Here is a 144,179-nt window from a genome sequence, read left to right on the forward strand (position 1 = left end):
TCTGGGCTCCAAGGGGGCAATTATGCTTGTAAATGGCAATATTCCAGTCCTAAGAGAGAGGGATCTTAGGTGCTGTGCTGACAAGGAGCCAGTTAACTTCTTGGGAGTCTCTCAGTAGCCAGCTCCTTGTGAACTCTGAAAATGCCTGGAAATCAAGTGCATATTTCTAATAGCTGTGGAATAATCATGTATAAGAATAGCCCATTTGTTTGATTTTTCCAGGCCAACAAAAAAACAGGGCTCGCTTTGGAGCTGACGTGAAGAAATGGTGATAGACATGGCCATGGCTCATTCTGCAGTGACAGGCATGTGCTGGTCACCCTGTAAAGTTCCTCCAGTTAATCTCTGTGCAGTGAAACACAGACATCAGGTTTCATGACCCTCTGAGAGGCTGTGGACCTCTGAAGAGATGCTGATGGTGTCAGAGCAGCTTGAAATGTTAGAAGACTGTAGTTGTCAGCAGCACAGCAGGTGTTGGAGTGACAAAGGTTTAGACCTGTGACATGAAATGTAATGGTGCAGTGGCTGTAGCTGGCTCTTCTGTTCTTGCTTATAAACCATCTATGTCAAAGCTAGCTGGGAACTGAAGTACCTGCAGATGCTGATGAGTCTTGTGGGCTTAGCAGACTTAGCAGACAGTGATGTGAGTGCTAACTATAACAGGTCCACCTCTCTCCAAATGTTTCTGCTCCTTAAATGGCTCCAGGCATACTTCTTTATCCCTGCTAATAATAGATGGGATTTACAGATGGCTCGTATACCAAGGACTTAATACCAAGCACTATCAAAATGTGTCATAGCTTCAAGCCATAGTTCTGGATGTTCTGTGTGAACCTACTTGTTGCAGTACTTTCCAGGAGTGTTTCCTGAGGACAATGGTGTTTCCTTTTTTAGTTCAACAGTGGCAAGCATCTTGACAATGAGCTGTTTTCTGAGGGATTCTTGAGAATCACAAGATAATCTTTAGGAACTAATGCAAGCTAATTAGAATATGTGATTATGAACTGCTCATCCTATCCTAAAATCTACAGATCTGTTACTCTGTGTATTATTATTAAAAAAATTAAAGCTGCCTGCATCCACAAACCTTTTTTGCCAGCTCAAGATGAAGTGGGGCAGAAAGATTTGTGCCTCCAGAAGATCAGTATCTAGAGAAAGAGCAAACAGTATCACTGTACAAGGCACTTCTGATGCCTTCCTTAGAGACTTTCATCTGTCCCACCTTGGATGAAGGAAAGCCAGGATGCAACCCAGTGTAACACTTTCCAGTTTAAGGACATTTGCAGTTTCATGTTTTGAATGATTATTATATACAGTTGATGATCTTAGAGGTCTTTCCCAAACAAAAATTATTCTATGATTTTGTATCTACCTATAGATTGGGTAGGTAAGGTGGGAAGACAAGGGAGAGTAGAAGAGCTGAATATATTTTTTAAATTTATTTTTCTTTCCATCTACCTGTCTCTCCTTAGTATTTTGTCAGCTCAGATTCTTCTGTTGAGTATTTAAATAACAAAAATAAGTTTTTAAACAATTGTATTCAAATAGTCTGTCTTGAGCTTGAGCAGGATAACTTGTAGTGCTCTGAGGGAACTGCAGCACTAATGAAGCAGACTGAAACCTTGAACTTTGCCATCAGGTTTAATTCTTTCTCTGCAATTTCTAATGAGCCGTGAAAGCTCAAGAAACCTCAAAAATCTAATTTAATTGTTATTAAAACATGCCTCTAAGTCACTATTTGGGACATATAAATTATTGTACCCAACAATGAAAGAAGGTATTTAAGGTTCATGTAAATTGTTTGTTGTGTGAAATGCTCCCTCACTGTCCCCTGTCTGGTGAAATTTTCCCTCTATCAGGATTAGTCTGTTCAAGCAGGTGAATGCATGTTAGTTCACTGAAATGGTGAGAATTTAGCATCTACCATCAACTCCCTACTTTGTCTTCACAATACACAGTATTAACACATAGATTAAGTCAATGATTCTTCTTCCAAAGTTTCTTCATACTTTGAAGGCTTGAGAGGTGCTGTACATGGAGTTAGTTTCAGGCAGGGAGCATGCTGCCCATGGTCATCCTATCGTGTCTAAACACCCAGGTTACAAGAATCAACAGCTTGGTACAAAATGCTTTTGAGCAGTGACCTGAGCACAATGGTAATGCATTCAAGAGGAGCAAATGGCTGACAGGTCCTTGATATTCAATTTGGACCATTTTAAGAAATGATGTCACTTCATCTGTTACTCATGGCTTTGTGTCTATGGGTTATTTTTCCTATAGCAATAAGCAATCATGTCAGCACTCCTTCGGAAAGTGGAAAGGTTAAAATAGATTCTTACTCTAACTATCATTACTCAAAAGAGACATAATTGTTCTTTCTGTTAGTGTGATGCATATCCACTCCACTCCAGCTCTGATTACATTCATGACAGTTACAGACACCCCAGTGGATAGCTTTCACCATAACAGTTCTTAGCATTTTCGTGGCCTGATGCCTCCTTCCAATCTCAAAGTTCTCGAAACATTTTATGACACTTCTGAATGATACAGCTGAATTATTATCCCCACTTGAAAAACACAGGAGCTGAGTCACAAAATTATAGTGCAACTTGCTTAAGAGGATGCACAGCAAACAGGTACTAAGCAGAGGCTTGACTTTAGTCCCCTAATATTTTTCCTTGATTTTGAAAACCAGAAACATGAACCAAATTAGAAGAAATCTTTAATTATTTAGAGTATTTAAAAAAAAAAAAAATCCTAGACTTCTTTTCTCCCAATTATTTTTATTTTCTTCATGTTCCACTACAGTTCCCAGTTTCAGCTAAATCTGAAAGCACTGGTCATAGTGATAATGTGTACCAGAGAAGCAGAGGGCACTGACGGGTTCTTGATCTTCAAACCAGACAATTTCCAGAAGTCATGCTCCTTCAGCTGCCTTCAGGTGCACTTCTGTGCAAGTTTGGGATCTTCCTGTGTCACTACATGCATTCAGGGTATGTTCCTTAAAAAACATGTGTTTATATATTGAGCAGCAAGTCAAACGCATGAAAAGCAGTGCCTAAAAAGATTAACTGCACACACAATACTGCAGGTACTGCTTGCCCAGAGACATACCTATGTGACCAAATCAATGTTTGTCAACGAGGCATTGAGCTCACCTAAGAGAACAATCATTTAACCACCTTAGCTGCTAATCCTCACTGTGCCGTGATGAAGTTACGGAGACACAGTCCCTCCACTGACGTCCAGGGCGCTATCTGCTCCCTGCTCTGCCACACGTGACACTTCATTCCTTGCAGTTACAGCTCTGATCCATGACACTTGATTCTGGACGGTGGCAATGCAGACATCTGATCCTTCGTGCTTGATCTCTGACACTGGATCTCCATTAGGAAAATTACTGGTACCTGATCTGCCTGATCACAGCTACTTGATATATGGGGATGTTCCACATCGTGGCATGTTTACCACTGAAAGTAATTTTGAAACAGCTAGTACAGCAAAACTGCAGAATTGAAGGATGAAACATGATGTTAAGAAACCATATCTTTTAATGAAAATGTCAAAATAGTGCAGGGGCGAAAGGAGAAAAGGAAGAAAGACTAAAAAAAACCCTGTGCAGATCCCAACAGTTGTATCTGTTGTCAGAGCTTCATGCTCTCCCTGAACTCTGTATGCTGTGTTCAACACAGAGTAGGATTTAAAACAAAACTGAAAACAGCTACCCCCAGTTTCCTGTAGAGTTGTCTTTTTATGTCAAATTCAGTTGATGGTGTTTCACAATAAGTATGCTCCAGTTCAGTCAACAGGTTGCCAGAAGTTAAAGACGTTGACTAAGCAAGCTGATTATCAATTTCTTTGCAAAATAATTTCAATCTGGCTTGTTTCATAAGGTTTTCAGTTTCATTGTTATAATATTGTGCCCCTGAAGAGAGGGCTGCAGTAAGAAAAAACTACACTGAAATGAAAAATAGACATGCTTCATTCCAGTAGGGTGGCAAGCATTGCCTTGCCTTCCTTCCCCAGTTAATTTTATTTGGAAATAGCATGTCCTTATGTGTCCATCAAAGTCTTCTGTTTTCATGAGCCATCATTTTCCAACACATTCCAGTGTTTTGTTTCAAAACTCTGGTTAGCTCCAGTGACAACTATTTTTAATTCTCATGCTGGATCATGTTAATTGCTCATGGAACAGAGACTTGTGCTCCTGGTAATCAATTCGTTTTCTATAGTGATAGGTAAAAAATTTAGGAAAAAAAAATGCAGCAGTCATGAAATTGAATCCCATAGGTAGAAAGGTGAGTGAGGTCATGGCAGAGCTTCCAAATGTTTCTAGGTGCAGGCAGGATGGGAGAGAAACCAAAGAGCCCAAAATCTTCTATGCTGTTAGGTAGGACAAACCTAGAAGTAAAGAATATCTCCACTGTGTTCTATGGGGAGAAAGAAAGGATTACAAGTGGTTAAGCAGGGTTTTTTATATTAATATTCTGGATTTAGAGGTTGGCCAGCATCCCAGCTGCAGGTGGTTGATAGCAGTATCTAAGATCGGGGAACATGAGGTGAGATTTTTTTCCCTGTGAGACCCTCTTAGCTTCAGACAGCCGGACAGCAGCCCGTGGCCAGAAGTTGTATCTTCTCTATTGCTGCTGATGAAGTTATCCATTGTAATTTTGTCCAGTGTCTTTTCATCTTTCCGTTTACCTGATCACCAGCACAATATCCTGTGGCAGTAAGCTCCACAACAAGTAATTAGTGTGAGAATCTGTTGTTTCGCATTTGCAACAGATGTGCAATACTTGTGTTGAGTGTCTCTATCCTCTTGCACTGGGAGAAATGGCAACCAGTCATCGCCCATTCATCTTGTCACAGCAATCATGATTTTCTAGAACCACAATACCACTTACAGGCATATATATGACTTTTCACTGAGTACCGAGTTTAAGCATGTTAGAAATGGCATATTTATTTTAAAAATGAAAAAAAAAAAAGAGAGCAAGTGAGAGAGGAATGAACTGTTTAATAAGACCATAAAAACAGCTGAGCAGCTTAACCATAATCCAAACAGCATGGCCTAATTGCAAAGTGAGATTGCTGTGTGAAAGTGCCCTACCTTTCCAAAGAGTGTGGATTTTTTCCAACTCATGAAAATTGTCTTTCCAAAGAGTGAAAGTCAGATATTTTGAGTGGAATAATCACTTTCTGCAATGCCGTCTGTGTTGTCTAGGCAGAGTGAGAAAATAATTTGTCATTTCTGATCAGTCCTCATATATTTCATACCCTTAGGGCAAGGTCTAATCTATGATTCTTGCTGATGCCATTTCTGCAAGCAACATTCATAAGAGATATATTGTTAAGCAGTCATGACAAAAATACCATCCATGACAGCTTCTCACAAAATCAAAGACTTTTTTTTGAGATGAGAATAGACTGTTTTATTTTTCGCTCTCAATAGAATCTACCCTGATGGTGCAGAAGGAACAGGGTTACAAGACTGGTTCTTGCTCAGGACAAGGGCAGACACAATTTAAATGATGCTGAAAGCTATAATTCAAGTTTCTGTGATGATGACAAACTTCTCCCGGGGACAATTCTTCCCATTTGTCCTTCACTGTAAACATGGGGTTGAACTGTCGTGTAGACATTCTCTCCCTTGAACATAGAGGATATCTACCTTAAGCTAAACACCTTTTAGATGACTGGAGTTAGATTTATGGGTTTCAGATCTTCTGTAACTTCATTTTCCTTGGGTTTATGTCCAGCTTTAACCATTATAATAATACTAATTGCTGGCCATCCTGCTGAGGAGGAGAGGAAAGCCAGGTAGGAGTATCAGTAGGACTTCATCCACCTATATTTTCCCTTCAAAATGGAAAGAGAAAAAGGGATTGACTTGTATCTGTGATCCTAAAGATAATGAAGAGTTTAAAAGTTAAAAAGGCCTATAACATAAGCTTCCGCCAGCTATGTGAAGTGAGAAGGGACCATTTTGATCCTCTGCTCTGCCCTTCCACAGCACAGAGGCCATGGAAATCAGCCAGGCCGTTTCTGTATGGAGCCCGAAAACTTGTGATCAAATTAGAACAAGTAACGTTAATGGAGTTCTGTAAATAGAAGAAGTGAGCAGATGAGGATAGGTCAGGGGAAGAGAGGAGAGGGCCTCTGAGGTAAGAGGAGAGTTTGTTTCATAACAAGACTGCTCTTCTCGTGTTTCCCTGTCCCAGAAGCAGAGTCACCAGGCACTCAGGAATCCAGATCTGATCTATTAGCATAACAAACTTATTCTAAGTAATGTTATGTTTACTTTTTTTTAAAAAAAAAATACAAAAAAGAGATAACAATTTAACCTGAAAACACATAAAGAAATACAAAAGATCTGTCTCGCAGGGAGTGTTAGTTTTCTTCCATTGCATGGCTATAATGTTACTTAATCCTTCTGTTTTTTTAAAGTCAGAGTTTCCTATTTATGAGATTTTATTAGATGTTATAGTAGTGCCTAACACAGGATAGTCACTGTGGTCAACTGTACGATCCAGCAAGAGTCCTAACACTTCTGGTCCCTTTTTATTTGCATTTTAATGATGCAAAGTTAGAGATAGCTTATAGTCCCCCCTACACAGAAACACAGGGAAGTTACAGGTGCAAGCAGACCATGTTGGCTAAACATCGTTGCCTCCTTTTCTGTTCTCAGATAGGATACAAAATCCATTAGCAACTGGGCCAACTACATGGGTCAAGGGGGAAATGTAAAGGTACAACCTCTTCACTGGTCTTCCTTTTTGCTCGATGAGTTTCTAGGAGAGCACTGAAGCTCTCCTGAGGGCAGTGCTTGCTCTGACCACCTGCTTCTCTAAGAAACCAGGCCTGTTTACCGGCACATATAGCTGGTGTCTTCCATGAGTTGTTCAGAGGATGAGCGCTCTTCAGCTTATGAAGGGTTCCCACTCCTATAACATAGCAGCGCAGTTGTTTTCACCTGGGTGTCCAAGCAGGCATTTCAGAAGTTCACAAGTAAGTATGAACAGCAGGCAAGACTTTTCCCCAAATACTTTTTAAAGAGCAGTCAGTCAGATGGTAAAGCACAATGAAACATGACTACTGTCAACAAAAGTTGCCTTTCACCTGTTTTGGCCACCTGTGTGGAAGCTCCTTCCTCAACGGATCATGCTTCAGTTCTGGTGTCTTTAGCTTAAAATCCTGCTAATAAAACTAATGCTGAATCCCACAGCATGGACTTAGCAAAGGCTTAAAGCCTCCACTTCAGTAGCCTGCAGGTGTGTGCTGTAACGGCATTTTAATTTGGAGCAGGTGACCACGGGAAAGCACAATGTGTGCATTTTGGCAAAGATGTGATACAACTGCTGAGCTCAAGTGGGCAGATTGAGTCCATTGGTTTTGTTCTTCTGTACTCACTGGGAAAAAAATACCTGGATTTAGACACCTGAGCTAGTGTAGGCTATTTTTAAGCCATTCTGTTAACACAAGGCTTTCTTCTGTACTCCAGTTTAATAATGCTGACTACTGGAGTTCTTCAAAGTCTAATGAAAGACTGCCTCACACTTACTGGAAGGAAAAAAAAAAGTGAAAACTCAGTTGCATGAAATCAGTGGTTTAAGAAGTAGGACTGCAATTGTGTAAGTGATCTTGGCAGGTAGCATAGCATTTCCTAAAAAGACAAAGAAAGAGCAATTCCTCAGCATTTATAGGCCGAAACATACTGTTTGAGCAGTGGAAGATTGGTGAATCAGTAATGTCAGACTGTTTTATTTAGCGAACTTCTGTAACATTGCTTTACTTTGTTTATTCAAATCACAGACTTATCCACCATTATAAGTCAATCAAATTTTTAAGAAAATAAACTCCTGTCTGGGAAAATCTGTGACCGGCCAAAGGAAGCACTCTTTTTACTTAGCAAGTTGGCCCAAAAGCCAAGCACTTTAAATCTTGCATGCTTTTACTTAGCCTGCCCATTAAGGTAGGGAAATAGTGTTTCAGTTGTAGGCACTGTAATCCATCTGTGTGTCTTTTGGGTCACTGTGCTCCTCAGATGCCCAAACTTTGAAAGCAGTTTACTTGCAGCATTTCTATGAAATAAAAACTTAGCTCATCCTCTTCACTGAATAATGCAGCTGTTATTTTACTCCTGGACTGCCTTAAGGAACACTGCTTCCCAAGAAAAGCACTGAGAAGTTGAAAAATGGCAAATATGCAGCCTCAGTGTTTCTTCCCCAGTTCTTATGGACTGTCCTAATATCTTGTCATATACTACTGTTTTTGGGACCGTCTTGGATGGTAAACAGGAGCCTGTTCACAACAACTCAATTGTCAGGACTTTTGTTTCTTCCCATTGAGTGCAACCTTCCTTGCGTTAATCACTGTTCCGTTTAAACAGGTTCTTTACCAATTCCAGACTGCCTGAAGGGTGTCATAGAGAGAAGTGAAAGCAGGGGAGAAAAGATGTCACAGTACAGGGGTGCATCTGCCAATGCCACTGCAGGTTCTTGAAGGCAAGATAAAACATTTACAAGGTACATCCTGCCTGGACTCCCTGTATCTGCAAGGAAAGTCCTCCCTTGACTTGATGGCCTCCAGGAAAGCAAACTCCATGCAACTGGCATGTAGCTATGAAAAGATTCTATGGAATCTCTGGCATTGAGAACCTTAGAAGTTGGTGAGGTCTGAGCGTGTTTTGTTGTTTTGTTTTGGTTCGGGTTTTTTTTGGTTTTGTTTGTTTGGTTTTTAATTCAGTTAGCAAAGGCAGGTGATAGACAGCGAGGATCCTCTCCCCACCTTTTGTGTAAGAGGTGCTAACAATATATTTAACACACACAGCATGTCTTTTTAAGTTTCTTTTTTTCTCGGCAATAATTTAATGTGAAGTTTCTCACAACAGTAAGGCCAAAACTGATGGAAGATTCAAGTTGAACTATTAAAACTTGACAAATTAAAACAAAAAGGCTTTATGATAAAAGATATTGGGTGAATCTTAGCTTGTTTTATATATTAGTATCCTGACAGCTACCATAGCACCTTTTAGAACTGATTAGGTAATTGAAAATTGAAGGAGTACCACACAGGATCTTTGTGATGGCTGTTGGTATTGTTCATTTCCCAAATGTCTTTGGGCAATGAATGTGGCAAGTCTTTACAGCCAGGTGGCTGGACATCTGAAATGATCACTTAGTTGAAATATGTGGGCATTACAAGAAACAAAAATAGATGGTGATTGTGATGGCTTTCAAAGTTCAGATACTTGCCATGTTTCTATTTGGAATGAACACTCTAGGAGAAAGAAAATAGCTACAAAATACATAGTTAGAAGGCATTTTTGTTGCTGAGAATGTCCTCAGCATAAAATAGGATTGGCACAGGCACCCTGGGCAGGAAGGCAGGGAAGAAGATTTCTGTGACCTTTATTTACTTCATGTCCATTCATTCTGTAATATGAAATTGAGCAGAATGGGCTATTTGTATTGGTTTAAAAAAATATATCAGATCAAAGGGGAGCTAACTGTAATACTTCACTTCCTGGATTTTAGGGCTTTTAAATACAAGTCAGAAGTTAAATTTTATGTAACACCCTTTCTTTGAATTCTTCATCCCTAAAGCATAAGGGTATGCTATGGAAAATTGCCAGGTGCAAGTTACAATCTATTAAACTATCAACAAATATTCACTAGAATTAGCCAACCCTACAAATAAAATCAGCTCAAATGACCCCTTTCCTAAAAACACTGGTCTCCACTACATGCATCTCATGGTGCTCTCCCTTCTACACAGTGCTGGATTCTGACATTCATGCTAAATATGAATGTGCCATTTATTTCACTTTTTTACACTAGACTTTCAAGAAGAAGAGATGGGTCAAGGTATTTTTTACACGTAGCTTTTCGTGCTGATTTACTTAGTTAAAGTTTGTTTAATTCCAGCTCTGGTTGCAATCATACTGGTAAAGAAATGTTTGCTTCAGCAGAGCCTGCCTAGATAAATAACCAGTGCCCTGGCTCACCTACAGAATGAGTGGATTCCTGGTTTTGGTGCAGTGCCTTAACAGTGGAGCAGGATAAAATAATTTCTTAGAAAGTATGTGATGCAGAAATACGCTAATAGTAGTTGTGGAGAGTGTTTACTGGTATTAAAAAAAATAAATAAACAAGCAAAAATCCTCAAACCACCCTTCCAAGTTCTGCACTCATCCCATCTTCCAGTAGAAGGCAGCCGGGAACTAACCACCACAAGTGAAAATGAATCAGTAGTAATTCAGCAGAAGAGCACAACATTCCCCTCATTGCCATGCTGGGACCTTCACTAGACTCGATGTTGTTATCTTTGCAGTGTTCTTAAAGCAGAGAAAGCTTGTTAACTCATAATGAATCCGAAGATAATTGCCTTTGCTTTTTAAAGGTCGGTTTCTTAAAGTTAATCACAGAGTAACAACCCAAGGCACACATGGATCTTGACTCTTCTTTCTATTGATACAACCTGTTGAGGGGGCAGCCACCACAGAGGATGCCCAGCTTCTGACCAGAGCTCTGATATCACGGGCTGAACAGTAGGTAAATTTTGTAGCTTGAAGGAAGCTGAGGTATCAGTATGTTTCTTCTGGAGAAGATAATACATCCTTTGTGAAACTTCCACGTCCCAACAGGCCAGGCATCTTTGGATTTCTTCTCCACAACTCTTTCAAAGATTTTTTAATCAATACAGTTTCCCTTTCTCACTGAAATTGTATTTACTGTATTTTTAGTATGTTCTGATGGAGCAAAAGGTGTTACTTACATCCAATTTTCCATATAACCACTTCTGATGACTGTCCCTTTCAAGTCTTTTCAGCCTATCCATCCTGAATTAACTTTTTTGTAAGAAAAAGCCTTTCGTGGTTTATAAATTTTAATACAGGATGCTAGCTGCCAGAAAGTTTTGGGTTTCAACCAAAGATTTTAACCAGTCTACCCAGCAGATGAAATGAGGTACAGCTCCTGCTGCACCTGGAGACAGTACTTCTTTCATTGCCCTGTTTCAGAGTTATGACACCTCTGCTTTAGCCTCAGAAAGTCAGGAATTTTCCTTTAAACAGGCTTCCTGGAAATAGAGTTTTAGGCTATTAATGGGTAATTTATCACACAGTATTTTTCAGCCTTAAGAAACTCTGGATTTTGAGGTTTGTTTTGTTTTTAGTATAGTAAATTTGGGACAGCTAAGCAGAAGTGAGACTCTTGATGTGATATCTTGACAGCAGGAGATGATGATAGTGGAGAACAACCCTCATTGAAAGAACATCGTGCCCTTTGACAGTGAAGTGCTTTGAACTTCAGCTACAGCTGTTAAGCAGACCGATGCTGATTTTGGTGGGTTTTTATGTGCTGTGGCAGTTCTTATTCACCTAAAGAAACCCATTAACAGTGGGACGCCATGTGTGAGTTGTGCTTGACCTGGCTAAATGCTGCACCACCATGCAACTTACAGTGGATTACCTCTTCTGTGCAAATGCTTTTCCATATGGAATAGATCTGCAGAGCTCCAGAGTATGAGGAGAATCACCCCCAGAACCTGGATACTGTCTTCCATTGTCATTTTCATCTTCGAAGATCTAGATGTTTTCTACAGAGAGATATACAAGAGATATACAGCTCAATTAACTCCACCCCCCGCCCTGTAAAAAGGTGGCCATGTGAATGCTTGCAGAGAGGTGGTGGTGTATTCTAAAAGGCCAGTATCTGGGGCCATCGGCAGATCGATCACTGAACTGTAGCCAGGATCTCGCTGTACTTTGCTTCAGGACTCTCATAATTCATCACTAGAGTATCTCCAGGATACTTAGTTACCAGGGTCATTATAGTAAAGGAAGTCAGAATTCATAATTAATTAACAGGTCGTAGAGTAGTTGTATGCAGAGAGCCCTGTGGAGCAGTAAATTCCCTAGTCCTACCTCATGAAGTTCAGTGCCAGACTTTTCTTGCTGTATGCTCCTGCCCTGTATAAAGCTGTTTCCTTTTCTGACCTTAAGCAGAGTTCCAGACTAGTGTTTTGGGCAGACCCCTGGGGTGTCATAAAGGTATATCACTTATGACACAGTATGTCACTTAATCTTAGGCATACAGTTATTTCAGCCCCCACAGTGAAAGAGTCCAACGTGACTGCTGATTTTAGAAATTTATCATTTTGGATAAATTCCCTGATCCATGTTGATGTATCTTTTTTTGGTTGGGAAGGGTGGGAGGGAGGAGGAGAGGGGGAAGAGAATGCTTTTTCTGTTCTACCATCATGGACATCTGTGAACTTTCAGTAAACAGCATGACTTTCTCAATCTGGTTCATAGCTTTCATGCTTACCTTCTGATCTCTTTCAGAGCTGAGCAGCTGTAAGCTTATATTGTTTCTCAGGGAGCTGTTGTTGTGTACTAGAGAAAGAGCAGACGTGCTTTAGCTCTCACTTGTGCACTTAATATGTACAGGACTTTCTCTGCTTCGTGACTAGCATATAACAGTCCTCTAATATTTTGGATAGCAGTTCTCCTGTTCTCCAAAATCTAAAGTTGTTTCTTCTTTGTGGCTTACTGAGATTTGAATCTTACTGAGATTTCTACAGAAATATTCTGTAAATGATGTAAAGATCTTCTTCAAAACACCTTATTTGCAAATGATTAGAGGAGGCAACATTCCTTGCTAGAGATGTCTGCAGTTTATGAACAGTATCACAATGAGGAAAAATACAAAGACATGATTTATCTGTAAACACAATTGATGATTCAGATACAAGATCTTACTGGACCTTCTCTGCTGGGTCCTATGGCCAGTCCAGCCACAAAATGTGCATCTCTATGGCCAATCAGAAAACAAAATCTGCATCTCTCTTGATCAGAGTTTCAGAAAAAGTTTTTTGTGGGGGGGTTTGTTTGTTTGTTTTTTCTTTTATCATTATTATGTGTAAAAGATATGGCATCAGAATGAAGAATTTGAACTACAACTTCATAAAAGTAGGCTAACACATATTCCCTGCCGTTTTTTAGTTTATGACTTGAGTTTCCATCAAGTGGACAAATAGAAATCAACTATAGGATAAAAGCTGAAGACAAGAAGGTGGTAAAGGTTCCTGGAGAGAATTAATCTTTAAGGAAGGAAGAGGAACATGGGAGTTCCAGGTGTATAGGGCAAGGATATATAAAGAAAAAAATGCTACGGAAAGGACTAGAAATAAATGAAAAGTCAGCAGAAAAGTAAGAAAGGAGTAGATAAGGATAATCTTACTAAGGTCTTAATTTAAGTAATTAAAGTATAAAACAGTTGATAACAATTTTATTATCTGAGCTTCTGAAAAGTTGATTCCTACTGTACATTTATGAATTGATTTTTTTTCTACCTGTCCTGGGATTTTATTTTAGGGATTTGAGCAATTTTTGAAATTGGTAGGAAATCAATATGTTCAAAGGAAACCCAAATCTTACTTTTTTTTCTTTTTTTTTCTTTTTTTTTCTTTTTTTTTCTTTTTTTCTTTTTTCTTTTTTTCTTTTTTCTTTTTTCTCTTTTCTTCTTTTTTTTCTTTTTTTTTTTTCTTTTTTTCTTTTTTTTCTTTTTTTCTTTTTTTCTTTTTTTCTTTTTTCTTTTTTCTTTTTTTCTTTTTTTCTTTTTTTCTTTTTTCTTTTTTTCTTTTTTTTCTTTTTTTTCTTTTTTTTCTTTTTTTTCTTTTTTTTCTTTTTTTTCTTTTTTTTCTTTTTTTTCTTTTTTTTCTTTTTTTTCTTTTTTTTCTTTTTTTTCTTTTTTTTCTTTTTTTTCTTTTTTTTCTTTTTTTTCTTTTTTTTCTTTTTTTTCTTTTTTTTCTTTTTTTTCTTTTTTTTCTTTTTTTTCTTTTTTTCTTTTTTTTCTTTTTTTTTCTTTTTTTTTCTTTTTTTTTTTTTTCTGGGAGATACAGCATAACATATTAACCTGTACCATTTTCACAAAGGAATTTATTATATGTCCACAGAGAAACACAGAGTATTTTCAATTTCTTTTCATCTGGGAAGGCAACTTCTTCAGAAAAATATTCAAGAATAATGTTTCTCTTTTTTTCTCAATACTGATCACTTCTAGGAAATGGTAAAATATTTTTGTGTGCAATGTAACTATACACTTCAGAGAACACTGAGGGGAGATGCAGTAATAAATTTCAAATACATAAGAGGTATCTGCAGAGGTGAAGAGAATAAACTTTCTTGTCATCTATGGATAGGACAAGAAGAAATCATCTTCAATTGCACCAAGGGAAATTTAGATTATGCTTTAGGAATACCCTCTAGCCGAGAAAATTCTCAGCATTGCACCAGGTTGCTTAGGGAAGCTATGGAAGCTGCAGCACTGAGAGTTTTTAAGAATAAGCTCAGTGTATGAGACAAACTTCCATGCAAGTTCAAGCACTGTATTTGTTCCACATTGACTTTTAGCTGCATGAAGACAACTGGCTTTCCTCCAGATCTTCCAGCTATTTTAATAATAAATGTGCAGGAATATTCAGTATGAATATAAATTGAAATACGTCATGCCCTATCCACTCTTACCTAGATTGCATAAAATTTTGTATAGTGCATCTCTGAGTGACTGAGGTTGGTTTATAACATTATATATATATATATATATATAAATACATATATATATTTTTTTTCTCTAAAGGTGGAGGTCACAGTGGCCCAGTCTAAATTACCACTTGCAAGTCAGAGCTAATTGTTCACACTTCCCCCCCTTCCCACCCTTAATAAATACCCCATGCAAACCTGATCCTTGCCAGGACGTAGGTACAGAAATGTCAGGAGAACATACGGTGCTTACACCCAGGAGTGAGCAATGGCTGGAATGTGGAGCGTGCGTCATACACGTGCTGCAAACTCATGCATGGTAGGCAGCCCTGTGTTATTTCTGGGAGAAAAACACTCCAAGACTCCACAGCAGTAAAATATCAAGCCAGACTTCGGAGTTTTGGAGATATTTTGTCTAGAATGGCTTGAAACTGGTGAACATACTATGTTCTCCAGATAAGGTTCAGTGATAGGAGTCTTCCACGAAAAGCAGCATAACTCGGTGCACAACTTACAGCTTGAGAAAGTGGGAATAAGACTTTATGACTCAAACATTGCCACTTGTGCTCTTATTAATGATATTTGATGCTAGCAGCCATAAATTTACGAGGTGGTCTGTCTTGGCCTGTAACGGTTAGGAAATATGAAAAACGGAACTAAACTAAATAGAAAAGATTGAAGTTTAAGAAGAGGGGAGGGGGAGGAAAACTCCTTTTAACATGAGTCCGATAGAGGAAGATAAGGGAAGGCAGAGTAGTTGGCGTCTCAGCAGTACTATCAGAGGATCAAGAGTTGGTGAAAACTAAGTGAACAACCCTTTAAAACATAAAGCAGGCTTTCTTTGCACTAGTAAGTTGTCATGTGAAATGAAAAAAAGCAAAAATGACCTCTTTTTACTGATTGGAGACTCGATGTTTTGGGCTATGATAATTTTTTCAAAGATACTTTTCTCTATACTTATGAGACTGATATCCAAACACTGTGGAACTTAAGGTCTTTCTGTGGGCCAGAACATGCTAAAAACTTGCTCTGGGTATCCCTGGCCCGGAGACTGGCTGTTTAGAAGCAGAACGCTAGCAGAGCTGGGGTAGCAGACAAACTTGTCTGAGATTATTTCCTGATACTTACCAGCTTTCCATATTTGTGTGCAGAGAAAATAACAATGACGGCAGTCTGAGTTCAAGAGACAAAGCAAAAGGAAGACTCCTCTAGTCTGTCCAGTCTTCACCTTTAGCCCCTTTTAGCTATGTCTATACAGTGTGGAGTTTTATCACGTCTTACAGACTCCTATCTCGTCTGCAGGCGTGTTAAAAGTGTGAAAGTTGCAGTAGCAGCAACTCATCCATTGCTACTTTGTTGCTATTTCTTCCAACTTTTAGATGTCTTTGTACTTGGAAAATTACAAATGCTGCTTCAAGGCCTTTTTCAACTGAACTTGAAAAGAAGAAATAAAAGAAATAAAAAAGAAATATGGGTTAATTTTTTGTAGAAAAGACACTTGAAAGAATTCAGCATCAATGGGGTGACAGTTGCATGGAACAAATGAAGCTCTTTTGGCAGATCATAGAATACCACCCATTTTCATAGTTGATAAGCATTGCACCTGTGTGCAAAAATTCCCAGGGTTCAGTGTCACCTTTTGGGCTGATACTGTCACTTCCGTGGTGCAATGGCCTAGTGCTGATATTCTGTAATGTAATATTAGGCAACTTTAGGCACATGGGGAAATGTGTTATCTTCAAAACTAGTGGACTTGTTTTCCTTCTACAGTATTTCAGTCAGTTGTGTTTCTTTATTTTCAATTAATGAAGGGTAAACACTGCTGCAGCTAGTGCCTTTAATCTGCAACAGACTTTCACAGAATCACAGAATGTTAGGGATTGGAAGTGACCTCAAAAGATCATCTAGTCCAATCCCCCTGTCGGAGCAGGAACACCCAGATGAGGTTACACAGAAATGTGTCCAGGCAGGTTTTGAATGTCTCCAGAGTAGGAGACTCCACAACCTCCCTGGGCAGCCTGTTCCAGTGTTCTGTCACCCTTACTGAGAAGAAGTTTCTTCTCAAATTTAATTGGAACCTCTTGTGTTCCAGTTTGCACCCATTACCCCTTGTCTTACCGTTGGTTGTCACTGAAAAGAGTCTGGCTCCATCCTCGTGATACTCACCCTTTATATATTTGTAAACATGAATAAGGTCACCCCTCAGTCTCCTCTTCTCCAAGCTAAAGAGCCCCAGATCCCTCAGCCTTTCCTCATAAGGGAGATGCTCCACTCCCTTGATCATCTTTGTTCCCCTGCGCTGGACTCTCTCCAGCAGTTCCCTGTCCTTCTGGAACTGAGGGGCCCAGAACTGGACACAATATTCCAGATGTGGTCTCACCAGGGCAGAGTAGAGGGGAAGGAGAACCTCTCTTGATCTGCTAACCACCCCCCTTCTAATACACCCCAGGTACCACTGGCCTTCCTTGCCACAAGGGCACAGTGCTGGCTCATGGTCATCCTGCTGTCCCCTAGGTCCCTTTCCCCTACATTGCTCTCTAATAGGTCATTCCCCAACTTATACTGGAAACTGGGGTTGTTCCTGCCCAGATGCAAAACTCTACACTTGCCCTTGTTATATTTCATTAAATTTTCCCCCGCCCAACTTTCCAGTCTGTCCAGGTCATGCTGGATGGCAGCACAGCCTTCTGGTGTGTCAGCCACTCCTCCCAGCTTTGTGTCATCAGCAAGCTTGCTGACAGTACACTCTATTCCCTCATCCAAATCGTTGATGAATATATTGAATAATACAAGCCCCAGTACTGACCCCTGAGGCACTCCACTAGATACAGGCCTCCAACTAGACTCCACCCCAGTGACCACGACTCTCTGGCTTCTTTCCTTCAGCCAGTTCACAGTCCACCTCACTACTCGTTTGTCCAGACCGCACTCCCTCAGTTTAGCTGTGAGGATGCTGTGGGAGACTGTGTCAAATGCTTTACTGAAGTCAAGGTAGACCACGTCCACTGCTTTGCCATCATCCATCCATCTTGTTATGTCCTCATAAAAGTCAATGAGGTTGGTCAAGCACAACTTCCCCTTGGTGAAGCCATGTTGACTGCCCCTAATGACCCTCTTATCCCTGATATGCCTTGAGATGGCACCAAGGATAAGTCATTCCATCAATTTCCCAGGGGTGGAGGTGAGGCTGACAGGTCTAACTTTTTAGCAGTTTTGGTCCTGGGCAAATCCAATGACCAGTCATCACTGAAATTTGTGAGATGAAAATAAGAAAACTGTTATATGGGCTTATTTTGTGCATTAATGATAGGTACAGTTGCTCAGAGATTCAGTGACTAGAAGAATTACATTTAGGTGTTTTGCTATTAGAAATATACCATATTATTTACATAAAATATTATTGGATTCCACGAAGTAGCTGTGGTAATAATCCATCCCACAAAGATAGAAATGTTAGAATATTTTAAATAATACTATTTTTTACAGAAGACTTTCCCTTAAGTAATTCATTCTCACTGAACTATTAAAGGGTATCTGAATATGTAAGACCATTTCCAGTTTACAGAGCAAGAGACATGAATCACAGATTCTCAGCTGCAAAGAAGTTGCTGACAAGAGATTTCTGAGGCCAGAAAGCAAGCCACTGTTAGCTTGCTTTCATTTATTCCTCTTTTCTCCTCACTACACAGCAGTTCTCTCTTCTAGATCACTTCAGCTTCAGACAGAACTGCTGACATATACTGATGAGATTTTAATGAAGCATTTTTATAATTTGCTTTCTACATTTTTAATGTGTCTGGCATTTTTGTATGTCAGGACGTAATATTAAATCAATGGGACTTCACAGATGATGCTGGATAATAGGATCTTACATCACAGAGCTTAAAAAATTTATTAGTGTTTATAGTATTGGTTTGAGGTATTTCACGTAACATTTCCCTGGTCAACTGTTAGGAGAGATTTAAATGTTTAACATATGTGGCTATGCGCACTAATACAACACATGATTTTACCATACTATCTGTATGTCTTTCCTTTATATATATATATATTATTTTTTTTTAAATTTCATTACTTTTACAAAATAGTGTTCCTTTTCGAGAGGGTCTTTGTGGCTGACAGGCTTTGCCTATGAAACCACCCAGAGCAGGAGCCCTAGCTGGATGGGTGGCAAGGTCTAATAAACCTTTAACCAGTTTTCTGTACAGGGCATGTAAATGACAGTGAGGGGGAGAAGCTCACAGTGAGTTCCTGTAGGGATGTTTCATCCAAGATAAATGGCTTTTCAAACCTGGCCATTTTACAGACATGCATACACCTCTCCTGGAAGTTTGTGTCTAACAGGGGCTTCTGCAGATGTGAAACTGCCAGGAGGGTTTAGCTTATCTTTCTGACAGAGATGAACTGAAGAAGGCAAAGGGGTTCAAACGTCACTGCTGTCTGCTGAAACCAACATATATTTGCTTCAGTATTGTTTTTTCTTTTTTTTTTTTTTTTCAAAAAAAAAAAACCTGCTGTCCTGTATATTATTCTTTCAATGAAATAGGGATCCCTAAACACCCACTCTTTTTTTTTTTTTTTTTCCCCTCCTATCCTGTTCCCTATTTTAAAATCATTTAACCTTCTCAATCCATTCAGGGAATACGCTATGCACAATAACACATGGTGGTCACCTCTTGGTAATGTCTGTTATGTAAAGAAGAGATTTCAATCCATCTTTTAGGGTCATGCACAGACACACTTCACCTTTCACTCACAGTAACACACTGCTCTCAGAATTTGTCAAATGTACCTAGGAACTTTTTTCCTTTATTAACTTGTGGTAACTGGAGAACAAGCTCCTAAATTAACTTATCAACACTGACTACATGTTGATTCTTAAAGACTGTGGGAGAATGCCTTTGGAAACTTCTGAAAACTTCATCTGTGATTGACTCCAAAAGACATCTCTGGCATCTAAAAATCAAGAGACGACATTCCATATTCTTCATTTAGTGAAGAGATGCAGTTTTGAAAGGCTGTTTAGTGTATTAGATTTTCAGAACTTGCTATGTGCTTTACCTAATTATCCCTCATGCTCCCCATTTAAAGGATGGAGAAGCTGATGCTGGCAAGAGAAAGAATTCGCTGGGATCACAAAAGAAGCTCTTGATCCTTTGAGTAGAGCAGCAGTCTGGCTGTTTTTCAACCAACTGGTTGATTTCTACAAGAGGTACAGCACAAATACAAACTGACCTATGTGTATTCAATCTATGACAGTAATTTGTCCAAGGTAGCCTTTCCTTTGCATTTCAGAGGCAGTCTTTCTCCATCAAGGTGATCCATAGTGATTTACTGCTTGCTCATGTGGAATACACTGACTTAAGATGAAAAGTTCTGGTTTTATTCTTTCTTTTTAATTCTGTTTTTATTTTTCTAACCAACATGAAAAATGGTCAACAATTCGGACCTGCACCTAGGGGAATCCTGTTCCCAGTCATGACATTTCTTCTTTATCCATTATTGCCTTTCTGAAAGAAAAGGAGGCCTTTTGCAAAAACAAAACTTAAACTATTTGAGTTATGAATATGAATCACTGTCTTCGAGACATTTACAGGCAAGCAAAGAACTGAGCCTCTCAATCAAAATTTGTATTTTGAAATTTGTATGACTAGGTCATAGTGAAACATAAAAAACTCTTCCTTGTAGCAAATTAGCAGAGTCTTGATAAATACAGAAGTAAATTAAGATATTTGCTATGGAGAGAATTGTTTGTGTATGAAGAGCTAGTTATGTGGTAGCTGAAATGTAGGGTAGAGAAAGGGGTTCTGATTATTTCAAATATCTGCATTCCACTGTCTCCTTCTTTTACTTTCTTTGATGTATTTTTTTAACAACTTCCTGTTGGCATAACAGGCTTTTCAAGAAATAGAGGTTTTCATCTGAAAAGCTTACCTTAAGACATAGTAATTTCAAGCAGCCACATTTAAGCTGCCTGTAAGGAACCTTATTCTCTTCAGAGCAGGGATAACATTACATACTAGGCTTTTGAAAAGCAACAACTCCACTGCCAACGTGTCTCTACCCTTAGAGACTTCTCACGTATCACGTAGCCTTTTTGCTGTCAAATTCCATTTGAGTGCAAATAGTTCAGTCCCTGTTAGGGTTGGTGTCACTGAACCGAGTACATTTAGGATGCGCATCTCTATATTAATTTCATTTGGAAACGGATATATATATATATATATGAAAAAAGAATGAGTCAAGGGTATTTTTATTCTTAAATAATTTGGGTGTCTCTTTCCTCTGTTTTAGTCAAATATATGAGAGTAGTTTATAAATTAGTTGAGCTGGAGTTGCCAAACTTGGCTGTATATCTGAGCAGTCTGGATGGGAAGATTTTGCAACTGATATTGTCCTCAAGCAGCTGATCATCAGAGCATTTCCTTCCCCTACCCAAACCAGCAAAATGACCACATCCAGCAGGCAGAACTCTTCTACGTCTATGGTCAACAACTTGGCCAAAATATTTGATCCAAATGCTTTGCAAAACCAAGGGCCTGATAATGGAATGGAACCCCCAAAAACTCTTCATGTTGCAAGAAGTGATGTCGGCACATCTGAAAATTCTAAAATCATGGATACGAAGTTTGCCTCCCTTGAACAGAAAATAGATAAGCTGTTGACTCTGCAAGACAATGTCCTTAAGAAGCTTAACAGCGTTTCCCAAGAAATCTGTTGCATTGAAAAAGACATTGAGATTGTAAAGGCAGAAACATCTGAACCTGGATCAAGGCTGGAAAGAAACAAAAATATGAGAAGTAATGAAATGAAGAGGCTTTGCCTTAAAATGGAAAAATCTCTTTTTGATATAAACAGGAATGCACAGCAGCAGGTTAAACGACTAGATGGATTGGAACAAAATGTTTCTGGACTACAGAAGCTTGTAAGGCCTCTGGTTGAGAGAGTTAAAACTTTAGTAATTCATAATTCAGTTGTAAAACACCATGTTAAAAAACGTAAACTTTGCAAGGCAGCTGATAATACAAAAGAAGTTGGACCTCGTTTCAGGATGCAGATTTTCTCGGAGAGAACAGCTGAAGACCTCCTCAAGAAGAAAAGTGAAAAGGTGAGCCCAGGTTTGTGTTTCATCTTGTCAGGATTCATTGCAAGCTGTGGATATGTTCTGCTATATGCTTAGCTTTTTCATTTTGATAACATGTAAGAGAGAGCAACCAAAATGCTCTAAAAATGAAAAGTATTAGAACAGACCAAGCAAGTTTCAGTGGAAAATATATAGAAAACCTACTGAGTGGTAAATACCTTCACTTTTTTTCTAATTATTTCTTTGCAGTTGTAAGACATAACTAGAGGTTGCTGACACAGGTGACAAAGATTGACACAGACTTCAGGAGGCTTGTGTCCTGGCCACACATTTTACAGTGATCTTCTCTGGATTTATAATTACCTGTGTGAATCAAGTTGCAGCAGTCATGTTATATACAGTGGGGTTTAGATCTTAGTGAACCTGGTAAAAATCCTTCTTGGGTCAGTGCATGTACATATGTCCTTTATTTCAAAGAACAACTTAAGTGTGCTGTTCTGATCTGGTATTTCTGCTGACATTGGTGGGGAGGGGGGGACTTCTAAACTGGGATCTGAGGTAGGGTTACTGTAACCAGAGCTCTGGCTTGTGTAAACTTCCTTGGGGAAAAAAATGCCTGTGTGACTATAACAGGAGTTTTGTCATGCTCTTTACAGGTCAGATTAAAAGACCACAAAAATCTCTTGAAAGGCTCAATTGATTATAATAGGCTCTTGTAAAGTAGTTAAACTATTATTTGTTTGGTAATGAAGCCCAATAGCATTAGAAAATTAAGGAATTTCTTCTGACAAAGTGTGTTGATATTTAATTAACCTACAGAGTGTGTTGATATTTAATTAACCTACAGTGAACCAAAAGGTTGCCTTTCATATTCTTTTCTATATATATTTTTTTTTTCTCCAAAATAAGTCACATACAGGCTTTGCTTTTTGATGCATTTAGTGAGTAATTCTTGAGTTTATTTTTCTGAAGATTTTGAGCAGGAAAAACATTGTGTGAAGGTATTATTGGAAGTTGCATCCCTTGAAAAAAGAAGCACCCAGTATTATTCAGACTGGTCTTGTCAGCAAACGAGGTGCCTTTTCAGCATGGTTACCCTTAGGTGGCCGCACTTCTCAGGTAGACATAAAGCATTTGAGTCATTGTAGAAAACTGTCAAGACAGTGGTCAGTGCTGAGTAGCAGCAGAGGAGCACCTTGTAAAGCTCAGTCCATCATTAACTGAAGGGAAAAGCTGCTGCCCTGCCAAAGGAGATTGACAATAAAAGTGTTTTTTACAGGCCCTTCTTGAACATCAGGTTGGACTGGTTTCAATGAAATAGTTTCAACAGAAGAAAGGTTTTCTTCTCTTGTACCATTACTTCAATGAGAAAAGATTGCTTCTTTTGAGCATCTGAGTTTAGGGCTTCTTTTACATTTCAAAACATCAATGAAAACATCTGTTGTAAAAGCCACATTGTAGTGAGACCCACAGGTCATCTCTGTAATGCTGCAATTGCTGTGGTTTGTGGTAGAACTCTACCAGTCTTGGTTAAATTACATATTCATCTAAACTATTTATAAATAAAAACTGAATTAGGCCTGAGTGAAGTGGCAGCTCCTGGAGCCCTGAGAAGGTGCGAGGCTCTCTGCACTAGAAATGCTTTGCTGGTGAGTTTGTGGGAGACGGTGGGTGCAGTAGAAGGGGCAGGTCAGAGAAGGAGGTCGTAGTCCTGGCAGCCCAGAGAGGAATGAGGATGGCAGAGACACAGGTGCCCAAAGGCGAGTTCAGAGCTACGAAGGGCCTGGAAGCGGAGGGTAGGGGACTTGAACATGATGGAAACAGAAGCAACCTACTGACAAAGACCCAAAGAGGAGAGGGGTGAACGGAGTCTCTGTCTTTTTGCAACAGCAGCTCCATTTGTGATCTCCTCACTGATTCGTTTTTGTCAAGGAGACCCTCGGCAATGTTGGGTGGACTCGGTAGGAGCTTGTCTAGCATGAGGTCTTAGGAAAGGCAGCATGAGCATGTCTGGAATCATGCTGGTGATATTATTACATTGTTAATATTTTGTTTGTTTTATGAGATGATAGCCAACATATGTTAGCTTGTCACTACTTTCCTCTGTGCATTTGATTTATTAGTAAAGAACCATCATAAAATTATCAGGCTATCCCGTGAACAACAGCTGGCTTTAGTAAACAGTCATCTTGGCTTTAAGTAAAAACAGACTTGAATTCAGCCCTGCATTAAGAATAATAGAACATGGTATGATATCCTTCAGCAGAGACTGCTGAACTTGGATGTCAGTTTAGTAGGAGCCAGTATTTACCAGCAACCAGGGCTGTCTCATCTTGCATGAGGGTATAGGAAGAGCATCTCTGCAAGTTAGTGAAGACAGGTCCATGAGACACTGTGAAGCTGGTTGCATGTACCTCTGCCTGCCGCATATTCAAACTGGATTGACAATTGAACTTTTAAATTGTGACAAAAGCAAAAAGAAAAACAAATGAATAGACAAATAGGGTATCTCACCCTTACATTTATACCCTAAATCTACTACTGATATCTGGTGGCATAGCAATGAACAAACCTACCTGATTACGCAGAAATTGGTCCTTGCTTCTGTCACCCAAATCCTTACCAGTGTCTCTAGTCCCCACCTATATGCCAATTTTAAACAATGCTGATCCTGCAGAAGTGCTGGCCATGAGGCAGTAAGACCAACATCTGTTTAATCCTAGATGGACTCTCTATGGCAACGCTGAGCAACCTGCAGTCACTTCAGACATACACAGTCCTGTTGTTTCCTTACAGCTGTGAGCAAAGTGATCCATTCACTACAGATAATTTGGTAGGACAGTACCTGCTTTTGTGCATTGCTGGAGATGGTGAGATATTTTGGGTGATGGGTCTATTTGTCATCCACCCTGCCCCACCTACAAGCAGATGCCATCTCTTAGTTCTAATAGCTGTGCTGTCTGACAAATACTTGGCTGTCCCCAGCCTGGTTCTGCAAAATATTCCAATCATTCTTAATTACTAGTAGATGGTGCAATAGGTGGCCACGGATACATCTGGATAAGGCAGTGGATTGTGTTTACATACTGTTTAATCACCTGCCTTCCCATCCTTCCTTCTTTAGAGAGGTGCTGTTCTTTGCTTTATTAATTATAGGATTGTTTTTAAATTTTTCCTAACTAGCTCATTTTGCTGAACCAGATTAAGTAGAGAGCAGTGGAAGAGGCAGAACTACAGGGAAGGAAGAGGGGGAATGGGAGAGAGGCAAAGAGGGGGTGATAAGCACCTGGGGTGTGTAATCTCTCTTCTGGATTCGGCAGCAGCTGGAACCATTTCCAGATTGCAGGCTTCACGGGGACTTTTTGCGCTCTGCAAAATATAGGGATCACTCTCTTCCGAAGCAAAATTTCTGCTTTCCTGCCTTTTACTACCATTCTGAAATACCTCCACTGCCTCGTACAGGAGGTTAGTTTATTTCTGTTTTGAGTTGGAGTTATAATATTGCGTAGCCTGCAGACACTTCATGCTTTGTCAGTACTGCCAAATGTCTCCAAGCCATTTTCCACTGAGTGCAGCGTGACTCTGTCACCACATGGCTAGGAGGAGTAGCGTGTATTACTTGTCATTTTAAATTATTTTCTCACTACTAGCACCCAGGGAAATCAGAAGTTCTACAGTACGAGTCTTTAAAAGTCTTGAGGTTTTCCTCAAATTCACCTTTTTAAGTACTTTGTGATAATCCTGTTGCAAAATGAATCTGTAACTCCATTTTCAGTCCTATTCCTTCCACTTATAAAGAAAGGGAGTAAAATAATATCTCACTTATTTCCTCCAAATTAAACAGTTTAGAGATTCTATACTATTAACCTGTGAACACACACTTGGAGAGTCAGAAAGTCCCTTTTGTTGGCATCGTAAAGTGGTGTTGAACTTTATTGCCATGGCCTGCAGGTTGCTGTAACTTCAGTCTCCTGTCATTTCTACAGGCTTTGCCATAGGACTAATAACTAGTAGCAGATTGAGGCTGTTTCCCACACTAAAAGCACCCCAGCAGTGAGAGCTGTGTTTTGTGTTTGAACTCTGTGACCCTCCCATGCAGGTATCACACTGCAATTGCAACTCACTGGCTGACTTAGTAGGAGTCTGTAATGAAACTGCTGTTTGCCACGTGTGTTTTAAGATCCACTCAGCCTCAGTCTATAAGCATTCTTCTGATTCCTTCATTTGCCTACAAATACTAATGGGTCCCTTATGCATTTTTTAAATTCTCTCCAGACTGGATGTGTTCTGTGAATTTTTCATATTCCAGATGAATAAGCAGGAATTGTTTAATTTTCTTTCTTTTTCATCTGTCTGGAAGAGTTTCTGCCATCCTCAGTGGTTTTGAGGGTAGAGGCATTCTGCAGAATCTCAGCAGATGGATTGTCCACTGCCTGGGCAGTGCAGCCAGTCAGGACCTTCAGCTGCTGTTATACTTAGGAATGCCCCTCTTCCCCTTAGGACTGATGCCTTTACCTACAGATGTTCTTGGTAATTTTATTCCAGTTTTTGAGTGAGCTGTAACATACTAGAGTTACAAGTCTCTTCCTGGCTGGTATGTTTTCTCCACACAAGACATTTTCGTCTTGTTTTGCCCCACTTTTCTCCCTTACTGATGGCCACAGGAGGTTTTTCGTGCCCTTCCAATTCAGAATGCTGTTTAATTTTGCTTTCATTTAGCCTCTGAAGTTGCTGTCTGCTGCACAATGTTTCCTTGGTAAGATCCTGCCCTGGGCGCTGTTGTTGTGATTTTGTTCTCTCTAGAACTCTGACGAACATGTGGAATCAAACTAGGCACAGCTGATTTCTAAATACCTGCACACCATCTTGGATGGCTTATGAGCATGGCATTAATGCCTGTGTGTTACAGTGACCATTATAGAAATCCATTACAATCCCTTTGCAAAACTAGAGAGGTCTCATTATGAAGAGAGAATTAGCAAGTGCAGGAGAATGAGACAAGGCAGGTCAACAGAGAGCAGTCCTATAAAAGCAGAATTTTTCTTGGAGAGATAAGACAGCGATAGGAGGGATTTGCTCGGGCAAGAGGTCCTCACCCACTCCAGTCATCTAAAATCAACCTTTTGTCATCAGATATCCTAGCCATTTAGTCAGTTTTCAAGTGAGGACTCTTCCAAGCCCCTGCCAGGAGTCAGATGCATATGTCAGTAGTAAGGATGCTGAGCTTGAATGCCTCCTCTGGAGGTGTGCCATGGCAGCTAAATGTGGTTATCTGCCACACTGTCTTTTGGTGACTAGGCTAGCAGTCACTCTGGAATGCAATTAATTTGGTGCCATTCTGGCAGCACCCTGGGTTTTGCACACATGTGCACCGGTGAGGAGGAGCGGTGATGGGTGGCTAGGCAGCAGCCCCAGCAGAGCCTGTGATGAGTCCCACCAGATTCCATTCAGAGAGTGCTGCCTGCATGGTGAGGTGCTATAGGAGAAGGTCTGTCTATAAAGGGGAAATAAAGGGATCCTGGGTCCTTCTCATCCACCCAAAACCTGATTTTGTTGAATGAAATGTGTTATTAGGAAACCTGCATTTCTGGAATCCAATTCAAAGTGAGTCATCAAAGCTGTAGGGGATGATTTCTGGAGTTTGTAACCCTTTGAAAATCTCCCAACAGCATGATTTCCCAAAAGGAGCTTAGGAAGGGCAGTTCAAGAAGTCTGAAGATATTTGCCATCCATGTAATTCTCTGCTTAGCTCAGATAAGTTAGTATAGCTGAGGAATACTGTCTTAACAATGAGGATACTTAACAGTAATTGTAACAAAGAATTGCCTGAGTAGTTTGACAGATCCGTGGTTTATGCCCACAGTTAAAAGGATCTGCCAGTGGTTGGGTTTTCAAGTGGGATTTTTTTTCCTTCTTTCTCACACTGTGACAATAGTGTAGCCCACTTCAGAGGATGAGCCATTTAATGGTAATAGGGAAAATATGGAGAATAGCACCAAGAAACTTTTGGGTATATGACACAGGTGCATATGAGGAACACGTCCAGCTGTGAAACACACGGGACCCTGTCAGTCATCACATATGTGAGGGCATTGCGCACTATAGAGAAGAGGTCGATGTGAGGCTGTCTAATATGCTGGTGAGACGGGCACCCAGAGTCTCCAGTGGTTGTGCTTGCCTGATGTTGCCCCTGATCTGTTCAGGTGAAAAACCCAAAAGTGGTAGTAACGGGTTGATTAGATTTCTCAGATGCAGTGAAAAGACGTGTCAAAGCCAGGTAGCGCTGAATGCTCTGGTCTTAGGAGATGGATTGGTAGCCTCAGATTGGTTGGTCATTCTTACGGGCCTCCATGTATTCCAGAGACGTTAAAATCATAGCAATCAATTGGAATTAAGAAATCTGCCTGCACAGCTCTTCTTATGCCTGATGCTGACTCTATTAAATGACAGTGACTAGACCTCAAGGCAAAAGTATAGATGTTTAACAGCAACCTGCTATTGTTAGTGCAATATGGTGTGCCTTCACTGTGGCAGATGGTGCACTCAAGGCCATGGGCTCCGTTAGGAGCCTGGTTCCATGGAAACCTCTTCTACTCTTCACCATAAGACTCCCTGTCTTGAGAAGAATGGCCTGGCAGGAGGAAGCATCCATTTGAAACTGGGGAGCCACTGCTTCTCCAGTGCAGCAGATGGGAAGTCAGCAAATTGGAGTGGGGAATAGACAAGGCTTTGGCTTCAGTGATCTTCAGCTTCTCACACAGGATGGTGTGATTCCAAGGAATTTTTCAGTGTTTAGTGTGTGTCTTCATGCACAGGTTGTTACCTCATTACCAATGTATTTTCAAAGGGAGGAGGTCACATAGAGGTTCTCTTGTATTTCCTAGTGAGGGAATCACAATTTTCTTGGCTCAGAGGTTATTTTTGTGTGGAATTACAAGATATTTGTGACTCGAGTTTGGTTTATACAGAAGAATGATTTCTTGATCTAGTTCAAGGAGCTCTGTAAAGATAACTGAAGAGTTAAAATCTTTGCCTGAAGGTGCCAGGAGTTTGTGTAGTGTAGCAAAAAAAATAATGACATGGAAGCAGACCTACTGCCTGCCAGTAAAAGCAGAATTCCCACATGTATATTTTGCATAATTTGTAAGTTTGTATCAGAAATACGTATGCTGAATATTTTACATTGCTGTGCGGGAAAAGGGGTGTGTATTGAAGAGCAACACAAAATGGAAGGAGGGGATGGATTCCAGCTTTGTGGAATGGCACAGGAGGCATCACCACACGTGCTGTTACCCCAAGGTCTCTGTTGTATGTGACACGTTCTCCCCTGTACCAGTGTGGAAGTACTGGGAACATCCACAGTCCCATGCTCAGGTGTCAAAGCCTATGGCTGATTTCCAGCTGTTAGTGAAACGAATTTATTGCAAAGCTCAAGTAAAGTAACTATGTTGATAAATGGATGGTGATTTTATACAAAACCAGAATGTCTTGCCATAATAAAGCTCTATAAACTATCTTAAGAACATAAGAAAGAGCCACCAAATAAGAAATGTGGTTTAGACATATGCAAAGTTTAGTGTGTTGGTATCAGCTGATTAAAATTGAGAATTATGTCTTGATATCAAGTGAAATGTGCTGGGGTGATAAAGGAACTCTAACTAAAAGGTTGGGTCTGCTTCATGAGGCTATTCATTACAAAAATTTTTGCAGTAGGAAAAAAAAATCAAAGAGTTTTATTATATGAACAAAAAAAAAGTGAACGTTAGCTAGGAAAACATTCCAAGGTTAGGAGTGCTACAGTACAAAGAAGGAATTTAACTAAGTACAGCTCATTAAAAAGGAGTCAGATGTCTATAAAAACCATTAATTTCTCACTTTATTTGAACTTTCTGTTAAAATATTTTATATTTATACATATAATTGCTTATTGCTTAATTTCTGCAGGTTTCATAATGTACTTTCTAAAGAAAATTTGAAAAATTTCTGAAAGGTTTGTTGTTGCTTTGTTTAGTTTTCTTTTTTTTCCATTGGTACTTAAATTTCAGCCTCTGGAGTATCTTGCATTGTTTTGTTATCATCACATGGACTTTTAGTCTGTCTCTATTGCTTAGGATCTAGCAATGCTCTGGATGAAAGAATATGTTTAAGTCTGGAAAATGTATTTTTGAAGACACAATACCAACTTCTGTTGGTACAGACATCTTTTTGCTTTGGTATATTTTGCAGAGTCACAATACAACATTTAATATTTAACCTTTTGTGGAATTAAAATGAAAACTTCATTGAAAGCTTTGGGATTTTATGAGTAGGGAAAATCCATGTAGTACAATTAACCTCATTGTTCATATTCAAGTCATTAAAGAAAGGGGAAAAAATAAGGTGGAGGCCTCATTTCCACTAAGAAATATCGATTCCTATGATTTCAGAAATTACAGGCTGGAAAAAGTCACATGTCACCAAAGTTCAGGAAGAATAATAAATACTTAATAAAGTCCTATAAAGATTAAGTTAAAAAGACCCTTAAGAAAGCACTGCTGACAGACTGGAGAGGAGTGTTGTGAAGAGTTGTCCACAGCTTTTGGATGAGCTTTTTGGAAGAGCATGATGGCTTTGGGTGCTCATGACCTGTGGGTTCTGAGAGTGGGTTGGACATCATGGGGCGCATACCCCTGACAAACTGCAGGGAGGCCTTTGTGCCTCCTGCAGTGTGCAGCTGGCTGGGAGGGATGTGTTGACTTCTGTTGGCTCCAGAATTTGACAAGTTGAAATCACGTGTTGCTACAAATAGCAAAACATGGAAAAAACTGGGATGCTCATGTGTAGACTACTCCTATGTCCACAGAAAGTCCAAAATCTAGTCCTTATATTTGTTTTTCTTATTCTAGTGCACTACTTACTCTGTATTTATTTCAAATAGCTGCATTTATTGATTCTGAAATTTACCAGTAAATGCTTCATTTGTATTCTTTTTTTGCCTCATTTAAATTAGTATGAGCTCCTCATCGGCTGTTCAAATGTAAGAGATCAGAAATGACTCTTGAATAAACACTGTAGTAATTTATGTAACACCCTAGCAGTTTTAGATATACGGCATCATCCAATGTTCCACTAGATGGATTTTCAAAAGCTGGCTTCTGTATTTCACACCTGCATACTACAGCAATATTTAGTAGGAAGTGCTGTGTGCCTGCAATTAATTCTGAATACAGAAGTGAAACCTGGCCCTGTGCATCAAAGAGCTTGGAGAGTGTTTCTCTGGTTATTTGCTCAGCTGACTGTGTTTGATCAGAGCTGATGTCCTCAGCGGTACGGTGAGGCTGACATACTTACAGGAATCCAGTTGCATTACTAATTGTGGTCACATTGCAAAATGAATAAGTCTGAGGCTTTTCACTACTTCTTTTAGTGCTTTTCACCATTAAAAAAAAACCAGAGTGAGTGTTGGTTAATTCTCTGTGATCCACCTGGAATAATTTATTTTTTAAGTTTCATGTGAACAAGGATCCAATTTATATTTGAAGGGTATTTACCTAGCTGTATTTAGGCCTTTTTCATTTTATAGTTTGCAACTTCCTGGGAGCAACTGTATCCCAAATAGTTGTCAGTCTCAGCTTCAATTTTGCACCTCTTTTCCATATTGACTGATTAAATTAAAATAATTTTTAAAAAAGTATTAAAAATGCAGAAGGCTTACCAAAGCAAACGTTTGGTAATGGGACTGAGTCAAGCCCAGAGTACAATATGAATAAACAGTGGGACTGCTTGCATGATTAAGACACTCAAAATTAAGTGCCTAGCCCTGTATATTTTGCTGAAATATGTATTATGCTGCTTCAGCTGGTAGCTCAAAGACCGAAAGTAGTCCCTCTGGAAAATATTTGGATATATCCACATTTTTCACACCCTGTGGATCTATTGCTAAAATGGTAGTTCCAGTTTCACAGTACTGTGAGAGTAAGAGGGCAGGAGGAGCACCAAGCAACAGCAAACACCTTGGTTTTCTGTGGTCACTGCCCTACTACATTTCTAGGAGTGACTGATGAAAACACACACTGAGCAAACGGCATAAGAATATGTGTAAATAGCCATAAAGGCAACATATTACTGCAGTTTTTATGAGGAGCTGTCCTTCAATAAAGCACCTCTAGATGTCACTGTAACATTGTAAAATGCAGGTGAGAGAAAGGTACAAAGATGGTTTATATACTCCGATTCCTGGTAACAGTTTCAGTCAGCCTGTAATAAATTATTGGATCATTAAAAATGCTGTTGCCAGATGTTGATTAACAGCAAAAAATTCTTTGAAATCTGTCAGTAAGACTGTTACTGAACATTTTACTAGAATATTAAATATTCCTAGCTTTGGTGTAACTAACCTGTTTTTTAGCAGCCAAATCTGGTGCAAGGTAACAGCTCATTTCTCTATGTTTTTTTATTTTAGTCCCTGAGGCTCAATCCTGGTCTTTTCTGGGCTGTGTTTATGCCAACATTGATGTTGATTATGACTGAGAGCATTACTTTACACTGATAGCAATCTGATCAGCTAGGTAGTGATTAAAATAAGGACCATCATCTATAGGAAGAGCATGAGTTAGAACACAGAGTACTTGGATTCGACAAAAAAAACCTAGGCTGTAATTTCATGAGGAACAATACAACATGAACACTGTATACACTGACTAATACATTGCCTTCTACACAGGTCATAAAAGAAAAATCACATTTGAATGAGACGGGAACAAAAGAGAAGAAGCCACCAGATTCAACAGGTTAGATTTTTATTTTTCTTCTGATCAGTTTCTAGTTCCTCAGGGTACAACTGCACAGAAATAGCCATTACTCTCCTGAGCAGCTCCAGGGAATTTGGTTGGTTTACATGTGTGCTCATCAGCATGAGGGAGAATTGTCCAAGCAACATTAACCTTCTTTTCCATGCCTGTGTATATGGTGGCAAACTGCTCAAAAAAGTGATTTGCATGAGGAGTTTATTAACCTTGACTTGGCTGACAATAAGTTTGAGTGAGAAAAATGTTTTCCAGTGCTGTGTCTGAAAGGAAGAGTTTGTGACCCATGATATCCCTGTTATAAAGAAGTAGTCTGGTCTTGCTTTGGAGACATTTACACTGACCCTGAAAGTGGGAGAGCAAAGCAAGTACCTAGTTCAAAATGCAACAGAAATTATGCTAAGCCTGTAACTTTAACACTGTTACTGACTATCAAAGAATTACTGATGGATTCCTTGGTAATCTGTTTACTTACAGAGGGTACCACCCAGAAGAACCAGTCAGGCTCTCAGGAAGAAGAAGTTGATAAGCTCAACAAGGAAAATGCCAAGAGGGAAAACTCTGTTCTGCTTCAAATGGATCCTGCTAAATTTCATACTGAAGGGCCAGAGGAGAAAGGAGAAAGTTTGGCTTTTGAAAGCTATTGCAGGAGAAGCTCTGTTCAGAAATCCTTCGCTACGGAAAAGCAGCAAGAAGAAGATGCTGTTGATGATGCTTGTGAAAGGATAACTGAGCAGGAGGGAGAGAGTGGGTCCCCAGCAGACAGGGAGAGGAAGGAGGAACATCAGGTGTCTGGAGATGAAAGACAAGAGGAGAGGGAGAATGAAGGGGAAAGAATTGCTGATGAGAGTGAAAAAGAAGGTGAGGAAGAGCCAGCTCCTTCCCAAAATGAAGATGAGGCAGGACAAAGCCATGATCAAGAGGCACCAGAGGGAAGGTAAGGTCTGAAGCTCAGGCTGCACATTCTTAAAACACTTTAGAAAAATGTGCTGTTTCAGTTTAAAGTGACTGGTTAATATAATATCTGTGAAAATCCAGCCCAATACAAACATGTAAACTGAGTTTATCTCTCCAATCTAAGCTCTAAGATGAAATGATACCCTTAAAAAAGGCAAACAATCAGCCAGGCATGGTACTAGCAGTTGTTTGCTTGGGAAATAGGTTAGGAACAGGGGAATTAGGTTAGCCTATTCTTCATCTCTGAGGAGAATTCTCCCATTGTTATGTTTATATACTGCAGCATCATGTAGCCTGTGAGTGAAGTAAGGTTAGATTAGGCCATGTACCAGCTGGGAATAAATTTACTGCAAAATGCAGTAACTTCAGTGATAACATAAAATTGTGAAACTTTGCCTAGGCAATTAAAGCAATACATTTGTTGACTGTAATTCTTTCTTTGCTGCATTGGCATATAGCCTTTCAGGGATAAACCAATTTAAGCTCTTGGGAACCTATATGAACAGAGTGAAATCCCAGTGTTCTTCCATTGCTTTAATGGTGAGACTGATAGCCAAATGTTAAATTTAGAAGAACTCAGGCAAGGATTTCAGTAATGGAGAAACATTTTGCTGTCATGATTAACTTAAGGATATTTTTTATTTCTCAAAGTGAATATTAAAGCAATGAATATTACACCACAAAGCATAATAACCTAATGTTCTTCGAATGCAATATATGTGTAGGCATTTTTCACCTATGCTTCTAAATTTACTCTGCTTTAAGTGTACTTTGCTCTAATGCCATATTTTGTCCTTGCAGGTGTAAAGGCTGCGGAAAAGGTACAGGAAATTATAGTTCAGTCACTGAGCAGACCTGCCAATTTGAGCATAGTGGTAGCAGTAAGAACCAAGTGAATGATGAAGACCTAATCAAAGATGACAACAAAAGGAGCAGTCTAAATGCAGAAAGTGCTGATGGCACATGTGAAACTTGAAAAAAGCTCTGGTTCTGTTCGATACCATCTTAGAGGGTTCTGTTATGGCAGAAATTAGTCGCAACTGATTTGTTCTGCCACAACTACTCCACTAATATCCTCTTTCCCTAGAACTCCTAAGAAAGGAGTGGTGTGAGAAATTATAGCATGAGTGGCAAAATTGTTTGACCTGTGGAAGTGCTGAGAATGTGTGTTAATGCAGAATCTGCAATATTCTGGATGTAGCCTGCAAAACCAGCTTGCTCATATTTGTACCATTGTAATCTGAAGTGGGGACAACTGCAGCCTATAAAAACAAAACCAAAAGATTCTTGTGTGGAAGCCTGACTGATGCTGTTGAACAGTCAGATGAATGGTGCTCAAGCACCGAACTGTGAAGAAGTGCTCACTGGGGTGAAGCAGAGACTTCTAATATTAGACCTCCAGCTTGAGAATTTCAGTGCCTTTTCCTGTATATGAAGTGATGGCACATGAGAGGATGGCCTGAAGGATTTGGAGATACATGTGTGTGCATGTGCATGGATAAGACTCAGAATGAATTTCTTTGCTTTGTGAATTGGGGGAGAGTGGGAAAGGAAAACATTAAAGGTTTGTGCTAGGTTCTTGTAGCAGGAAATAGGAGATAGTATACTAAGACTTTAAACTCCATAAGCTGTTCTGAGCTCTGGCAGATTGTTAGGGATGATATTAAGGTTGGAACATCTTTGATCTGTAATGGGAGGCCATCACTGAACAGGGAGAAATCCCCTGTGGTGTACAGGAAAAGGAAAATTGAGGGTCTGTCACTGGGAAAATCTTGAAGGCTAAAACTTAGGCATAGTTTTAAAGAGGCAGTCTGACCTCTTTAAAAGAAAACTTCCTTTTCTGAAGTCTGGTAACATTTGCAAGCTGAGCTTTCAGAAAGACATTTTCTTCTGTCACTTACATGCTGAGGCCCTTGGAGTTTGTAGAGTCAAATTCTGCCTTTAGGGTAGAGATTTTCTTGGCATTTTGTGGGTCTCAATAACATGCCCATACTTAAGGACATGCAATACAAACTCTGCAGAATTCCAAGTAGGTGGCAAACTTCCAGAAGCCCCAGCTTTTCACAATTCCTTGACTATGAACTAACTTCCTGACCATGTAAGTTATTAACACTGGAAAAAAAAAAAAATCTAGGTACACAGCTGGTGTCCTGGAGAAATGGACATTTGCTGCGAATAAGGACAATCTACTGCTACATTAATGACCAAGTGTTCCTGCCAGCTACATGCTGTCATGGGCTTTTTTTGTTTGTGTTTTTAATAATTTTCACTGGAGTAATGAATGGTTTTAAAACTGCTCAACAAATCCCCCCCAAAAAGGGAGCTGGCATTCCAAACCAGAGAGCTCATGTTGAAACGCTGAGGCTCTAGCCCTCCCAACCAGTTGAAGAAGTATTTGTCACCTTGGTCAGCCAAAGGTCACTCTCGGGAATATCAATCAAATGAAAACCAATGTGGGTAAGAAATTGAAGTTGCAACACTCTGCAAAAAAATGCAAAGAGAAATAAGGCATGCAGGGCTGGTCTCCAGCAGGGGTTTTGACATCAGGACGGCAGGATGCTCCAGCATGTGGAGGTCTGGACAATCATACCAGAGACCTGCGTTTGTGCTGAAACTCCATAGCTGCTGCATTGTGATGTTAGAAACCCATCCCTTCTCTGTGCCCCTCTTTACCTTTTATCTGCCGTCTTTTTTTAAGGACAGAAATTCTTCAGAGCAGCATGTGACAGTTACCATGTGTCCTACCACACCGAGTCCTGAGCCATACTGGAAATCCCAGGTGCTGCCTGCCAGGGTGAAATACCCTCATATGCACAAGCTCTAAATGTGATCTTTAAAGGTGATGACCACACTGTGGAGAATGACAAGTTGTGTCAGTTGGTCGAGAAGGGGATTCTTCATTATGAACAGCAAAAGCTGGGAAATAGCCTCTTTTAGCTGGGCCTAGAGGAGTGCCAAATCTCTCTTCCTACTGCACTGGAGAGTTACAGTATATACTTACCTGTTAACAGTCCCTGAGGAAAAAACAAACACCAAAACAGAGAAAAAGCTGAATTCCTGCCAGACAGGTTGCTGAGGCCCCTTGTGGGCATGAAGTTTAGTCTAGTGGTCTTCACTTTGCCTCTTGCTACTGTTGTGCAGAAGATGCTGAATTCAAAAAGGAGTCCTTGTCTTGGTAGTGTAGGTCTCCAACAACACCATGTCTCCTGAGCCAGAGCTCCTAGAATTAACACCCTGCTTAAATGACAGAGAAAGACCTATCTATGAAACTTGCAGCAGGTGTACTCAGTTCTTAAATGAGCTTATCTGGGGAAAAGAGGGACTAAAATACAACATAGACAAGAACTATATGTGACCACTTATATGCTATTTGTTTGTTTTGTCTTTGTAGATGATAGTCCTACTCCACCAGCACCATTTGATCACCGGATTGTCTCAGCCAGAAGGGTGGGGATCAACAGTTATTATAATGTCAACAAGAATGAAATCTTGGGAGGGTAAGTCAGGCGAACCAAATCAACATGGAAAGAAAGGCACAAATTTACAGCCAAGCACCCCAGGAGGTGAATGGAAGCAACATGCCTCACTAGAGCCGAAGTCATGAAAGTCTAAGCTCTAACAGTTCTTTAGAGAGGGATGAAAACAGGAGGCTGTACTGTGTGAGAGAATTTTGGCTTAAGGTTTGGCACCAGCAGACTTGGCTTGTGTTTGATATTGTTCTAGGTCAGCCAGCTGCCCTCAGGCTTTATGACAGGGCTCCTAGGATGCTGTAATACTTTACCCCACATCGCAGACAGCAGGACGTAGATACAAGTTGTAACCTTCTTTCTCTTGGTGGCTCCCATCCCTGAGAACACATGCTAATCTGACTGGCCATGTAATTACTTGATCTCTCATACTGACATTGTATAGGAGAGACTGATTTTGTCACTTTTTATGGGAGCATGGTCTTGAGTAAGACTTTGTTTCATCATGAAATCACAACCCTCTCTTGGAGGAGAATGGTGAGATGGAGAGGGGAAGATTGTGCACACAAGTGAGTTATTATCCCTACAATGTGTTGACTTCCCTGGGATTAGTCATCGCATGTTATGAGGTGAGTATAGTGAATCATACAAGTGAGATAATATCAGCTAGAACAGTGTATGCTTTTGGTTTTACTAAATGAGTAGTAGCAAGTCTAATCTACACAACAAAATAGCAGCGATAGAACAACTGAAATGGAACCAAGTAGGCAGAGGATAATTTCTGTTGTTTATAATCTAGTTTTCATGCAGGGCTGACACCATACCACTGGATGATTTCTTTTTTCTCATTTTTTACCTAGAGGGCGATTTGGTCAAGTGCACAAATGTGAAGAGAAAGCAACAGGTCTCAAGCTAGCGGCCAAAATTATAAAAGCCAAAGGTCCTAAACAGAAGGTTGGTAGACTGTAATACTAGTCTTTTGTTACCCAATATATCCCACAGTGTTGTTCAGCTATGCAACGGACCGTGGTCAAGTGGCTCAAAAGCCATCACACTCATAGGACCTGCTGGATTACCATTGGCTCTAGTTCTGTTTCCCTTCTGCTCCAGAACGTCTACTAACCTATGAAAGTCCTCTTTTGGGGTTTTATCTTTCTTTTTTCCCTTTTCCTTTTAATCTTAATTTTTCTGACTTTCTTTTCAGCTCTTCGTGTTTCTTTGGCTTTGCTTTTTTCACTTTCTGCTATTAATTCTGTTAGTGTTTTGTTTAATGGTAAAAACATTTGCCAGGCCTGTGACATAGCATATTCCTCCTGAGCACACTGTAGCCTTTGTTGCAATGCCTTGATGTGACTGTGAGGAATGCCAGTAAAAGGCATGATCTGTGCTTCTGAAATCAGCACAAATACAGATAAGAAGAATTAGTCTGGCCTGTTTTGCAAACCTCACAGCCATCTGGGACTTGCTTTCACAGGAAAGATGTGCATAGTGTCCTTTGTGTGTTGGTAGTCTCACCAATGGCATTCAGGTGTGGGATTCATCTCAACTAACTGGGGTTGCTAAGGTATAGCTGTAGTGAAGCTGATCACCAAGAATCCCCATATAGTCAATGGAGACAGATTGACACCACTAGAGAATGATTCAGCCCATCCTAAACTGCATGTCTAAAATAGTTGTGTAATAGAGGTATCGATCTTTCTCCCCTCACTGCAAAGGGAGGTTTTGAGGACTTTTATGGATTTTTCTTACACAGCTTGAGTTTATATACCTACAGGTATACAAGCCCTATTCTGCTTCTGTCTTTTCTTTACATTCTTGTGAACCCGTCACTTGTCCATGTGGGCTCTCCCCTGCCTTCTCCATCTAAATAGCTTATTACTGAAGCATTCCCTCACCTGAGCTTTGAATTCAGCCTAGTAGCTCCTATAACCTTCACATCTAGCACTGCAGGAACAATCAGAGTAAACTCTGGGTTTGGTTGCTGTGAGTGAAAACATGAAGATAACAGAGATGTCTGGTTCAAACTATGTCCTGTTTCATGTAGCTTTCTTGGAGAAAAGGCTTCTGAAACAATACCCAACACTCTTTACAGGATGAAGTAAAGAATGAAATCAGTGTCATGAACCAGCTGAATCATGTGAACCTCATCCAGTTATATGATGCCTTTGAATCAAAAAATGACATTGTCCTAGTCATGGAATAGTAAGTGTGTTCTTTTCTTTCCCTTTTTTGTCTTTACCACTTTCACTAGAATTTTCCATTTCCTTCTTATTTTGTCCTGAAATTTGAAATAGAGCTTCTTACAGGTGGAAAGAACATATGAAAGATGTTCTCAGGAATGCAAAAAAAAAAAAAAAAAGGAATTTGAAAGTTTTTCCATGCAGCTATTATGCATCTTTTCCAGTGATGTGTCACATTCCTGGTGCTGTAAAGCCACTGCTCTATTTGAAAACAGAGCTATGTTATATATCTTCTCTTTGTTTTCATATTTTAATTTGTGTCAAATAAGAAACAGACCTCTCAGAGGTCTGCCTTCTGTGAGGCAAACAAGAAGACATCTTACACTGAAGAGGAGCCAGTTGTAGGTGTTGTGCCTAATCCTTATACTGGGTGCCTGAATGGACAAGCCTGGTTTTTGTTTTTGTTTTTTTGTGCTGGGTTTTAAGGCTAATTAGGCACAAAATAGGTTCCTTAAAGTCAAGTTAAGGAGATGTTGTATAAGGAAGCCAAAAATGGTATAACTGAAACACTGAAAGGCATAATAGAAGGCTCAAAGTTACATGAGTTTGTCTATTCTGGACATTCTCAGACAGTCCTCTGAATTTGGTCTACATGGTAAAGTAGATGTCTGTGTAGTAAATGTCTGTGTAGCTATGAATGGGTAAGATGGAGGCATTCTAAAATGTGAAAAGAAATTAAGAGTAATTTTTGTTGACTTTAGACAGTTTAAAACTGAAATTTTGGATCACATGCTTCTGAGGGAGGAGACTGCAGATTTAAATGCAGATCCTCCAACATATTGTCTTGGTTTTCCATGTGACTTTAATTTCACTGGTACAAATTGATGACTCAAGACAGCATAAGGTTCAGATTTCAAGATTTTGTACTTATCAGTGGATGGGAGACTGGACTCTCAGACCTTGAAGAAGTTCAGGCCAGTATGCATCGGAACCCAGTACCTGGAAAGTTCAGATCAGGGTACAATGTCATATTGTAGACCCACCCTACTGAATTTGACTGTGAATGATTAAAATAGTCAACAGTATAGGTTCTGTGTTACTCTAACTGCATGGGATTGAATTTGGACTTCGTCACCACATTATTGTCTTTCTCTCATCAGTGTGGAAGGAGGAGAGTTATTTGACCGGATTATTGATGAAAACTACAATTTGACAGAGATGGATACCATTGCATTCATAAAACAAATCTGCGAGGGAATTCAGTACATGCACCAAATGTACATTCTTCATTTGGATCTCAAGGTAGAGAATCGAGATGTATGTTTTTTGTAATGACGGCTGTTGAAATTCTTGTTCTTAATGGTAGACCATACAGCTTAGCAGATTCCCATGGCAGAAACAACAATGAGCCTTATTCTGCTTTCCTCAGACCAATACATATTTACTTTAACCACAGAGAGATCAGTTAAATTACTAAAGGAATAAGTAAATTAGATGAAAATTGTGTTCATATGCCATCAAGCTTCACAGTGCTTGATTTTACAGAAAGCCAGCAGCTGATCACAAATACCTTGCTATTCTCAATTTTGATATTTGGATCTCAGGATATTGTGCAAATATTATTTAGTTCAACTGCACAAGATCTCTATTTTACACATCAGCCATGGGGTAGCAATTATCCCCATCTTTTACCATGGAGGAACCAATGCATTAGTGAGTGGAACTAAATTCAATGGTCATTCAAGATCAGTGGAAGCCCTGCACATCTTTCTGAGGACTACCTTGCACTGTTGTGGTCATGAAAAAACATCAATAGATAGCCACCTTAAGGGAAAACACATTAAAAGGTCCTTGCTAAAATTGAAGAAACAAAAATAGTCAGTGGATGTTGTAACAAATATGGCACATTTATGTTGGTCTAGGCAATAGTTTCTAGTGCAGCTGAAAGCCCAGAGAAGGGTGGCAGATTCTCTGCCACGTACTTGCTTAGTTATCTGGACTATTCAACTATATACACAAAAAGTTGCCTCACTTCTTTTTAGAAACAAATCCATCAACTGCACATTCTTACTGTGTTTGACTGCTAATGTTTAGCTGTCACCACTTAGAAACCATTTGTTGTAAAGCTATTTTTCATTAGACCGTAGATTTGAGGTGGCTCTTTCTCCCTTAACTCAAGTTTTTTATCAAATGATAGACGTGTTTCTTACTTCTGCTTCATGCAGGAATAAAACAGGATGATGTCTTTAGTTTTATGAGTGGCTATACAGTTTCCTAGCGATCCCTGAAATTTGCAACAAAGCAAAACGAAACAAAAAATGCACAAGACAGTTTTCTCTTTGGTGAGATTTTTATTATGGCTGCTATTTTTGGCTTGTAATAACTGAGTTAATATTGTACATCTTTAATGTTGTTAGAATATAGATTATTGCAGTGGTTAAGCAAATGACCAAATGCCTGGTGGGACCTGCTTCAGTTGCTAATCAATGACCAGGCTCACTTTTTCTTTATAAACATCCAGTTACCTAGAAACCTGTCAAGAAGAAGCTTGCATGGTTCTTTGGGACACATTAATTATTTCTTGGAGGTGGCACAGTTTTAATATGAGGTCAAAGTGCTGACAAAAAGATACATATACAATCCAAGAAATTCTTCCTAGAGACCTCTTTTCATGTACTTGCCAGCTATGGCTTCTTCCTTCTGTTTTGCTTGTTCATAGATTGCTGTCAGTAGCAGATGAGTTTGGGGAAGAAAGCTTGAAACTGAAAGAAAATAATCCTGACCATAATCACCCTAGATCTCAGAAACTATGGACATATGGTGTTTAAAAGCCCTATGGTGTTTGAAAGTCCTGCATGTAAAATGAATTAGTAATGCTGACAAAGGTTAACTAATGTTTTAAGTGTTGAGGGCTGTTTTGTTTCAAAGGGGAATCAATGAGCAACAGGACAGAGCAGCTATAAAACTGTTGGCAGTGAATATAAGACACTATTTTAAGTATTTATGTTTCAAAGACAATTGGCCAAATTCTGTTCTCTGTCCCTTCTGTATGAATATGGAGTAGTTCTAGGAAGTCAGTGGATTCATGCCAGGGAAGTGAAGAACAGCATTTGACCTTGTGGAAATCTAAAGGGATTTAACCTGTGAATCCTACCTTTCACTGAAATATCTGAGAAAAGCATAAAGTTGATGTGAGTGGCTTAATGTATGGGTGTTCAATCAAACAGTTACTGCCAGAACATTTGTGAACTCCTAACTTAAAGCTGTAAAATAAACTTCAAAGCCCAACTTTTTTTCTCCCCCCCCCCATTTTTTTTTTTTTTTTAATTAGTGTCAGCTTATTAAGGTATGTAAAATAACAAAGCCAGCATCCTGAAACCCCATTTGGAAGTCTGTATTCTTTGTCCCCCTTCCCCTAATGGGTTCTTTATCTGAACTGCTGTTCTATGTCAAATTGAAAAGCCAAGAAGAAAAAGTAGTTGCAAGGCACAGAGCACGTGCCTCCAACTGCTGTGTGATGCTATAGCAGAGGCAGTACCCACACAGAGAAATCTGAACAAGGAGGAAAGCAAAAGGTGCTTAGTGTTTTTTCTCCCTACAGTTTGATAAAAGCCCTGTTTTTTGTCCTCGTTTCTCATGGAAGTGTTTCTTGGTTTCTCTTGGCAGCCTGAGAATATCCTGTGCGTGAACCGAGCAGCAAATCAAATAAAAATCATTGATTTTGGACTAGCAAGAAGGTAGGTGCATGTGTTCCTGCTAATCATAAATTAATTAGGAAACAATGAAAAGAAAGTATCATGTCTCTACAATGACATATGAGATACAAAATTGTCTCCTACTGTTCTTTGGACAAATTTAATGTGGCTCTTTTACCCAGGGATATATTTTATTAAGGAATGCTCGGACCTGAGTAAAAAAATATTTATTCTGAAGCCTTTTTTCCAGTAAAAGGTCGAAAGGGGGCCGATTCTGACTGAACATGCACAGAAGTAGATTGGAACAGCTAAAATGGACAAAACCAGTGGTGCATCTTATCTGGTCTCTTGTCTCCTATGTTAGGAGATTCTTCAAAAGAATGTAAGAGACCATCAAAGACTGTTACAATATATCTTATGCTATATCACTTTCTAGTTTAATTAGATACCATAATCTCAGTGGAGGATTTACTGGTAGAAAATTCTGTAGCTATGGTATGGAGAAGCCCCAAAAGGATGATAACGGCTGCTCTGAGGGGTCCTTGAAATATGTCTTTCTTTGCATAGCAGTTGGGTTTTGCCCTGAAGCATGTAAACTTTTTTTATTCTCTATATGGATATACTTATTTTTACATTGTACCTCTGTGTGTCCTTGTTTTCCTACTGAATTTCCTGTATGCTTCTGAAATCCCTCTAAGTGCTAAACAATTTATGATTCAACTTCAGTTAGAGCTATACTTGATATTGGCTGTTAATGTTTCCATTTCCTAGATATAAACCCAGGGAAAAACTTCGAGTTAACTTTGGGACTCCAGAATTTCTTGCTCCTGAAGTTGTGAATTATGAGTTTGTCTCCTTTCCTACAGACATGTGGAGCGTAGGAGTCATTGCTTACATGCTGTAAGTGTGATTCAGTCTCTGCTTTGTAAGGTATTTCTAGGTTGAACTGTGTCAGTCATCCAAATTTGTTGTTATACTGGAAGGCTGACAAAATCTGTATGCAAAATAGAAAATGTAGGCTTCTTTCCAAATTCTGTATTCAGTAATCTCTCCCCTTTTCCAGGCACCATGAACTTTTCTGTTTTGTTTCATTGCACATTTCTCAGGAGTGTTTGAGCATCACATTTTCAGAATAAGGTAGACTGCTTGGTATAATAAGTTACCAGTCAGTACGTGCAAGAGTGGTCAGAGGTCTAGTGACTATGACCTACCATGAAAGACAGTAATGCTTGGTTTGTTAAAGAAATGTGATTATTTAAACACATAAACAGGAGAGAGAATGGGAATGGTCTGGAGACTTTCTTAGCCAGTAACATGGGCAAGGATGCAAGATGGGCAGGAGTGACAGAACAGTCATAGGTGGCACATAGGAGATCATGTATAGGACGGGAAAAAGACAGGAGGATTTAACATATTTCTTTTTACTTTAGCCTCAGTGGATTGTCTCCTTTTTTGGGTGATGATGACAATGAGACCCTCAACAATATCCTGTCCTGTAGCTGGGATTTTGAAGATGAGGAATTTCGAGATGTTTCTGATCAGGCCAAAGATTTCATCTCAAAGCTTCTCATCAAGGAAAAATGGTATATAATCTTTCTATCTTTGAAATGTCTATTCCATGCCATCATGTCACAGCTGGATTACTTGTGCTGTTCCACTGCAGAACTACCATGGCTTATCCAAGTTTTTCATGTCCACATGGAATATTATAATGCCAATTCATTGATGTTATTCTTTGTGTCCATAAAATGCTCTGAAGTTACCTGAATGCATTTCTGCTGTGAAGCAAATCTTACTTATTTCATAGGTTAGCTGTCATCTGGCATAATGTCCTGAAATGATGGTGTTGCATGATGGCAGAACACATGGCCTGTAGGAGATAATTGTTGAATTGTAAGATTCTGAGAAAAAAAACACTTAATAGTATTTTGGTTTTCCTTCAGCTGGAGAATAAGTGCAACTGCTGCCTTAAAACACCCTTGGTTAACAGACCACAAGCTCCACTACAGACTCCAGGTCCCTACATTTAAATATTCTTGTGCGTTGTTGATCTGCTATTGCCTTCCTGTGTTGTCACATCACTATTTGCTTTGACATTTTTCTTAACTGTTATGAGGTTTCCTTGCTGCTGCCTTTCTTACCACTGTGAGGTACATGTGTTCCCTTGCTTTTTTCAGCTGTTACAATTTGCATGCTCACACTTGCTCATGAGTTCTTGCACATCTGGGAGGAAATACAAGATCATGCAATTGCTGTGTAGTGCTGAGTGGATCCATGTGGATCCATTTGGACCAGTACTATTCAATATATTCATCAATGACTTGGATGAGGGAACAAAGTGCACTGTCAGTAAGTTTGCTGATGACACCAAGCTGGGAGGAGTGGCTGACATGCCAGAAGGCTGTGCTGCCATCCAGCGAGACCTGGACAGGCTGGAGAGTTGGGCGGGGAAAAAATTAATGAAATACATCAAGGGCAAGTATAGAGTCTTGCATCTGGGCAGGAACAACCCCAGGTTCCAGTATAAGTTGGGGAATGACCTATTAGAGAGCAGCGTAGGGGGAAGGGACCTGGGGGTCCTGGTGGACAGCAGGATGACCATGAGCCAGCACTGTGCCCTTGTGGCCAGGAAGGCCAATGGTACCTGGGGTGTATTAGAACGGGGGTGCTTAGTAGTTCGAGAGAGGTTCTCCTTCCCCTCTACTCTGCCCTGGTGAGACCACATCTGGAATATTGTGTCCAGTTCTGGGCCCCTCAGTTCCAGAAGGACAGGGAACTGCTGGAGAGAGTCCAGTGCCCGGCAACAAAGATGATCAAGGGAGTGGAGCTTCTCCCTTATGAGGAAAGGCTGAGGGAGCTGGGTCTCTTTAGCTTGGAGAAGAGAAGACTGAGGGGTGACCTTATTAATGCCTATAAATATGTAAAGGGTGAGTGTCACGAGAATGGAGCCAGGCTCTTCTCGGTGACAACCAGTGATAGGACAAGGGGCAATGGGTATAAACTGAAACACAGGAGGTTCCACTTAAATATGAGAAGAAAGTTCTTCACAGTGAGGGAGACAGAACACTGGAACAGGCTGCCCAGGGGGGTTGTGGAGTCTCCTTCTCTGGAGACATTCAAAACCCACCTGTGTAACCTCACCTAGGTGTTCCTGCTCTGGCAGGGGGATTGGACTAGATGATCTTTTGAGGTCCCTTCCAATCCCTAACATTCTGTGATTTCTTAGCAAAATGAGACTATTTACAAAATGAGCACTGAACTGACATATGAAAAGAGTTTGCCAGCTGGAGGTGATTCTACTTCCTGCTTTGAAAGCCCTTTCAGACTCTCCTGAAGTTTCCCATGAGTGCTGTTAGATTTCATCCCACTTCTTCCCAAGGGATGCCTTTCCCAACAGAGCTTGGAACCTCAGCCAGTGCATATCTTTGTACTTAACTACCTTCTTGCCCTTCAAGGATAGCTAGCTTAGTGACCAAGACAAAAGGAGGAGTTGTTTGTTCACACAAACAAATCAGCTGGGCTGAGCTGGGGGATCAGCAAGATTTTAAACCATTTTGATTATGCCTCTGTTAAGGAGTCAGTGAGTTTGGAAGATTCACACTGTTGATGAGCTTGCTATTGGTTCATTCTAAGTGAGCCCACTCTGTTGTTCAGTGGTTCATGAGGGCATAATTTTGAGCAGGTTTCAGATTTTTTACAGTATTTTAAGTGCAACATTCTCTTCCTCCTTTGCAGGCAAAGCACATCTATGTTAAATAAAATGACTGCTGTGTTGCCTAGGATATATGTGTCAAGGTGCCTCTTTGAACTACATCCATAATTAAGAATTATGAGAACATATTATGAATTAACAAAATAATCTTATTAAAATAAAAGCAAAACTTACAATGATAATAAAGCAGTAGTAGCTCTGCTAATGAGGTGGTGTCAGTTCTGGGCAGGATGGACTGGGTAGTGTCCTGACAGCTCTGTCCTTGCAAGGTTTTCCTGTTATACAGTGTAAGGATAACAATAATTACTGTGAAATGGGAAACAATAACAATCAAATACATTATTATAATTTTAATTGAAATTTAGATTTCTTTATAATCTCCCAGAACAGCAATGCCCATGAGAATATTAGAAGATTTATAGGTGTGCATACAGAGTAAAATTAAGAGAGTTTGTCAAGGTTAAGTATCATTTTAGAGGGTTTCATTGGATACAGTTTGACTTCTTCAGTTGGAATCCAGTGAAGCTCTGATTCCTGCAACCTAGGGAACAGGCTCTCTTTTCCAAATGCTGCAAGAACACAGGCTGCTTACCTGCTGTGCTGCTTCTTATCACTAATTTTCTTCTGGGGAAACCCTACCTTAATAGAAACCTTACAACTGATGTTGCCCTTTGTAGCTCCTCCCCTAGTATTTTTTGTTTATACTTCTTGTGCTTGCAAAATAGCTTCACTAAACATGCTGATGTTGCATTGTTCTGCCATTACTTCAACTAGAGGTAAGATGTGACTGATCTTCAATTAATGCTCCAATAATAGCATCTTTCTTTTTTTTTCTTTTTCTGTTTTTCTTTTCCCCTAGAAGGCGGCTGAAAGTGACTGTACGTCCCAAGCACCCGCAGCTCAATAACCTCACTGAAAGAGCTGCCAAACAGAAGGTTTGTTTCAGGTCCCAAGTGTTTCTTCAGACATAAATACTGTAGCCCCTGTGGAAGGTATCAGTGGGCGGCCAAAAACCTTGTGTAGTCCAAGTGCACAGTCCAAACTGTATTCACCACCACCATCCTCGCTGTTGTCTGGAAAGCATTCAAAATGTAAACTGGCCCTATCACTTACACCAAGTCACAACAATGTGTAAAAAAAATCATATATATGAAACCATATGTGCTGCAAACCCTGGCCAATTTGGAGGGAATAGTTATGCTCCCACTGGCTCTTGTGGGGCAGGATTTCACCCAACAATTTTTCAGTGTTGAAAGTTTTCAGGTTTTCATGCTGTGGTTAGGAGTATGGTTTAAAAAGGGTAGAAATATGAAATGTAATTACTTTTTAGCAGAGGCACAGGCCAGACCCTCAGGGCAGCTCCACTAACTGAATGAAAGCAAGATGTCCCCAAAAAGAAGCTGCTCCACGCTTTTGAGGACCCAGTTCTGACAGGGCACTTCTCTACCCTTTTGACCTGTAGCAACCCAAACAATTTTGACTGAGCATCTCTTTCTGTCCTTTTTTTCTAGCTGCTTGTCTTTCCTCTTTCATTAACAAACACCTCGTTAGTGGTTCTCAGGCTGGCTTGGTTGCCTCCCCTCATTTTCGTTCCCTGGTCTTTGACCAAAGCTTGCTCAGTCACTTTGAAATCAGTCTACCTCAGGCAATACAGTATTTCCATAAACCAGTACACCAATTCCCATAGCCCCTTTTACCAGCTACCACAGAGGTTGGTGCCTCTACTGAAGGACCATGGGAACCACTCAAAGGTTCTGGGGACATCTCTGGGCACAACTCAGTGGAGAGTCAAGATGTGAATGAGGCTGAGAACACACACACTGTAAAACCACTTCTTTTTAGTCATGCATCATGAGTAACAACCAAGATGCCAAAATAAAAGTAGTCCACTTCTCACCACAAGCAAGATTTAATGCTATCATCATCCATCATCTGCTTGGTAGGGTAAGTGACTGGGTTTTGTTTGCCACAGTTTTTTTTCCAGAAACATGTAAAAGAGAGAGTATTGTGGGAGGCTGAAATTTTTGTTCTGTTTTGACTAAGTATGATTAGAACAGATTTTATACAGCATAGTGTAGTAACACAGAGGTTTGTGATTTTTAAATGAGCTATCTTGGAGACTTGTGTGCCTTTCCACGGCACAATGGAGGTCAGTGAGGGCTAAGGTACCATTATTATATTGTATTTACTCTCTGAAACCACATAACTTCCTGATATGGTAATGTCTGAGCATCAGCCTCTGTGGTGGGAATCCCATGGGAATTAATATCTCTTCCTGATCCTCAGTGTTCATCTTCAGTTCACTGGTGCTGGGACAAGTTACATGAAGCTTTTGGTCACTCACTTGTGTGCCTCAATGTAGCTGTTTTTTAAACAGGTTTTGCTGACCTATTAATATTATAGGACTGATGTTTTTATCTGTACTTCAAGCCAACAACTGCTCAGCAACCAAATGGTGAAAATTCTCCCTCTCTAATGCAGGAAGTACCATATTACACAATTTTCTATTACAACCAAGATCAACTTTGAGATAAATTGACTGTCCAACAGCAGTCAAAATTATTTTAAAATAAACTTTTTATAGTTTGGTAACATAGTAGCCTACCCATGATCTAACCTGCAGGAAAACCTGGTTTTGGCTTTTGCAGTGTTATTTCCTCTGTGTGTGTTTTTCTTTTTGGAGTTTGACTTTACTTAATGAGTGGATCTAAAGTCATAGCGGGGCTTTGTTTTTAAAGACTCCCTTTAGCTATTTTTATCAGGCAAGTAGTAGAGTTACCACATTTAACCCAAAATAATACACTCAAGTGCCAGTTGATTTAGACCTGGCATTATAAATGCTTGCAGTGGTAACACAAACAAATGGAGAAGTTTGCAGCATGCGTTTTCATGCTGTGATCTGTATGACAAGAGAGCCAAGATTGCAGAGTAGCTGCATTTCAAGAGAGACCTCCAGGACCATTTCTGCACTCAACAAAGAGGCCTTGTCTCTTTAATATGTATAAAACATGTCACAAATGAGGTGGCTGCAAGAACCCTTTGTAAGCAAGAACCTTCAGCACTGCTTTCTTTTCCTTATGCACAAACCACCATGTGGTTGTCCTAGAATGCCTAACCAAATAAAAAAGTATACTGCTGAATTAACTGGATTCTTGTTTTGTTTATTTTGCAGAAAAGCTGCTGTGTGGTTACTGCTGCTAAGAGATTTGAAAATATCAGCAGTCTTGGTGCTTTACCCCCCCACCATGACCGAGACTTCTACTAAATGGACCAACAGCATTTTAGCTGGAGGACGAGTCCCAGCATTGCTGAGCTGCTGCTTCTCTGTTCAGCTGTTGAAAGAAGGAAAGTGTTTCTCCAGGTTGCAGGAGGCTGTTTCTTCTGGAGCAACATGGTGTTCTCCATGTCTGGGAGTGCTACATTAGTGTGGATTCATAACAAACTTTTCTCTATCTTGTCTTACTTCCTCATTTACTTCTCAAAGGCTCCTTAGGGTTCAAATTATAAGGTTAAGTAGACTGTTTCTCATCTCAGCCCCAAAGGCAGTCTGTCGCTGTTATAGCTGTAGCCACGGTTGATTTGACACTGGAGTCAATTAAAAGAAAAAAAAAGGCAACCAATTTAAAGCTGCCTTATGTAGAAGTTTTGAAGTTTGCTTTTCCTGTCACACCAAAAATGACCTAAGGATTAGCTCAACCAAAGTTAAAGCCATTTTAATGTAACACCAGTGGAAGTGAGAAATGAGGCTTTCCTTGCATGTAGGTGAATTTTCTGCAACTGTGATATGATACATCTGAGGATTTTTTAGGCTGATGGATTACTGTTCACTTTAAATACACTTGGATTCATTAAATAAGAAAGAAAACAAGGCACCATTCACTTGTAGCCATGCAGACTCTGTTTTCCAAGATGCAAGTATAATTCAGAGTTATTTTAACAGAGGGTGATTTTATACCAGCTAATTTGTTTAATGCTAATAGGACTGATTAAAACCATTCGCAAGGAGGAGAGTCAGTCCTCTGCTCATTATAACCTCTGGTTACAGGGTTACAGGCCCAAATGCAAATCCTCTGTTTTTCTAAAGTTTTCTCATCTTGCACCCAAGCCTCTCTGATTCTTAACTAGGTGAAAAGGTGGGAGTCAGAACAGCTGTATTCTTTACCTGAGATTGTTTGAATGTGGCTCATCATTAGGCGAACATCTGAGTCTTAGTTGCCTAGGCTGTGAGGTTAAAATAATGAGACGACTTCCCTGCTGTACATGGCTTTCTGACTGCTTGGTTTCAGAACTACATAAAAGCAAAGTATAGTGAGTATTCTATTCAGTGATGCTGACATACTGCAGTGCCTTCAGATTTTTTTTGATTAATCTAGTTCTGATTGAACTACATATTAACATAGTTATGTCTATATATTTATCTATACATTTCATTTGTATTTATATTTAAATTATGTCTTTTTTTTTTAAAGGGGATCAACATAAAGAGAAAACAGTATTATTCATCACCACTCAATGAATTATTTTTCATACCTTTGTCCTTTCTGGATAGCGTTCATTTTGAAATAAAAGGGGCCCATTAGTGGAACATCATGGCCATGACATTCTCTACAGCCAGTTTGATCCAGTGTTTTAAAGCCCTTGCAGTCTATCTCTTGAGACTGCTCCTATAAATGAACAGGGCTTCTTACAGCTGTGAAATCTAAGAAATACTGATGTGTGGTACTAGTTGTTACAAATACATGAGACCCATTAGTACTATCACACAATGACTCACCATGTAACTATGATACCATGTAGAGTACTGCCACCTTCAAATCCTTATCTGTAGTCTTAACTAAAGTAAACTCTGACTAGCAGAAACTGAAGTTTCTCTGGGAAAAGACTAAGCAGTCTCAAAGCAAGAAAATGAACATATGACTTTTAGATAGAAACCAGGCTGCTTATTTTTAGTCACCTGTTTGCCTGTGCAAAATAAATAGAAAAGCTACCTTTCTGTTAGGGCTGGAGTTCCCACTCATTTTCTGACTGCCTTCAAGATATTGTAGCTTTTTTTTTTTTACAGTAAATAACTCAGTGATCAGACTAAAATGCAGCAGACTACTTTGGAATGACAGGATCTCATTATGCAGTTTAGTGCCAGTATTGGAGGATTGGGCTGGGGGTTTTGTTTTTCCTGTGGTAGATTTCACATGGATATGAATAAATTGCATGTCATTTTGAACCTTTTAGACTATACTAGAATAACAGTGTGACTACAGTTTTATCTGCTTTGTTGTTCAGTTGAATGAAGAGGATTTATCATTTTTGGATATATATACATCTGAGTAGTAATTAAGAGCTTAGTGCCATAAAGATCAGCCCTGTGTTAGAGTATATTGTGCTGAGTCAGCCAGAAGTCCTCCAGGAGCTGTAAGAGACCGTGGCCTCTGCTATGCACACCCACAGAGTTCATCTGTCAGAAGTGTCACACATGAGTTGATAGGGAAGGTGGAAAATCTTGACCCATCTCACAGGCTTTGGGAGGCTAGGTCCATTCAGAAGGCATGAGTTGAGGAGGAGGCACCTCACTAGCCCTTTGCTTGTGCAACAGGGCAATGTGTTAACATACTCAAGCAATTTAACTTTCATTCTTACTAACACAGACATTGATGGTCACACTCTTGATTCTTACCTGTAAACTGCCTCACTGTTTCATCCTGGAGCAGCTCCTGTAGTGAGGGATGAGGTTGAGGTGAGGACGGTTGGAGAAGGTTGGGCTGAGTGAATCTCTGCAATGACTGAAGGTGCCATTTGGTGTCCAGCAGGTGTCCAGCAAAGGAGGAGAAAATACCAACTGTACTTCTTGTTACTGCCCCATAGACTCTAGCTCTGCAGCACCAAGTCAAAAAGGAGGCTAACTACCGAGATCATTGTCGTTATTAAGGGTTAAAAAAAAAATTACACTGCTGTGTAATTATCACTGGTATATATAGCGGTGTGCTTAAGAAAAATGTCTCCAGAGATGTTCGTTTGTATCTTTTCTGGCTGTTGTAATTTTAATTAAATAATAACTTGACACAGCTAGCTTCCTTTTAGTGACTTTCTAATTCTGTCTCATTGCACTTTGAGCTGCATGATGGTGTGTGTGTGTGTGTGTGTGCAAGTTTGGTTTTGGTTCTGTTTTCCTTAAATATGTTCTGTAATGACTAATAGCTAGAGACTGCTATATTAAATTATTGTTTTGACACATCATTATTTATTTTCTACTAGTTAATAGTAGTAATTTGACTAGGTTCTAATAAGCATCTATATGAGTTTGCTTATCATAATTTTTGTTGTGCGTTGGTCTATGTGATTTCATTTGGAAACTGAATTACTGTGCTTGAGAGCAGGTTTGGGTGTGAAAGACACTGTATCAGCTGCTGTTACTCCATTTAGCTGTATACCCACAGACAGACAGGGGTGGCTGGAAGTACAAGAGCCATATAGAAACATCAGTCATGATGGAAGAGGTAAAGTGTCAAGATGCAGTATTTGGTCTGTGTACACCCACCTGACATGTAAAAATTAAAGGCTGAGTTGTGGGAACATAGTGATTTATACCAGGTGGTTATTTGACCCCCAGGTTTGCACACAGACTCCCTGCTGGACTACAAAAAGGCAGAGGGCTTTCTGCTCAGAAAGGCAGCTCTGGCAGTAATTTTATGTAGGGGCTGTCCTGCAGAAATGGTCTGCGGGAAGTCACTGGAAGTTGAAGGCAGTCTGACAGATTTTCCCAGGGCCTGGGATGTAGTTGTATCAGAAAAATATGACTTTACTTATGAGGCACTGAAAGACAACTATTACCTGGTGCTTGTAAGAATTAGGATGCTGTTATTCCCATTTCTATAGATGCAGCGGAGACATTCAGCTAGAGAAAATCTGAATATTTCGCCCAAGATACACTAGAGTAGTCTTACTTTAGCATCAGGATTAGAAGCAAATTAGTTTGGCTCAAGGTGGGACACTAGTAGCTTTCCAGCGCTTTTCCATGTTAAACATCCTGGAGGCTATGGAATGGGTAAAAACCTTTACTGCAGAAAGATGTCCATACTGCCATATCCATATTTGTGAACACCTGCAGCCAGTCACTCCCCTGACTACCCTCACAGCATAAGCAGTTGGCAGTCTGTGATAATCCACTCTGGAGACTACAACAGAAGCTACTCCTTAATTTATTTTTTCATGTTCCTTCTAAGGTCAGAAGCTGCATAAAGTCTAAGCTAAATTCTGTTATAACTTGATTCCAACCAGGAATAACTGCAGCTCCACAGAATTAAATACGGAGAGTACTTGGTCTACCTTTTGTGATATAAGTAGCACAGGAGCCTGGTTTAACACTCTTCCCTCACCCCCCCAGAAAAAAAAAAAAAAATCTACTTTGCCACAGCCTTGACCAGCAAAAATAAAAAGAACCTTAGTTTTTTATCAGTTAAGGAATCTCAATCAAGATACAGTTTTTCCACAGTGGTTAAATTGCTGCAGTAAGAGTCAAGGAAGGCATTTTAGCATCTTTGATTTAATGCTGACATTACAAATCACTGTCAGCCTCTTTCAGCAAAATGGCCCCCACCAGCAGAAGTTGTGAGAAAAGTAGGTGTTTGTCAGCTCTTCTCTGCTGATGGGGACCTGAAAACATCCCATTCTCTTCACCAGCCCACCAGTGAGCAGGGCAGTTCTTAGCTTGTGGACTTTCAACATGTAAGAATGATTGGAGTTTTGATCAGTGTCAAACCCACAGCAGTGATGAATAAGTGAGCACTGGTGCTCCAAACTCCTTCCAGGACGATGCCGCATCTTCACGTACTGCTTTTTTTGTCACTGATAGATACTTGTCCTTGTGTCTTGTGTGAATAAAACTAAACACTGCATGAATCCATTTAGGGACGTTAGACTGTTTCACCTTCCATGAAGGCTTGGTAGCTGAAAAACTGCCTACCTGTTTTGAGTCTTAGATGAATACTGGTAGAGATTATGATTTGTAAATACATTGTTTAGCTATCTATGTAGAGTTAATGATCACATGTTGGTGTGGCAGAACTAAAGTTTTTGTACCCCACAGCAACCTTTCTTAGATTTAGATGACAAGTGTGTGAGAACTAAATTATCAAGCACGTGGATTTTCATGTACCATATCCCTTTGACTTGCATATCTGGTTTTGTAGCTTAACTCATATATCTCTGGTATGTGTTCTTTTGTGAAAACCATGAAGCAACCTTGTAAAAAGATGAGGAATAAATGCTGATTTTGTTTACTCCAGGGTTTTTGTTTGCTGTATTTAATGTGCTCGTCATTTACACTAGTAATAGAAAGAAACATGGCCTTTTCCCCAACTGCTGTCTTTTAGATACATGAAGATAAAAAAAGAGTAATTTCCATTGAAACCAACATAGGTGAGTTGAAGATTCGCTCAGGCTCACAGCTTGTACTCACCCCTTGTAAGAAAGCCTCAGCTGTCTCTGCAGACAACTAGGACTTGAGGTGCTCTTGGCTGCAATCTTGCTGCAAGTCCTCAGACCAGGTCACTAGGGAGGAAAGAAGAGATTCCTGAAATTGGTCACTCAAAGGTCCTGGTGTCACTCTCTTCTCCCCAGATTGTCACACTTGAACTGTTGGCTTGTATTGCACTTGAACCTTACCCCATCTAGCAGTTCCCTGGGCTAATAAAACAGTCTGAAATCAGAAGGAATATTTATTGCAGAGTTAAATCAACCTTAAATTGGGCTGGCTAATGAAAAAATGAAGAACAGGAGCAAAAATTGAGAAAAATGTTACAGGATGAGAAAGCAGGAAGGAATCTCTGACTGGCACTGGCCTGTGTTCAGTAAGTAGCACTTTTTCTGAGTGATTTACCCACAACTTTGGGTGAAGCACTTGAGGCATTTACCGTGCTTGAGGAGCAACTTTGGCTTCTTACACTGGAAAGCTCCCATTTAATAGCAACCTGTATTTGAGAAGCCTGAGCTTTTCAGGTGTAAGATCTAAGTGTACAACAAGACACCCTCCTGATTAAGCCATAAGTTAAAACATAAGAGTTGCACTCATCCCCCAGGGAGCTCGATGCTTCTCACCAACTTGGAGCAAATCCATCACAGCCTGTCTGCCAGAGCTTGGGGGCTGGAGGATTCAAAGAGGCTGGCGAACAATTCTACAGCAGCCAAGCAGAGGACATGCAGCTGCTGCCTCTTCACACTCTTTCAAGACAACCCTGATACCACCCATCACTTCAGCAGCACTGCACTGGTGAGCCCAGGCACAGCCTCTTTCTTGGCCTCCTTCGTATGCAAGTAGGTGAGAGATCTCTCTTCCAAATTAGCACGCTGTTTAACCTCCACACAAAGGTTTTGTTTCCCCGTTCTCTTGAAAAGTGTGTTCTAGCAATCCCTAATGTTATAATCACTGGTAGCGACACTGCACTGCTGGAACATCGTGGTACCATACCCTCATCCTGAGCCTGTGTTCACGCTCCAGCACATGTGTGCACAGGGCCCGACTGAATACAGTTCGTCTCCAAAAACCTCAAGGGGTGAAACCCCAGAGTGGGTTTCTGTGCGTGACCAGACTGTATGCATTTGCTCTTCATTTGCCTTTCTGAAGCCAGTCGCTGTGTTTAGGCTTTCGGTGTCTGTGACCCTGGCATAGGAGGTTTTGTCCCGAAAATGTTAGAGTCTGTGCTTTATAGCTGATGAGGAAGACTTTGCCATAGTACCTCAGTCCTCTCAACAGCTCCTGCTAAATGCATGCTGCTGGTGAAAGTAAATGGGGCTAAAAAAACACTCAGCTCCCTGTATGTGTCTGTAAAGCAACTCCACACTTTTAAAATGTGTTCGCTAAGTTCATGTGGTTAAAAATATGTTGACTACAGGAAAAATATCCAACAAGGGACGTTCATAATTCTTCATTAATTAAGAGTCAACCCTTTTTCTCCCCCAATTATTTCAAACACCTGCTCACAGTAAATTTCTTTTGCAATTTTTTAATGCTCCTTTAATATTACCCAGAACTTGGAAACATATACTAAGCTTCCCTTATTTTTAATTATTTTCAAATTAATTTTACTTTTCTGAATATTTTCAGTGCTGCCCATTTGTTCAATAAAGCTGAATTTTAATTTTTTTTTTTTTTTTTTTTTTCTTAAAGGGCTCCTAAAGTTTCCAGAGACTGCTTTTATGGGGCGTTTTAATGAAAGCTTTTGGAAAGGGCCTGGAGATTTCCAAATTCCTCTCCTGAAGCCTCCTCATCCAAAAAGAAAAAAAAAAGAGGGGGGGAAGAAAAAAAGTCACTTCATCGGGGGTGACTCACATCTTGCATACAGCAGGTATTCATCTGGGAGCTAAGCCATCTTGTACTTGGAGTGCAGGCTGGCAATGTATAAGGGGTCGAGGGGTCAGACCCCCCTCAGCTGTGGGTGATTTCAGCGAGAAGCGAGGGTGCCTGGCCACAGGCAGAACCAAGCTCTCACAGCTCCAGGCTGTGCCATCCAAGGACCTGCTATTAATGTGAAGCTTGCAGAAAGCGAGGAGCACCTTTACCCTCTTTGGACCAGCTCCTAAATCAATGAAAGCCTTGGCAGGGAGTGCAGTGTGTGAGGGTCTGCCCCTACCACCGGCAGTGGGACTAACCCCAGAGGAGGCAGCACTGGAGGGTTTGCTGCATGAGTCAAGGTTTTCAGGCTCTTCTGGGTGCAGCAGGGCCACCACCCCCAGCAGCGCTGCTCCTGCACTGTGTCTGCCCTCAGGCTGCCAGCTTGCACCATTGCCACTGGGTGCACAATGACCGTCGTCACTGCCACCACAAAATCAGATGTGAAGCTACCTCCGGGGCACAACACACTGTTGTCCATTGTGGACACAAGGCTGTGAGGAAGGGAAGGTGAAAGTCATCTTTTCCAGAGCCATCTACTCCTCAATGGTTAATATAAATTCACCTGCCCTCTTTGCTTTAGTTGTCCAGTCCCTGTTTCATGAACTCTTATCTTTGGCTATGTCCATAACATATGTAGGTGTGACATCTAACCACTGAAAATAGGTCATGGCAAGTGACCTTGGTCCTCCAGGAACATGAGTACTTTCATGGAAAGGGTACCAAGACCCCCTGCTCTGGAGCTGAGACAACTCCTTGAACATATCAATCCCATTTCAGACTGTGTGGCTGGAGATGATTCAGAGACATGTGGCAGGTTCTTGCCCCATTAAAATGTGGTGGCCTCGGTGTGATAACTGAGCTTTCCCACTGCAGTGCTGTGTCACCTGCCACTTGTTACCCATCTCCTTCTTCAGGAGGTTCATAATGGGTTTGTGATCCCTCACCAGCAAAGCTCACTTCATGGGTAAGACTTGAGTAAGCCAAACCACCAGAGTACTGAAAGAAACTATATAACTGGCACTGACATTTGCTACGCTTCTTCATTTTGCTTTCAGCTTGGTTTTCATGCTATGGTTTATTAGTGCAGACTTAAGAAAAATCCATTGTGAGGAGCTTCTATCTACTTTGTTCTTAATTTCTGCAGATGCCCACATTTCAGGGACTTGAGGAAGCTTTCTAATTGCAGGAGGGCCTTGTTTTGTGTTTGTTGGGGGTTTTTTTGTTTGTTTGTGGGTTTTTTTGGTTTGGTTTGGGTTTTGTTTTCTTTTTTTTTCTTTTTCCCTGTGAAAGTGCTAAGAGCTATTGAGAGAGCCTGACATGTTAGACCTAGTCTCACAGGCATTAGTGGGCAGAGAATAAAGTGCAGAAATAAATTTAAAATGTGGTATGTCACATAAAGCTGCAATTTGTTTTTTGGATGGCACTGCCACATGTAAATGATGCATGAAATTTTCTGTAAATTATTTTGCGTAATTTTGAACTAACTCATGGTAGAATTTTATCTTGGTATAACCTGCTGTTCCAATGCTTTTTCAGCTATTGTTACATTGCAATCACACATTCAGCTTCAGGACCACTTGGCTGTGCTCATTGTTCCCTGATCAATCTTCTCCAGATAGGTCACTGTTCAGCAGATAAGAAAACTATTGCAGCCAGCTCAATTTTAATGTAATAACAGTAAGCTGGGTATTGGCCATGGATGCTTTCCTCAGTTAGGGCCAAAATTAGCAGTCAGTACCACTCGGGTGGAACTGGTAGCAATGGGAAGGTGATGCCCCCATTATGAGGAGCATTTCAAGAGAGAGTATCTGGGACAGGTGCCAGTTCCCTTTACGTCACCTCCCCAGGGCCAGGGACCCTCAGTTTCACTGGTACCCAGCAGAGCCTGGTAGCTGTGAACAGCTGATGCACGAAGATGCCACTTGTGATACCTTGCTGCAAACGGCTGGTATGGCCACGAGAGGTCAGCATTGTTGTTTCTTACTCAATAAAATGGTCACTGCAACCTCTTTGTTGAGGGGCTGGTTTGGAAAGTCAAGTTACATATGGAACAGCCAGCACTGCCTGGGCTATGTAGTGCTGTGGTGCTCCCAGTTAGGGGCGACCTTGTCGGCCCATGAGTATGGAGGCCAGTGACCTTAAAAATATCTCAGACTAATATAACACTTTATTTTCAGGCATAAACAATGATAAATACAGCTTTTAACCTCTCCCCTCTGAAGCCTGTTCTTAGGACACAAAGTAGAAGGACCCAGCAAGTGCCTGAGGTACGATATCAGAAAAGGATCAAAGAGTTTGTGCAACATGGAGACTGGCCAAGGTGAACGTGGGGAAAGGAATGGTGGAACTGGGAGTTGTTCTTACTTACGTCCGTTTTACACCATTCTCTTATTAGCAATAGCTCTACTGTAGGTTCTCTGCAGAACAAGAACAGAAAGTAGATGAGATTTAGGATTTACATGTAAATCAGCTGACATGGGTAGAAAAAAATGAAGCATTCCTGTCATAAATAGAAATTCCCACACCATATGATTTGTACATTGAGACAGATTCCACAGGAAGTTACCATGTTACAGTATTTAAAGGGTGGCTACAAAGAAGATGGAGACTCTCGTTTTACAAGGAATCACATGGAAAAGATGAGGGGTAATGGGTAAAAGTTACTCCTGAGGAGATTTCAGTTGGACACAAGATGGAAATTTTTCATTATGATAACAGTCGGCCATCAGAATAATCTCCCCAGGGAAGTGGTAGGTTCCCTAACATTGGACACTTTTAAGATTCAGCTGCACAGGACGCTGGGCCGTCTTGTCTAGATCGTGCTTTTGCCAAGAAAGGTTGGACCAGATGATCCTTGTGGTCTCTTCCAACTTGGTATTGTATGATTCCATGGTGATTCTATGGAAAACATCAAGTGAGATGACGAGTAGTCTTTGTGACTTTTGGGGCACCTCTGTTGCTCTTCTACTGGCTTGGTTGGGATATGAGGGCATTAGGCAACTGCTAAGGTTGATCCTTTGTGTACTAAAACACCTCTTTGCTCTCTGCACAGAACTCCTGTTCCTGTCCTGAAAGAAAGGACAAGGATGGTGGTCTCAAGTTCCATATATAATCTCTTTCTCTATTTGTATGAAAGCTGAATGATTATTTGTAAGATGAAAGCAGAAATTATAGAGTCAGAGAAGTCTGCTGTGATGGCCTTGTCTGATCTTCAGTACTTTAGATGACATAAGACCTCTCCCAATTAATTTATTTTTGAACCATAGCATGGTTAAAAAAAAAAAAAAACAACAAAACCTTATTGTTTGATTTTGTTCACCTTCTAGCCATTGTCTCTTGCTTTACATTTGCAGGGCTGAACAAATCCCCACCAGCAAATGTCTCCTCCTCACCAAAGTACTTCTTGACTGACTCTTCAAGCATAAGATAAGCATGATTGCTCTTTCCTGTTTTTTACTAAAAACCATCTGGATCATTCTCACAAGTCTCTTTTGTATTTATATGTCAGTTTTCTGAGGCCATTCTTATGCTGTAGGCACTGTAATGCAACACAGCATAGCAGTATCTGTAACCTCAGTGTCAGCTATAACAGGATCATGGAGTCCTTCCTATGCATTCCCCTGTTGCCTTTTTCAGAACTCTTGATCACCATCAGGCTCACTGATCGTTTGGTCACCAACTTAGGCTATGACCTGCAAGTTCTCAGTGCCTGGCTTTCGCTGTTGCCAGGACAGAAGTTCCCAGTCCACAGGAAAGACATTTTTTCCTTTGGTATCTGATTAACAACACTGATAAGTATGTGGCTGTTGCTGGGCTTCAGAAATAATGTCAGTTTTCTGTGAGTGGCCTTGCCCTCTCTCTGTGTACCAGCTGAAGAACTGATATGACAACAGTGTCTCAGGTCAATCCAAAGATTTCCACGCCAGCCACCAATGGCTGGAGCTATGTATACTTTCAATCAGAGCTAAAATTCCAAATAAACCAGTAGGGTCAAGAGAGACTTGTTAAGGAAATATGTCATAAATCAAGAAAGACCTTGTTTGTGAGGGTCAATGGAAGGAAGACATCCACTGGTAGTATGATAGCAAGGTAGAAATAATCCAGCCTTAAGAAAAGTCAGGAATCTGGCTCACTGTAAATGCATGATGGTGATGGGGCTGAGGAACTCCAGCAGTATTATTTTCACCAGTGAGGAAAAAAGTACTCTTGAGGGTTTAGCAGAATGTTTAAAAGTAAGACCTAAAAGAACTGAGAGCAAATTCATCTGCTATCATTCATTCTGGCCTTCCAGCCCATAGCTAAGAGACATTCCCTTGCCTGTACAGTTTACGATCCAAGCAGACAAGCAAGCCAAAGGCAGCAAGGAGAGCAGAGGTGCAAAGTAGCTTGACCGGAGTCCACTTGTCTTCCAGGCTTGGTCAAACATCTCCTCTCATGTCCTGTTTTAACAACGTACATCTCCAGCTTCTGGCCACCACCCATCTATGCTGCCACAAATCCCTGGCACCCACATGTGCTTCTTCACCATGAGTGTGAGCATTCCTCAACCTTTCCCAAGCAAAAACTGAGCTCAGGTGGTAGATCATTCCTAACCCAGCTCACACTGACACAGAGCAGCTAATGAGCACTCACAAGAGCAGCTCTGGCAGCAGCTCTGGCAAAGGGAAGGCAACATACAGCCAGGGTTGGGTCGAAGCTCCTTATGTCCACAGCCAGCTCGTCTGCAGCCTGGTGGACCAGTCAGCATGTTCTGTGGAAGAGCTTCAACTCAAGCCTTGGGTGCTCATCCCAGCTACATCTCGTGCTGCCTATGCAAGTCCCCAGTGTAGGCAGGGAATGTAGCTGGCTCACTTGAGAAAAGTTGCAGCTCGGTCTGTCAGTGACAAATCTGTTCGTTTTTTGAAGGATAAAATGGGTAAAGGAGGGTAAAAGGCTGCAGAAAGTAGTTTGTTACAAATAGGCAAAACCAGATAGCACAAAGTAGAGGACACAGATCACCCCACTCACACTCTGCTGCCTGCCAAGGTGATCACCACCAAAGTTATGGCAATGTTACTGGTGATTTTACTAGAAAGGGTCAGGGCCTTTGGTTATGCTGGATTGCGGGGAAATGACTCAAGAACAGTGAGAAATCAGTCATAGCCCTCATTCTCCTGTGAACTCCAATCCAGTGTTCATGTGTTCCCATTTAAATAAGAAAAAACCTCACACTATACAGTGTGTGCTGACACCAGCAATCTTGTAAGCGATGAGATGTTAAGGGTGTCTAACTGCATGAGCAATCTAAAAAGGCAGCAAAGGTGAGCTGGGCAGTGTCTTCTCTCTTTGCCGCCACTTGAACCAAGAGAATAACAAGCTGGAAGGGTTGACAAAGCAGATGGAGGGAGTCCTTACTCATTTTCTTGAGCAAACTTGTACATGGTGGCACACTCAACATAAAGGCAGCATTGTCAATTTTTAAGCATCAAAGTATCATGCCTTCCAAAATCCTGAGAGTGGCTTAAAGATCCTGGAACTTCTTAAAAACAACAAATGTCAATTTCCTTTTATTTTCCTTTGGGTTTTTGAGCCTTTGGGGAGAATTTGCTTCCTCTTTGTTGCAAAAGTAAAGGTTTACCTTTTGCTCTGAATGAATGCAAAGGGCCGTGTGGACTCCCTTGATTCCAGCTTCTGGGTCTTTAAGGGAAACACCAAAAGTCATTAAGATGTGCAATTAAATCATGACCGTGGCTAACACAGCAAATGTAAACGCAAACTCTGCCCTAGAGAACAAAGACCTATTCATTCTGCTTAAATTGGTCTCGAGACTCGATTGCTGCTTCTTTCCCTCCCCCTGCCCCCGTCCTTATTTCTTCAGAAGGAAGGGTAACTTTCTTGGCTTATGCCACATCCTGGATAGTCAGAAAAGCTGCGTGAGTCCGTCTTGCCTCCTGTCTGCCAATCCTCTAGAAATGTGAGGTTACAGGCAAACAACAGCAATGAGTGAACAGGAATATAGAGCCTTGATAACTAAGGTAAAGTGGCCCTTATGCAACTACAAATGATAGGGGTAGAAAAATAGGAGCCGGAAATGTCGAAAGGCAGCTGAGGTTGCATTTCTTATTGGAAGTAAGAGGTGAAGGAAGATCAGTTGGCAGCGAGTGCTCTTACTCTGTACATCGAGAGGGATTTGCCAGCAAAGGATATTAATGATCTGAGACTGAACTGCAAGTCCACAAGGGAAATTTGAATTGAAAATGGAAAAGACAGAAAGCAAGGCAGAGGGATTTGTATTGAGTTAAATTGTCAACATTTGGAGATGGATGAATCACTGGAGCTCAGACTAGGAGGAACAAAAAAACCCAACCTCCCAACAAAGAAGCCAAAGAAAACAGCAAAACATAACACCAGTGTCTCTCTTTATCCCAAAGTTAAGGCTCTGCCAGCTTGACCTTTTCTGGTTGGTCATATTTGTGAAACAGGATTGGCTCAGAGGTGGAAAGTGGTAGTCTACAGAAGGGGACAGATTGCCTTTGACAACTTTCAAAAACTGGTTTTGTCCCTTTTCCTTCACACCTCTCTTTTTTTTAGTCATCAGAAGACACCTCATCTCTTTGGTATTCAGTAAGATTTACCTGACTGAATCTCTGTTACCAGATGAAGGGCATTCAGAATCTAATCCATCTAAACGGATTGTTGGCCAGGAAAGCGGAAAGGGCTATGGTGCAATTTTGGGAGATTTGTTTTTATGGAGACCACAGTTTGTATTGAATTGCCCTGTTTTATAATCCTATCTCTGTTCTGTCAATAATATATCACAAGATGTAATCTGTGGAAAACATCTCCTAGATTTTTTGCTCGGCAAAAGACCTCTTCTTAAACACGAGGATGACATATTTCAAATTTTAAGTTCTGTGCTAGTGCTGCAATCTACAGGAAGAGCTGTGAGTTTGATTTTTTTTTTTTTCTTTTTCTTCCTTCTTAGAAGTCAATTGAGATTGAGGCATTTCCAGGACTATTTATGCCCTTGAATCACTAGAAACTGGCTGAGAGCCTTGGATTTGTCTTCCTCTTTCTGAAATGAGGCATGGTCCGCTCAGGTCCTGTAGCTTGCTGATGAAAAAAGTGGCAGGGCATGAGCCAGGAGAGGGGCTGGAAGGAGGATAGGGAGGTCTCTGCTACCTCTACTTTCTGACCCAGCACAGAGTAGGTCACAGAAGAGCCTGTACTCAGGAGACAATTAAGGGCCGATCCAAAGAGCAACATAAAACTGGGACAAAACTTCCTTCTCCTTCAAACCACAGAATTTTTCAATCAAATACATGTTTTCGTAGCAAGATGTGAATTTGGCTGCTCATTAGGCTTAGTTTATTAACAGTTTAAACCAAACTTTCAGGCACTTAGCCAAATTTGCTGCTTTGCATGGCCAAACTAGAAACTGGTCCTTGTTTCATTGGAGAAAGAGATTTCTTACAAGTTCCCCAGGATGTCTTGGTTTCAGGCATCTGAAACGAGCAGATCTACCCAAACTTACTTGCCCTCTCCTGGTTTCACTCTCTCTTCTTCAACTTTTAAATGTAAGATATGCTGAAGTGTGTGAAAACCATTTACATGCATTTCCCACACTTTCCCAAAGCCCAGCCTGTATTCCAGGGGAATATGTGAGCTAACTTTTTCCCAAAACCATCCCGCCTTTGCAAAATAACATGAAAGAAGGAGTTGGGCTACTTCAGGATCTCACACCATGGCATTAATAATTGTTGATTTTCCTATTAGCTACGAAGTGGTCAGAACTTCCTTCATGTTACCTTTCTGGTAATCCTTAATTGTCTTGCAGAAGCATTTCCCCATTATTTTGTCATTATTTATCTGGTAAAAAATATTCTACAGCATCAGGATTTGCAGACTGTTTAAAGTAACACTAAAAAGTAGTAAAAGTGTTCTGAAATCCTCCTACATATTTTTGTTGCATTTTAGCAAATAAGTTGACTAGATAAAGCACTTAAACCAGCTAAAAATTGAACATGCCAAATTCCCGGGTTCTTACAAGAAAGGCTTAAGACACTACTAAGTCAAATCAATGATGAAGGCTCCCATCATTTAGCTCAGTGAACTGTCAATTAAATCTCCATTGGCTGAAGTGACTGCTTTGCTTGCTCCTATTTCACAGCAAAAGTTAGCAGACAAGTGTTTTCCAGGATGCCCAGAGAGACTGGCTCATTTCTGGAGCATTTCTTCCATCAAGACATGAGAAAGAACAGAATATTTACAAAAGATGGGGTTCAAGAAAAGAGGAATATATTAATATTTGTTTGCTGGCAACCATAGCAGGACACTGGAGGAATGAGCAGGGAAAGGAGGTGGGCATATACTCTGAGGAAATTCCCCTCTACAATATTGTGGTGGATAGCTCTGCCACTGTTCTTCATTGTGTGTCTGTGTGTGTGTATGTGTTGTGTTTGTTTGTTTAACCTGACTTGTAACGAAGAATTGCATTTTCACTAGTCTAGAAACTGCAAGCCACTAGTTAAAATACACCCTGAGTCAACAGAGAGCAAAGCCCAGATGCACACAGGCTTTTAGGCACTACATTTGAAATTAAGTACCTGCAGACCTGGCTTCCAGGCTGTGCAAACCAGGCACAGGAGCTGGGGAGGGACTGCTGCTTCTCACCCCAGGGCCCAAAAAGAGGAGCCACACAGATGGACTTCACAGAGAATGAGGAGCCACAGAGCACATCCAGAAGAAGGTCAGGTGGGTGGACCCTGGAAAACCATGTTCCTGCACCTGCAGTGAGAAACATAAAGGCAGGAGTTCTCCCGAGGCACCTGGTGTGAAAAGGCCATGGGGGGAAAGTCACATCTAGCCAGAGCTGGCTCTTAACTTTTGGTGATACTGGCGGAGTCACTGCTGGCAAATGATGTCCCAAGGAAATCACTGAGACTGCCTTGTGTGAGTAATTGCTCACTGGCACAGACCTCCCAGCCTGTCTCTCCTGCGCCCTTGGCAATGGTGCTTAGGGTGAAAACAAATAAATAAAATGAAAAAAACCTCCCTCAACTCCCCCAGCTAGTTTCCAATGTGTTCGAAGCCTTTAACAAAATATTTGGAACCTATTTTCAGAAAACGTTCCAAAGGTTTCCCAAAGCCCAGATTTGTCTAGACTCTCCCATCCTCAGTGCAGGGAAACAGGGTGAATGGATAGGGTGTGATACAGATTTTTTTGAAAGTTTGTTTGGATTTCAGGAAGTTAACAAGATAAGCCAAATGGCCCTTTCCTGCTTTTGCTCTTTTATTTTTTTTATATTTTTTTTTTTTTCCCTTCAATAAGTCCTGACAAGAAATGCTTGAACTAAACAAAACTCAGATGAGTTTCTTGAGTTCCCCCTGTCTCACCTCTCCACTGAAAAACCACCCACACCTGAGACTGGGAGACAGCACCAAATCAGTCTTTACAATCTAAGCCCCTGGGCACATATGGAAGCTGCTTCCATTGTCATTTCTGCAACACAGAATACTGGTTCCTTTCTTTTTCTGTCTCATTCAAAAACGGCAGGGAGGCAGCGGGAAATTATTGAATGAGGACTTCAAGATGCACCAGAGGCATGGAGGGTCTGATCCAGAGGGGAAGAAAGGAAATAGTTCTCATTGCATATAGTCCCAGGTGCCCATGTATGGTGGAGCCATTTGTTGCACAGAAAAGCCTGAGCAAAGACAAGTAGGAGAGGCAGGTCTCCAGTCCAGCTACCCCGTGCCCAATGAAGGTTTCTGTATAACAGCCAGAAATCACTTCTCCTCCATACGGGTTTGTTCCTAAGGACATTCATGTGTTTGGAATAAGGGCTGGTAAAGGAAGCTTCAGGATTCCTCAATTTTTACATAGCTTAGTACATCTATGGGTGTTCAGCTTGTCCATAGGTGTCTGACCTGAACATAGCCCTTCTTAATGTCCTAAGTCAGACAGATCTCTGCATTTTAGATGTAAGAAATCTGGATGTCATACTGATACATCTATATCCACAAACTGTTTACTGTGAGTGTTTGCTTCTAGAATAGCACATTTGTAAAGAAAGAGAAAATCAGGGCTCCCAATATAAATTAATTTTCTTTCTCTGCTACCCAACTCCAGCACTATCCCATCACTCTCCTTTCTCCCAGCTCTCTGGTCATGCTCCTGTGCAAAACACAAACATTTGCCAGCCTTGCTTTGTAGAAACCAGAGTTTTAATATTTGATCAGAAAAATCTCTATAACCCTTGATATTATTGTAACTTGGAGCCTGGGGAAATAAGTTCTGCTCCTCTGCTGGAACAAACTGATGTTCCTCCCCTCTTGTTTATTTGTATGATCTGAACTAATTTATTACTTGAAATCTACACCACCTAAAAGCATTTCCTAGAACTATTTTTTTAAAGCAGCCTGCTAAACTGACTCTAGAAGTTGCTTAGTGGTTGTTGGGTATTTGAGCTCTTTCACGGTAGCAGATACTTTTCCACCAGCAGATGTTACCATAGCATAACAGGAAGACGGAGAAAGACTACAATAGGCAGGATATTAATGCAACTAAAATAACTTAAAGGGTTAATGCACCAGCTAGCCTTTGAAACTATACGTGCTAAATGCTCAGAACAAATTGAAATCTGTACCAGCCAAGTAAGCAGCATGTCATATAGGATTTGTAATGACAAGACATCGTTCCAAAACAGTGTTTCTCTTTGCAAGATCGGAAAACCTGTACCATTCCTGTAAGACATTCTGAAATATACATATATATATATATATATATATATATATATATATATATTTAACAGGTCACTAAGTCATTTGCAGATAGTTGGTGGTCCTTTCTTTGAACATATATGCCTGTTGTGAAAAATATAAGTACTGAAAAAAACTTAATAAAGCACACATCTGCCCATCCAAGGGCCTTAATCTCAGTTTTGGAGATTTCTAAAATGGGGGAAAGAACATTTTATTTTCCACATTTCTGGAGTCTTTGGTCTCTTTGATGAGCCTGTAAACAGTGAATTACGACAGTTAGATGCTGTCTAGGCTCCAAAGAGACTCAGCTTCTCCATAGTTGCCTGAGTAGCTTTCCATATTTGTCCCTGTCAACCTAGCCGTTTTGTTCTAACCTGTCCCTAATTAATGAGATTTACTGGCTCTGAATCTCTTAATCCATAAAACAGCAATAATTCTGTGTATGGTACTCTGTAAGAGTACCATAAATTCAAGAAATGGCAATTCCAAGAATTCCAAGACTTCCAGGTGGAATGCATGCTGGCCATGGTGTTCCCATAGTGCCAGATAGAGCCGCGTTGCAGGTTGCGCGTCCATGTGCATGTGCACGTACAGGCCAGTGTGTCTGTATCGTGCTGGTACCTCTTCACTAGGAGGTCTCCCATGACAGAACCACCGTCAGATTATAAAGCTGTGACCTCCCCAGCAGTTCAGTCCTTTGCAGACTCAAACTGCATTGCTATAAAGCCCTTTCCAACAATGGGTTTTGGAAAACATTACATATGTTTCATCACTCATTCTGTTGCAGCTGCTATTTTTGCCTTTTTTCTCATTTTGTTTCTTCCCACTATTGATTTGCCTCCCTGTTGGGAAGAGAGATGAGACACTAATGTACAGAAACTGTAAACAGCCTCATTTTTAGAATAACTGGAACAAGGACAGAACTGTTGTCATTTGGACAGAATAGGAAAGCCTAAGGAGAGTCCCAAAGAAATTTTCACCTAAAAGCCAAATGAAGGAAATGTTATTACTCCAACTAGCTTTTTTATCATGTATTTTGGGCTGCTCAATTGCTAATAACATAGGCTTGAGTCAAATTTATTTTTAAAAAGTATATAAAGCGCATGCATAAGACACCACAAAAAATATTCCTTATACATTTGCATATCTCATTTTAAGTGCCCAGATTTGACCAGTACCGCTTGCAAATAGACACCTTCTTTAAGGATGTGACTGCTCTAACTGTACCTAAAACATCTGAGGGTCCAAGGATGCTCTGTGGGTGGCTACGCAAAATTCGAACCCATCTGGCAGGCAGTTAGACTGCAAGTCTCAATCTGTCATGCCTAATTTCACCATTTATGGCTGCAATACATTATGTTTGGAGAGGGAGTATCAGCAGCATGCCATGCATTAATCCAAAGGCTGAATTCCTTAACAGATTAAATAGCCTTCATCTCTGATAAGTGATTGCATTTCTGGTGCATGAATGGTGCTGTGAAGCACATAATGCTCTTAATAGCTGGGAAAGAGTACAGCATGAGAAAGTCCCTTTCCAGACTCACTTCCCCAGGATGTCATTTGGATTTAGAAATATCTGTGGGCTGCAAAGCTTCCACCCACGTTTGTAACCTCAGTCTTTCCTGGATGCTTGAGTTCCCTTAGGACCGACATATCATGGTATACCAAAAAATATTATATATAGCTTTGCCCTCTAGATCAGCAGTGCCCTCTGGAAGAACCCTTTGCTTTACTGGCAGCAGCAAACACACATTATTCAAAGTTGCAAGATCGGCAGAAATAGGGAGCTTTTCTCTTTGACAGCAGCTGTAGTTGTCTGGTCTAAAATACCTCAGACTAGAATGACAGTTTACCACAAAATATCCCCATCCTGTCAAAGGAGCTCGCCCAAAACATGCCCTTTCTCTCCTTACCTTCCAAACTTGGCAGTGTGTGAAAACTGATTTTCCCAGTCTATCACATAAGGAGCTCTGAAGAAATGTTCTTTCCCCAGTCATTTGTGCAAACTCTATAAGTAAAGGTTAAAATGCATGGGTACAAAACTATACAAAACTACTTATAGGGGAAACAGAGCAAATTATGGTTCTAAAACAGAGAAGCAATAAAGAGCAGTCTATAACCAAAGGTTGAAGCCAGTGCTGCTTTTAGATCTGAGATAATCACCAAAGTATTTAGCAGAACAGAATGCTATACTTTCTGGCATGCTCTTTGCCTGAAAATGGTTACTTAATGGACTGGGGTGACAGTAAAAGAAAAGGCACATTTCTAAGAATTTGGACAGCATAATTGCACTCTGAAAAATAAGACATGCCTTTTACTCTGAAAACTGAACTAAATTTGGAGTTAAATTTATTTTTTAACACATACGAAGATAATTTGCTCTAGCTTCACCGTTGGATCTAAAAAAAATCAAACTAAGCTCTTGCTGGCTTCTGAGACATTATTAATAATAAAGATTCTGAAAATTCAGTTCTGAAGTCTGTTTTTCATCACAACATTCAGTACCAGATATAGCTGAAGGAGCAGTTTGGTCTTTTTGCCTGAACTTAGAAGTCCTGTTGGTGATGTAAGAACCGGAAGAGTTTTTCTGGAGCTGCATGATGTCTCAGAAATATTATCAGAAATAGAAATTAGTCACAAATGATTGATAAGTCATTAGATTAACTCTCCATGTCCATGCAGTTTAGCATACCGCTTACTGCTAATCCACAATCTAACTTTGCGGAGCAAAGTGTTGTCTTGGCAATGCTGTATATTAGGGTACTGGTTTACATATATATATTTGACATAAGCACCTTCTTCAAGAATCATGGGCATGTATGAAGGCAGGGACAAAGACTTGGTTCCTTTGTTCCCTCAGACCTCTTGCTGCAAAGGGGTAACCTTAAGCGCAGATGTAGTCACTGATACGACTATGTCATGTGGTTTGGTTGATTGGTCCTGAAGGTTGTTCTCAAGGTTTGCTCAATCTCACTTTTCATTGACTGAAGTCTATGGTGGCACGTTCAAGTGAATCTTGCCTAAAAGTCACTTTAGAAGGCTGGGTAAGTAGACATGGGTTGAAAAAGGAAATCTCAGTTCTCTTGTTGACATAGTTTTCTTGTTCTGAAGATACCACAGCTGAATTAGAATGAAGGATTCTGAGGTTAAAACTAACAGCTGGTCATTAGTCCAGAGAAGCCATGAACCTTTTCTGTTTGCCATGAGCTACTTAGCTTACCAGAGGCAATGAACACAGAAAACACAAAAGCCTTTGGATTTCGGTTTGAGGAAGTTCACCCTGGGTTAACTTTTCTCCCATGGGGGTTTGGTTGTCATTTTGCATTAATCTGTGGAATGATGTAATACTAAAAAATTACACTCTGAATGTTAAGCATTATGGAGGTTGAAATCTATCAATCACTCAACATGGTCCAAAAATAAAAATGAGTTTGACCCGTTTAGTATCACTTGAGCATTGCCTGTCCTCACAACACACTTACTGGTCAGTAAGAAAATGTCCATTTACAAAAGGATTATACTTTTAAAAAGGTTTGTTTATATACAAATAAATACTTTTCATTACAGAAAAAGGAACACTTGAACTACAGGATTTTCCTCATAGCCAAGAAGGATTATAGCTGTATTTATATATGACCTCAACCAGGAGATGTTGGATGGTCACACAAAATGGTTATAGCTAGATGTATCTACATGAGGACCTGTGCATAGGAATGCCCAGCAGACTGAGACTGTGGTAACAGTGACTCTGGGATCACACTTAAAAAAGAGGAAAATTTGAAGAGGATCAGAAATATGCATGGCTCTACCTTTCTGCTTCATCATTCCTCTCCTATAAGAGGACATTGCAGAAATAGTTTTTGCCTCACTTATCCCAGCACACCCAAAGAACCCTCAAAAAAGCTTTCCTTGCTACAGTGTTCAGGACAGTGACATTTTTGTTTTGTACACTTTTAGGAAAGCATGTGCATCAGCTTGAGATTTGGAGCTCTAGCCATTACCTTGTAAGCCAAGCTTTTCTTACAGCTGGTAAGGGTGATAGTCCCCACTTGTGTGTTGGCTAGTCAGTGTCTGGTAAGCGAAGTTGTCTGTAGGCTGTTAGGGCATTTGTTACAGGGATTTTATAGGCATCTTTAACACTAAATGCTGTGATGAGTCTGTCAGCCATGGCCTTGAGGCACAGATGAAATCACTGAAGAGTTTTCTGGGGTATGTGAGATCTTAGCTTAATTCTTGCTTCTGTTTGAGGGGATATGAATGCGCATCTTCTACAGGGTGTTTCAAAAAGATGGACTCAAATGGAAATCACTGTATCTCTGAGGTGGGGTCCGACTTTTTGGAACACCCTGTACTTCTAGTGTAGTTGCTCATGAGCCATGACCAGGCTGTATATGGTATTCCAGGTCAAGCCTTTCCCACTACTGAAGCTCTTTCACTTTGTTGGTAATAACTCTTCACCAGGCTGGAGAAGGTGAGGTCTAGAGGTCAGGGCATTTATGTGGGAATACTGAGATCTGCGTCATTCATCCCAAGGGGAGGCTTTGTGTGTGGCCTGTGACATTATCATTCACTTCCTCTCTGGCATACTGGCTATTTATGCAGGTTCAAATTACTGCAAAGAGAGGAAAGATCTGAACCAGGGTCTTGCAGATCCTCAGTGAGTGTTTTAACCTTTCAGCCCTTGGGGGGAGATGGTGAGGGCAGACCACCTTCCCTGGCTGTATTTTCTGTAAGCACCAATGCAGCTGGAGTGTCCAAGAACAACTCAAGTGAGATGGGTAAGGGACAATTTTTTTATGGATTATGGCAAACCCCAGGTGTGAAGGACTTGCTTTGCAACCCAGAATGGTAAATGAGAGAGGTAAACAATGCTAAGACTATCTAAAACCCTGAGCTTTAGGTGGCTAGAAGATGACAGTGTTGTAAAGACAAGTGACAAGGGACTTCACTCACCTCTAGACTTAGAGAGCAGCTAAGTAACAGCTTTATGCACTCTTGGGTTATTTAAGCCTCTGGAGACTTTTGACATCAAGATCAGTGTGCTTTCCCCAGCCAGAGCTTTGGAGATTGAGTCCCAGGACTTCACCAGGGATCTTATAATGCAAAGCTCAGTCCTCAGTGCCAGCTACAACTCCAGTAGTATCCAAAATGAGCCCATCCTCATCTCCAGTCCCACACACACTTCCTTGGTGCTTGGTGTGCTTTTGGAGAAAGGGTGTTACTGGCTACAGAGCCTATCTGTTACTGGAGTAAGGGAGTTTTCTGGCCATCTCTACTGCACTTGGAAGGAGAGGATCCAGGGGATCTCATACCACAATGAACCTGAAACCATGGATTAGCTTCTGTTGGCCCTGGCTTCAGTAGATTCATTACCTAAGTATGGTAGCTATATAATATATAGGCCAGACAAAGAGCTCATAAGACAGCATAGCAGGGAGCAAAGCTAGAAATGGCAAAGTATGTTTTTCCCTCTTGCTGGAAAAAGAGAACCACATTGACTGAGGTCTGTCAGAAACAAATGTAGGTATTGAGACCCATGCTCTCCTGCAGAGTTCAGTGCTGGCTAAGTCATCTCTACTGGAGTCTGGTAAGGACCAGTGCAAGTGAAGAGATGAAAAGGGGGTGATTATTATTCTATGCAACAGAGGGTTAACCTGGGATATGCCAGCAAATCATGACATAATGCTGACTCTGACACTTTGGATTCAGTGAATCTCAGTTGCAGGACTTATGCAAGCACAGCTATAATCAGAGCTCTGCTGTTACTATCTATATTAATAGAAGACCTAATTTGACAGGGAAGCCCTGAGTGTCCCAAGCATGGACATATTGTTCCTTCTGAGTCAAAGGTCTTCATGAGTTTTACTCAAAACTGGACTGTGCAAACTACAGCCAGATAGGGAGCATTTACTCACAGCTTTCATCCCAGTGTGACTAAGCATCTGCATAAGTGCCCACAAGCATGTACAAAGGTTATGAAAATTAAGTTATAGCATTTGCTCCGTTTTCATGTATGAAAATTCTCATTGAAGGCACAGGCAGATTTTTGTCAAAGTAAAGATTGAATTAATACCCAAACATTTGCTCATTACAGCCTGTTTCTTATTTTCACTAATGTTCTTTTGCACGGTGTCATATCTCAAAAAAGCCTGAGACCCAACTTAACATACAGTCCATCTAAACTGGCAGTGTAAGGTAAAAATTTGTAGCATAAGTAGTAACCTATCCCATTGCAGTTTCCATTGACAGTTTTAAATAAGAAGACTGGAAAAAACATTTCTAAAGGAAAAAAAAAAAAAAAACAAACCAAACCAAAATCCTTTTAAGGCCACTGCAGATTTCTCAAAACATCCAAATATTAGTCAACTTAGAAACTCAAAATTAACATGCTTCTTGAAACAGGGAGAACAAGATTCAAAGTAGAAATACACAAGACATAGTCACAGAATCACAGAATGTGCACAAAGCATAATGCACAAGGGCTAAATCCTGTGGGAACGTGTGTCCTGTCTGGAAATCTGTGGTAGTGCAAAAGCAGACAGACCCCACTCAGCCACCAGCCACCACAGTGTTTTCATTAAAGGCTCCCTGGGGGAACTGGGAGAGGATGTAGGCGCAGGATTTAAACAGAGTTACCAAACTCACAACCTCACTTCTGTCAGGGGACAAGACCAGCAACTGGAAACTCCAGTAGAACCAGCCCACCCATTTGGTTTCCTTTGCCCCTGTGCCATCTCTGAAGCAATCCCTGAGAGAGCAGGCACCTGCTGTGAGAGGGGCTGAGGAGAGGGTTTATGTTCTCTTTCGTAGCACAGAATGGCCAGAGGAACAAAGCCCTGGAGGGTACAACCTCCTGGCTAGTTGGGAAAGGCAAAGGAGGAGCCCAGGCACCAAAGGAAGGAGGTTGCAGGGACACATGGCAGCAAGACCAGCAATGGCTAAAGAGAGGGCAGGCTATGAAAGGCAAAGGCTGAAAATCAGGGATGACGGGGTAGTAATGTGGATAAGAACTGGCAGACAAAAAGGGTCGGCTCTGCAGAGCCTACCTCCAGCATGTGCTCCGTGGCCCATCTGGATATTGTTAGGCCCCTTGCCCACCCACCCACCATGCCTGGAACGTGCAAGTACCTTATCTTGCATTTCTTGTAATGCAGAACACCAACTTCTTTTTATACTTCTTGGCACAGTTTATGACCTTTTTACAACTCCTTCCCCGTCAGGATATAGACCATAAAGATATTTTAAATGGCTTCTGTTGGTGGTGATCTATTAGTTGGAATAATGGCTCCATATGCAAAATATGAACCCATAACCACTGTAAGCTAGCACTATGCCTTCATGTCGTTGAAATCCTGCTTTGAGAGCCACTTATGCTTTGAAGCTGCAAGAAAATAGCCAGCAAATAATTAAGTAGAAGGACTGTCGAGCGTAATTTATGTAACCTTTCCCGTTTTCAAACTGCAATTACCTATGTAGGGAATGAATGAATAGTGCATTTTCAGTTCAGTTGCTGAGAAGTATCAGAGGAAAAAACATTTGGTTTAAACCAAAGAAGAATTTTTCAAATTTCCTTGAAATACAAAAAGACAGGAATTATTTATTTTCTGTTTAAAATTACTTAATCCTTTTAAAATGTTTTTGAAGCTGTAGATTGCCTGCGAAGTGAAAAATGTAATTTCAGGGTGAAAAGTCATGGTGTCACTTCAGCCTTCAAACAGAGAGGTTAGACTTCCCAAAACTTATTACTTTAGAAGACTACCAGGACAAATGCCTCCAACAATCTAAAATCTTCCCATAAGCATGTTATTTTTTTCCTGAATTTGTAAAAGCCTTGTCTCAGAAATGCATCTTTTTGACTAATAGAACACTCCATTTGCTGCTGACTATTCCTCTGACGCTCCTGCCTCCTCACTTCCTTTCTACCCAGCACTGCCCACCCATTTGCATCACAAGCTTTTAGGGTTGCACTGCTTGTGTTAGCCTAGGGCACAGCCATCACTCTTTGAATATTCCTACCCCAATGCCAGTGCAGAGAACTGTGTTTCCCACCCCCCACCCCCTCCCCCCAGGTACAGACATACGGCGCCATGAATCAAGAGGTTGCACCCAAATTCTGGAGAGGGAAAGTTTGTCTCATAGTATGTAAAGGGTGCTGGGGTGAATAAACAGCAGCAAAACTTTGCCCGTTCATCAGGATAACTTAATCAAGGTACAGTGAACGTAAATTTGTTCATTTCCTAAGTTCCTACAGGTCTCTGAACTGCCAGAGGAAGAAAAGTGCCCAAACATGGAGCCCTTCAAACAGCCCAGCATACCAGTGGTATCCCTAATCTCTCTAGTTCATCACACTTCTTCACTGCTGCTCACATGCTTGATGTGTTGCACAACATGTCAGCTAGCTGGAAAAAGAAAATATGAATCCAGAAACATGAAAGAAAAAAAGGTATCAAAGGTCTGTGTAACAGCCAGGGAAGAAAATGGCTGTTTCTTCAACCTTTTGTGGGCCTCCACTGACAGTTTATAGCACTGTCGTGTTTTGGGATGGAGGGATTTCTGCTCCTAGATGCTTGTGCTATTCATTCAACTGCTGCACAAAACATACCACTACATGTTCAGGAACAGATGATTGCAAACTTGTATGCAGATTTTTTTTTTATATATGTATGTATGTTTTATATATACTTTTAAAAATCAATACAAGAATACTGCTGTGAATTATCTTCCTCAAAGGTCAATTAAAAAAAGCCAGTTGTTAAGTGTCAGACATTGATGTTATAGAAGAAATGCTTGTCAAAAGTCCTCTGTAGTTCAGGGGCACTGTTGAGAAAATGAGCATCTATATTGTGGGGTGACTGAATCTGACCATGAACGGTTGTTGGTGTGAGAAGGTATTTCAGGTGTATCAGGCTGTGGGCTGGGTTCACAACAGATAAGAATTCATGTACAATACATGCATTTAAGTAAATTTACACTAGCTTTCACCCCCTTGTGTCTAAAGTGTGTCTGTAATCACATCTCCAAAGCTGTCACTAGAGTGATTTCTCCAAGTCTTCAGAAACACAGGTCTGATATGACATCTTGTTACTGATGACTTGTCCATAAAGGTGTGCTACATGCAGGACTTCAGCAGCAGAGGAGTTCCCGGGACCTGCAGCATGGATACAGCCTGTGGAAGCAGGTGGGTGCGCACGTGAGAATGACAGCAACATACACACACACACAGCAACACACACAGAGCAACACACAGCAGCACGCCACAACACACAGCAGCTGCAGAAGGGCCGATGTCCTGTTTCTTGACAAGATGATGTGGTCATGCTGCAGATTAGGGTAGGACGGGGCGATGAATGCTATGGCCTCATCTGGCACAGATGTCTTAGCCGTGAACTTGGATAGTAACTACGAATGTCTCCTGTAAGCTGGTGAAATGCCTGTCACTTTATTTTTGAACCCACAAAGGTAATTACCACTGCAACAGTCCAGCTGCTGTCAATGGCAGTAACGCACCTTGACCATCCCTGCACAGCTCCTCGAAAGTTTGGTTGGCAATTCATTGGACTCCCCCTGGCTTTCTTCACCTTCTTACCTGGAAAATAAAGAGAAGCTGACCAGAAGGGCAGCAGTTTAACAACAAAGACAGTCTATTGTATCCCATCAGGTCTCCATCACCTGCTTAACCTTCCCATACAGCATGTGGGACCTCATGGGGGTCTTGTGTCATTACAGCCAGTTTCTCCTGTGAGCCACCCCTCTCCCCTCAGGGAAGTGGTTGTGAGGTTAAAATTTAGAAAGTGGTTCTCTGCAGCTAAAAAATGTGTGGTTTTACCCTGACCGTAAAATATCTCAAATCGTTGGGATTAGCCCTTTTCTGCTTTCCCGTGTGCCTTCAATTAGCCGCATGAAAGCGAACCCACGGCTTTAGGACCGAAAATAGCTGGAGCGAAGTGACGCAGGCTTCGCCTGAGATGAAAGAGTGGCTTCCAGAAGCCTAATTAAAAGCAACTGAGAAACCAGTACTTGATACAGCCTCGACTCACCTGAAAAAATAAACGGAGAGCTGCAGCTAGGCTTCGGCGCAGCGTTGTGGGAAAGCGGCTGGAGGGTTTCACCCGGGTCACGGGAAGGCCCAGCTCTGCTGGAGCACAAAATCTTTCTGTTTCTGCCTGCCCCAAGTCAGGAAGAGGTCAGCCAGCCAGCCGAGGCCACCACCACACCGGCAGTCCTTTGCCCTACCTTGGGCAAAAGGACGGCAGCATCTGCCACTGCAGCAGTCCCTGTCACCTCTCTCCCTCCTCTGCGTTCTGGTTGTGGGTTAAGGGAGAAAAGGAGCTTCAGGCAGGTTTTCTAAATTTTCCTGCATGCTTGTGCTTGTAAGCAACCCTAGCCTTGCTGTAAAATGACATATAGATATAGCCATCATGTAGAAAACGGCCAGTCAAACTGACAGGTTACTGAAAAGCCCCATTTTTCTTTTAAAATTCACTGTCCTCACAGTCATCTGTGTGAAGCCCTGCTCTGTCCCTGTGAGATGCCACTGGTTTTGTTGATTTTGTTCCTCAGTGCAACACATTTTTTTCTGTCAAATATCCCTCTTTTAGCTCACCTGCAATCAAAATTATAGGACTGGGGGTAGTGTGAAAAATCCTGCAGGAAGGTTGAACCAGAGCTTAAAAGGACTTGCTGTGGTCATGGTCCAGATCCTTGGTGTTCGGTCTGTTTCTTTATTTTGGTGAAGGATCTTGACTAGGAAAAAAAAGCCCCCTCAACAGAATGTGAGAGAGCTTCACAATACTGATTTGACACAAACTAAAACAGCTTAGTCTTTCTCCTGAAAATAAAAATATTTCAATATATAATTTGCTGAAATTAAATTTTAATTAGCAAGGCAATCCATGAAATGAAATCCATTGAATAAAATATTTGGTTCACAACAACATTTTAACTTGATAGAGTAGAAAAATATAATTTACAGTATAAAATAAAAATGATGAAACAATCATTGTGGTTTTACCATTAGGTTTGCTGTATCTGCAGTAACATAGGTATGAATAGAAATTTATACCTTAATGTAAAGAAATGAACAGCTGTCCTACAACACTGACACACGAATGGGACAACGCAGTTTGAATAGATTTTAAATTCAGGGAAGCAAAACTGGAAGCAGTATGAGGGAAGGGAGCAAGACAAAACACCATGTTGTCACATTTATTTGCTGTGGACTTTCCTCATTCTTAGATTAAACATTTGGTTTTGGTCAAAAATATTCATGTTTTTTGTTAATTGTCATATTTGGGGAAACGACTGGCCAGTTGACCACTGCAGCACACTTTGTGCATTTCACAGGTAGCCTGAATTAGGAGCTGAGAAGCTGTCGGGAAATCCCAGTAGAAGCAGCAGTATGCAGCAAAGAAAAACACAGTGTTCCTAATTTAATCCTGATTTAAAATCTGATAAAGTTGATAGAAATCGCTCAGAAGTTGTAGCTCAGACTCATGAGCAGAGACCCGCAATACACTGAAAGGGATTGTCACACACAGCACAAAGATTTCTTAAATTATATAGCAAGGTGAGACACAAACCATTTTTTCTCTTTTAACAGGATTGATCAAATAGCTTGGACAAAATTAAAACCTAGACAGGCAATTGGCAATTTTCATAGTAGGAATTTTCTGTAGTATTCTGTGTAAACTACTGCTTAAACCATAAATTAATGAGAAAGGGTCTTTTTGATCTGTATATTCTTGTTTGTGCCCAGTGGGAACAGATGCATGTGTGATCTCTGACTACGGTGCATATTCTGACGGAGCTGCAAATTCAAAATTGAGAGAAACAGGAAATGTTTAAATAAACACAACCCCCCAAAACCAACAAAAACCCAAATGAAGCAAAAAGCAGGAAAGAAGTGTTGAGATTTTTGAGAAACCCTTTGGGGTGGAGGTAAAGGTGGAACCAACAAACACTGAAAACTCTGTAATGAAATCATAGGTACGTATGTCAGTAGGGCAAATTGAAAGAGTGAAGAATACAGGTAATTAATTAACACCAAAGAAAATACAGTCATATGGAGGCAAAGCTTGACAGAAAGCACTTTTGTATTTTATGAGGCTCTGGGAGGAACCCTTTTCCTTAGAAATCATTTGAGTAGCATATTCTTCTTTCTTGAGCTAGCTGAAGTGTGAAACATTATCCTGAAAGCTGTTTATTTATGAGCCCTCTGCAAGGCACATAGAATTCTCAAGGACAAATCTCTCAGTTTCTTGTAAAAGTATTTGAAAAGTATTTCAGAGGCCTCACTCTGAATCCACCACCGCTGACTCAACGGCGGTACTTACAGGGCAGAATCGTCTCGGGGGCTCCTTTGAAGAGCCACACCAGATGCCTGCTTTTTTTCTGTGCGGCACTCAACGCAAAACAGGCTCAGCCTATGCAATGAAGTCTGAAATTAGCATTTACAATTTTAAAGTCTAACTTTTATGCTTATGGATATAATTTCTAGAAGCACACCTAGGAATAAAGTACAATTGGCCCTCAGTAGGATCAGGCAACACTGAGAAAAAGAATTATGAAGGAACGGTCATACAGATTTTTCTTGAGGCAATTACTTTTTTTCTTAGTAAAAAACCCCTGATTAACTACTGAAAGGTTTCACTGTGAATTATCCAACTTTTCAGGAAAAGTTCTCTAGAAAACATTAATTATTTTCGTTAGTATTCAAAGTGAAATAAGTTTGTGTTTAAATATAATTGAAATGCTTTTATTTCTAAAATGCTAGGACATTTAAATTATAAAATTAATGAAATTCCTTAGTAAGAATTTTTTGAAAGCTTTTTACTCTTATCATCAGAAAAAAGCCTGGTTTGCTATTTCTCTGTTGTGCTTTACATCAATGTGTGAGGTACGAGTGAGGGGTTGTGTGTGGGAGGGGTGAAGTGTGAAAATGAACTGCATATAACGGGGAGAGAGAAATAAACGGATATGTGATGAGGGACATGTTTAAAGGGTAAAGTTTCTTAGGAAGACAAAATTACTAATAATTCTGTAAGACAGGTGTTAGTAGTAGTCTTAATGTTTTAAAAATATGTGTAGGGATACAGATGAGGAAGAAAGTGTATCATCTATGCTTTCTGAGTTGTATTACAAAAAAAAAAATCCTTGCCCAACAAACTTACATCTTGTAGTTTACAAATCTGGCAATCAGTGTATGTGCTTTAAGATGTAGCTGCCATTTGAGTGTTCCCCGCTCCTTTGATAGCAGTACCTGTAGAACCACATCATGACTGCATTTCATCATTTCATCTCTCAGGTGCTAGTTTTCTTAGTGTAATTGCCATTCTTCCATAGATTTTAACAGATTTTTCAACATGTTAATACTTTTTTTTTTTTTTCCTAAAGGTGTATTGTCATTTGTTTATGAAGTGTCACTGTACATTTGAAAAAATAAAAATGAATATGGGAACAACAGGCTCTATTCAATGTTACTAACATCCTTGTGAGACAAAGTCCACATTTATCTCAGCTGCAGTCAACAGATTTGACTGTGCAAAGCATAAGAAAGGGGCTCTGAATAGGATCCAGAGAAGTAACTTATAACAGTATAAATCCCCTTAAAACTCCAGGCCTTCTGTGAAGAAGCCATGGATGGATGGCTCCGCTGCTCTCTTTGCTCCTTCAGACCCCCCTTCAGTCTGACCTTCAGACTTCTGACCCTTCAGACCTTCAGTCCCCGCCCCCCCAGACCCTGATCTTCAGAAACATTAAAAATCATCCATCACTGTGAAGATTAGCACAAGATTTGGGTGCTTAGTAACATCTTCACGCTGGAAACTTCCAGGATGTTGTGCAAATCCCACTGAAATTATTAATTTCAAATGACTACAGATCAGGCCTGTCTGGAGGAGCAGAATTCATGCAAGGACATCCAGTTACCCAGTGGATCTCTTTGTGCAAGGGGGGATGGTGGGAGTAGGACCTCTCTGTTGGCTGCTACACACGGGCTTGCTGGGGAGATGGCAGTGCTGAGGATGGTGGAAAGGATGGAAGAAGTGTTTGGTGTTGGGGGAACAGGAGACAGGACCTAAAGAGGGGAGAGGTATTACTAAACAGCCCGAGTCAGCCAACCAATGTTATTCTTCAGCATTTGGAGGCCATTGATGAAGCAGGGAAAGATCTGCCTCTTCCCCTGGCCCTTCACAGCCACCTCATCTTCACAGGTGAAGCCAGGAAAGAGGAGAAGGTGCTACCTGCACCTCAGTCTACCCAATTTAACACTGAAAGGGGGCACAGGGTGCTGTGTTTCCAACACAAATAAAAGACACCTGTTTTTTTTATTCTTCACAACTTGATCTGGGTAGAAGCCTGGTGGCAGCAGGAAGATCTTGCCCTTGATTATGTATTGGTGTCAAGATTAACCTGTACTTTTCTTAGCCTAATCTTAATTCTCTGCATTAGGATCCAAACACGAAAATATTCATTTTTTTCAACTCACCTTTTACTTCCTCCCTCCTCAGTGTCTTCTCCACTAAGAAAAAACAGGAGAGAAATTTACCCATCCCAGGAGGCAACTTATTAATTACACGCCTCAGCATGGGGGAAAAAACTGAAGCTAAAATTTAATTTTAATGTCACTAAATTAAGCCAATAAATTATCTTCTTAAAATGAGCATAGTAATCCAAGAGGGAAAAATGTCTCTCTCTAGGCTTAATTGAGAAAACAATTAGATCTAGATAAAGCCAACTCTTGCCAGATGACACAGTCCAGAGCACGCTGAAATAAACCAAAGCCTCAAAAGCATAGATGAGCAAAGATCATTTGCCCTGGCATTTCTCTGAGAGCTCTTGCAACTGCCATGTGGAGCTTCACGAAAGAGGGACCAAACAGGCAGTGCCTGTATCTTGGGCTGGGAGCTCCTGAGCAACCCCTTGATTGCTCAAGACAGAGCCCAGGGACAGAGATGTGTGTCCCTTGTGGGCGCTGCACTCACCCTGTCATGGTGCTCACAAATAATGCAGCTTCACCAGATGAGGAGCTGAGCAGAGCAGGGAGATGTTCCTCTGTGGTAGGGACTCCTAAAAGTCAGTTTGAGGTCCCTGCTCTTCTGCTGGGATCAGGATCAGGCTTTGGTCCCAGAGTGTAGACGTCTTTTGGAGCTACACAAGAGCTGAAAGCATCAAGTGAGTGCCAGAGTGGAAAATTAGTTGTGAGGCTTTTTATTTTTTTTTTTTTTCTAAACTCCTTCAATAATTCATGCTTCCTGTAGGTTTGCCCAGCACTGCCTGGCAGAGGAGCTCCCCAGGCCAGCCTAGGGCGGGGAGTGTTGTTCCAGCTGGGCCTGGTGGCCCCAGGCAGCCAGTCCCTGCAACAAATGAGCAATTGTTCAGTGGCCCTGGGGGCCCTGGGAGCCTCTGTGCCCCACAAGGCAGGGGGTCAGTGGAGCAAGGCGGGGAGCTCCTGCAGCCTGGTTTAAAGCCGGTGCCTTTGGTCACACCAAATAACTGACTTGCTTGCGCTCTCTTCTGGTTATCCTAATTTTTTTTTTTGTCCATCTGACAAGTGATATTTTTTTACTTTGCTATTGAAAACTGTTCGACTTTTGTTTCAATACAATGAAATAAAATAGTTGCCTCCTTAACTGTTCACTTTGAACAGCTCTGGAAACATCAGCAGTGAGTGCAGCCCTAGCAGGAATTTACTTCCTCTCTCTCTTCCAGCAACAGAAGCACCACATGCACCTTTTCATATGGATTTTGTCTGATAAGCTGGCAGCACAAAATATTTTGGTCATTGTCCTTACTTGTTGTACATCTCAAATGCCTTTTTGTATGTCAGCATGGTGGTGTTTTCCAGGAAAATGTGACTTCCCCTTAACCCCCTAAAAAAGAACTATAGCCAAGCAACTACATGTCAGTCATCAATATATTAATGAGTATGTATTTGTGAGAAAGGTAGAGTTCAGAGGGGAGGTGGAAAGAATTAAATACCATACATGCCGATAGCTACAAGAGACTTCTATCTTAATGCACAGTCAAGATCTTCAGAGAATATAAGTCACTTACATTTCAACAAAATAGCAAAAGTTTGTTCCCTTGCAAAGTAGATTGCAAGTAGTACATGCAAGATTTCTTATGTTTATCCTTTATGTTCACTGGTTAAGAAACTCCTCTTTCTTCTCGAGCTGAAGGAAGTGGTCTGCAGGGAATAAAAGGCATCTCTTTTGAGCTATGCAGTCTAGTACATTTTGCAAAGAAAGGTAGTTCTTCCAAAAACCACTTCATACTTTCTCATTGCTGCCTGCTGGAATGACTATCACATAGGCCAACTGGCAACTATTCATGTGCATTCTTAATTCAGTGGGGAGTGAAACAAGGAAAACATTTTTATAAGACTGTTTTAAAATTATAAGCAAGGGGAACAATTAAAAAAATGTGCAGTCATTTTCTTGATGGTGCAGAAATGCCATATCCAATGTCTGATTCAAATAGGCCAATTTTCTCTAACTAGATTTATGTAGCAAAACCTGCCAGACAGACAGAAAGCTAAATAGTGAAGTGTTTCATTTTAATATAACTTTAATTTAACAATAATGCCAGAAATACCAGACAGGTTTATAGTGCACAAGTTATACTATTCCACTACTTCTCTTCCGGCTGCCCCAAAATGATAGTCAGGTTCTTGTACACCTCTTGAAAAAAAATGATTAATGTGTATCTGGTTGGAACCAGTTTGGATTTGAAATCTTCTGAAGCTTCTTAGGATCCCAGTTTTCAGCTTTAACCCCTCAAATGCCATGTCTTTGGTCATACTTAGGCCACTTACTTTAAGGGGCTCTTTACCACTTCAAATTATGTACCTCACAAACTATTTTATTTATAGGTCTGTCTACGCTTAATTTTTGTAGCATTTTGACAATACAAAAATGACAGTAGAAAGTGCTCAGTGCATTAAAAAAAAAAAACCAAACAGCGAATGTTTTTAGTTTGAGTTCAGGAATTATACAGAACTCCTGCACCTATAACCTGCTCCAGCCTTTGCTACACTGCACTCTGTGAACTCATTGTAAGCAGTTTTTCCAATATGCTTAGCTTCCTTCTATGGGGGAAAGTGTTCAAAATGTAATGAAAAAAGTAATTGTAATTGGACTGCCAAGTCAGGTTATAATGCACATAGGAGATCAGACCTCCTATGTTGCCTTCTGGCTTTAAAATCTGTGATCTATAAATGTGCGTGTGCCCTGACTCACAGTGTGGAGAAGGGATCTGTTGTGCTGCGAGAGGTGGCAGCCCCCACTTGCCCTTTCCCATGTAGATGGCTAAACTGCACCAGAGGAGATGCTGAACAGCTACGCTTTACTACACGGTATTTTAAGGTAAACCATCACTATTTGCCTTTCAGCGCCCCTCTGAAAATCGCAACGAGTCAGGGGTTTGCTCGTGTGAAGATGAACGACACACACACGTGGGACAGAGAGAACGTGCAGGAACCATTTTTTCTCAGCTGTAGCAGCCATACTAGACCTTCAGCAATCAGAGCCCCAGGCTAACCAATGAAACTTTCAGGTGCAGCTTACAGGGTAAATTTATAGGTGTTCCTTGACAGCTTCTCTGAATTATACACATCCCTGAGCCTGGAAAAAAAATAGCTCTTACACAACACCAGTAACTCCAGGTAAACTGGGAGTACTGAAAGAGAAAGACTGTATTTTTGGCTGGTGCTTTCATGTGAAACGTCAGCAACAGGTAGAAGAGAGGCAATGCAAAGAAAAGGGTAAGGAAAAAACCCATACATATGTACTTTTTAACTCAAAGCAACAAGAAGAATGGGCTGAAACATGGGTAAGGGTTAGGAACTGAGTAAAATTTGTTCATCCAGTGTGCATCTTTTCCATGCCTTTCACAAAAGGTGAGAGTAAGGTTGGGATGCTCTGGTTCCTGGTGCACATCTCAGGTGGTTGTAGATGAGGTTCTTTCCTTTCCTGCAAAATGGAGATAAATAGCTCTGTATCTCACCCAAACGTAGTCCGATTTAGTTTATTCATATAGATAAAGCAGCTAAAATCTTGGACAGCCTACAGATTTGTTTTGCAGAGCTCTACAGCAAAATAACTGTTTCTGAGCATGTTCCCCCATAACCAGGTAGACCAAGGTTGCTGTTTGGTTTGCAGTTTACCCAAGTCAGTGAAGAAAATCAAACATTTGTGAAGATGAACTGCTTTTGAAGAAAGATGGATAGATACACAGTATAAGAAATGTCTCTAGAAGTGATAGGATGGTATTTTCTACTGCGATCAGTAAACAAAATACACTTTGAATCACAGTCTGTGTATGGATTATTTGTGGGCTGAGAAAATTAAATAAATTGAAAGATATATCCTGTAATTCCTAAGACCACAAGATTGCACAGAGAATATCCATGCTTAAAGAAAGAGAATATGTTTTCAAATCTATTTCTTTCTACCTTTTCTTGACTTAAAATTTGTTGACTTTGCAATAAAGTATTTTCTGTTGTAATATTGTTTTCTTCAAGATAAACTATCCAGTGCCCTTTTGCTACAGAATGAGATGTCTGGCAAACAAAGATCAATTGTGTTCTGACTTTCTGGATATCTAGTATCGTACAAATGGCTGATTTTTTCCCAAAACTCACCTCTGATTTACCTCACACCTTTTAAATATTGTTAATCACTTGAACACTAATCCTTTTTCAAAAAGTAATTATACTTGTGGTTAACTCTACAGATCTATTTTTAAAAAATGGAAAAAAGTAAAACCTCTGTGGATTTCTGTGGTAAAAAAATTAAAGTAAATTTTCTGATAATTTCCTAGAACTAAAATGATTAAAAAAGCCCAGGATAATACTACTGACTGCATATATCCCTCCACGAAATAAGTAAATTTACTTTTATCTTTTTCTACTCATGTCCTGTATCCTGCCATTTCCAGTATCTTTCTGATATGTTAAATTAAAACAGATTTTTTTCTTTACCTTTTAAAAATTTTATTATACCCCAAAAATACACAAATTAAAAAAAACCCCCATATTTATAGTTCTGAATTTACAGAATTACACATAAGAATTGTGTGATTTATAAAGACCAAAACACAAACAGCACAACATTTTGTAGAGAGAAAACCTAGAAACCAGGAACTCTAAAAGAAGACTTTACGTATTGCAACCTCTTTTGTTTGTCTCCTTCATTTTTGAAGTGTATTTCTTCTGCAGTTTTGACATTCTTGCTGCTTGTATGTGCATTCTATCTCTGTGACCTATTTCAACCAGTTTAAATCTGGGTTTTGGGGGGTTTCTTTTTCTTTCCTTTTTTTTTTTTTTTTTTTTTTTTTTTTTTTTTTTTTCTTCTTCTAATATATATTGCTTTTATTGTTAGACTGTGGCTGTTGGCAAATATTTGGTGGAAAGAAAGATGAGAAAGGTAAAGAGGAATAGCACACATAGTTTTAAAACAGCTTACTGAAAAAACAACAAAGTCGTGAGATTTTGGTTTTAAAATTAATTCTGCCCTCTTATATTTTAGCTGAGAGAATAGAAAGGAGTTAGGAAAAATTGTTCTAACTGATCTGAGCATTAAGGTGGGTTTTGAGAGAGGCCAGGTGATAAATTGTGGTTGGTGGAGTTGTATCAGCTGCAGCACAAAGACCAAATGAGCCACCCTGTGTTACTCTGCTACCATGATCCCAGTTCCTGCAAGGCTGTACCCTTTCTTTGTCTCCTCCCTAACCTGTCCATGATGAACAATGGTCTGATGCTCCTGCTGCTGCTCTTCAGTTGGTGACATTTTTCTCCGTGACTTAGAAGGCAGAAGTCCCCAAACTTGATGTCCTTCCTCTGACCTGTCTGTTCCTTAAAGATCATATGGAAGGGCTGAGAAACACTGTAGATGTTAATTTGATAGTGGGCTTGTGGTGATCTGGCTGTGTTGCCTTTGAATGAACTTTGTCAGCTTGGAAATGACCATGTGGTGTGCATGGCCACTTAAACAAGGCTGGTGTGGGTGGAGGGAAGCATCCCACCAGTAGAAATTAAGCATGTTTTCTTTTTTGATTGTTCCCATTCTTTTCTGTGATTCGCAGCCTAGAGAAACACCTCAAGAATGAAGAGAATTTAGGTAGGTTGGGTGCAAAGGCAAGGCAGGATATCAGAAGTGGACAAAAGATAAGGAGTTGCATTTACTTAGAATTTGAGAATGTCAGACTAGCAGTTTTAGGAAAAACTAGACAGAGGTATTCAGGGCAGCAAGTGTGGAAATCATCCATCAGTTTTGTTCCACCCAGTCACAAAGGCTGCTGTTATGACTCTTGCCATTATGGTGACCAATGCCTTACTCCAATCTGTAAGAAACAGGAGTGATGACATGCTAGAGGAGTGGACTGGTGTGAGCAGGGATGTCAGAAACACGTCCTAAGTGGGTATGCTGTGGGCATGCCTTCAGCCACATCCTGCTTCTGTGTCCCAGACCTGGGTGACTCCAGGAAAAGGAAATGGAGAGTGGAAGAGAACCATGACCCACCTAATGCCATGGATTCAGACGACCTCGTGGCAGGTTCAAAGTGACATCCCCAACAATGTAGAGATATATATGGCTATGAGTAGGTGTGGGGTTTGTTTGTTTGTTTGTTTGTTTGTTTGTTTTTAAAAGTAAAGCTACACCCTGAAGAGATGGGGCAGACATTGTCTGAAAGCTCTGCCTGTGTGTTCGTCTGATGGAGTGGGCCAGTGAGCTTCCTGGTGGTATCAGAACAGCCACAGAAGTGAATTTCCACAGTACTCTCCAAATGCCAACAGAGATGTCTCATGGTATTGCATTTATGAGGCTGGGTATCCTGCAAAGATGGCAGAGTCTCCATCTGGTAGAAAGCTGTAGTAGTAAAACCAATACGGCCATGAAGACAATGATGAGAGGCCCCTCAGATGTTCTCAAGCAGCTGAAGGGCCTAAAATTGGCTGAAGGAGACATCCAAATACTCTATGCATTTCCGTCTCCATCAGCCTGCCTAAGAATGTGACACTAACAAAAGTCATCCCCAAACAAGATGGGTCTCGATGGACAGAAATACTTTGGCTCTGTCATTCATTTCCTCCTTTGGTTTCTGGTAAGTGGTCCATTCAGCATCCTTCAGGTCTTTTTCCTTTGTTCAGGCCTCAGTCATACAATTGGGAATGGTGCTATTTGTATGCTATGCAGAAACACTTGCTCCATGGGAGCACCCACAATAACAAGGTGTGACATTTTCATTACATAGCACTTTAAATAATAGGAACCATGATAAATCGGTGGAACACTTTCAAAAGTGAATTCCTCTCAGACCTTGGGTACACAGATGGAGCATGCAAATGGGGTACCTTTCTTGAGAATCCCAAAGAGTTTATGAATTAGCATGTTAAATATTGGGTATTAAATATGGAGGAAATGTGTATCACATTTTTTGCACTTTCTTGACCTTTCATCTCAGAAAGCAGCCAGTTTTCTTGATCTGTAGGATTAGAGAAGGAACTGGTATAGCTGGTCAACTTTTTATTAGAAAGAAGTTAACATATAAACCGATATACATATATATGTATATAAATATATATGTATAACAGTATATATAACATGTAAAACAGGAAATTTAGTACTTTTTTCCCCAAGAATGACACCCTTCTCTGCAAAAGGCTATACAGATGGTTTATATTTTTGTAGAATTTTAGTTTTGGAAAATATGGAGGAATACTTATGAAGACAATGCCAACAGTGTCATTCTTTTTATTCTTTCAGTTGGATCTAGGTTAGGGAGTTGCTTTGATGCAATTTAAAAATATCTCTGTGAGGATTATTCTTTTATAGAAGGGGGTTTGTTTTATTCATTTTGTTAAGGCAAGACTTTCTTAGTTTAGATGGCATGACAAATATGTATCCCAAATGTAATTCCTTAATCTCCATGGCAGGTGAAGCTTCTTATAAAACAAGACACTACAGTAGCCACTGCAAGGAAAAATGCACAACAAAGTAAAGCATAACAGAGCAGAAACAAGAGACACAGAATATAGATAATGAATCAAACAAAAAATGCCCCATGATTCATCTTGAAGGTTCCTCAAGCAGAACATAGATAAACAACAGGGTAAAGAGTTAGAGAGTAGGTATCTTCTGTCCAGTAGGTTCCCACAGCTTTTTACAGAGTATCTCGTGAAAGCAGTAGACACCACTGGAATGTCACAAATTTGTGGGTAATAAAATGTGTTGCCAGAGTGTAGTTAATTAGAGATGTCACTGGTCTTCATTTGGGGCCAGAATTCTCTTAAATTCTTTCATTTCTAAGTTTGTCCAAGAGTCTTTCCCTTAAGGCGTGACAGACACTGGCTCTGAGGACACGATGATACACTGTGACAGGAAATGGTATCAGAAGTGTGTGTTGTTTCAAACTATGTAACATCCCAGGAGTTCATCACTCAAGCCCTGTTCTGCCTCTGGAAGAGGCTGTATCTGGGGTCAGGAGGACTCAGGTTGCCCAGGCGCTGAAGTGGTCCTTGCTGGAGATCCAGACGGGGCTTCACTGTCTAAAAGCGGGGACAAGTCTGGTGCTGGTACAAAGACAGCAAGAAAGTATGAGATGATGAACAAGAAAAAAAGTTCCTTTCCCTCAGCAACTTAAATTGCTTTTCTAAGCAGGGTGATGGAGTCAAACAGCTCTCTGCAGCCAGGTCTCTTTGCCATCCTATGATGCCCAAGCAGTAAGGTGTGGAGAACCAGCAGCAGCCTCTCTGTAACTAATATGCAGGGACACAGGAAGATATGTGACAGGCAGGGTTGAGAAGAGTTCACCTCCCTGCTTTTTTTCTCTCTCTTTTTTTTTTTTTTTTCTTTTCACATCAGAACACATGCGGAGAAATATCTGATTGCACTAATAGCTTTATTACTTTTAGCATGTACTCACTTAGCCAAACAGGTGAAACTGATTTGTGCCAGGTTTTTACGAGCCCAAGGGCCAAGCAAGCAAAACGGGAGTTTTGTGTGACAGGGCCCAGCTTCTTCTGGTTCTCATCCCAGTTTGAAATTTGTGAGAAAATTCAATTTGAGTAAAGCACCCTTTTCAACTCTGAGACAAGCTCGCGGCCACCTGAATCAAAACCAGATGTACTTATCAGGCCTAAAGATAACAAATAGCAGCTTGAGATCCTGTCAGCAGAGGACCACCAGAGCAAGGGCTACAAAACTCGCTTGCCTCATGAAATTCTAGCGCAATGCATATTAATGCTCACCAGATCTGGAGTCAAGTCTCCTCGGCTCCTTTTTTCCACCCCCTTTAATAAATTCTGAAGAACATCGCTGTATTGTAAACTGGTTATTTGAGACTGTTTAAGTAAAACCAAAAACCCCCACATCCCTCTAATTCCTCCCCCCTCACCCCCTCCTTTTCCTTCTTCCCCTGGGCTGACAAAAGCAGGTCTTTTCAAGTATGCCCATAGCAGAAGATGGTTTGTTTTGGCAAGGGAGCAGGTGCCTTCCCCAGCTCAGCGATCTGGAGTGTCAGCAGTGACCCTGAGGTCTTGGGTGGCCAGCTTCACGCTTACACTTCCCCGTGTCAGCTGATACACCTACCACCCACACGCTGAAAGCTTCCAGCGAGCTCAGAAATGCTTAAAAAGAGAGCTGACCTTTCTCTCTTCCCTCCTCCTCCCTCCCCATTCCTCTTGTCCTGTCCCCTCAGAGCAGCCCAGGAACAGTATGAATGTCAGGCCTCCCTTCTTATAAACAGCAAGGTAGAGGATTGTTTGAATGCTGGGGTTGTGTAACCTTAGCTTCTTGCAGATGATTAAAATATGACCATGTAAACAAATCATGCCTTAAATCCCTGGAATATTCTGCCCTGCTCTTATCTAAAGAGAAAAAGAAGATGGGAGGATTATGTGGATATTTTTCAGGGTAATTTTATTTGGTGCTCCTAAGCCCAGCACTAAGTGGACAGTCTTCTGTTACCTTTAAAATATTCTTTTCTCTTTGCATCTTCCAAACAAAATCATTTTTCCACATGGTGATCTAATAAGCTTCAGTATTCTCTACTGTGCAAATAGAGCTTGAAAATTACACCACAAGACATCTTCCTTTTTTCTTGTTGTTTTGCCTTTCAGGGCAACTGGGAAAAAAAGAAACCTATTCTGCAGTCCTATAGGATAACAGCAAGGCTCTGGTATGAAGGGGAAATCCAGTCTTTCTCTTATATTTTGCTTTTCTTGTTCAGATCCAGTGGGTCTGATTTTCAGCTACACTAGTAATCTGAAAACTAGCAAGACCTCAGAAAGTGTGGAAATGTCCACACCAGATGTCCTGCGAGGCCCACAGGGACCCAGCCTCTGGGGTCTCACAGAGCGTGTGCTAGCTTGGGGGATATGCAACATGGTAAGACGGGGAGACAGTGCAGCTAAAAGGCACTACCGTAAATAAATTTAAAGTATGACCTAAAGCAGACTTTGGGCTGCTCTATGCTGACATGTAAGCAGGCCCTGGAAAAGCTCTAGCTGCCTGTGTTGAAGGATTTCCAGCCTGTGCTAAGATGAATACCTATTAATTGATAAGTATATTGACTTAAGCTGTTAATTTAACAGAACTAAGGAAAATCTCACTTTGGCTTTCCAGCATTTAATAATGCAACCATAAAATATGTCGATTATGAAAATACCATTTCATTATTGCTTCTGGCCTGTGTGACCCTGAACTGAATTTAATGTCTATGGCACTGTAAATTTTTGTTTTAAACACACAACCAAAAACCCTTGCCTAGAAAAGCCTCTCAAGACGTAATTCACAAGTTCAGCATTTTTAATGATGATAGACTGATAGTTACAGGACATTCCAGGACCAGATTTTGCTCTCAGGCACCCCTGTGCATACGTTATCACTGTCCAAGCATCCAGCTGGGGGAAAGAGAGGCAGATTTTGACCCAATAAGGAGCTGTGAAATGGCTTTTGGGAGAAAGCCACCAAGGGCCCAATGAATAAAGAAAGTTAAGATTCCGTGTATATCCACTAAAGGAAAATTATGCAAGCAGTATGAGACTAAGCTTGATTCAGCAGTTTCTTTACCAGTTGCTTGGCTTTCCAGTTAGCGCTACCAATGTGGTCACTGGAGCAGAGGGAGAAAAGTTCCCATGGTTATAATCAAACCAAATAAGCCACTTCCTCTGCTAAGTGCTAATCAGCATTTTCCTTTTGCCTTCCTAAAAGGTTGCAAGGGGAAGATTGCCTCCTCCATGGAGGCCAAAAGTATTAGACAACCAAAACACATCCTTACAAGAATTGCTTGCCCCCCTCACCATGGCCATAGAAGGCTGGATACAACACCCAGGGCAACTTTCTGAAATGGGCCAGCAACTCTCAGACGCCCACCCAGCTTCTGCTTTCTTTCCCCTATCACTCACCTTAATCAAGTCATGCCCTCCTTCCAACTGCCTCTTGGTAAAGGGGTCAAGTTTCCAGAGGCTTTTGGGTCATCTGTCACGTCAAGGCTTTTCTTTCTTGTTTACACTTCTCGGATTGATTTTTGTTCCCTGATGCTCACATGGGGCTCAAGTTAATGGTGGCCACTTCTGGTTTTGCTGAAGATTTCAAACCCTGATATTTCCTTCCCCTCTCCCTCATGTTCCTTTCCTCCTTACCTGCCTCCTAACATTATTCAGATATTTTTCAACAGTCTGCTGAATCATAAATCCAGCTGTACCTTGAACTGCAAAGGTTCAAAAATGTAGCTGGATGTGCATTTTCTAGCTCAAGCCCATGTCTACTACAAAGCCCTATTATGCTTGTGCCATGTGGTGCATTACTCCTCTAGAAATAGCAACACACAGTCCACAGGAGTTATTTTTGCAACAGGTCCCTTCTGACAGTTCCTTGTGCTGCCAGAATGTGGCCACCGGATGGCAATGTATGTATGGAGCCAGATGGATGTGCTGCTGTCCTGCTCGGGTGTGCAGGGTGAGGATTGAAGTTGAAAGTTAGAAGCAGGAAGAAGCGGGGAGAGGCCACAATTTTTCTGTGCTCTACTGTGTTTCATGGTTGTTGTTTAGGTCTAACACACTGTTTGTTGGAAAGTACCTCCCTCCAAGAAGAGACCGGTATTTAGCTAATTATCCTAAAACAAGCTATATGTAATTACAGCTTCTGTTTTCAAAGGCATTTGCCAGTTTGGGCCAGTTGCCATTTTGTGAATAATTCTTTGACACAAGCTTGCTGGCAGACTGATGTAAGAGGCTGCTATGCATTCAATTTGAACTGTATGATTGGTCATGTATTTTATAATGGGATATAACTCTCCTCTCTTTCGATGACTGTAACTCTTAAAAAGAACCTGCTGGGGAAGAAGAATGACACAGTGATTAACACCTCAATATGGACTACAGGAGACCAGAGGTTCAAGACCTTGGACTGCTGCAGTCTTCCTATGCAATCTTTGGCAAACCTTGTAAAGAGAGATCCAAAAAAACTACCTAAGTGTCTAAAAGTCAGGTGCTGAAATGCTTAGCTTTTGCCAGAAGTGAAGTCCAGAATAGTATATTACAAACCAGTGCTCCCAATCTGGTGTGTGGGAAAAGTATGACCCTTCAAAAAGAAATCAATTTCCCCTTCCTCCTGCCCCCTGATGAGCAGGGAAATGCCAGCACCTGTCTGGTAGGATCTAGGATGGAGTGGTGTCAGCCTTCAGCCCTGCTTCTTTCTCCTGGGTGCTGGAGGTGCTTCAATCTGCTTTTGAGCTGCAGCCTGGAGCCTTCTGAGGTAGGCACAGTCAGCTTTTCTTTCTAAGCAAGGTTGTTTTATCTTACTGCATGGTGAAATTTCCCTCTTCTCCCTCATCTGTGGCTTTTGTCCTTCATCTCCCTGTGTTTCTCCTTGCCATTGAGCAATAACATGTGGAGGCATTATACAAAGCTGTTCTTTTTAAGGATAACCAGGTGCTAAGGCACTTTAGTAAGGAGGGATTGCATGAGAGCTTTGGATGTTGACTGCTTTTGGAAATGCAGTTCGTAAGACAGTGTAGATCTCTCAAAGTGTCTATTGTGCTTATACAACTTACAGTGAAATTTACACTAGTCACAGATTCAAAGTTTTGGCTGCTTCAGGTGTGGGTGGCAACAGTTATGGCTTTCAAAGGAACACTCACGCCAGGAACTGAAAGTACACCCAAGTGTGATTTCTCAGTAATGCCCTTGTTAGAGGTGCTCACTTAACAAGGAATGATTTCCATTCCTCCTGCAGTAAGCCCTCGTGCTCAGCTAGCAGTCAGAGTCTGTTTTGTTTAGACTTTTTTCCTCACCTTGCATAAGGGGTCTTTGGGCCTCCTGATGAGCTGGTGTCCTTCAAAAAGCCACCAGGAGCAGCTGAGCAGTGTTTGGCACAAGTGGGTTTGAGGGACCTGTGCTTCTCCTGCCCCACTCCATGTCCCAGGGCAGGGAGCATTCTGGGCTTTGGCTGCCGGGGGCTTAGAAGACAGGCATTAGGAGTTTTCTTGTTACCATTGCACCAGAGTGTTGGGCAGAAGCCACTGCATCTGAGCTCCTTCTGTCTCTGCTCCAGGGGACAAAAGGTTAATTTAGCTTTAAATATTTGAAACTCTGACTTTAAGTGGCTAGTGTGGGCATGCACTTGTTGCTTGAAAATATGACTGGTTCAGAAGAAAGTCTCTATGTTTGTGGGATTTTTCCCACTTTGATTGCTCTTTAAGACTTTCTACTTCTGTTAGTCATCTTCAACTGCTGAAATACTTCCTTTTTTTCTGTCACATGTCACGACAGTGGACACAAGCTTTCACCTCTGTCACTTGCTCTGTGATCGAGTTGTGAGCCTCTGGTAAAGACGAAGATCTCTCAAGGCCCTACTGAGGATAGCAGATAACCACTTTGAGCAGGGAAACCTCAGGGGAAAGAAGAGAAAAAGCAGTTGATATGAAGTCAAAGACTCCACAAGCTTCAGTTGGCTTTGGAAATGAAGGATTAATGTAATTTATTTTACTGCTTATATGTCCTGCAGGGTAAATAAAACTTACATGTGAATTCATTCAGAACCTGGAGTCCTTCCCAAAAGGGAAGGATTGTGTGTATCTGTGTGGACTGAAAACTATTTCTCAGCTACCGAGCAAACATAGCAACTCCACTAAAACATCAATACAATAAGTACAATATGACTACTTTTCCATTACTCTATTTTCAGTCATAAAATCTAAATGGGAGCTCTTCTCTCTATTCTCCACAGAAGAAGATTTCCTACACATTTTGTGGTCTTTCTAGGCATCAGATCAACTGACTGTAAGCTCATTTATTTAATCACACAAATATTTTCTGCTGTGACATTTGATATGTCCTATATGATGATACTGCTGTGATAAGTTCTGGAGCTGACGTGAAGCTAAAATATGTATTTCTTGCTCTGAATAACTTGTCAGGAGTATAATCTTCAAGGGTGGCAGAAGCCCTTGCTGGAAATCAACAGTCAAGTAATCGGTGCATTTTAGCCACATCATATTACTAAACCACTGAAAATCACTGGTGTAGAACATACCAGTTCTAGAAGATCCATATTTGGCAGCTGTCATCCATAATGTTTGAGTAGTATGTGCATCTCCATCACATTTGTGTGTCTTGACCTGAATATAGTTTCAAAGTGTGTTCCCTTAGACAACTTCTCTGCTTTCAGACTGTAGAGTCAAGCCCTGAAGTCCTCTTGGACAAAATTGCATTAGAGTCAAATGGTTTTAAGTCTGCACATGCTGAAATACTGAGTCCTCTAGGAAGAAAGCCCATTTGGGGAAAGAGAGATGCCTTTACACTTCTCCCTCTCTTTCCTCTTTCATCTTTCCTCAGTGTGCTTTCCTTGCAGGAAGGGTTGAGTTTGCAGCAGCTCTGTCCATCCTGTCCTGAGGGTAGGTGCTCCATGCGTCTGTGTTCTTCTATGTATTTTCCCCTTATTCTCTGCTAGTTCTTTGTCTCTGGCTTTTTATCTGCTACCCTGGTGATCCTGCCACAGGGGACATGCCAAAGAGGAGCCTCAGATTTGAGGAACAGAGTTTACAAACCGTGTTGTGTAGCTCCTACAGCAACAGATACATAATGCTTGTAGGAGTTATGTGACACACTATGTGTAGGCTAACCTAAAGTTTCTGAGGTTGATTAATTCAGGTTGGGATAGAGCTGAGGTTTTGAAATAAGTGTCTCTGCCTCCTACTGCCCTGTGGAAATGGCTAGGCATTAGCACTAACACAGAAGAATAGGTAAGGCTTTCAGACTAACTCATCATAAGGAATGAACTGAAGGTAATATCCTCTAGAAAAAACATATTCTCATAAGCTTGAAAATCAGGGTAAGAAAGGATTATAGTGACAGTTCCCCTTGCTTAAGCTGTGGAGAAGAATTAAATAAGAAAGCCATATGCATTATAGAGAACAGACTTGCTCCTATTTGGATTTTTTTTTCCTTGTTTTCTCTTCTTTATTCCCTTGAACCTACCATGTCTGTTATGATGTGAGCCCACCAACAGGTTTAATAAAATCTTTCTGGCTTTTAGTTGAGTATTGCAATGCCGAATTCTGGGATCTGGTTTTATATATTGGTGAAAGAGAGAGCTGGGTGAGAAAAAATGTTGAACCATCTCAAAATCATGTTATGAGATTAAAATATTGTGAGGCCTTTTCCTAATAGCCAACTTGTCTGACTCAGGATTGAATAATGTTGATGTTAAAAGGTCTGATAGGTCTTTTCTTCCAAATGAGATCTGGGTAGTCAAGCAGACAACAGCTCATTCTGAGTGTATAACACAGTGACATAAAGACAAATAACTTGGTGAAAGAGCCCAGAGAGTGATTGTGGAATTACCTAATTGTGGATAAATAAGAGTAAAGGTCATCAGCATCACAGCTTTTACTAAATTTAGATTGACTGCTTAAGAAAGGAAATAGCTTTCAAGAAAATGTGGAATGCTCACCAAGATGTTAGGTGGTGGAAAAATCAAGGATCATAAAGGGACTTTACATTCTACTGTGTAAAACTAAAGAATAACTGGAAACTTATCTGATTGTGCAACAACAAACTGTAAGAGACAGTCCCTACTGTGCCATCAGACTACAGCAAGTTTAGAGACTGAACAAAGAGATTTCTTGGAAATCCAAGTGTGAAAAACACAAATGTGCTCTTGTATGCATATGCCCTAACCTGAACAAACCATACAAAGTGAACAAAATCTGGCTGATTATAATTAGTTTAAACTCTGTTAGTTTGGTCATATTATGTGGATCTGTAAAAATAAATAAATAAAAAAATCATAGATAAATTTTACAGACAATAAATTTAACTTTTTAGGATGACATTTAGAAGTTCCACCTCCTATTTTTTGCCCCTGTCAGCATCCCTTTCCCCTTGTATCAACCTCCTCTAGACACTTTCTCCTCCCTTAGCATGCAGTCACTCAAACAATTGGCTTAACATCCATTGCAACTGAGTGGATGGGAATTTTAGGGGAAAAGGAGAAGGAGTAAGATAAGAAGGGTGAAAACAAGCTGAAATATATGGTTGGAGGAAAACAAAATACATTAGCAACTGACTGGATGTATTTTCTGTTAGTAATTCTGCTTTAGGGGACTCTGCTCACTTCTGGAAATCCCAGTTCCTTTAGGATCTTCTTGTGTGAAATATGTTGAAAGAGGCTGGACTGATGAATGTATCAAGAGTGTTCCCCTTGTAGTATAAAACAAAAATCCATTTCTCTTCTCTGATCCTGTCACACAATGTGAGCAAAAACCACTACCTCAACAGTAAGGCCAGATAAATTTAAAACTAAGCAAATGATCTAGAATGCCACTGAGAGTTAATTTCTTTGTCATGTTGGTTCAGTGTTACACCCAGATTATTTTTTTTAATTACTATATGCTTTTATGACCAATGCTGACTTCTGCAATGACTAAATTGGTAAGCACCAGCCTGCCTCCTGCATCATAATTAAGGGATAGTAATTTGTGCCAGACGGAAGGGCTTCTTATATCAGTAAGAGTCTCTGTATATCACTTCTTGCTTGTGGCAGAAACTTCAGGGTGTGTGTGATGCATAACTCAAGTGGTATGAAGAGGTCTTCTTAATCTGCAGTCCCTCCTGAACAAGTGAGTAATGTGGGGGCCTACAGCAAGTGGCAGGTTGGAGATGCATCGGTCACAACAAATTATGAGATCAGGTTTGTTTTGGTGGAGTCAGGCTCTCTCAATGACTTCTACAAGACTTAAGAAGGTGGACTACTCTGTACAGGTTTGGATCCATACAGAGCTGGCAAGATTTGTGCATGATTGGCTTGAGAAGTGCAGCAAAGCATTGATTCAAATCCTGGTGAGAGCGGCAGTGCAAGTGAACCCATGGAAAAGCTTTGGATCAGACTTTGGGTATGCACTGTAAATAAAGTTAGTCTTGTTTAGTCCTAGCTAGAGAATAACATAGAATAATAGGATCATTTTGGTAGGAAAAGACCTTTAAGATCATCTAGTCCAACCACTAACCCAACTAGCACTAAACCATGTGTCTAAGAACCCAATCTACGTGTCTTTTAAACATTCCAGGGATGGTGACTGAATTACTTCCCTGGGAAAGCCTTATTCCAACGTCTGACAACGCTTTTCATGAAGAAGTGTTTCCTAATATCCAATCTGAACCTTCCCTGGTGCAAACTGAGGTCATTTCCTCTCGTTCTGTCACTTGCTACTTGGAAGAAGAGACCAACACCCTCCATGCCATAACCTCCTTTCAGGTAGTTGTAGACAGTGATCAGGTCACCCCTCAGCCTCCTCTTCTCCAGGCTAAACAGCCCCAGTTCCCTCAGCTGCTCCTCATCAGACCTGTGCTCCAGACAATAACACATACCTCCTATATGCTAGGTATTGAAGGGTTTGAATATTGAGATCTGGGATTTCTTAGGTTTCTTTGGTGTATTGTATTTTTTTTTTCTATTTTGTTATTGTTCTTGTGTGGATTTCTTTACTTCCCAAACTTTACATTGCTGCACAAAGAAAAGCCAGGTCAGCAGACTCTCTAAACATGTGTGGGAGAAAAAGAAAGGCCATGCTTCTTGCTGCAGTCAAAGTAGAGCCGAAAGTTTGATCTTCAGTGGTCAGCATCGTTATACTGTTTGCATACACTGGAGAAACCTGAGTCAGAAGAGAGAAGGCAAAGAGAGTAGTAAACAAGAAAAGAACAATTAAATTGCTAGCCAGTCTTAAGTTGTTTCTAGCCACTAGTTTGTTAGTGATCCATTAAATAGCAATTGAAATAGTAACATGCAAGTATTTCACAGTGTGCTTTTCAACAAACTTTTTTATTTTTTAAAACAGTGAGACAGTGCTGATGTGATTATGGCAATAAATTATTATGGGCTGAAAAAAAGAGAAGAATTACATTGCATTTTGAATGCTGTAAAACTTACAGTAAGTCTGTAATTTCAATACCAGTAAATAGCTCTTATTATAGTACAGAATAACCATTCTTTGTTTGGAGACTGAAAGCAGAAATTAAAAAATACAGTTCATATATGAAAACATTTTTTAAAAATGTCTCATAAAGTGATATTATTGCAGTGAAATAGCTGAAACCAAAGAAGCTCAACAAGAACCATATTTCAGGGTATGATTAGTGGTGTGACAGAGCAAGCTAGATGACTGTATATTGCACCAAAAGCAATGAAATATAAATGAGGTGATTTCAGATCCATTACTCCATGCAGGCTACATCACTGCTGTGACAGCAGGTCCTTGCTTCTTGTATGGCTTGGAGTATATAGAATGCTAAGTTCCTTAGGCTGTTACACATTGGTGGCTAAGACTTAGCATGGTCATCTTATTTGCCTTGGCATCATGACACTATTTGTCATGTAATCCAAAGTCTTTTCTCCAGGCTGTGCTGACCTATCACTTAAACAGTCCTGTTATGCCAAATGGTACTACATATGCCCAAGGGGATTGTCACAGAATCACACAGAATAGTTAGTGTTGGAAGGGACCTCTGAAGATCACCTAGTCCATCTCTAAGGTCTCCTGAAATACCTTGTGCTTGGGTACAGCAATGATGGGTAACTCTGGGAGGATCTAGATCAGGTGTTACAGAGAGAAACAGCTTTTCACAGTAGTCAGGTGTTGAGATCATTGTGAAGAAGGTGGCAACATTTATACTGAGCACTAGATGATTTTGAGGGTTTACTAAAATACTGCTCATTGTCTTAGAGATTGCTCAAGTGTTTGCAGGAGGGAGGTACACCTGGCTTGCAACCAGACTGCCTGCGTGTAATTATCCTTACCCTTGTGCAATGCTGCTGCAACCGTAAATAACTGCTGCAGTACTCCTAAAGCCCCTGAGGCTTGGGTGTGACACTTATCCAACAGGAGCTTAAGTCTGATAAATGCTAAGGCCAGGTGCCAGCCATTTCCTGGAAAGGTATAGGAGGGATGTGCTGAGGACTTTGCCTGCGTGAGGAGGTGGGAGAGGGATTCAGTCACTGCAGGGCACAATTGAAGTGGCACTTGGCAGTCTCAGGATGGAAACTGTGCATGGGATCTGGGTCCATGTTAAAACACAAAGTTTCTACATGTAGATGTGTAAATGTGAGCTAACATCTAAGCTCCTGTCATTGTTAGTGGAGAGATCATCAGCATAGTCAGTAGAGTACAGTGAAAGAACCAGCTTACTCTAAGATAGGTGCCTACTTTTCATCCAATGAGCTCTTGTGGCTCTGTTGATCATATTCATCATGTTGAAAAGCTTTAATAAAGGTGTTAATGCACTTAAATAGAGAGATAATCTGTTCCTCAGTCATAGTAACTCACATAGTGAGACTGAAAGTGTGTATAGTTATGCTGATGAGGTACTGAGGTCATTGCCATTGGAAAGAGACTTGTGGTGGAGTGTGCTGAAAGAACAAGTCTTCTTACTTGCAATGAACGGCATGACTTGTGCTTGGCTGGAGTACTGGGAGGAACTGGATTTATGTCCTCAGAGAAGAAGAGTATTTGGCCATGATAGAATGATGTGGCTGATAGGATTGCATATCTCCGATAACGTTTCATTGTAGTGGAAAATAAGTGGGGACTTATGCATTTCCTTCTAAAACCCCCATTGTTCCTACTACCACTTGTCTTTAGTTGACTTGTGTATCCTCTACAGTTATATTACAGATAGCCTTTTATAAACTGTCACCTCTCTTTACCTTAGCAAGTTGCCTGAAAATGATGCAAATAGGTAAATAATGTTTTGTGCCTGCAAAGGATCAGTCACTGAAGGATGAGAGACTGATTAGTCCTTTTAATTGCCATTAAGTGCAGCAGTGTGAAAATCGACCAGATTTTTTTTAAACTTTAGCAAAGGGTACACCCTTCCAAGAGCTTTCTCTGCTAGGCTGAATGAGAAGTATTATTTTTATGTGAGAGTGGGCTTGGCAGAATTTGGTCTATAGCACATTACTAATTCTGCAAGTGAAATGCCAATTAGACTGTTAAGTGTGCTTATTTCTAAATAATTTTAGAAACACTCCGAGAATTTGCATTGGGATTTTCCCTAGTTAAGGAAATAACTAAACTTGCAGCTAGCAAAGGTGGTTTCCCATATACTCCACGTAACTTCACAGAGAGGCAAAAAAGAATGTTACATTTCCAGTTACTTCCATTTTCAAATGTGCAGAAAGGAAAAACTCAAAAGCACTGTAAAGACTGGAAACAAATGGACAAGAGAGTTGAATAAGATGTGAAAAATAGGGCAAAAAGATTCAGTAAGATCACTATGAATTATTTCTGTCTTCTGTATGAGTTGCAATTGCAAGGATGAACCCTGTGTTAAGAAAAACTGAGAGGCCAAGGAACTGTTCAGGCTGAAATAAACAACATTGAGTCCTTACTTCCATGGATTAAACAGAGCAACTCAGCTGAATTTAACGTTGTGTTTGTTTTTTTCTTCTTTAAATGAATTTTACATTTATGTCCCTATGGTGGTCCATCTTTTGATTAGTAATGTAAAGTACTATGCATGTAACTGTCTCTTTCTTTGCTTAGTATGTTTTCTTGGTGCACTGCAAGCTGAGACTGCATTAGTGTGTTTTTCTGTCTGTCTTTCAGTCAGAGAACTGTGAGTTTAATGCTTCTTTGCTTTCTTTTCTGACCATTTATGGGTGAAATGCAGGCTCCACTAAGGTTAATGCCAAAGCTCATGTTGACTAAAGTGGGACTTGAATCCTCCTAAGAAAACAGGGTGTGAGAAGGGGCAAGGTGAGAGAGATACTTCAACTAAACACTCCCAGGAAAAGATTTTCCTACATGTATGAGTAGTTTTAGGGCAGTCCAGCTCTGAAGAGTTTTAGAAGAGGAAAGTTGCAAGATACTAATCATCTAACTATGGCCAGGCTAATGGCTAGTCATCCAACAACGACAGCCAGACACTTAAATGTAAGAAAATAATTAAATTCTTTCCTGAATCAAGGCAATTATGACTTTTGCATTGCCCTACACATTTGGTTTTGACCAGATCAGTGTTTGGCAGATGTTTAAATTGTTGTGTGGACAAGCTTTCATTTGTATTTTAAAAACAATTGTTCTATTTGGTCTTCATTTCTAATGCACTCCCTTGAGAGGCCGACACTGGAAGATGAGAGAAGGAAAATGTTTTCCATGTAAAAAATTGTAGAGTGGAGATACCAACAATATAGAAGATATGCAGAAAAGCAATACTGTTTACCCATGCTGGCTTTCATGTGTCACATTATTCTTTCATGGTATTGCAATAATGAGATGAATAGATAATGCTTTGTACAAACAGGATAGCTGGGAGCAAGTTCTGCTAAGAATTATTATTGCCTGTTCTTTTATAACAGAAAAGTATCTGGATCACTTTGTCGCTTCTATTTTTCAATCACTTTTCCCAAAACTAAGGAACCTAAATCATGCATTTGGCAACTCCCATCAGCAATCAAGTAAGTAGTTTGACAGGCCTAGAAAAAGAAGAAATCTCTTTGACAGCTATTATTCACCTTGTATTATTAAACTGAACAAGCCTGAACACGAAGGTGTATAATTGGCCAAGTTATTTTGGGAAGTGTAATATAAAGTAACAAGAAGTAACAGCAACCATTACCTAAATGGCATGGTAGAGTGGGATTATGGCACTGTTAAGGAAAATAATTATTCACTAAGGTTTGCACTGAAGTGGAAGGTGTATTACTATCATTAAAATAATTAAAGTATGTAGAAGAGTGAGTGAAAATCCAAATTCTCTTATTGAAAGTATATGGTGCTAGTTTAGACTAGATGAATCTAAAAACGGGATTTTTATAGCACATCTAAATTGAAATTATTGGATGTTACAAATGTTTGGGGGCTTTTCTCCTTCTAACTTATTTTAAAATATTACTATTTAATATTAGTTATTTACTTAAAACCACTTTAGTTCTTAAGGTGCTGCAGATTCTTACATGCAGTCTCTGTGATGACTTTTTTCCGTTTAAAAACAAAAATAAGGAATGTCTATATTTTCTTTTGTAGTAATCACAGCAATAAACAAAGAGAGAAGATGAAACTTTCTATTCGCTTGAAAATAGCTCAGCTGCTAAGACTTTTTTTTTTTTTTAAGTGAAAGTATTGTAAAGGTCTTGTTGTTGTTTGGTACTTATTTATGTCTCTTGCAGAAACTTTAAAGTTAGTGTGCATCTCTTCATGGTTTTTAAAGACTAGATTCTTTCAACCTTCAGGAAGAACATTTTTCCTCGTTTTCTCCAGTGCTTTGAAATCTAGGGCCAAAACATTTTGTGTCCCCAGAGCATAGCACATCGTAGCTTTTTATGCTATGTGTCCAGTCCAATTGACTTGAAGGGAGCCAGGGCTTTGTCTTTTTTTTTTTTCTTTCTAACTTTCTGTAACAGCTGAAATTCTTCTTAATGCAGCCCAAAGGACCTTTTATGTTTAAATAGAGCTTTCATCAACCTATGCAATTATTTCCCACACTAATCAATGTTATCTCTCCAAAATCTGCTTCTGAGGAAAAGAAGCTCTTGTTCATGGGGTTTTGGGTTTTTGCTTTTTCCTTTGTTTTTGAAGATGCACAGATAAACCATTATTAATATTCTTGGGGTTAGTGGCTGCCTTGCTGTTCTGCACTTCATGGATCTTATTTCTGATCCTCATGATTTTTCTGTCCATATCATCGTGGGCAGGGCAGGGGGGGGAAGCTTGCCAGTCTTCTTTGTTAATATTTCATAGAAAATAGAAAGCTTAATAAATGCTGACATAATGAGGCCCAAATGTAGTAATTACACTATTTTTCATTCTGCTTTTTAGTTTTCTGTGGCAAAACCACTGCTGTGTCTATCCAGACAGTGCTTTTGTTTAATCCGGGGATATACTGAACATGAGTACATTGTTTAAGACAATGGTGCCTCCCAGAGTACTAAAGGACAGTATGGTTAAATTAAGAGCCTTTTGGCATTGTTTTTGTATAAATGCAAAATAATAGTCCCCATGTCTCATTGTATCAGATACAATGAGACATCTCAAAGATGTGATTTGAACATTCACATGAAAGGTATACATTTAATAAAATCCATAGCTGTTAACTCTGGTTTGACTGGGACAAGATAAGCATCAAACAATTTCATCAAAACAGATGAAGAGCAGATGTTTTCATTTCCAAACTGTTTGATGTACTACCATCACATAGTATATCTTTCTCTCTTCAGGAAAGTCTCATGCTTCAGCTCTATATTACAATAAGAATTACAATTACGGGTAAAATTAATCTTGTGTTCAAACCAAATAGTTGGCTTCAGTGTACATGCATGTAAATAGTGACATTACTGATCTGTAGATGAATGAAGGAGATGTGTGATTTAGATTCTTGTATTAGGCCATGAGTTTATAAAATGTCAAAATATACCTGATTGGCTCTGATTTATGCTAGGGAAGTCCTTTCAGAGTAGTTCAGGTTGGAATTTGTTCTTTCCGAGCTCCTGACAGTTCTGACCCAGATTCTGAAATAGTGCTTTTCTTAATGGACCAGCTACCAGCAGTAGTGAGGGTTCACATGTCTTTTCCAAAGCTTGTATGTTGGATCTTCTTGGCCCCAAGCGTTTGTGCTGAAGGGCTGGGGAGTTAAGAGCTGCTCTGAGTGTTTGTGTGCACATATGTGCACGCATGTGCAGCTGAACAAGTATAAATGCTGCACAGACAGGTCTACCTCTAACCTGAGTCTAGCTAACTCAAGCTAATCTTATGAACAAAGGAAGGAAGAGCGTGCAAATAATTTTACTCTGAGGTGTAAATTTTTTTCACATGCTCAAAATCTTAGTTGCTTTGCTGTTCAGAAATACTTGTATTTAAAGACACAGAAAACAAAGCTTCTGTGCATACTCCATACCACCTCCTTCTATAAATCATATTTATGATGTCTTCATACAGTGCTAATTACTTTGAGCTGCTACTACAAATCTGTCTTGTGATTAGACACATGGGCTGTCACATGATAAGGCACTGCCATAGTCCTTTTTTTCTCCTGTTGTGGAGAAAGCCCTTTTACAGTATACAGAAACCCTGGTAAATGTGCGAATCAAGATCAGTGTTCTAGACAAGGAAGAATTCAAACGTTGTATTTCCAATAGTAACCACTTCTAATTCACTTTATTAACTGTTCAGTTGTTACTAGAGAGAAGGAAATGTACTTTAAGTAATACTTAGGTTTCTCAGTATTCCAGTTCAATGTTTCCCATGCATTCAAGAAATGGCAGGGAATAAAATAATGGGCATTTCATATTAAAATTTATGTCCCATTAAAAAGTTTGCCAAGAATTAACTGTGTAAAATGCACAACGTTTTTGTTGTATTGTAAACTACTATTCAGACAGCCAGTCTGTGAACTTTTAAACCTTCTGTCAATAGTGATTGGATTTCACTGGGGCAGCTTTTTGGACCGAATTTGAAAACTTTTGACAAGCTCCATAAAGACATTATTTTGGCAAAAGAACTTTTTTTGGCAATTGAAACATTTAATTCTGCAATTGCCATCGGGGACCAACCAGGGCAGGTCTAATTCAGTTTTCTGTTGGACTTTTTTTTTTTTAGCATTCAGAGAAAAAGGTAAATAATTCTGGTAAATGTTCCTTATGTGTTTAAAAAGGCATATATTTCATTGGAAGAAGAGTGCTTTGTTGGAAATAAAAATGGCTCCAGGGGTAGATATATTCATAACTGGTTTAAACTCCAGTAGCTCCAGTGGGTGCCCTGTGGTAACTTGGCTACCTGCACTGTAGCGGTGAATCCAAAATTAGGATGTATATTCCTGGTGGTTAAGAGTGAGCTCATGAGTGTGACAGAGACAATCTCCTTAATCAAGTGTTTACATATTTGGTTAAAACAGACAATGTGCTAATTTATAATATGGTTGCAATGGTCAAACTCACTGGTTTCCGGAATGTACATGCTCATCTTAGATGGGCAAATATTTCAGACTTGGCAACTTTCTTCCTGTCCTTTTACTCTCATATTCTGAAAGCCTGAGGAACTTCTTATATATGTTTTGTACTGCGCCTGCTGCTGTGAAATCAGGATCTCTTGACAGGCTTGTTTGGGTGATTCTGGGATTAGTTCATTCTAATAAGAAATGCAAAATGTGGGACAGTGTTGCCTCAGCTGTGCTGCAGACTCGGTTCACTCTGTTCTGAGAAAGTCCCTCTTGGCCAACATTTAACACCATGGCTGGCACAGCAGAAATTGCTCTGAAGCCTGATTCACACACGTTTGCTCCACAGGAACAGCTGGACTCCTCTTTTGTGCTACTAATAAAAATTCTGCATGCTTAAATTGATCTTGCTCTCAGAAATGATTTAAAAGCTCCATAATAAAGTGCCATTTGAAACTCATGGGGTTTCTAAATCTACACTTATAGAGGGAGTGTGTATAGTAATGCACAGAATTCCCAAAGGGAAATTCAGAGTGACATAGTTACAAGTACTTCGAGGGTCTGTCATGATTTATTATGTCAGTAAGATTCAGTTGTAATTATCTACATAATCCACATATCTTCATAGCTTTCCTTTTTTTTTTTTTAATTTACTTTGTCGTATATGAATTTTGTTACAAATAAAAATTAACAAGGGTTGGCTACAGTCTAGAGGTTTTAACTTTAAAATAATAATAAAAACTAATAACTGTTTCACATAAAGACTAACATTCTGTCTCAATATTTAATGTTGTTCCTCACCCCTTGAAATGGAGGGAAGGAGAAGAAGTGAGGTTTTGAGGTGGGACTATCCCCTTCTGCTGCAGTATCACTTCCTTCTTGTTCCATCCCTACCCGTTCTTCATGTCATGTTTAGACATGCAGTATGTATTCTGTTGTGAACTCTTTAGCATGCCATTCAGTAACCACATATGAAGACAACCATTAAAAATTGATGCTAAGATAGTCCATGAACACTGAAAACAGTGCAGCATGAGTGCAATTATGAGGAGGCACCCTGAAGTGTGAAAATCCACTGAGCTAGAAGTGTTGGTCCTCTCTTGTGTAAGACATTAGTGGAAAGCAGTTTTCAAAGTGGTGACTGGAGGACACTTTGGAAAGGAATCTCCTCTGGAGGAGGGACCTACTGATGGAGAGCTTCAGCCATACAACTTTCGTGTGTAAATTTGTCTTCTGCAATGCCATTATAAGTGTAGCCTTCTACCCTGAAGTACAGTTACTTTAGAATAAACACAGCTCTTCTTTTATACTTTTTACAATGATTTTGTTTTCAATCTTTCTTGTGTCTTATTCAACCATGCACAAGGCACAGTTCTGTTAATGTTATACACTAAAAGTGGCTAAATGACTTTAAATTGTTTTCTTTGATCTTAGTTGTACAGAAGTATGTGCTGAAGATTTTGGAGCAAGAGCAAAACCAAAACTATACAAGATCCTATCAAATTTCTAAACTACACTCATGGTTTCAAAGCAAGACAGAGAAAACATTAGTCAAGGGGTGATGGAGTAGAACATCTCCAAGGATATGAAACTACTTGCTCCACAATAAATACGTTATCCCTAGTACAAGAGCATATTATCTCTTGGAGCTCTAGAGCCACCTTAAATCACCTGAGTAGTCTGTGGTCAAGAAAGTGAAGAAAAACATGGCAAAAACTTTTTTCTATTCACAACTGCCTGTTCTGGTCATCTGATTCTTTCCTCTTTCCCTGTGTGGGAAGAGGAAAAAAACCAGGAAGAATTAGAGATCTATCTGCATTCAAAGGGCCATGATCTTATTGCTTTTATGGAAATGTGGTGGGACAGCTCACATGACTGGGATGTTGCCATGGAGGGCTATGCACTTTTGGAAAGATAGGCCAGCAAGACGAGGTGAAGGAGTTGCACTTTATGTGAGAGAGCAACTCGAATGTCTTGAACTCTGCCTAAGGGGGGATGACAAGTTACTTGAGTCCTTATGGGTAAAAATTAAAGGACAAGCTAACAAGGGGGACACTCTTGTGGGTGTTTACTATCACCTGATCAGGAGGAGGAAGTTGATAAGGCTTTCTACAGACAGATGGAAGTAGCCTCATGATCACATGCCCTGGTTCTCATGGGAGACTTCAGTCACTCTGATATCTGCTGGGTGGGCAACACAGCTAAGCACATACAGTCCAGGAGTTTCCTACAGATCACTGATGACAAATTTTTGACATGGTGCAGGAGCCAACAAGGAAAGGTGTGCTGCTGGACCTTGCCCTAACAAACCAAGAAGAACTGGTTGGAGATGTCATGGTTGGGGGCAGCCTTGACTGCAGTGACCATGACATGGTAGCGTTCAGGATCCTGCATGAAGGAAGCAGGACAGTAAGTAGGATCCTGCATGGACTTCAGCAGGGTGAGCTTTGGCCTCTTTGAGGTCCTGCTTGGAAGAATCCCATGGGATAGGGCTCTAGAAGGTAGGGGGTTCCAAGAGAGCTGGCTAATATTCAAATATCACTTCCTCCAAGCTCAAGACTGATGCATCCCTATAAGCAAGAAATCAAGTGGAGGGAGTAAGAGGTCAGCATGGATGAGTAAGGAACTCCAGTCAAAACTCAGGTGGAAGAACAATGTTTATGTAATGTAGAAAAGAGACAGACCACCTGGGAGGAATACAAGGAGGCTGTTAGAATATGCAGGGATGGGGTGAGGAAGGCCAAGCTTCACTTGGAAGCAAATCTGGCCAGGGATGTGAAGGACAACAAGAAGGGCTTCTTAAATACATCATCAGCAAAAGGAAGGTTAGGAAAAATGTAGGTCCACTGCTGAATGAGGAGGGTGCCCTGGTTATGGGTGATACAGAGAAGTCAGAGTTATTGCATGCCTTCTTCTCTTCTGTCTTTTCTGCTAAGACCAGCCCTCAGGTATTCCAGACCCTAGATATAGGAAAGTCTGTCAAAAGTAAGACTTTCCCTTGCTTGAGGAAGATCCAGTTAGAGATCATTTAGACAAACTGGATATCCACAAATCCATGGGCCCCAATAGGATGCACCCACGAGTGCAGACGGCATTGGCAGATGTTATTGTTAAGCCACTCTCCATCATCTTTGAAAGGTCCTGGAGAACAGGAGAAGTGCTTGAGGACTGGAAGAAAGCCAACATCACTCCAGTCTTCAAAAAAGGCAAGAGAGATGACCCAGGAAAGTACAGGCCAGTCAGCCTCACCTTCATCCCTGGAAAGGTGGTGGAACAGCTCATTCTAGATGTCATCTCCTAGCATGTGGAGGAAAAGAGGATTATCAGGAGTAGTCAGCATGGGTTCACCAAAGGGAAATCATGTTTGACCAACCTGATAGTCTTCTATGATTATATGGATGGCTGGGTAGATGAGGGGAGAGCAGCAGACATTGTCTACCTTGACTTCAGCAAGGTTTTTGACACTGTCTCTCACAACATCCTCATAGACAAGATCAGGAAGTGTGGGCTGGATGAATTCACAGTGAGATGGATCATGAACTGGCTGGATGGCATTGCTCAGAGGGTTGTGATCAACAGTGCAGAGTCCACTTGAAGGCCTGTAGTTAGTGGGGTTCCACAGGGGTCAGTATTAGGTCCAGTCCTGTTCAACCTGTTCATCCGTGACCTGGATGAAGAGATGAAGTGCACCCTCAGCAAGTTTGCTGATGATACCAAACTGGGAGAAAGGGTTGACACACCAGAAGGCTGTGTTGCCATTCAGTGAGACCTGGACAGGTTGGAGGAATGGGCAGAGAAGAACCTAACGAAGTTCAACAAGGGCAAGTGTAGGGTTCTGCACCTGGGGAGGAATAACCCCATTCACCAGTACAGATTAGGGGTGGACCTGTTGGAAAGCAGCATTGTGGAGAAGGACCTGCGAGTTTTGGTTGACAACAGGTTGACCATGAGTCAACAGTGTGCCTTGGTGGCCAAGAAAGCCAACCATGTCCTGGGGTGCATTAAGAAGAGTGGGACCAGCAGGTTGAGGGAGGTTATCTTCCTCCTCTACTCTGCCCTGGTGAGGCCATATCTGGAGTATTGCATCCAGTTCTGGGTTCCCCAGTTTAAGAAGGATAAGGAATTACTGGAGGGAGTCCAGCAGTGGGCTACAAAGATGAGTAGGGGGCTGGAGCATCTTTCTTATGAGGAGAGACTGAGAGAGCTGTGTCTGTTCAGCCTGGAGAAGAGAAGGATGAGAGGGGATTAATGTTTATAAATATCTCAAGGGTGGATGTCAAGAGGATGGGACCAGACTCTTTTCAGTGGTGCCCAATGATAGGATGAGGGACAACAGGCACAGACTGCGGCACAGGAGGGTCCATCTGAATATGAGGAGAAACTTCTTTACTTTGAGGTTGTCAGAGCACTGGAACAGGCTGCCCACAGAGATTGTGGAGTCTCATTCTCTGGAGACATTCAGAACTTGCCTGGACACATTCCTGTGCGATTTGCTCTAGGTGAACCTGCTTTAGCAGTTGGGTTAGACCAGATGATCTCCAGAGGTTGCTTCCAACCTCAACCATTCTGTGATTCTGTGTCTTCCTTCTACTTAAAAACCTTCTTTACAGGCAGTTCAAACATATCATTAGTGAAAAGCTTCCTTACCACCCTCAATGTTGACTTCACTGTTTATTCCTTTTGTTCTTTTGATGATCCAGCCTAATAGAAACTCAATAGAGGAACTAACCATATTTAAAGTGGTTCTGGTTATTTTGGGACTTCTTGGGTATGATAAATACTTTAATTGTGCATTCAAGTTTTCTTCTAAAATAATTTGGTAGGACCTGAAATATACTTCTGCTCAGGTTGTTCTTCTGAACTCTGTTAGATAAAGCATGGATGAAGATCAGGTCACTGCAACAGGGAAATCCCAAGAGATGTATTGCTCACTCTGAGTGGATACAGTGTTAGAGACAGGGAAAATATAAGCAATTTAGAGGTTTGGAGGGTTTGGTGTGCTGGCCAACTGGAGAAAAACGAATAAATAATCTTGGGCTGACCCAAAAACAAATGTGCCTTTTTGGAATTGTTGGCAAAACAGAAAGTAGAAACTTCATTTGTAATTTATGTCCTAAGCAGTGGGCAGTGGTTAATCATCAGGGAATTGAGATGAATGAAGTTCACATCACGTCTTTACCTGATGGAGAGGAGACATTCTTCCCTGACAAATGTTATATTGAATTTTAGTCTGCTTTTCCTTGTCTTGTCCTCTTGAAACTACTCTACACTCTATGAGGATTTAAATAACAGAATCATAAAAAGACAGAATGAAAATATGTGTTTTAACTATGATTCTCATGATGGAGTGAAGGGGAGATACTGTTTTCATCTAAATTCTAGTGTGTACTATAGTAGAATCTATTTATCTGTATCTACCCAGAAACTGTGTGTAGCCTATTCTGGTTTTGTGGCCTGTGCTGGAGTGCTTTTGGAATCCAGTTATGTTAGTTAAAATATTTGAAAACTAGTAAAATAACATGTTAGCACTTCCAAACTCAGTTATTTTCTTCCTTATTTTTATCCATCTTCCAAGTACAACTAAGATTAAGTGGTTTTGAGTAGAGAAATTTTGAACATAAACTTTTTTTTGGTTTACTCCTCATCTCTTTTTCTGTTCCAAAGAAGAAAACTGCTTAGCCATCCTGGAAGCACTAAAAATCTGCTGTATTGTTGTGAGTTTTCTATATTAAAAGCAATTTCAGAAATGCAAAGTGAAGAAAGCTCCTCAGTGCTTCTTACTGGCTTCATTGTGGCCAGAACTGTGAGATGATGGAAACATTATCAGGATTTCATCCATGTCACAAATTCTAGCCCTCACTTTCACAGAATCACAGTATGGTTAGGGTTGGAAGGGACCTCTGGAGATCATCTAGTCCAACCCACCTACTAAAGCAGGTACAGATTGCACAGGAATGTGTCTGGATAGGTGTTGAATGTCTCCAGAGAAGGAGACTCCACAGCCTCTCTGGACAGCCTGTTCCAGCGCTCTTTCAACCCATTCAGACTTGCTGGAGTGGAATGCTACAGGTCTTGATCCTTTAAACCTGTTTACTTTCCCTTGCCTTTCTTCTGTTTCAAAAGAAAGAATTGAACTCAGCTGGAAAACCTGAGCCTACTTGAGTTGACAAGATTTTATTCGCAGGAACTTTAAACTATATATGATTTGCAGCTATTCAAAGAAAGCTGTGTGTGCCCACATAGGCAGAGCACTGGATGCTTCTGTGATCTCTCCATGAATGCTCAATGGTAGCACGCAATAAAGCTATGCAGCACTTCCATTAGCAGCATATAGCATGAAGTTTTTGTTCTCCTCAGTGGGACACTATGGAGACGCAAGTCTGCAGGCCACATAAACTGGCAGTGGATGGATCTATCCTAATTTATATCATCATGAGATCTGGGTGCAAATCTTCTGACTGTTCTCTCTGCTCCCCACAACAGCTGTTGGTTTGTTAAGCATACACTGAAGATACAATACTGTAAAGAAAATTGATTTTCCTTCTAAATGCCTCCAGGTCTTTTACAAGAGTGCCTACTATATTGCTTTGCAGCTCTTACATCTCTTAGGTAGTAACTTGGGTAGGTTTAGGATGAATTGTAACTGAGATGGCAATGGTAGGGCAATACTGGGTGAGATATTCCTACATATGTTGGAAGAACTGGTTTAGACAAGAACAAGAAGGTAAGTAATAGATGCTTTATGCTTGGTGGTAAAAGACAGACTTTCTCAGGTGCTTTGAAGGCTGTACGTCATCCAGACTTCTCTTGAGACTGTTTAAAGTTATTATTTGCTGCCCCCAAATCCTCTAGAAACTATTACCTTATATGAAATGCAAAGCCACTAAATTCTTTCCTAATGACAGTCATTCAAAATGGATAGTTTAGAAGAGTTATAGACAGCTTTATGCCAGGGACTTTTTATAGTGAAACAAGACCTAAGCAGTACCTTGCTTAAGTATACCTTTCAATCAATGTAACAAAAACTGCCTCACTCTAATGAAAGAGAGAATTACACAGGAGAAAGGTAATGATTTTCATTGCTCTCTTTGCCCAAAGATATATATACTGACCATCCTCTGCTGAAGCAGAACAGGTTTGACACCAGGGTGTGTTGATTTTACTAAGAGTGGCATTTGTAAGCAAATTCTTTTTGTTCTTGTCTAGCTCCACCAAACTTGGAATTGAATGATGATACAGATGTCAATGACTGCACAAAGATTTTCTTTGCATTAAATTATTTGGGCCATGGGTACTTTAATTTAGGATGTTGGTGTATTTGAAAAGTGCTTTTTGTCTGTTCATTATTTTTTTCACTTGTTTCTTCCTTATGCTCCTGTTTAAATGTATCCACAGGACTAAAAGTGTTTAGTTACTCAGTCAGGGATCAGAAACATGATTATGGGGCCTAAATGATGAATTACAAGCAGAAATGGTGCATGGAGAAGGTAGTTCCCTTGTGGAACGACTTACAAGCAAGAAATGCTTGACTCACACTACCTGAACACTTACAAGTAATTAATCCAGTCACAAACATCTGGATTAAGTTTTTTTTATGTTGATGTAAATTTTACAACTATTTAAGGCACTGTCCCTTTATAGATTGCTTCAGGTTTATAAACCTTTCCTCAATATCACGTAGTTAATGGGAAATACGGATGTCAAACTTGCAGTATGCTGGCAGTGAGGTGGCTTCTCTTCAATGTGAAATATTCTTAAACTGGGACCAGAGCAGGTGTCAGTACATCTCCTTTCTATGAGCCTACATGGGGGAGCTTTCCATTTCCATGAAGTTCATGCCAGCAGAGAAAACAAAATCTAATTCATTTAATTTGGGTATCTATGCATGTTCCCTTCTTCAAAGGGCAACAGAGTCTAGAAAGCCATACTGTCAGGCCTTCCAAGATTTTGTCAGATGTCCCTGACTGGTTCATTTGCATAAAATGAAAGCTGAGCTACTTCTACAGCCAAACATAACACACACTGGCTAACAAGAATACCTATAACACAGTTCAAAGTTTATTAGTGAACTTTTACTGAATAGCCTCTGGCACTTAGATTTGGTTTCCATTTGGTGACGGGGTGTGGAAGTAGCTGCCAGCCACCAATTTCACAAATCTGCATGTTTTCAGGATGTTTAGCAGATACTCTCTATCTGCCCAGGTCCTTCCTGAGCAGCGTTGAAGCCTGAGCCTGAAACAGGCAGAAGACTGGAGAGGCGAATGTTTCAAAAGTAGAGTACACCCCCTACATGCTTCAGAATAAGTGAAGGTCAGCTATTTCACTCTAAAATGAGAATAAGGTGCTTCCTGTGGGTAAAGTTTGACACCATCTCCCTCAGTGCATTTCATGTGGTTTCCCTTAGTACTTCAAACATACAGAAATGGTTTATCAGAGTTAAATTGTTTAGTCTCTCTCACTGGCAAGCAAATGCAGTTGTAAGCTATCAGGTAGCTCAACTTCACATGTGGCCTCCAAGAGGCATGTGTATTTCCATGAAATCTAGTTATAGCAGCTCTACAGTTTTCAGAAGGTCCTGAAATGCCTATGAATTACTGTAGGACAAGGACATGAGCTAAGAGGAAAGGATATTTGGACAGCATCTTGTCAATAAGTGTCTCTGTCTAGATTTGGAGGGCAATGCTTCAGAAGACCTCTAACTTCACAGCTGGGTGTTAAAGAAGAGACCTCATTCTCATGAGTGGTGTTGACATACTTAGTTTTCAGTGTGGGCTGGTGAAATTCCACCTCTTGATATACATGTTGAAATATATGTATAAGGCTTCACCCTGCCTCTTCTGAGAATACCCATTTAGCCACTGCGTTGCTTTCCAAAATGCTGTAGGATCATAATGGGAGCCACAGGGGAAGGACTGACTCAGGGTAGTAAGGTAATTAACCTTTTTTGGTATTCTAAATATCTCCTGAGGTTGACTTCCTTCCTTTACTAAATGTATTATGGTCTCTTGGGTTGCATGGAGAAGCTTGACAGTATACCTGGGCTTAGTTGACAATGTCCTGATGGAATTAGAACCTGTGGAAAGGAATGGGCTCATTTGTGAATGGCTCTCATATCAGCATGAGAATGCCAGTTACAGCTGCCTCACTGGGTTCGTCCTGCACTTGTGGAAAAACTGCAAGGGCATGCCCCGAGTGAGGGGACATTAATGCTCTTCTGTCATAACACATTCAGAAGAGTGCAGATAACCTGCTCACTTGTCCTCTGGAAAGGAAAGGAAGATCATCCATACTAAAACCCACCGTGGCTCCCGCTCATAATAATCATAGAATCATAGAATAATTTCGGTTGGAAGAGATCTTCAGGATCTTCGAGTGAATTACTATGTTCTTTCCCTTCCATCTCCTCTTATACCTACTGGTTTTGAATGATGGAGCAATTTTTAAATAGTAATTCCTGCTCTTTGCCATGAAGAGCAATTCCCAAATATCCACCATTTAAAAGTCCAGAGTAAGACACATGACTTCTTTGTTCTGTTATCTTCCATTCACAGCACAAGGATTCACTTGCACATTTCAGACATCTTACACAGGAAGGCTTAATATTTTCTGTTAAGAGTTGAAGGAAACAATAAGCTATTTATTTCTGTCTCTGAGCTCTGCAAGGGCCAGTGTTGTGAAGAACTAGTGCATGCATGACCGCAACACCAGTTAGCGAAGGCTGCATATCACACCAGAGCAGCACTCCGTTACTGGCCTTTGCCCAGACTACAGGGCAGAGCTAGTATCTTTTCTAGGCCAGATGTTTTTATTTTATGTGCTTAAAATAAGGTATTACCTCTCTCCACTAACCTCACCTTTGATCCCGAGACTGCTGTGTTAAAAATAAAAAATACTAAAACTTGTTCCTTTCTTACCCCCCATTGCAATCTTTAAAAGCACAAGGAGTGATAAGAAACATGAAGAAGTATTGCCAGATAGACATCTTGGCAGTATGTCCAAGCTTCCTCTAGTCAGCTGTGTCATTCAGACTCATCTGCAGCAGCCTTTGCTTTTGCAGTCAGAAGTTGATTCAAAGTTTATTGCAGATGATGATAAATTGTGGAGGGATTTTGCAACATGGGCCATTGCTCACTGGACAATGGATTTAGGGTCCACTGAGCTCATTTATAGGTCTAACGAAACAGTAGACATATTATCTCCACCAGATTATGTACTAGTCTTCCAATAAATGCAGCCAAGTGATCCCTGGTAAGGTAATTGCAAGCAGCAAAGAATACGCCAGCACAAAGCACTGATTTTGCATGTCATGGTAACATAATTTGTTGGCCCATGGGATTCAGAATTACTCTATTTCTCTTCCCCAAGACAGACAGCTATGAAAAGGAGGATGGTCTTGTGGTTAAAGATTTGGATGCTGAAGATACAGTCTCAGTTTCCACCCCTCTCTCAGGCTTCCTGTGTGGCCTCAAACAAACCATTAATGCCTTTGTGTTTTTCTGCTCTGTCAGTAAGAGGATGATTATACTAGCAGGAAAGATCTGAACTGGACTGAACCCAATTATTTTCTTCCACCCCTCTCAAATCTGTAGTTTCCTTACAGCTCAATATTATTTTGTTTTATACCAACTTATGGCTGACAAAGATGCCTAATCCATTCAGTATTTACAGAACAATGGCATTTCTTTTGGGGTGTCTTTATTGAGTTCCTAAGGAATGCAGATAACCTAAACACCCTCTGAATTCAACGCTTAGCACTGTGTGCTGAAACACACTCTGACATAACCGAACGTCTGTCTTGCCTTCTGGAACCATGCACCTCTCCCTCCAGTGACTGCAGGGGGGAGATCAGGATGACAGCTTTCTAAATAGTGATGGGAGGAAGGCAGGCAAATGGTTTGTGACTGCAGTGGCCCTGCCAGGGCTAGAGGCAGGCTCTCCTCTCTGAGCTCTGCTGTTGAGTTCAAGATGCTTCGAGGAAACACTTTGTGCTCAGCAGATTTTTCTATGACATTTTGCAACCAGCTCTCTATATAGAAGCACTCCAAGTGAAAAGAAAAAAAATCCACTTAAATAATCTACTGAAAGACTCCTGTCTTGCTCTGTTTTTCTACTCACCACAGTCTGTGGAATTTTTAGAGTTTTTGAATAGAATGTAGACTCAGCTTCTTAATAATAATTATCCTGTTTTTTCATTGTGACATAAACATTAGTTTATTCTCTGTGTGGTATGTGAACTCAGTCCAAAGCTCTGATTTTTCATACTCTACATGAGGAAAATTGCAATCCAGACCGGCATCTGAACTTTTTTTAGCCCCTAGTTTAAGGAGTTGAACCAAGCTCTCCATCTGAAGACCCATGAACTCTGACAAAATCTGGGTCTGATTCCAAGCTTTGTATTATCTCTCTGGTATCAATCAAATCAACTACAGGAGCAGCTTCAAACATAATTCCTCTCTTCCCATGCCCCTTCTTCATTCCTGCAATGTGAAGCCAGCATTGATATTTTGACCCACAGCCAGCTGTAAGACCGTAAAGAATGGTTAACTCACGCTGGCTTGTGACTGCCTAACAGCAGACAGCGCTAGCAACAGAAGAGATGTGCAAGTGGTAGAGATAGTGGGGTATGCATTATGGACCCCCTACATCCTCCAAGCCTTTCCCATCGCTCCTCAGAGAGTAACAGCTTCAAAAATTTTCCTATAGCATGGAGAAGATCATGAAAAGGGCCAGAATTTTTAAGACACAGCTGGGGTCTCCCTGCTCCTCTACATGCACACATAGTTGCCTAAATGCCTGTCAACTGCACTAAAATGCTGAAATTTTTTATGATGAGGGTGTTAAAACACTGGCCCAGGTTGCCCAGAGGGTTGGTAGATGCCCCATCCCAGGAAACATTCAAGGCCAGGCTGGATGGGGCTCTGAGCAACCTGATCTAGTTGAAGATGCCCCCGCTCATTGTAGCGGGGTTGGACTAGATGACCTTCGAAGGTCCCTTCCAAACCAAGCTATTCCATCAAGTTATTCCATGGAACGAGTTGAAAACCACTCCTGGAGATCAGAGCAAAGATGCATTTTGTTAAAGACTTTTCTATTTCTTTTTCTCTCCCTCTTTTTTACCACACAGCAGAGTGCCATCAACTGGGTCTCCCTGTTGGTGACAATTTGATAGATGGCGATGCATCTTGTGTTTGCAGGGAAGGCTGCTTTAGCTTACGTTTGTCCGGCTAGCAAAACAGAGGAAGCTGCCAAAAAAAGCAGTCCGAGGTATGAAAGTTAACAGTTAGCAATAACTGCGGTGTGAAACATTCCCATGAAACCCAGACATCAAGGATGCTGCTTGGAATAGCTTGAATGTCCTGCATTCTTTTCCAGTGAAAACAGAGTAATACACCAGCAGCGTGGGAGACAGCAGCCAAGGAGGAACACACAAGCCCCAGAGAACAGGCCATCAATTTTCTTGCTGTGGCTGGCTGAAGGAAACTGAAATGTATATTGCAGTGTCTTCTGATGACAGCCACTGCTATGCACACTGGACTTCAAACTCAAAATACATTACCCTAAAGAATGAAGAAAAAAACCCCAGGCTATTAATAGATTTGTATAAAGAAATCCCTCGTAGTTTTTAATCATTTACATATGAGACTGAGAAACCAAGCATAAAATGGCAGTGTGGCTATTACATGGGTCACTGGAACAGGTTTATGTTAGCTAATACGGTGAAATAGTAGATTAGGAAGAGGATAGTTTATGGCCTTTAGTTCATTTGTTGACAGGAAGCATCAGGAGCAGATTTGTTTTATGCCTGATCCCATCACAGAACAACTAGGAACAGAACAGTGACTACAATCCAGGCCACTGGAGCATTGTAATGACTGGACTGCATATAGTGGTGGGTGAACAAGAGCTAATGAGGTCACAGAAAATAGTAAAGAGCACTCCTGTGTGACCTTCTGAAGTGACTCAGCAGAGAACAATTACTTGACATCCCATTGCGGAGCTGGTCAATACCCCAGCCCCTCATGTCAGGGTAAATACTCCAACTCCTTACTCAGAAGGAAAAGATCTTCCTGAGAGCAGTAGGAAACAGGTTTATTCTTAGAAGAAAGAAGTGTGCTAGCCTGTGTGGTGATACTGATGTTCTAGCAGGTCACTAAAAATAGCGAGGACTTTCCAAAGTGCAACCACTCTAGCACATCTGAAAACCTCATTAAATCATACCATGCTGTGTTTGGTTGCTGTGTATTGTAATTCCTAGCTCAAAGAGGACTCTTTTCTTTTTTTCTGATCTTCCTTCTCTGTTTATTCTAGCTTTATGGGCAATTCTTTTGTGAGAAACAGAGCATTTTTGAAAACTCAAACCATATATATTCACTAGACCTTCTTAACATTTAATCAGAACATCATGAAAATCAAATCAGTTAAGAAGACCTAGGTGACTTGTGACATAAATGTATATTTGAATCCTAAAACCATTGCAAAAATCTGTCAATAATTATAGTCTCATTCATCTTGCCTGGAATCAGGCCAAAACTCAAGCTTAAATTCTCTTTGGAGTCATAGTGGAGCAGACTGCAGCCCTCAAAATCTGGCTCAATCCAAGGCAGAACAGAAGGGTAGTGCTCTGACTTTTACCTGGGTTACAGCACTGCAACAGCTTCCTTCCACTCTCACATGTATTTCTGGTTTGTGATCAATTCTGCGTGCTCTTTTGGCTGTGTTGGCATCACATAAGTTGTGTAAAGCAATGCTTCAGGGAAGGCACCTGCAACATGGCAACAGGTCAGGGAAGCAGCAGGGAGTGACTTTCTCTACCTGGCTTGAAAACAGCAGATTTTTCCTCTTGTTGGGGGAGATGTGACTAAAACAGCTCTGAGCTGTCAGTTTTCCCCTGGCATGTAGTCAATGGTCTGTACTCAAAATATCAACAAGCGAAGAGGAAGGGCAATCCTGGAGAACATGAATTCTGCTGAGGAACCAAGACTGCAGTGGGACAGGTATGATACCTAGATCTGTACCTAGCCACAAGTAAGTATTTTTTTCTTCTGTCCACCACAAGCTTTTTTTTAATTATTATTTTTAGTTATTTTCAAGCAGTAGAAAGTTTTTCAGCTCATCTATCAGGCTGGGGCAGTACATCTCATGTCACATAATCTGCCAGCACCAATAAAAGTAGAACAGGGATTTATAAAAAAAAATGAACCTACATTTGAATGCAAATACTGTTACGAATGGGTGTTAAGATGTGGCATCCTGATCCCCATCTTTTATGAAGAATGAGGTTTACACTGTTATTTTTTTTTTTTTTTCCTTTTTCTTGGAAGCCAAACTTTCTCAGAAGTGGCAGGAGAGGAAATTTTACTTCTACTTTTCATAGATTAACTTGAAAAGGGAGGCAAATGAATTAGTTACAATTTTTTTTTTTTTTTTTTTTTTTTTTTTTTTTTTTGTAATGATGTGATTACTTTTCACCTGCACCCTCAAAAAAACTTTAATCTATTTCACCACAGCTCTGTTTTGCAGATTATCTTCAGGCAAAACTGTTTACTCCCATATTGCATCCTAATGGACCATCTGGCTTGGTACACGGCTCTCCCATATCACCACATGGACTAGTGTAATACAGTCTCAGATCAGCATATCCAACTTTTCAACCTCAGTAGGAAGATGATAAATCTGTTCTTTTATCCATCAATTCTTTAATTAAGAGACTGTGTCAATTCTGCCTTCCGCTTTCTTCTGCATATTCTTACCCCACATGCTGTTCATGTCTTGGTACTTTTTCCTCTGCAGAATGGCAAGCATTTTTTAATGAGAAGCTGAGGATGGTGGCATATTCCTGAGAAATTTTGACATCAGGCATTTCATTGAAGACAAAGAGAGGAGGAAAGTGGAAAAGATATTTTGATTTTGTTTATATAGCATTCTTCTCCCTGATCCTACTTTGGGTGTCTCAAAAGCATACTCAAAATGACCCAAATGTGAGGGAATAAAATATTTGTGATATGTCCACATTTTGGAAATAAAATTCTGCTCTCTGGATAGAGTTGAGCTGGTTGTCCAGATGATTACTTCAATGATTCTTGCCACTTCTGCAGCAAAGTTTCGGTATCCACCTTGAAAACTGACCTCAAGTGTTGTTCCACAATGCTATGTATACTGAACAAAGACTCAAATAGTAACTGGTGGTAGTCCTCCTACTATTATTAAAAGCAGAGTTGAAGTACACAAGTATTTAGGCTATTTTGTCTGCAGAGCCTGAGACCTGCAACCATATCAAGGCTGTCCTGTCTTCAGTGGTGTTCTGTGATGCTGGAGCTGCTGGGGACAGGATCTATTTTCAGGACTGACAATCTCTCCCAAACAGTTTTGACCCCTCTGAGTGGACTAGAGAGTTTATGCAACTACACAGCTCCAAAGTGTGGCTGAGACTTCCACCAGCAGGAGACTGCACAGGATGCTCAGTGGCATCTCAGACAACAGTCATTTGGGCAGCTGAGCTGAGTCCAGACTATTTCACTTAATCAGAACTAGTGAAAGTGGGAGACTACACATTGGTTTTGAGGAAAGAAAGGTAACTACCTTTCTCTGCTCTTTCTAGATGGCAAAGTCTTACTCAGATCAACTGAAAGGATAATTCTACAAAGGAAAACAGAAGAATTAGGAGATATCAATCCAATATTTCTAACTGCTTTTTCCAAGAAAGCATAATGGAAGGACAACAGCCAAGGTCATGTATGCTTACTAATTCTAAATTGAGGTGGTATTACCTCCTAATAAGTTGTTGCAGGCATTTTCACAGTGGTTGCAGAAATTTCTCACAAGAGAGATTGTTTTACATTATTTATTTCTTGCAGGATTCTGTTGTCTTAAATCAAGATAATTAAAGGGATACTTCTAATTCAGGACCTTTGTTACTTAGAGGTGATACTTTTCTCCTTCTGGAAGGATCATTGTTTAAAGATTCATATGGAAGAAGAGAAAACTACAGGTAGCAGTAGAGGTATTGTTGATGGTTGGGGCTCATTTCTCTGCTTTGAATCTTTAACAGAGTGCAGTTTGTCAAATGTGATATTTCTAATATATGAGTGACCTGTGTTGTTTAGTGTCCTCACTCTGGGTATTGGAAAGAGTACAGCTTCTTCGAGAGAGCAAGGAAAAACTCTCCTTTATAGTATACTTGTCTCATAAAAACATAAGTTAAAATACTTTCTGTGATGCTCTAATTCAAGCCTGAAGCAGGACCACCACGTCTCAGACCAAGAGAAAACAAGGACATTTCTGAGAGGTGCATTTTCACCAGAGGAGGAAAAAAGAGGGAAGGGGAGAGGGAGAGGGAGAGGGAGAGGGAGAGGGAGAGGGAGAGGGAGAGGGAGAGGGAGAGGGAGAGGGAGAGGGAGAGGGAGAGGGAGAGGGAGAGGGAGAGGGAGAGGGAGAGGGAGAGGGAGAGGGAGAGGGAGAGGGAGAGGGAGAGAAGAGAAGAGAAGAGAAGAGAAGAGAAGAGAAGAGAAGAGAAGAGAAGAGAAGAGAAGAGAAGGGAAGGGAAGGGAAGGGAAGGGAAGGGAAGGGAAGGGAAGGGAAGGGAAGGGAAGGGAAGGGAAGGGAAGGGAAGGGAAGGGAAGGGAAGGGAAGGGAAGGGAAGGGAAGGGAAGGGAAGGGAAGGGAAGGGAAGGGAAGGGAAGGGAAGGGAAGGGAAGGGAAGGGAAGGGAAGGGAAGGGAAGGGAAGGGAAGGGAAGGGAAGGGAAGAGAAGAGAAGAGAAGAGAAGAGAAGAGAAGAGAAGAGAAGAGAAGAGAAGAGAAGAGAAGAGAAGAGAAGAGAAGAGAAGAGAAGAGAAGAGAAGAGAAGAGAAGAGAAGAGAAGAGAAGAGAAGAGAAGAGAAGAGAAGAGAAGAGAAGAGAAGAGAAGAGAAGAGAAGAGAAGAGAAACTATGGAAAAAAACCCAAACCCAAACCAAACAAAAAAACGCCAAAACTAAACAAAAACCCAACCACCCAAAGAAAAAACAGCAAACAAACAAACAAAACCCCACAAACCAGATTTTCTGTCTCCTGCAACCATTTCTCAAAGTATGCTTGCACATCTGCTATATATTTGGAGTGTTTTACTAGCAGCTTTCTATTTAACCAGGTGAGCAACTTTACCTATGAAAGAGGAAAAGATAACAAAAGCCTGTGTGAGGCATTTCTTATAAAGACAAACTTGAGAGTTAAAATATAATTAGATTGAGATACACAGTGGGTACTGTTAGAGACATCTCTCTTTATTCCCCTTTTTATTGCAGAGCCATGCAGATTGGAGGTACTTGGCATTCTCTTAACTAGTTCTGCTTCCCTCCTATGAATTTCCCTCTAGGATTAGACAGCAGTACAAATATTATTGCACTCTGCAGGCTTTGCCTTCTGACCTACTCTACAGTGACATACGTGATGGAGTCAGAACCACTGAACAGAAAATGTCTTTCTTAACTCTGTAGTGCTGGATGGATGCCAAGGTCCAGTGGTTCATAAAGGAGATGGGAGCACTAGCTCCTGAGGGAAGTCAAAGCAAAGAAGACCCCCTGGTATTTCAGGAAAACCATCGATAAAAAACAAAAATGTTGGGGAGGGGAAAGAAGAAGGGATGGGAAAGAAGGGGGCGTGGGGAAGTTAAGGATGTTAGCTGCGGTGACTGATTCCCTCAGCACTGGAACATGTGCTTCTGCAGGAGCTACGTGACAGCATCTCTCAGTCCACCCCTGTTGGTCTTGTAGGTAAACTATGTTTATTTTAGTGTTAGCAGACAGGGATTCGTGAAGCACTGGAGTGCGTGTATGTACAAACATGTTAAGTGTGTTTCCCTGGGAAAGAGTCATTGAGAATGAGCTGGACCAGTCAGAAGTGCTAATAGATGGGAGGTCTTTTGCTGACCGGTGCTCCCAGCTCCCAGCGCTTGGGTGAGAACTTCCTCTGCATGATTTCCCTGTCATCGCTAAAGGACTGGAGACCTTTCTGGGGGGCATTGCCAAAATATTTTGTTATGGTGAAATCTGCTGCAGCATGGTGATTCTAGTGAGAAGAAGAGGCTGGCAGACTTGCTCAAAATGAGGTAGAGCATCAGTGCGGACCATGCCAGACTCCCACACAGCTTTACTAAATGTGATGCTGTCTTGAGTGGCAGATGCCCTGTGGCTCCAGGGCTGTAGGGAGCAGTCAGGGACTATATGAAGTCCTGGCTTCCAAATACGTGTGGTGGGGACCGTATTTGCATGTGTGCAAATGATGTGGACGAAGTTCCTCTGGGGGACAGGTGTAGACTACTGCTATCACCTTTCCTTTTAACCTTGGCCAGCATTTGAGCTCCAGCTGCCGGTGGTGGAAATTGCTGCCAAGGCACTGGACTGTCCTGTGTGCCACATCATGCTGCAGACTGGAGATACTAGGCGGGGGGGGTGGGAGGGTCAGCCAAGATAAAAGTCAACAAGAATCTTCCCCATAAATGCAGCTTAGGCCAAACTCAGATGCTTATGACCTCTGCAAAAGGCTTGTTGATCCTGCTTGGGTTTTATTTGGCTTTTCTCAGTAGCTGCTGTTACTCTCTAACCCCTGACTCCATCAAGGGTCTAATGTAAAAATACCAACATACCATGAGAGCAACTCATCTTCTGTTTACTGAAAGCCAAGTAAGTCTATCCAGGGGCTGAGCTGGTCCTTAGCATTTTCTTAAAATTGCAAATTATGTCTTCAGAAATGGCCAGAATATTATTTTTTTTGAATGATGTGGAAGCACAAGGAATTTTCTCAGAGGCTTATTTGTTGCGGAGCTTATTTTGTATATCGAAAAGACCTAGTTCACTGGACAAACTTTGAAATATATGTTTTAGTCTTTCCATGATGTTCTTTTTCAGAACTGCATTAATGAATTTTTGTAGCTCCTCTTCAGTGGGTATGACATTTCTAGAGAGAAGTACTGTGTTTTATAGATGTTTGTTTCTGTTTTGCTCTAAGGTAAGCCATTGTAGTTGTCATAAGAGTCAAATTGAGCAGTGGGTCACAGAAAGGAGGGAAGATTGTCTTGAATTTAAACGAAAATGTTAGTTGCCATCTTCCCCATATGAAATCCTGGATAGCAAACACTAGATATGTGTGGCTTATTCACCCTGTAAATGCAACGTATACAAAAACCACAAGAAAATAACATGCTTTTGATAAACAGAAGTGGATGATCACATACAGCTAATTTGTATCCATATTATTTATTAGTTACACAGTCAGTTTCAATTTGAAGGGCATCTTGCAGATCTTAGTACCTCTTATCATAGGGACTAACCTTTGTTTTTAGTTATTGGACTTCAAGAGCTTGTGCTATAATTTTTGTGTTAGCATTTATCTGTCAAAAAAAAAAAAAAAAAAAAGAAAAAAGGCACAGCCTATAAAAAAGGCACAGCCTATAAATCCTTCTTTTTCTATCACATCCAAAATAGTCTTCTGTGGTCTGAATTACTGTAGTTCCCTGCACTTAAAGTAAACAAGAATGCAAAGCTTATGGCAAGCATGATACCAGGCAGAAGCAACATGAGTGTAAATTGCTCAGTGAGGTCCCTGCACTGCATAAAAGGGCATAATACAGTCTCCTGGGCACTGAGTGAAAATCTGCATCTCTATAAAGCAGGGCTTCTGCTTCCCGCATCAACATGTTTCATATACGCAATGATGGGACAGGCATCCAGAAACTCTACTTCAGTTGTTTTATTTTTTGCTTAGCTTTCCTACTCAGTGAAAAGCTGCATTTTATTTACCATTAATATTATTTAAGAGGCAAGGTTCCAATTTTATCAGTTTATAATTCTGACAAATGGATTTCCTCATTTTCCTTCTGAGATTTCACATGACCAGCTAACTTTCCTGGCAAGCTGCATTCCATATTGAAGGCTCTCCTCTGTGGAGTCGGCTGGACGAGTTTTCACTGAAACTGAACAAGGACAACTCCAGTCTGCCGGGGGAGCATACCAAACCCCTGAGCTGAGTGTGTCTGTATCTAGTACTGTGCCTGTGTTTTTGGCAGGATGCTGCGGTGGTGGTGGCTTTGCTCACGCCAGGTGTCCAGGCTCACAGCATGGCTGTCGTTGCACCCAGATTTACCGTAAAAATTCAACACCCTGATTAAGGCCTTGGTTGAGAAATCTTTTGTGGGTTGACCCTTGATAATTTCAGCGATGACTCTGAGCTCTCTAACTCCTCTGTTTTTCTTTTGCAACTGTGAGGAAAGTGGAAAGAGGGTGGAGAAGGTGGCAGTGGAGCCGCTCTGGCAGATTCCTGGGGTCACGCCTTCCTCTGACATGGAAAACACAGGGGGACTGTCAGCAAATGTTCTCTCCTCCTGAATACAGATGAAAAGGCAGAGCCTGAACTGATATTTTTAGGATTCTGTAGCTGCTTTTTTATTTTCTGAAGAATGTAGAAGCCCTGTAATTTGCAACTCCAATGCGCATGCACACATAATGGCAGGAGAAAAGAGGTAAAGACTAAAGGTACTAGTGGATAAGCAGATGGTGACACTAAAACAGAAGTGTTATACTGTTGTGTATCGTGAAAGATTGAATCTACCACTTTCTAACTGTCTTCTTACAGGAGCCACAAGTAATGTCCATGTCTTGAGCTAAACTGTAAGTTTTAACCAGTATGGGAACATTTAGATGGCCTCCCACCTCAGTAACTCACACTTTTCTCATTCTTGAAATGTCATCCTTTGAAGCTATGGAAGAAAAAAGGGTTTTACAGGATCTAAGGACATTAAGAGCAAATAAGGGTCTGCCTGAATTTGCTGCCAGAACTGTCAGATCTCATGCACTTTCCCAGTACTTGTCTGAAAGATGGTAGATAACTTGCACTTTTCATTTCAGTCTTTAAACTGGATCGATCTGGCCTGCGAATTTTAAATTTCAATGGTTCCACTTTTTAGGGGCTGTCATCTTGAGATCCCTGTAGGCAGGGAAGTGGCTGGTGTTGCTTCATCCTGCTTGGTATAAATGCATGATATTTTTAGGGAAGGATAGAAATGCTATGACATATTGTTGAAGGACTAAACAGATTAAGTAGGGGGAAGTGGCATGGGATTTTGCCAGTGCAGGACACAGGACACGAGGAAGCCCTGTCTCTCCCTAGGAAGGTTGGGGCACGTCTGTCCATAGATGCAGGCAAAGCGTAGAGGAAGAATGGCACTTTCCTAGGACATACACATGAGAATATTGTTTCCAGGCTTGCCTGTAATTTCTGTTAGACTGATCAAATTTGCAGTCTCTCCAACTGGGACTCAATATCCATTGGTAAGGAGGGGGTCCTTCTTTGAAGAATTGACATCAGATGCAGAGAACTTTTCACTTTATGGCCCTGGGCAGCAAACACCAACTTAAATTGACAGGACCCCAGGACTGCTAATTAGAAACTGGCAAAACCAGGACATCTGGACACCTTATCAGAGGTTTATCAAAATTACTGGTATGATCCATACAAACCCTTAATAGGAATCAGCTGTCAAACAAGTGAAGTAATTTAGGCAAAGATTGCAACTTTTTTTCTTTGTTACAACTATAATATGTTACAAGCTGAGTTCTCAGAGCCTGTGATTAACTGTGCAGTTCCATAACCACTGTTTTTTTGCTCGTTGTTTGACTCCCTAGCCAAAGAGACTCTGGGCCAAATTCAAAAGTGAGTATGGTTCTAAAGCAGCCAGTACAAACCCCTGCTCCAACACTGGCTCTGAACTTAGCATTCAGCTGCAAGGCCGTGCCCCTCTCCATCACCAAGGCAGCCTTAAATCTGTTCCAAAGCACTTTCAATTTCAAGAACTCTGCCACATCACCTTATCTTTATGTGGGCAGCTAAAAGGGTTGTAAAAGAGCATGCAGGAAAGAAATGACACAGTAAAAAAATGGTAAAACTGAGTGTGTGGTCCTGCATTTTCCACAGGAGACATTGGAAAGAGCCTAAATTCCTCAGATTGCACAAACTGAGGATTATGATCATTGTTTAGTCAGTATCTTCTATTGAAGAGAAGGAACGAAAGCTGTGAACATAAAGAAAATATGGCCTTGGGTCTTGTGCTCTGGGAAGCTCTGGGTGCTTTAATTCCATATACTCACACCTGGGGGAGAGGTGAAATCAAAATGCTCCTTTTTAAATATACTTTAAAATTTTTATTTTTTTTTTTTCTAAATCTTGTTGAAGCCATAACCAAGGAAAGCAATAAATGAACTATGAAGAAATGGAGCTGATGCCTGATCATAGGTCTGCAGACCACAGGGAACATGATCCTACTGCCTGTTCATGTTAACTCTGAGATGTGCTAAGAGTCTAAAGAAGGGACAACTCCATGGCTGGGCAAAGCAGCCAAGATAAATTGTATCTGGAACACAGCCTAGGTCAGTGACTACCTTGCTTTGTGCTTTGATCAGGTTTGAGTCACCATTCTGAAGAAACTGGCATAGTATATGTAAAATGAAGTCAGTTTTAGAAGAGACTTGTGAAATAATTTTTTTTACAAGCAAGTGGAATTTCACTGTCTTAAACAAGCCTGACATGAGCCTGAGCAATTCCAACCTCTCTGTTCATAAAACTTCAGACACAGTTTAGGTTTTGTAGAGATCTGATTTTTGTTTCTGGATGTAAACGTTTCTTTGGTCACATTTTTCCAAGTGAATGATGCAGTGTTTGACTTATGGAATATTTCTCAAGACTGAAAAGTGCAAATTTATTGTGCTGTTGAATGCTTGCATATTTTGGCAGGTAAGGAGGTACCTGGTAAATGAGGGGTTGGAAAGGACAGTGTTAATAAAAACATGAAATCTTTGGAATCATTGGCCGTGCATAGGGCTTCACCTAAGACTATTTCATCAGTCCTCCCATGAGAATAAACGATGACTTGACAGCAAGTCAAACCCTTTAGAAAGATGGGACATTTTATCTTGCCTTCAAAATGTAATGAACAGACATGCCACGGGACATGGATCAGTTGCCTTTCAGCAGCTCACCTGATTCAATAATCTTTGCTGGAGTAGGACTGACTGAGACTTTACGAACAAACCATAGAGGAAGGACTTCAAAATGAGCTGTTGAAGCTGTGGCTCCTTTACACATACTATATACTTTTTTCCCCCTTCTTTGTTTAGTTTGCGTTCTGTTTGTGTGCTTGTTTGGGTTTGTTTATTTGTTTTTTCTTATTCTGCATGTAATTTATTTTGGTATTGTCTTCCCCATATATAGGGGGAAGGAAAATCAACCCCATTCTTCCACTTGGATTCATTTTTAGTTTTTAAAGAGACAACATGATAATGACAGAGCAGACAACATGAGAGTCTGCACAAAGGACAGCCACAATGACCACTAGATTACTTTGCTTTAAGTTATTAGGGCAGAAACTTTGTGAAACAATGTAGCTATCACTTGAAAGATAATTATTTGTTTCTCTAGAATTTATAAAAACCACCTAAACAGATTCCCTAGGAATATCACCTGCCCAAAGAGTTGTCAGGCTGCTCCAAATACTTTTTATTTAATTACCCTATCCTTGTTGATCTTAGGTTAGTTCCTAATTCAATTTCAAAAGCAATGTTATAAAAAAGTCCTCAAATATTTATATGTTCCAGTGGAAATGCTTTTTCACTTTGCTTTGTTCCAAACAAAGCTGCTAAGTGATAACTGAAAATTAATGCTACTTTTGCATATGTGCTTTTTAGTGAGCAAATAATCTACACAGTACTGGTTAAAAACACATCTATACTTTAACAGTTGACTGCAGGGCCTTATAACCTACTGAAAGTCTCCAGTGCATTGTAACCGCCAGACTGCCTGTAGTTAATAGTCAATCTTCACTATTTGCTTTCCTGAATTAATGCTGCAACCAGTTTAAAAATGAAAGCTTACAGGGGAGGAACTTCTTTCTTGAACGTAAATGTCTCTCTGATATAGGTAGTTGACTAATACCATTCAGATTGATACAGTTCTTGCAAAGAGCTGGGGGTATTCATTGATTCATCTACCAGTCCCTCACTTTATAGACCATATTTCATTACTGCTGATTTTGAGAGAAAAATCTGACAATATTTGTGGTGTTCAGAAACCTATGTCAAACTTTTTGTCTTCAGCAAGAAAATAAAGTATCTCCTATCAATGGATGACATGGTTGCCATGTTCTCTCTTAGATTCCATGAACTGAATGTGTAGAAATCCCAGGCTTGGAACTTTTCGTCTAGTTCAGGCATTCCAGTAAACAGTGCTTGATGCTAGTCCACACCAGCTTGACATCAGTGTAGACATAAACCAAGCAGGAGCTGCAATGCCTGAAAAGCTGTCTGAAAGAAATAAACTTCCCTTGTGTACTTTTCCATTTTGTTTGGTTAGCCTGACTTAAGCATAAAATAGGAAGGCTGTTGTGTTGCAGCATGTCCAACAGCGTGTGTTTGCTGATAGGAGAATGAGAACCACAGTCAGCTGATGTTTCATTGACATTTCTTCAGCAACAATGAATGGCTTCAGCTTTACAGTATAACTGAATCAATAAGCAGTCATCTTTCTGCAACGCTAATCTCAGCTTCTAGAAATGTGATGCTTTTCTCTGACTTTCATGTCATATTCTACATAGATTATCAAGGACACGAGTTGTTGGAGCGATAAAGGACTCAGCAAAACAAGTCGATTCAATGTGAATCACGCTAAAGCCATTTATTACAGAAACAAGCCTCCTTATATATGCAACTATATTCTACTCACGCGTCCACGCTCCAAGCATGGATTCGCTAAATGAGTATCATGGGCTGTCCATGCACTGGAGTCTCACTGATGATACGTCCGATGATTCACGCCATGCCAGGACCCCGGTGATTGAGGAACGCCCCTCTTTCTCACAGCAGGTTCTGTTCTCAGCTTCTCAAAGCGGCCTTGAGATTCCTTTGAGCCTGACTAATTCAGCAACAGATCTTTATCTATCAAAACCCCTCCACAACGAGTGACAGTCATTTTTTCTCATATTGACCTATCATCTGTTCAGATACTGTATATGTGAGTATAAGTGTGTGGTTTCGTATAAATGAAATCTTCATCACCACAATGTCTAAATGCCAGAAACAGTTAATGAATTCTTCTGTCTGCTTCCTTGCATTGCTGCAACTAGTAGTCTCATGATACAGGCAGTATCTACAGGTACTTTCCAAGGTGGGACTGACAGCTATACCTTTATTCAGCCTCGATAAGATACTGATCACATAATTTAGTGTGCCAAATTGTTGACAGAAGCTGTGCAATGAATCTCAGAAAAGCCAGAAGAATGAGGTAGCTTGGAGTTAGTTATGTATGTATGCAGTTTTATAAAGAAACTGTTTCAATGCTGCTTTAAATATGAAAAATAGTTCAGTATTATGAGACAGCAGATGCTAGTTGAACATATTAACTGAATTTCTGCTGCCAAGATTGTCTGTCTCACTTTTTGTAATTGACTGTATAGTAATCACAGTGTGTAATGCGTGCACATATTCAGGTGTCTGTAAGTATTTAGGCAATTTGCTGTCTTCTCTTAGGTTTTGGGAACTGTAGACCAGAGGAAACATGGATTTTATAGAGACTGTTGTGATCTACTGATATACTTTTGTATTGTGTCCTCTTGTTTCATCTAGCAGATTCATCAAGGAAATGGAGCGTTTCATTACTATTCTTTCCACCAGATAGTATCTGGTACACACAGGTGTTAATAAAAAGTGATGGACAATTAAATTAGTCTTAGGGCACGAGCACCGGAACACATTGCTGTTAACAAGTTAACATCTACCTAATAGTGTATCAGATACTCCCCTTTCAAATCAGTGTCTATTCTTGATCCTGAGTCTGTAATCTGAATTTGAATACCCTCAAGAAAATATTTTTGGGGTGGAGGTTGTGTATAAAAAAATGAGGTATTTTTAAGTCATGGTGTTGACTCTTTTTTTTGTGTATCTCTTAAGTTGATGCAGGCAAAATACTCAGAAAGGCTTCACACATTCTGGAAACAGATCTGAGTGTGGGAACCCAACAGGGAAGGCGTCCAAATCACCGGCCAGCTGAGGAGCCTGGGTCAGGAAGGACCTCCTGAGTAGTCATCTTTGACTCAGTTGCCTGTTAATAGAGGTAATTATGTCATAATCTCTCTCGTAAACTGGTTGAGCTTCAAATTTCAACTACTACTAATGTTTTACCAGAAATTTTCTGCCCTTTCTGCTAGAAAACTTGTCATAATTTCCAGTGGGAATGTATTCAGGGCTTAAATAGCTTGTCAGCCTTCCTGATGTCTACTGCCTTGATGTATTTATAAAAAGTGAACACATTTCAACTTTCTCTTTGCTAGACTAAACAAGACAGGCTCTTTTGGTCTCATCCAGAAAGACAGGTTTTCTTATCCTCAGCTTGAAGGCTTCCTCAGCTGTCCCAGTCTGAATAAATTTGTTCCTGAACGTGGATGATCTGAGCTGGATAGTCTTGCCAAAGACTTGCACAGCGGCGTTTTTAAAATTCAGGCTGAGGCTGGGCTTTTCTTGGTTCCGTATTTTGCTTTTTGTGTGGCAGGAAGTAAGTCTTGGATGTGCTATGTATGCTTTTGTTAAAAGCTTCTGGAATGTTAAATAGGACACTGTCTTTTGATGACAGTTTTGGAAGGATCTTAGGCAATCTGTATCCCCAGCTCTCTCTTGTTTTCCATGGGAGTTGGACTCCCTTTGATAATTCCAATTCTAATTACAAATAGGACATATGATAAATATTTAAGCAACAGTTCTGAAATCTAAAGAGTGAACAGTGTGGTTTGGTACAGAGACACCCAAATTTCTCTTTGGTGTCAGTAGTAACCTAGCTATGTCACCACAGAGGCATGAACCAAGAGTCTCTTTCTCTTATGACCACAGTGGTACAAAGCAACCATATCAAGCCATACCTTGCTGCAGCTAAAGAGCTATCAAGAGGTATCTCTGAAGCAAGCTCCAGTACACCGATTGCTGTAGCACAGGTCAAACATGACTTTGTGTAGACAAGTGGGGAGTCCACTGTGACTTTAGTTCCTTGGCTCTCCCCCCATAGCCACATAGCCCTGCTGTCAGGTGTCCCTCAGCATCCTCAGAGACTGTCACAGTTGTACTGCTCCTGCCCAGGACCCAGACCTCATTGACCAGCCCCACGGACCAAGATGAGTGATCATAATGCTGTGGCAGCAGACTTCGCTTCTTCCACTTGCTACACCTGCAGCAGGTTTTTTCCTGGAAGGCTGTTGAAGAGCAGTTATTCTCCCATGCACCCTAACCTTACCTTCCCTCTTGCTCTGTTTTGCAAAAAGCTGAAATTGTTCCCAGAGTCCTTCCCAAGGTCTGTTAGCAAAGCAATGGCTCCGCTGTAAGGAGCTGCTGGTGTGACCTTTCTGGAGCCAAGAGTCCCCAGACAAAGCATCCATTACCCAAAAGGGCTCACTGCTCTCTGCTAGTGGGAAGGATTGATCCAGATCCCCCAACCTCTTGTGGTAAGCCTCACTACTGCTGCTTCATTTTCCTTGGTTTTGTCCATTGGACCCTTCCTTTTGCCTGATCTGCCACCTTGGCCTAAATCCCTGCTTCTATCACCTAAAGCCCTGCTTTTACCTCTCCATTGTCCTGTCACTGGCTCCAGCAGTCACAGTATGGAAAACAAACCAAAACAACCTAGTAAGCCAGGAAGATATTTTTGAAGATGTGGCAGTACAGGAACCTTTACCTGTGTTTCCCTCCTGCTGGTACTGGGAAACCTCCCCACTGAGACGTGTCTGCCTTGCTGGGAACTGATGCTTAGTGCTGGAAATTAGGGAAATTCTGACGGTGTTCAGGCAGATCTGCAATATTTGTGTTATTCTCCCAGTCTTTGGCTACACAGACTGAGAAGCTGCTGAGGTGCAGTGTGTTTGCAGCATGCATGGCACAAGAATTTGCTTTATGATTGTAGTGCAGCAGAAATCACAACCAAAAGAAGAGCTTCCAGGTCTGACAGGAGTGGTTAAGAGACTGTCCACAGAGCTGAAGGAGGAACCTGCTTTTTCTTCACTTCATCTCCATAATTTCCCTCTTTTTCCAGCTAAAAGTTGATTGCCTGCCATTCTTCTGCCCTCTCATCCCCTCTGCAAACATTTTCGGTGTATGCATCTCATTCCTTGCTTTCCAGATGACACTCTCCCAGTCGTAATTCTCTTCCATTCATTTATACCAGTGAACACTAGTGGCAAACTTAGCTTAGTCATGAACGTTTTAAGGCAAAGAAACATACATGAAGCAAAAAGAAGTAAGGAAAAAAATGTATGGGACAGAAAGAAAAAAAATGTGTAAACCGGTCTATTTTTACAGCACCTTTTCATCAAATATTCCTGCCACTGTTGTTCCAGAAAGGCCTCCTAACCTAGAAATAGTAGCTGGTGGTCATGTTTAGTGTCCTACATTTGTGACTGAAAGGAGCTGTGACTCATAAATGTGTATAGCTTTCTGGCTATAAGCCACTCAAAATGGCTGAGGCTTACTGTGAGAAAGCACATCTGACTTGTATTTCCTTGAGACTGAAAAAGTGTCTTCAAATAGCAGCATAAGGGAAAAATAAAAACCATAAAGAACTTTACATTCTTTGGAATGATATCATAGTAGAATATACTCAGTAGACTAATTACAATTTCATCTTTAATTTTGCTCCAAAGTGGGTTGCATTTTTTGAAGTGTCGTTCCCTTTTATAATTTTTTCAAGTGAATGGCCACATTCCAATCACTTACTTTCCATCATCTGTATTAATTTGTGTTCTTCAAACAGCTGGATAATCTGTCGTAATCAGAATGATCTCTGCTGGCTGGGTTTTATCATCTTGTCAGAGGGAATTATGCGGGTAGACTTCTCTCTACCCTGAGCAGACAGTGGAGGGTGCTGTTGTATTTGAGGTGATCACAAAAAAGGGACCCGGGATCAGCTCACTGTGCTGTTTTCATAGATGCTTAAAACTTGCAGATACAGACTTCCAGTTTTGGCTGTATAGGGGTGGCAGGGGGTCCGAGTGAGGGACCAGGACGCACACACAGCTCAGGACAACGAGGCTTCAGTTCAGTTTATTTTCCAGGCAGTGAACGAAGAACGATGTGTAACAACAGAGGTTTGGATTTTCACTCTATGGCTGTATGTTCTCTAACAGTTTTACTGCCTCTTGTCCACAGATGATATTTTGTATTAAATTCCTCGAGGAAAGAAGGGGGAGGCGGGAGAGGAGCAATTGGGGAATCTGTCTTTTGGCCAGAGGAGTTCTGAGTCTGTCCATTAAGTGCTTGCTACTTTTCCAAAGTATGTTCTGAATTAGGCAGAGCGCAGTACATCTTCTTCAACGTGCTGGCCAGAAGTCATGAAGCCATGATAAATGCACATATGGCAAGCCTTGCTCTCAAATTTGAGCGATTATATCAGGACACCCAAAGTCAGCACTAGTGCTCTTCAGCTGAGCTTGCATTAGCCAAACATGAGCTGGGGGCAGGAGCTCAGCAAGCCAGTCAGCCTGTCTGCTCATGGTCCTTGAACTGGATGCAGGATACAGTTATTGAATTTCAAATGCTGTATTTCATTGTCATTAGGACACTGTGACTTTATTAGTGAATATATCATTAATAATATGGCATGTAGATAAAGGATGCGTCGTTCCAAAACCCAAGTAAACAGCACAGAATTAACAAATGCATTTTAAAGCCTGCTGTGATTTGCAACTATATCTTGCTGCTACTGCAGTTCAGGCAATTGTTTTCCCTTTGTAGTACTTTTCCTGTAAAAACATCAAGTAGAAATTCTACTTGAGTTTCCCAGCTCAACTAAAACGATCTGTTTTATGGATGAGTAACTGGAGAAGTCAAGGAAGTTAAATGATTTTCCCAGGATCACAGATTGAGAATGAAACCAACCTGTGAATCAAACTCAGAACCTGAACTTCCTGGACACTGGAAGAGGCAAAGGATGCAGCCCACAATCTCTTTCTTTCCACCCTCAGTTTTGCCCCATGCTCGCAATGATGGAGAAGTTTTAGTTTTGCATCCTGAAGTGAATGCACTATGCAGGAGCTGTGAAGGATGCAAGCTGGTCTGTGAGCTGCACTGGTCTGCCAGCTCGTCTGTGAGCTGCACTGGTCTGCCAGCTCCTTTAACTGGCCAATATATCCTGAACATAATGTTTCCAGATGGATTTAAAGATGAGAAGCACTATGTATATCAATGATAGAAATTATTGTAAAATGTCATTTTCATCCCACAGGATGCAAACCATCCCACTGAGGTACTCAAATATGCTCTGTTATTTCCTCTGCTCCAACCTTGCAAAAAAAGTTCTCCCTAAAAAGTAATAAAAATTGGAAATGCAAAAGCTCCCTTGCCAATATCATTCTGAATGAATGGAGAATTATTAAAAAAAAATTCTTTGGCCCTTTTCTGAATAATTGGTTTCAGATCATGGATGAGTGGCAGAAAGATATGAAAACACCTTTGGACCATGTGGCAGTTGCACATCCCTCAGATGAGATCCACGGCCTTCAATGTGACAGGCTCTTTAGCACCTTTTGTGCCCCTCTGTGCCTGTCCCTACATATTCTTCTAGGGTGGTGCTGACAGTCATGTTCTCCCCACACTTGGGGGCAGGGTGACTTCACCTCCACCCAGCTGGGGGGCAGGAGGGGTGGGACCCGCAGTCAGTTGACAGGGTCCTCCATAAAAGAGGTTCTCAGAGAAGCTGAGAAGCTTCTGGACCATGTCATCATTACCACAGCCAGATCTCACCAGGCTATAAAACAGGGTCCCCGCCGAAGACCCCCTTTGAGTCGTCTTCTAAGAACAGTGGGTCTGTGAACTGGAGCTCTCTCCCCTCAGACTGGGACACTGTCTAAGGAGACTTCCTGGGACTGAGTGCACCTCACCTCACCTCTCTGTCTGGTGAGTGTTTATTTTTCTCTGCTGGATATATCTTTGAGTGAGTCCCTCCCTGGCCCAGGCAAGTGGTTTTTTCTTCTGGTACCCAGAAGTGAGTGAGAGGCCTCCGGCTTTGTTTCTTGTGAATGTATGCGTGCATGTTGTGAATCCTTGTTATTCTTACGTAGCCATACCCCAATAATCTCAACTGATATCCGAACCTGTATTTTATGTTGTTGGAATGCTAAATAATTGCATAAATGCTGCTTATAGTTGCTTTATTGGCTATACTTTTTGGCTAGAATAAAGTCCGTTTTGGAACTTGTTGTCTGCTTAAAACTGACTTTGGGGTGCCTCTGTGACAGGCCACTCATACAGTCATGTGGCCAAAGTCGCTTTCTGGGCTAGTTTGCTGAAGACTGATTTGCTAACAGGAAATGTTCCTAACTATCTTGTGTTCAGTTTAGCCGGATTTGAATTAGTAGAGGAGAGTGTGTTTATGTTTGTATCCATAGATGGAAATAGATATAGACTCCTTACTTGAATACACAACGTTTATTTTATTCTGAAAGTTTGTTTTCCTTGCCCCTGCCCTCCCCCGTCCCATTGCAGTGTCACTGCTGCTGTATTTTATTAGACCTCTGTTTTTCATTATGCAAAAAGTCAAAATTGGAACATTATAAATCTCCCCTCTCCTCCCCGGTTGCTGCTCTGAAGCCCGTCCGCCATTCGATGCTGAACAGCTTCTCCTATCAAAGCGCACTATTTTCAGGGTCTCTGGGGAATAGGAGGTGAGAACAGGGAAAGGCGGGGGGACTCGCTTGCCCAAGGCTTGTTAACCTGAGCGCACACTCTCTTTCTCAAATTTGTTTTCTCAGCTGGTGGCACAGTCACTGCCCCAGCACCATCAGTCCAGCAGAGAGCAGTTTCATTCGAGATCTGAAGGCAGATTTTAAAGAAGTGGTTGGGGCAGGAGGGGAGGGGAGCTTAATAACAGCTTAGAGCCTGACTCCCTGTGTTTTCTTAGTATATTGAAATATGAACTATGTAAACACTCTGCATTCCACCTGCTCCAGCATCTGCCAAAAGCTCATAAAAGTCCTTTGCTCTTTTTTACATCCTCCTGTTTTGCTTGCCCTCTTCCCCACGAGGTCTCCTGCACCACCTCGCTGTGCTGCCCCCCACTCCGTCTCTGCAAACAAACACATGCTTTTTTTTTTTTCCTCCTGCTGGAGACATGCATTTCCAAAGTCTCTTTGCACTTAAGGTGTGGTGCCTTTTCAGCCTCCTCTTTCAGAGAGCTGTCAACTCGTTTTGGTTTCAGAGCACTGCTCAGTGGTGGCGCTGGTCAGATTATTGTTCTTTTAATATTATTTACTGTTATTACACATAAATACGGCAGTAATCACCCGAGAGACTGAATGTTTTCCACATTAAAAATCAGAGCAAAAAAAGTTTGCACCGGCATGCTCTGCATTTTACCTGTCTTCCCATGAATGGGGAGCATTTTCCATCCAGATGGCAAACCATCAAGGGTTTTACACTTTTACACTTAGTAAAAACACTGAAGAAAGAAGTGCATTTTCCATCGTGTTCTGAAAGAGAGCAGGCTGTGCTGGCTTCAATGTGAGAGCAGATTTCCCCTTGGCACAATCTTCCGCCAGCCTCTGGGAGTGGGACAGAGACAGGGACCACGTTTCTGCCACGTGGAAGCATTTCCCAAAGGCCTCCAAGGGGGCAATGGTGCCGTATGAGTGATGCAGAATTAGCTGAATAGCCTCTGGCAGTCACTCCTTGTTTTGTCATGTCAGATGAAATCATATCAGCCCCCACAGTGCGTAGGGCTTGGTAGGGTTCCTGGAAGTGGCCAGGTAGTAGGTATTCGAAAGCATGGTATTTTTGATCCAGGAGGTCCAGAACAGCCCACTTTTGACTGAAGTTGCCAGTAAATTTTGCCATGATTGTATCAGGCTGCAAGAGGCTGACCTGAAAATGAGTGGAGAACTGTGATTTACATCTAAGGCAAAACTATTTTTATTTAACTGTGTAGGGAAGCCACCACCTCAGCTATCCACGAATGGAGAAGGTGAGGTTCAGCCAGCTTCTCTACTACTGTACAACATTTGAGCCACCAGTAAAAGCAGCCAGCTGGGTTCCCTCATCTTCATTTACATTTGCTGAAAAAATGAGATTGCTCTTCTGCTTCTTCCTAATGAGGGTGCCCTTACCACCCTTTACCCTGAAAATACTTCATGCTGCCCAGCGTGGACCACAGTGCTTACAACTGATCTCCAATTCCTTTTAGACTGTGGATTATGAAGGAAATTGTTCTGACTGGTTTGAAATGTGCCAGTAAAATATCACCAGAGTAAAACTACCCACACCTAGGGAGACCATTTGGTCAGGATAGCCCAGCAGTGGGTCTGGAAAGGATTTGGCAGCCCTCTAACTGGGAAACACACCTTTAACTTCATCTCTGGGCAGCTGATGGGAGGGATGACACTTACTGCTGCTTAAGATTTTCATGGGTATCCAGATGTCTCTGACATTTGCTGGACTTTTTTGTGGCTTCAGCATCTCACTGGAGCAATGCAATGAGAGAGTGAAACTTGTGCCTAACAAGTTTTAAAAAGAATACTTTACTCCATACATCTTACAAGGTCTTTTATTGGATTTCTTTGTTCTTTGTATTTCTCTTCACCTCTTGTGGGTCTGGGGAGGGTTGGAACTTGTTTGTTTTGTTTCCTCCTCCTGCTGCCTGTTGCTACAGAGTAATCAGCCATTTTAAGTTGATGAGTTGATGCAGCATCTTATCCACACATGGTACTTTTCTGGAACTGGGGTTTGGGGATTTTTCATTTTGTTTTCCCCTGCCTTACAATTTGCTTCTGCCTGAAATAGGAATAATGCAAAATATCCTCACAGTCCTTTTCAAGCTCTTAGCATTAGAAACACCCTTCCCTTCTGCCTCTCCCAGCCAAGTGATCTGTGCAGCAGAGTCGGGAGTGGGGAAGGGACAGGACGGGAAGGGATGGGAAGGGAGGAGGAAAAGGAAACCATTCACCCCGCCCTTCCAACCAGAAGCAGGAGCCTGAAGCGGCCACTCCAATGGAAGAAGGTCATGTTTAAAAGAGGTGGGGGCTGGGAGTGGAGGGCAGGGGAAAAAAAAAATAGACAAAAGGCATTCCTTCCCCCCACCCTCTTAGGATCATCATGGCTGGGTGTGACCCACACTCAGACACCAGCGACCCTTGCCAGAAACACATGCAATAGAAATGATAAACTGATACCACAGTGAGAGAAGGTGTAGTCCCTGATGGGCTTGTGGCTTGCTCTGGGAAGGTGGCCTGACATATTCCCCACCTAATCTGTTTACTTTAATCTGTCCCACACTGGTCAAAATTCTTCTTATCAGAAAGTAAAACTAGAACTGAGTATTTCTAACACAGTCAAGACAAAAGCTGTCCCATTTCCAGCTATTTTTGGAAGGTCAGCATGAAGGACTGAGCAACAGGGACGTGTATATTTGTTCCCTGAAAAGAGGAAAAAACTGGAACATCTAGTATTCTTTTGAAAGTATTACATCAGAAGGAGCCAGAAACAAGATACCATTTGTTAACTTTACTAATCCATTAAAAATACATTGGGCAACTGAACTATTATTTGTAACTCTCTGCAATCTCTCTTATGGCGAGGAAACAATGTCCTACTGCGTTTAGGTGTGGTGTGTTCTCAGAGCACATAAAGCTTTCAGCGGCTTTGTACGAGGCTGATTTTGATTTTAGGTAACAGCACATATTGAATTGGCTGGGGAAAGAAAGTCTCTAACCAGAGGTCTGCCAATAGTAAATTATCTGGAATTTCAAATGATCAGTGGACATATTTATCATATTATCCATTTATGAATTTGGGATTGGGAGGGGAGGAGGTGTTCAAAACTGCAAATTATCAATTCACATTCACTACTTCACACTGAGCCAAGTCATTCTCGCCTTTTCTTTTAAACTGGACATAACTGGAAAATAATTGACTGATTGAAATGAAAGATTTTACATTAGGTAGTACTTCATTGTACTGAATACTCCTGTGTTGGTAAGAACAAGTTAACTGCCTTGTTCTCCATCGTTACAGAAAGCTAAAGAGGGGATGTAAATGAACTGAGAAAATTATTTTCTATTTTAATCTTATTAATCTTTACTTCTCTGTTCCAGTTAAAACAAAAGCAAAAGCTTTGGAGACAGATTGACTCTGTAATAGGAATAGCATAGTCCAGAGATTCTTTGAGTCCAAGACTGTGCTTTTCCTGTCCTGTAGCTCCAAAATTAAGAGGGTTTTCCTGGCTTTCAGCAGAATGGAGTTGCACTCTGAAGATGAAAACACACTTCTGAAATGTAAAATGTAGTTTCATTCACAACACCTTTTATAACACCAGGTTGTCTGACAGCAGAGATGGTAGCTAACAGCAGAAATTGTATTATAGGCCTCTGATGTTATTAATCAAGGAAAACAAACATCCTGAAAGAATTAAATTTGCCTGAAAAAACACAAAAGGACAAACCATGCAAAAGGCAGGCAGCAGCATGGCTGTACGCTTTCACTGTATGCATAGCAGTAACAGCCCATGGCTAATATTTCCCATCTTGCTGGCATTTCAGTTTCTAAATTTAGGACTCTAAATAAGGGATCTGACATGTGAAGGAGCCTACACTACCAACCACAGTTAATGTGAAGAGCTGATGCCTCGTGCCTTTCCAAACCAGGGCATTTAAGTTTAAAGTACGCTCTGAACATACAGTTTTTACTTCTTTGCTTCAGCTTCTCCACGAGGGAGATGGGGATGATGGGGCTGATGGGCAGCACTTGCTCACCAAAGGGTTGGTGAGGGTTAAGCTCTGTCTATCAAGTCTGGGTCCCAGTCCTTCACCAGAATCTGCTTGTGAGGGTCCCCCGGCCTGTGCTGGGACTGATGTGGACTAGCTGAGCCCTCTGCCAGGACCAGGCATGGGCACCTGGCCCAGGGAAACACATTTTTAGGCACTCACATGAAAAATGATCGTTCCTTTGATTTTAGGCAAAAGCCTGCTTGAATTTAGTTGAAATATTACTTCTGTCTAGTGAGACGCCACTTTCACAGCTGACACATCTCCAGGCATGAAGGATTTGCTCAGAGGCCAGCAACAGGTTTCACAGAAGTATTTTTGAGCAGACAGTGCTTGTGACCACCTTAAGAAAATAATAAAAACAGCTGAACAGGTTGCACAGGTAAAGGCACGCAGACACTGCAGCAAACCTGGGGCTGTTATCAACGCTCTGCCTCTGGCCAATGCTGAGAAGCACTGGAGGGCAGGACAGAAAGGAGGAGAACAGAGAGACAGGATGAACCTCCACATCCATGGCTGCGCCACCATGGACCCTACCCACTAGCATGCTGTGACAGCTGCACATTAATAAATTGCAAGGGGAAATGGTGCCTACTCTTTAAAATGGGATGGCAAGCTCTGCCCTCGCACACTGGTAATGAGACAGGCAAGATGCAGGAGGCAGCCAGTGTGCCAGGCTGTGCAGGAGCAGGGGTCTTTGAGGCAGGACTGTGTCCAGTCCTGTGGCCCTCGTGCAACATATCATCTCTGCTTGTGTGATTAGCAAAATACCAGCAAGGTGAGATAGCCACCTGCTGTGCCACCCAGAAAGAGATGTCCTCACCAGTAAGGGGTCCTCCCTTGAATAGCTTCCTTTTAGCACTCAGAGGAAGACATTCAACTTGAAACATCCTTTATGTTTAAAATGCAGAGTAGTGATACAGTATCTTTCCTCCAGATCTGATCTAGGCATGTTCCTTCCATCAGAATGTCTTGTGGCAAAGGCTTCCCAGCCACCTGACTGCAGAGGGTCATGTGTCCAACAAAACATTTGCCTCAGGCCCTTGTTTTTCCTTTATAAGAGCTTCTGCAAGTGGTCATCCCACCAGGGTTCACCTGCCTCCCAAAGGAGCTCTTCAAAGTCCTTCTCTGAGAGAAGAGATTTGGAGCTTTCTTTATGAGAAAAAGCAGCTAGAGATTTTTAATTCGTGGCACATATGAATAAGAGACAGGGAAATGGATCCATGTGTTTTCATTGCCTTGTTATTCCTGTGCTTTGTTCTGTGCTGCAAGCCAGATGCTATGGGGGATGGTTCCCACACTGCCACTTGGGGTTTGAAACATCAGCATGCCACCACTTCTCTCAAACAAGCTCATAACCAGAGGAAGACATGTCTGGCTGTAGGGTGTACAGTTTTGGAAGG

General features: G+C 40.9%; 1 protein-coding gene across 3 annotated transcripts; it reads left to right on the forward strand.

Moving 5' to 3' along the window:
* The first annotated feature begins 19,740 nt into the window (after positions 1–19,740).
* Positions 19,741–54,702, forward strand: MYLK4 (myosin light chain kinase family member 4). Of its 3 annotated transcripts, none has more exons than XM_082044161.1 (15): positions 19,741–19,757; positions 20,840–21,653; positions 32,332–32,398; positions 32,891–33,350; positions 34,172–34,191; positions 36,762–36,867; positions 37,698–37,791; positions 38,930–39,039; positions 40,178–40,319; positions 42,684–42,754; positions 43,484–43,612; positions 44,143–44,295; positions 44,656–44,728; positions 47,284–47,359; positions 49,597–54,702. In XM_082044161.1, the coding sequence occupies exons 2-14, from the start codon at positions 20,994–20,996 to the stop codon at positions 47,329–47,331; spliced, it is 2,133 nt and encodes a 710-aa protein (XP_081900287.1). In that variant the 5' UTR covers positions 19,741–19,757; positions 20,840–20,993; the 3' UTR covers positions 47,332–47,359; positions 49,597–54,702. The 3 variants fall into 3 exon arrangements, with proteins under 3 accessions (XP_081900287.1, XP_081900289.1, XP_081900288.1); XM_082044163.1 differs by having other exon boundaries at positions 19,742–19,757; positions 47,287–47,359; XM_082044162.1 differs by lacking the exon at positions 19,741–19,757 and having other exon boundaries at positions 20,777–21,653.
* The last annotated feature ends 89,477 nt before the right edge of the window (positions 54,703–144,179 follow it).

The sequence above is a fragment of the Streptopelia decaocto genome (genome assembly GCF_964273445.1).
Source record: "Streptopelia decaocto genome assembly, chromosome: 2".
Taxonomy (NCBI): Eukaryota; Metazoa; Chordata; class Aves; order Columbiformes; family Columbidae; genus Streptopelia; species Streptopelia decaocto.

Coding starts and splice junctions, on each gene's coding strand:
- MYLK4 (XM_082044161.1), top strand. CDS start 20,994: ATGACCACATCCAGCAGGCAGAACTCTTCTACGTCTATGGTCAACAAC. Junction 36,868..37,697: donor AAGAATGAAATCTTGGGAGG/GTAAGTCAGGCG, acceptor TTTTTTACCTAG/AGGGCGATTTGGTCAAGTGC. Junction 44,296..44,655: donor CTTCTCATCAAGGAAAAATG/GTATATAATCTT, acceptor GTTTTCCTTCAG/CTGGAGAATAAGTGCAACTG.